The 144,179-nt window shown below is 41.3% G+C and overlaps 1 protein-coding gene and 1 long non-coding RNA gene across 6 annotated transcripts; one reads left to right on the top strand and one right to left on the bottom strand.

Annotated features, from left to right (window-relative positions):
- Positions 1-24,520: 24,520 nt before the first annotated feature.
- On the top strand, positions 24,521-41,723 carry LOC120374846. The gene is made up of 3 exons (XR_005586284.1): positions 24,521-25,121; positions 28,327-28,443; positions 40,047-41,723. It is a non-coding gene; the product is annotated as an uncharacterized LOC120374846 (long non-coding RNA).
- On the bottom strand, positions 34,621-120,490 carry UBE2E3 (ubiquitin conjugating enzyme E2 E3). Of its 5 annotated transcripts, none has more exons than XM_039495189.1 (6): positions 120,353-120,490; positions 118,394-118,596; positions 115,718-115,768; positions 38,742-38,874; positions 36,993-37,140; positions 34,621-35,261 (listed from the first exon to the last, which is right to left on the bottom strand). In XM_039495189.1, the coding sequence occupies exons 2-6, from the start codon at positions 118,585-118,587 to the stop codon at positions 35,164-35,166; spliced, it is 624 nt and encodes a 207-aa protein (XP_039351123.1). In that variant the 5' UTR covers positions 118,588-118,596; positions 120,353-120,490; the 3' UTR covers positions 34,621-35,163. The 5 variants fall into 5 exon arrangements, with proteins under 5 accessions (XP_039351123.1, XP_039351125.1, XP_039351121.1 ...); XM_039495191.1 differs by lacking the exon at positions 120,353-120,490 and adding an exon at positions 120,207-120,229; XM_039495187.1 differs by lacking the exon at positions 120,353-120,490 and adding an exon at positions 119,699-120,106.
- Positions 120,491-144,179: the final 23,689 nt, after the last annotated feature.

Here is a 144,179-nt window from a genome sequence, read left to right on the forward strand (position 1 = left end):
TGTCCAGAGGAACCCTAACCCTGGGGTGGGGAGCCCTATTTATAGCAACCTTAACCTCAAATTCAAATTCCTTACCCATTGGAAACTTAACCCCAGCGTGGGGTGCCCTACCCATATCAATCCTAACCTGTGGCCAGGAGCCCTAACCATATGCATCCTAGCTGTAGCGTGAGGAGCCTCACCTACAGGAGCCATAAGCCGTGGGTCATGTGCTTGGAGATCATGTTTCCTAGACACTAAGTACCCTGCCCATAGAAACCCTAACCCTATCTGAAAGTACTCTACCAATAGGAACCCTAATCCTAGGTGCAAGATACTGGGTGAGCCTCAAGGGAGGGCCTGGGTTCCTCTACCAATTACTATCTTGTGAAGGAAGCACAAACTCCTTCCCTCCTCGAAGGGTGGGATAGCCACCTGAGTGCAAACCTGCCTAGACACCCTAGGTACATACTGGGTGACTTTTTGAAGCTGGTGCCCTGCTACCTCTGACTACCCTGCTATCTTTAGAGAGCTATCTCACATAGAGCTAGCATGTGTCTGTCTGTGTGTGCTAGGAATTGCAGGCCTAGCTGCAGTGTAGACATACCAGATGTCAGGAGTGGGGATAATGTGTTATAATCCACAGTGTATTTCATTTTGTCACAGTGGAACTGGAACCTGGGAAATCCCCTCTTCCCTAATATACAAGTTTTTTTAGAAAGCAGTTCAGCCATCTCTTTTTAAGAAAAAGTTTGGAAACGAACTGTCTCTTTTTGGAAGGCTATTTTCACCATTTGGACAGAGTGTGCTGCCATTTTTATGTAGTGTTGAGTCATTGCTAATTAAAGCGGAGTTTAAAAGAAGAACCACACAATTAGTGTCCAATAGTTGGTTCTCATTTTGCTGAGTTCCACATGAAATTAATACAACAATAACCAGCATGTATTTCTTCATTTGTTTTCCCTGAGCTTACATTTTCCTTCCCACTCCCTCCGCAAGGAGACCAACCTTAGAGTTCCAAAACCCTTGTCCTAAATTAAGTAAACGAGAGAGATGCTTGGGATGAGGGACAGTTTAGAACCACAGCCTCGTTAACCCCTTTAAGTCCCCTTGTTGGTGACAATACGAGTCAGAAATGCTGCATAGAAATTGCTCTGATGTGTGTAGAGGACACATTCAAAGGGAAATATAGGTTCCAAGCCTACAGTTTTTTCATGCATGTCCAATTGGCCATACAGGCACCACTTCTGTCAATATTACATATATGTCCAAAAGGTCATATGAGTGATATGCTTGTGGATGTACCATAGAATCATAGTGATTATACTTGGAAAATATCTACTAATCCATCTCATGGGTTTTCCCTATTTTACAGTTACTAATAATTTGCCTCTGTGACGATGCAGTTCTGGCGGGACCCAACTGAGAGTGCCAAATCAGGACCAATTGCTTAAACAGGGCAGTCACAGCCCTAGGCTGGGGTTTTTCCACCTCTAAGGCAAACCAAACCAGCCAGACAAAAAGGACTTTGGTCTCACCCCACTGGCTAACCACAAGTCACACAAGCAATTTCCTTAGACACTCCAGTCTCCCAGTATCACCACCAGTGCACTCGTCCTGGGGATAAATGGTTATGAAAACCAACACCCCAATAAAAGGAAAAGGTTCTCTCGATCCCAAAGGACCAAGCCCCAGACCCAGGTCAATATACACATCAGATCTTACCCACAAATCACGCTGTTGCCAATCCTTTAGAATCTAAAATTTAAAGGTTTATTTACAAAGGGAAAAAGGTAGAGATGAGAGGTAGAATTGGTTAAATGGAATCGATTACATACAGTAATGGCAAAGTTCTTAGTTCAGGCTTGCAGCAGTGCTGGAGTAAACTGCAGGTTCAAATCAAGTCTCTGGAACATCCCCCGCTGGGATAGGTCCTCAGTCCCTTGTGTAGAGCTTCAGTTTGTAGCAAAGTCCCTCCAGAGGTAAGAAGCAGGATTGAAGACAAGATGGAGATGAAGCATCAGCCTTATATAGGCTTTTCCAGGTGTAAGAATCTCTTTGTTCTCACTGTGGAAAATCACAGCAAAATGGAGTCTGCAGTCATATGGACAAGTCCCTGCATACTTTCCTGAATCACAAGGCGTATCTGCCTTCTCTCCATGGGTCAATTGTGTAGCTGATGGTCCTTAATGGGCCATCAAGCAGGCTAGGCAGAGCTAACACCAGCTTGTCTGGGAGGCTTCCCCCAGAAGCACAGCACAAACTTGAAATACAGACAGCATAGAGCCAACATTCATAACTTCAACTAAAAATGATACAGACATACAGACAGCATAACTATAACCAGCAACCCATAATCTGGTCTTAGACACCTTAGATGACCCCCTTTATCTAAGATTTGGTGCCACTGCAGGACCTTGGTTGCAACCCATGTTCTATATGGTCCCAATTTATATCAATAACGTCACAGCCTCTATATTTTTTTAAAGTGCCAAACAATGGGGCTTTAATCACCACCCATGTAGACTGCTCCAGAGCCTAATACAAGTAGAACTTACTGTCAGGAAGGCTTTCCTAGCTTTCACTTCCTTTCCTTAATTTCGCCTTATTCCTAATTGTACGCACATATATGCCCCAATGACTAATTCCTCTTCTTCCTTAGACCTCTGATCCTGCATGTGCTTAACTTTATTATCAAGAGTAGTCCCACTCGAATCACGATAATAAAGCACATGCATAAATGTTAGCAGGAAAGAGGCCTTAGTGTTTACGTTCTTCAAATATCTGTAGATTCAGACTATTATAATCTCCTTTGGCATCACTTCACCAGGCTATACCAGGCTTACCTGGTTTAATCTCCCCTTCTAAAGCAATCCATCCAGAACCTTAATCATTTAGTCCCTCTTCTTTCCAACTTTCAGTATTTTTCTGGCAATTAGGTACGCACTGCTAATATTCCAGGTGTGGTTGCACCAGATCTGCACTAAAGGACAATATTAAGTAAGGCTCATTCATACCGATAATGATACATTCACCAATGTACTATTCATGTATAAAGAGCTGTACAGACGTGGTTCCATGGTACATACCAGGCATACACAAAGGACTGCTAAAAATAAAAACAAACAATCAAGAAAACCATTCTCATGGGTGAATGCTACATGTCCATTTTCACATATATGCCACTGCGTAGATGTGCAGTGTTCCATAAAAGGAAACATAATCTCTTTATATTGCAATAAATCAATTTCATAGGGTATATTTGAAAGAGTAAGACAGTTTATATGAAATCATCTTCCATAGAGAAGAACTCAGAGTTTCTAAACAATGATGGTATTTCCATTGGTCTAAACCAGGGGTAGCCAGACTATAGCCTGCGAGCCATTTTAAGCCGGGAACTGCAGGGGCAGTGCCTGTGGATGAGGCAGCGTGCAGAGCTACCTGGCCGCGCCTCCGCATAGGAGCCAGAAAAGGGACATGCCGCTGCTTCCGGGAGCCGCTTGAGATAAGCGCCACTCAGAGCCTGCACCCCTAACCTCTCCCCATGCCCCAAAGCCCTGCCCCAGTCCTGATTCCCCTCCTGCCCTCCGAACCCTTTGGTCCCAGCCCAGAGCACCCTCCTACACCCTAAACTCCTCATCCCCAGCCCCACCCCAGAGCCTGCACCTCCAACCAGAGCCTTCACCCCTCCCACACCCCAACCTCAATTTTGTGAGCATTCATGGCCCACCATACTTCTATTCCCCAATGTGGCCCTCGGGCCAAAAAGTTTGCCCACCGCTAGTCTAAACTCTGAAATTTAATGTTTCAAATTAATCTTAACTTCATTTAAAATAAGAGCATTAGAGGAACCAGAGCTTCATGGTATTTCATTATGCAAAGAGGTAAGCAATAAATAAATAAATAAGTAGTACATTAATATTAAATTAACAGCACAATAATTACTCATTGGGTGTAGGCAAAATTAAATCCTCAAATAAATACTTATTTAACCCTCATTTTTCACATATGCCTATTGCCTTTATCAAAAGTAGATGACTTGACATTACAATCCACACCAAAACCCAGACCAGCTACAAATTCAGGCACAAAATCTGTTGCGATCCCTGTTGTTTGGCTGAAATGTCACTGAGCAAAAGCACAAAAGCCATCTCTGTGAGCTCTTGGCACTGGCTCAGGCCTTGCAAACTACAGTGTTCATAATATCTGAATGCAAACCATTATTATTTTGCACATTATAATATACTTAAGTACTGTGCTAGCTCTTTAAACAGCCTCATCTAGATAATCAATGTAGCCATTCTACTGAAGTGCTATCTTCCTGCTGTGAGGAAGCACAATCCCCCTTACTGCCACAGCTCCCTGCTGACTTGTTTTACAACATTTAAGCAGGAAACTGTTAAACCTTATTTCTTTCTTTTTTTTCCTGTGCAGACCAAAATCTGCTTTCCTGCTGCTTTCTCACTTGTCCTGAAACGTGTTAAAAAGTCTCCTAGCTTCTACCCTCAGTGCTGCCCTTATTTTAACCCTAAGTAACGGTTATCTTATTTTTACTCAGATTTATAAAATGACTCATTGGATAAGACAAAGTGTGAAAGCATCTGGTAAAAGAACAGATTTCCAATGAGACGAGGTGAAAAGGTCACTTGTGTCAAATTCCCCATAGAAGTAAGAAGCCAGCCACTTCAGTTCAGTCATTTATAAGCCAAAGCAAGTACATTTTGGGTATTTTCCTTTTACCATCAAGGGAGCTAAAAATAGAAAGGTCAGATCTTGAAACACTGTACTGTCATTTCAAGGCATTTCTATACATTTCTTACTACCTCTCATCAACTGCACTTTTGGAAAAGCAAGAGAAAATGGTGATCTGTAAAGTGAGGACAACCTAGTCAAGCTGAATAAGTATCTTTTTAATAGACATTACATTTTACAGCTAAAAAGCTGATATGAGTATGTTTTTATGAGTCTTAAACTTTACTTTGACATAATGGGTAAAGTTAAAGCCTGGGGCTTTTACACTATTATCAGAGGCTCTGTCAGTGAGAGCTGTAACCTAATTAGTTTTGATGCTGCAAATCAAGAAAACCACTACTGGTTATGACCTCTGCCAAAAGCACTAGAGAGCCAGACAAATGAAGCTTAAGATGTTATTAGTCGTTCTGTTGCAAAGTTCCAGATAAAATATGACAGGATGTTGTTGCTTGACTTCGGCATCAGTTCTCCAGATGGCACTCTGCATTGGCTTGTAGCAAGGCTCATAGGGATGCTGGCACATTTTCTCTGTCAAAATGAAAGTTTTCTAATTACAAAGAGATAATGTGAAGAGATGCAAACTTAATCTCTTGAACAAAAGGTTGCAAGCTGTGTAATAGCAGTTGAGGGGAGAGATTTCACATAGTTCAGTTGCTTTAAATACTGCAGTTCAGGAAAGCGTTGTTACCCTTCATAATAATAATAAAAAAAGAAATCAGATGCAATTGACCCTATTTATTAGAGTGTCTTCTGCAATATACACAGTGGTTCCATGTAATTTCTAATAGAATTAATGGACTTGATCCTTCTATCAGTTACATTGGTGTAAATCAGAACTAACTCCACTGAGTTAAAATAGTGTGAACTGGTGTGAAAGTAGAACTGAGGTCCCACTGGTGTTTTATATCAAATGGCTTAAATTCACTTGTCAGAAGACAGCAGAGTAACTATTTTTCTAGCCAGCTGGATGGTACCGCTAAGTAATAATAAGCAAAGAATACCGTATTTTCCGGCGTATAAGACGACTTTCTATACTAAAAAACAACCCCCAAAAATCGAGGGTCGTCTTATACGCCGGGTATAAACAGCGGGCAGCCCAGAGCCCTCTGATTCCCGGCTGCGGCTGGGATTTAAAAGGCTCTGACTCCCGGCCGCGGCTGGGATTTAAAAGGCTCTGGGCTCCCCGCCGCAGCGGGCAGCCCAGAGTCCTCTGACTCCCCGCCGCGGCTGGGATTTAAAAGGCTCTGGGCTCCCCGCCGCAGCGGACAGCCCAGAGCCCTCTGACTCCCGGCCGCGGCTGGGATTTAAAAGGCTCTGTGCTCCCCACCGCAGCGGGCAGCCCAGAGCCCTCTGATTCCCGGCCGCGGCTGGGATTTAAAAGGCTCTGGGTTCCCCGCCACAGCGGGCAGCCCAGAGCCCTCTGATTCCCAGCCACGGCTGGGATTTAAAAGGCTCTGGGCTCCCCCCCCTTGGAAGGGGGGGGGTCGTCTTATACGGCGAGTATAGGCCAAAACCTATGTTTTAACTGTAAAATTAGGGGGTCGTCTTATACACCCAGTCGTCTTATACACCGGAAAATACGGTATATTTTCTTGAACAGTAATACATGAACTCCTTAAAGAAAAAAGAATCTGTGAGAATGTAACACAAGTGGTGAGGCTACAGAACTTGATGCTGAGATTATGGTAGATTATCTTCATGGTTATAAGGCATTATCAGGTAGGCTGGAGATGTCAAACTGCCACAGTGATGGAGAGATAATGGTGATGCTCTAATAACCAACAACACACAACCCTATTTAAAAATAATTATGTGATGACAACAGTAATGTAGGTACAGTGCTATAAACCCCAAGATAATTAAAGTACCCTCTGCTTGGCCAGTCTAAACAACACAGTCATTGCCAATCCCTTTCTGTCCATTTGTAGTCGAAAACTGATACAAATACATTATACCAAAGAAATGGAACAGATGTATGTCCTTTTTTGAAATGCCATTAGGGACAGTGCATAGGCTGAATTAGGCAAATGTCTTAAAGAATATCATTCCTGTAGATGCAACACAAAACTGTCCTATCAGTTAAATTTCAGATTCTCTAAAATACAAATGAAATCTAAATAAAAGTATTGATGAGTACCAGATACCAAATGCCTTCCACACTAACACTGCATTTTTTTCTGGATTTATAGGAATATACTTTGGGCACTAGCATGCGACAATACAAGTACAGAAAAAGAAAAATTAGTTTCCACTCTAAAGAACTTTAAAATTCATGGGATAAAAATAAGGCTACTTTCAGAGATTCAAATAAAAAAATCCCAGAAATATTTCTAAACACAAACTGGAATTAAAATAAAAAGCTTATGTATGTTTAAAAAGGTGAGAGATCTGTAATAATCATTAACCATTTTAACCATATGTATTTTGTTTACTAATGTAAAAAACAATGAATAGTGTGATAGGGGTTGTTTAGAAGACTGAAAGGGCTTCTGTAGCTGTATTTCCAACATTTCCATGGAAACTCAGTTCGAAGTGTTTATTTCTGAAAAATCAGTCTCAACCATAAAGCAGGATTATATTTTCTCAAGCAGTCTAAATCAAAACATTTTAAGATGAGTAAATCATACAGAAAATGTAAGCAGGGCCTTCTGAGCACTCCCACAGCATCTTCTGAAGAGTTCACATTTTTTTCAAATAATGAGCATTTTAAAAAAGTCACAACATCAACATAAAATACTGTGTAACAGCTGTTGTAATGCTCAACATCAATTTTATGTACACTCAACTACTAAATAGAAATCACAATGACATCCCTTAGGAAGCATGAAGGGACCCAAGTGTATAGCAATTTTGAAATTGAGGTACAAAACCAAACAAAGCCCTAACATGCAAAGTGCTTCTGGTTACATTCCTGCAGCACCCTCTAGTGGTAAGACTGTTCCTAGCCTGACTTTCTCTGCAGAGACAAATGAGAATTTACTGAGCTAAAGATACCTTTTTGTTTACCAGGTTTGATTGTTTTGTTAGAATGGCTTGATTGATTAATAGGTTTTATAACTGAGCAAATCCCATGAACGATGCTGTTAGAAAAAGTAAACTTAAATGTCAAAGTGAATTACAGATCTTTAGTTTGCTCTTTATATAGCATGTGTTGTGCTACTAACAAAGGCATCGAAGTTACAATTCTATGAATACGTATGATTTTGTAAAGTACAATGAATACATATCCCTTATTACAGAATTGCAATATGTTATTTGAACTCTCACTCCCACATGAAGGACTATGTAATCTTTGCTGTATTCTAAAATGTAACATATTCTTTTGTGTGAGCTGGGGGCAAGAAGCTGAAAGGATTGCAAAAAGGACAGCAAAAAGACCACCCACCCCCTCAGACTGCTGAATTTAAGTGCAGCAAGATAGGGGAGATGAGCCTTGAAGAGGTTGCGGGGGATGGGCAATATAGTACTTGAAGAACAAGGCCTGCAGACACACCAGAGTCTGAAGATGGGTGGGAGAGCTTTGGGTTTGGGGTTAAAGAAGTCAGGGATCTGGGGGGCAGATGAAACATAGGAAGTGAAGGTTGATGAGGAAATAGGAGCCAAGGGACCAGCATTTTGGGGTAGATGCAAATCTGAGGGGGCTAGAGAGAGTAAAGCCTTTTATGAGAATTTGGGTGAGCTGTGGCTGTGCGGATTGAGAAAACAAGGCGTGGAGCCTTTGGAAAGCTAGAAACCATGGAATCCAGGAATCAGGGAGTTGAGTAATTTGAGAAGGGATAGCCTTGTTCCCTTCGCCTCACCTTGAGAAGCTGGAGCTGGGGGAAGAGAGGATAAGCCTCTGCCCTCTGCTTTTGGCAGCAGATGATGGTGTTCAGAAATAGGGGGGGAAGGAAGCTGCTAAAAGGGGAGATAGAGACCAGGGACCTCAGAGAGCCAGGAGGGAAGTCTCTTCTCTCTCTCTCTCTCCCCCCCTTTAGGTAACTGCAAGTGAAGCTAAGCAGTGACAATGAGTTATATGAGCCCTTGGCACCTCTGCTCCAGCTCCACCAATGTTCGAGGCCAGATCTCTCCCCTGCCCCCGCCTGCCGCCCCTCTTTGCCTCCCCCGGAGCATCCCTCCCGGAGCATCTCCTGGCCCCATTGGCCGCCCCAGTGCACCTTCCCCGGAGTGTCCCTGCCTGCGCCCTTGGCAGCAGGCGGCTGTCCTGCAGCTCTTTGCTGCACTCCCTCGCTGGCCACTGCCGGCTACAAAAGGGAGCGGTGCTGGCAGCAGGCTGAGACGGTGGCCGCAGCTGCCTCCTGCGGCAGAGAGAATGTGCACATATGATGGCAGCCCTGCCCTCCCCTCCCCGCCCCGGCACCCACCACAGGGGAGGTGAGGGGGCTTCCTGGACCTGAGAGGGGCCTGGCCCCTAAGAGCATGTGCAGGGATGGTGCCAGGTGAATGTGCTGCTGGGGGGGAGATGGCTGGGAGGACTGTGGAGTCCTCCTCTCTGGCCCCAACCCACGGCAGCCTGCCTGCACCCCAAACTCCTCATCCCTAGCCCTGCCCCACCCCAGAGCCTGCACCCCCAGCCAGAGCCCTCACCCTCCCGCACCTTAACCCTCTGCCTCAGCCCTGAGCCCCTTCCTGCACCGTGAACCCCTCAGCCCCACTCTGCAGCCCTCACCCCCGCACCCCAACCCTCTGCCCTATCTTGAGTCCCTTCCACACCCCAAACCCCTCATCCCCAGCCCCATCCCAGAGCCCTCTCCCCTCACCACACACCACACATTGTGCTATATAGGGAAACTGTTAAACCCTTACTGTTTCCAGTCCACTTTTATATTATTTTTAAAAATATATATCAGCTTACAAGGCAGGTATGGCTGGGAGGCGGGACTTGGACCTATTCTGGACACTACCAAAAATTCTACAAACCTGCCGCCCCTGAAGGTAAGAACAGGAGGAAAGGGGGCAGTGGGGTGAGGAAGGAGCCGAGTGCCTCACCAGCTAGGGATGCACCAAACCACGTCTGGAAAAGAACTTCTGTGCCTGTTCAGTCCAACCCAGCAACAAACTCAGAGACCTTTTATTTAAATCACCCCAAAACACATTGGGGGGGGGATCAAAGGTGAGGTTCTGATTCAGGCCCATCTCTTGTTTCATTGTGGGGTATTGGCTGTGTACATGCAGGCTGGTCGTGCTGACTTTTCCAACATCCTTGTCATTACAATGTTTAAAAGAATCTATTGATTCTATTTTTTGATACACTAATAACTGCCATGAACACTAATGGGAATAACCCCTGCACATGAAGAGAAGAAGAAATCTCTCTGAGTGAGATGATGGGCGTCATTTTGTAAATAAGTGTTAGAATGGGAAGGGATTATAAAATGTATATTCATAAAGCCTATGAGCAACATTGTTTTCTAGGATAGTTAGTAAAAGTCACTAATAACTTGCATCAGTATTCTGGCCTTCACTGCACAGTCCTTATTCCCCCTGATTCTGAGGAGACTTTTGCCAGAATAAGAACTGCCACATCAGCCCCACTGTATGGAAAATAATTGGTTAAATAAAAGTAGCTCAAGTTCCACATTATTATATCTAGGATCTGATTCTGCAAGATGCTGCACACCTTTATTTCTCACTGACTCCAGTGAGAGCAGAGAGTTCTGGGTAACTCAAGGATGCATCCAGCTTCTACCAGGCTTGGGCTCATAGTCTGTGCTGCCCAAAACTTGGGGTGGGTGGATGGTGTTAATTTGAAGGGGTTTGTAAGAGCATGCTCATTTATTCAGAGTTACATTTGTTCAGCTATCTGAAGTTTATCCTTTGGGATTTCAGGTTTAAACCACAAACTGGTCCAGGTTCTCTTGGAATTCGGTCCAAGATAAATATGATAGTAGAGCAGGTACAAAGCAGTGTAGTAGCAGTAGTATTTATTTGTATTGTAGTAGCACCTAGAGACTGGGACTCTACTCTTCTAGGCTCTGCATTCACACATAACTAAAAGATAGTGTCTGCCCCAAAGAGCTTCCATTGTAAGTATAAGAGGAGAGATAATAGGTGGATATGGGAAACAGACAGAGGGATCTCAAGATTAATGCTGTGACCATTATGATTATTATACTAAGTTGCAGCCACAGCATATCAACTCCCTAGCCACTACTGAGTATTTTGAGGCACCTCAGTATTGGTGAAGTTTCAGGAGAGAGTTGAAGGATAATGGATCCTATGGGCTTTTGCAGAGAGTTCCACGCAAAAGGGGTGGCTTGGGAGAAAGCACGGAGCTGCTTGTTGGAAAATTTGCCAAACACACAAAGAAGAGACGAATCAGGGACTGAGAGTTCAGTACAGTATAAGTGATAGGGTTAGGTCTACTGTAGAACATGTCGGGCCTTAAAAGTGAAGACAAGTATTTAATGCTTGAGGTCGTGGAAAAGGGGAACCAATGGAGGGATGCAAAGAGAGGATGACGTAGTCAAAGTGACAAGCCAGTAGACCATTTTTGTATCAAGTGTCATATTGCCTCAAACTGATAGTTTAAAAGGCAAACAGATAAGGACCTGGGGCTGCTCCTGTTGAGCGCCTATGGGAGCAAGATTGGGTGCACAGTCCGTGGGTTAGTGTTCTCTTTATTTCAAAGAGGCATTCCAAAGAACAGTTATTAATTTAAAATTACAGAAAAGGAGAAGGATATTTTTCTCATTGCAACAGCAGGATGTGAAAGTCTCAGATACAATGGAAACAAGACAGAAAGGCAGGCACTAAGGGTATGAGTAAAGAAGTAGAAATGCTGCAGAATTAGTGAGGAAACTCAAAAAGGGTGTGTCTGAGAAACTCCAAAATATCTAAAGCAGAACAGTATAGAGGAAGTGCTTCTAGTTTCATATAGATATTTGTGAGAGCAAACTGGTGGTGGGAAAATATTGTTTAAGATGACATACATTGAATGATATAATGATATGTTTATATGCTGAATGGAAGCTTCCTCTTAGCAATTTTGGCCAGGCTTACAGAAAACTTTGCCTTTAGTCACCCCTCCCCACAAAATTTTCCAGACCCCTGCCTCACCTTCCCCAAACAAAACTTGATTCTTATTCACTCATCACAGGAGCTGGTTGAAAATTTTCTTGAAACCTTTCATGGGAATGAATTGATTTTGTCGGAAGTTTTCACATGAATTATTGAAACATTTAATTTGATCAGATCAAATCACTTTGTTTCAATGTTACCATTTTGACTTCTGTGTTATAATATATATAATCTATGTCAAAATGATAACACTGAAATAAAGCACTTCAACCGTATTGAAGCAAAACATTTAATAAGTCATCTGGATGTTTCCATAACACAATTTTTCTGAATTTTCTTTTCATGAGAAATATTTAAATTTAAACTTTTCATTTCAATCTGAGATGAAAGGAAATTTTGATATGCCAGAATTTCCAGCAGAATAAAAATTCTGAATTTCAACCAGCTGTACTCAACATGCTATATTAACATGAATGAATAACACAGCCTCAGTAGTTGCAGAAAGGTCTATCATGAGATAATTGTCCATATAAATTGAGGTGTGGCAACAATTAACTCTCCAGCCTTTAGAGGGTTGTATGCATATCCTGGTGAGTTTTAGGAATTATATAGCACTTTACAAACATTTACTTTCTAATTGTCATACCCCCCCATCCCCACTCCAAGAGTGTTGTTATCCCTATATAGGAACTTGTCCCACCCCAGTCAGCAAGGAGTTAATGAGCTCTTCTGGGCACAAGTAGCTCCAACCCCATGCACCTGTGAGGCCTGCTGCACTTGGAAAGGGCTGGCTCCTTAAAAGGAAGGACCCAAGCCCAGTGTGGGGTAGCACCCACTAAGTTCTCTGTGTCCATATAGCAAAGGCTGCTGGCTATGAGAATTACTGGAGATTCACTGCTGTCTGTACCCTCTGGTTGAGTAGAGGGGCCTTCTTAACTCCTCCTCCACCTTAGAGCCCAGGAAGCTCAGCCTGGGCCTCTTAAACTGATTAGCAAACCAACCCTATCTCAGAGATGATTCATGTGGTTGTCTTGCAAGGTGAATGGGATAAACCTGGAGTCTTTGTGGGCTGTAGGACTGTTCGGCTTTGCCTGTCTGGTTTGGACTACTGTCAGAAAGCAGAAGAGGAACTGTCTTGCTGATACTTGTAGCCAGAGGCACATAAGTCCTTCTCAGACTGACTCTACAGCAGCCCTTGTGAAAAGAAAAAGGTGTTGGGGATGAAAGAAGCATGAAGGAAGCACCCAGAAGCCAGCCAAATGAGGTACGCTAGAAGAAAAGAACGTGACAATCTCCATTTACGGATGTGGAAACTGAGTCACAGAGAGGTTAACATTTTCATCATTTAGTTGTATAAATGTAAGCATCTAAATGCACAGCTAAAGTTTCTTCTGGCCACAGTGAGGGGCAACTCAATAGTATGAGAGGCAGTAAGGTGTACTGGTCTAGGCACAGAAGTGAGAACAAGAGACTCCTGAATTCTGATTCTGCCTCTGATACAGACTCCCATGCTGTGGGACACGTTGCTTAACTTTTTGCTGTAATTTCCCTAACTGCAAAATGAGGATGACAATATTTACCTACCTCACTGTGGATTGAGAGGATAGTTAATGTTCGTAAAGCTTTAGTTATATGCTGACCTTCACCAGAAAATGCACAGTAGCTGGGCTTGTTTATCGTGAAAAGAGTCATTTGGAAAACATTTTTCAGTGTGGTCTGTTTTAGGAGCATCCTAAAGTTTCTTCCCCTCCCTGAGTCAGCCCTGTGCATAGTAGTGTGAACTGGATTGACAGGAGGCAATGACCCTTGAGTAGTGAGGGAGGGTGAAAGAATTTTTCTCAGCCTCACCCCAAAGGACTAAATCCAACCCAGAAATCCCATTGTGTAATAAAAGCTACTTTTTTTTGCAATGTTATAATGATATCATATTAATTCAGAATAATTATTAAAATTCCAAGTGTGCAGTAAAACCAACTGACAGTGCTTACCTTAATAGGGAGGATTTTAAAGTGACCAAGCCCTCATGTCAGAAAATGAGAAGCTTTTATGTGAATTAAACCTCAAACATCTGCATTAATCTAACATTAATGGTCTGATTTATAGATCAAAAAGCAAGGAAGTTCAGAGTTGCAGCTAAAACTACTAGCTGTCACTCTGGCTGTATTTTAATCTGTTGAGCCAGTGTATTAGGAACATGGTCACTGCTGTACTAAAATAGACTAGACATGGGCCTGAGCTACAAAGTTTAGATACATATCCAAACTTTTCTGAAGTCTGGGGAATTTTAGAGTTTCACCTCTGGTATTTGGGTCAAGCCCATTTCTGGAAGCAACCAGTTGCCCCTCTAGCTACATGCTGCTCATGGTGGATTGCAAAATGCCTATCTAGCCTTCCGATCTGTAGGAAAAGGCTAAACTCACCCAAGGTTTCTTTGGTAGAATGTCACACTAAATGTATAATCCAAATTATGGATTAAGTGCTGGCAATTTTTCACAAAAATCTTCCATTCATTTTTAATTATAATGACATTAAATGTACACGAGAGAATGTAAACTGTTACTTCCAGAGAGCTGACTCAACTGGATTATTATGAACATTCCTAAAACAAAACTAAAGAATATCAAAATTATTTGAGTATATTGAGGTCCAGAGATATTTATGCAGCCAGTCATTAAAAAAATTATCAATAAAATATAGATTTTATTATAGAATTTTTGATGAGACATATAGCTATTAACATCTTCATAACTAAATGATATACTTATGAAGAAGGATCACTAATTGATGGTATGGTATGTGCTTTCAAAATATCACACGTCTTGTGGTTGCAAAGTCCTCTGAAGCGTGAACAACAAAGTCAAACACTGTTTATGACAAAGAATGATGGATAATCACTGTCTAGCATAAATCTATTCATTTAAAAACATCTACATTTTAAATACTTTTTTCCTCTCTTGAAAATATCCTTAAATGAAAACTTACCTGAGAGTTGTGCTTGATCCATAATCTTGTTAATGATCAAAATCAGAGTTTACAAAAAAATAATTAAAAACTACATCTATTTAGTCAGTGAGTCAGAAGGCAAATTAATGGAGAAAAATTAGTTTAAACGGCTTGCTAACACACACACTGACATAAATCATATGTGGTGGTGGTATTCATGTAATAAATTGTGTGCCCGTGTGGTAAACTATGGAATCATATGATACATTTTGTTTCATGCAACTTCAACCTTCTCACCTGCACTCTGCCCACAAAACTAGCTCCCCAGGATTATTTCTAGCATACCAAACCAGAGAGGAGCTTCAAATGGTTCCCATTTTTGTTGAATGACCTTCCAAAGATCTGTTTGCCTTCTAATTGTGGCATTTCCCACTAAAATGATCACCTGATCAAAGCCCAGGACAAGGAATTGTCAGTGACACTGGAATAGGGATAGGTTTAAGATCTGACATCTCACAGTCCTGCAGGGCTAGAAATGTATAGCTTTATATAATTGAAAAAGAGAGACTCCCAGCTTTGCAGTGAGATATCCCAGTCAAGGAAAATCCAGAGATACAGATCTTAAAATTATCACACTTTTATGAATAGAAAAGCTTTTTTTAGATGTTTGATTTCTGTGCAGCTGGATTGATAGTAACTAAGGTTAGCAGTAAGGTGTTTTACAGATACACAAAAAATGTCCCAGTTAAAAATACATACAACTCTTTAAAATATGTAAATCAATTTTCCTAAAACGTGTGTCTATGCAGAATGCATAATTTTGTGGTCTGGCACAAAAGTTGTTACCTTTTATATCAGGGCTTATCAAACACTGGGGTGGTTGCTATAGAAGAACTATGTTGTGCTATCACCGGCATTCATTTGAAATAACCCACATAACTCATGCATTGTTTTGACACTCTGCCCATCTCAAGATCATGCTGCCACTTCATTTTATTTTAAATACATAACTGATGCTATCACTACATGCTCCAGCTAGAACATACTAATTTTTATATAAATTAATATGGGGATAAGATTGATGCATATTTACATCGGCATCCAGTCTAATAGTTGAAACATTTACTGTACCAAGCAAGATTTGATTAGTATAAATATTCTATTGTAAAAGTGAAAACAAAATGTTCTATATAAATCATGTAATTATGTTAAATGAGTCTTTGCAGTACACTGTACCTTAGCAATACTTTCCAAAATGTTATGTCCTTATGATTCATAGCACTCAGTGGTGACTGCTTTTGGAGCAGAGTGTATGCTTTAAGGGCTAGGTGAGCCTCAAAATATTCAGACGACTGGTTAGGAAAAGCATCCAAAAGTCTGGATATTTATCCAAACTAGCTGAACCTACTGGTACTGAAGTATTGGGCTAGAAGTCATTCTAGAGCAGATTCTCACATGAGATTTGTCAGGGAGTGCTAGGACCAGGAAGCAGTGTTCATTAGTTAAACTGAAATTTAAAAAAAGAGGGTGGGAAAAGAAATAAGCTGATTCAAATGCCAAAAAAGGCTTGATTTTTAAAATTTTGGGGAAGGATCTGGGTTATACTTTATCTAAATCAGTTTGCCCACCCACAGGACTCAGTCCCCAAGTGAAATTCTGACTTGCACTCCCTGTCTGCCCATTTTTGCATGTTCCAGTTTCTATTGTTGCAGAACACACAGCACTTCACCTTTCAAACTGGAACACACAGGCTATGAGAGAATTTATCATAAAATACCTAACAAAATTATAATGTAATGGGTTAAAAATTTCTCATAGCCTAATGTTGTATACATCTCTCCACATTTTAGTGGTGTATGTCAAAGAATGAAAGGCACAGAGCTGTATGTCCTGGTGCAAATGGAAAAATGTGTATAAAACAGCAAACAAAAGGTAGCCAAGACACAGAATATATTGACCTCCGTTCATTGGAATCTGCTTTCCAGTTTCTGAAAGAGACTTGGGAACTCGATATTGAAAATACTGTGTACCCAAAGGCCAGGAACAGCTGGAAATAACATCTGTGCATGTGCTTCAGATACAAATCCAAATACACTTTTGAACTATAGAGACACAAAGTTGACATAGACCAGAGACAATGTAGAATGATTTGCCGCAGACTACAGAACAGGTATAACACAAATGTATACAATGCTGTGAATGAATACACAATTCATACTCTAAAGAAAAGAAATTATAGTTGTTTCCACATAAATCCACTACCATGCTGGAGGAAAAACACACATGCTTTGTACATCCTAGAAATAAGTGCTGTTAGGGCATTTCTGTGTCTGGATAGGAATAAACATAACAGTACAAATACAGAAGCAATAAAGCATAACAAGATGTGCATTAATTGCAGGGGGTACAGAGGAGAGAATATGTAAATATGTACCTTGAGTGCATTTATGAGTTATGTAGTTTAAAAGCTGAGAGTTCAGCCACCAAGGACCATAATAAATTTAGCTTCAGAAATGCACAATCTGGCATGTGTTACTTCTAATAAAAAGCAGAAATGATATTTCACACAGGGAAAAAATGACCAACATGGTGAATTAAAAGAAGATCGTAGACATAAGAGGAGTAGAAATTTGAGATGCTTGACAGCCAGTCAGGAGGATCTACCTGTGTCCAGGGTTCCAAAGATAACTTGTAATTTAATTGCATGCTATTAGGAAGCAATACAAATAGATAAGATACCTAATATAACTTCTTATAAGGAAACCATTATTTGCTATTTATATAGTACCAACTGTGTGCTAGATGCAGAGCAACATAACGTATGAAGACAAGGGCATAGATCCCTAGATTTCAATGGGAATTAGAGCCTAAATATCTTTGAGGATCTGGGCCAAGGTTCCTGTCCCAAAGATCTTACAGACCCCAAATGCAGGAAAGTACATAAGAATGTTCTTAAACTTTAGCGAGTATACAAGTGCTTTACTTAAGAGGGATGCTTAACTTTACAGGTGAGTAGTCCCATTTGAATTGAGTACCCTTTATTTTTTTTTTTAAGTACCACCTTTGAATTTATTTTAGCAGTGCAGGAAAACTAGTATATACTTTTTTGACTATTAGCACACATACTATGTAGTACTTCACACTACTTTGTTTCTACAAACTGTGCCTTGACTAGCAAAATAAATCTGGGGCATTCATTGCTTCCAGAGGTTGGTAATGGGCCTATATCATGTCATTTCAAATTCTGCCCAGGTTGGTAATGTCTCTTTACCATGTGAAGATGAAAGGAACCTCTCAGTTCAGATCCTCAGCTGGCATAGTAGTAGTCTCAGCACCTTTGGTAGCACTCCCAGCGCAGTGGAAAGAGTCTATAGGCATGGAGACTGATTGATCTCTCACTGCTACAGGAGACCCTTTGGGTCAGAGCCGAAGCACACTGGTGTCACTGTGCGGGAAAGGAAGCTTGCACTCTGGCTTGTGCTGTGCTTGTTCTGAAGTGAGCAAGAGGAATTCCACCTCCAGGGTGGTCAATCAGCAGCTGTCAGCAGCACTAAGTTCAATTACATATTTTAAAGTGCTATGCATCAGTCTTTTTTAATGAGTGAATGTAGTGCTCGCTGAAAGAGCTATCGGACAGGCTAGACAGCTGGAATCCTTGCTTTGTCCATACGAAAACCTACAGCATGGATGCTACAATGCAAGGTGTTCCACATTACCCCTGCCAAACACACTTCCATAGCTAGTCGTAATTCACTCTCTGTGTCCATTCTGTCCACTACATCTCTGCTCAAACTGCCTACTCAACAAGGTTCCTAGTTACTAGAACTGTGATGATGATGATACTTTGCACTGTTATAAATATCGTAGTGAGCCAAAGTCTTCACTTTTTGGCTTTTTGGTAATTAAAGCAAAATGAACTGGTGATAGTCATTCAGCTTTTAGGGGACAAGTTTCCATCCTTACTTCAAGACTATGGTGTGTGCTTAGCAGTGCAGATGAGCAGGGCTGAGCGTGGGGGAAATCCCTACCATTCAGTCTGGGTTTTTAAAATCATGTGGTCATGTACATCTGTCTTTTCTGGTTGGACAGTGATTTTATATTACATGTTTTAAATGAAATGCTGAGGGGCCCCAATTCTCCACTCTGTTACCCCAGCCTAGCGCCACGGATTTCAATGGAGCTCTGCTGGTATGACAGAGACAAAGTAGGCCCATAAAGCATAATAGCACTCACTGGCAGAGAAGAGCCTGTTTGTTTATTTGCTTATGAACATAGAGGGTGGAATCCTTTTTCTTTTTCACCTCAATTTTTTTTTTTTTTTTTTGCTGAAAAGACGACAGTCACCAAAAACACCACGTTCATGTCTTATCACAGGAAGCATTTAGAAAATGTGCAGCAAGCAAAGCAATTACCTATTTATCAATAGCAGATCTCTGCCCTGATCCCTGAAAGTTAAAGGGCCAAATTCTGTGGTGGTAATGACTTAATCAGAACTCCCACTGAAGCTGATGGAACTTTTGCTTAAGTAAAGGCTGGGGAATTTTACAAGCTAACCAAATCATGACATTATGAACAGAACAGCTACCTTTGCTAATTTTTTAATGTTCTAAACTGTACTATTTTTCTGTCTAAGTCTTGTACAATTAGATCCATAGTACTGAGGCTGCCTGGCTCTAAAGAGTATGAAAGTGACAAATTAAACACTATAATATTTCAAAAATAGTTTGGTTTTTTTTTAAAAAAAGACCCTGATGCTGTGGTTGTAAAGGGTGTATTTGCACTATTTAGGAATGAACAAAGTCACCAAAACTCGGGTGTCTTTATAGCGTACCACATTGCATCATACCACCATTTATTTAATATAAATATATCCATATGTCATCCCATTCCTTAAAACAGGTGTCTTCACTTTTCAAAAGCTATTGATCCATCCTAAGTATTTTCAGGGCAGCTATCAGCATATTAGCAATTAGTGCCCTCTATAGTAATAAGATTTGCTATGGAGATCTCCACTGTGCATTTATTAATGGGATCTACTCTGTGCCTGTTTAAGACTCCAGCACAAGCTGCCGTTTCCATTGTCTCCCACACCTTTATCTGAAGGTACACTGAGTTACAATAGTCCACCCTGGAGGAGATGAGTGAAGGGATTGGTGTGGCTAGGTTCTCAGACAAGAGAAAGGAGGAGTAGGGTTCCTAGCAGGATGGAGGTGAAAGAAGGTATTTCCATTGTTCAAAATTTGGTTCTGAATCTAGTGAGCCCTAAAAGTGCAGGTAGAGGAAGATCAGTGTTTGCTAGCTTATGTTATACGCCTTCTCACCAGCAACACTTTTGCGCCAGCTCTTAAGTCATCATGGTGTTAATATCTTTCAGGCATTGTAACATTTTTCTGACACTGCTGAGCACAACTGCAGGGCAGGAGACATACAGCTGCTTGTCATAAGAGCTGTGTTGACAATGGAGCCTGATGTGTCTCAAACCTTTGACACTGAATTATAAGCAGAAGATGAGAATAAACACCTGGATAAAAATGCACTGAGGTTCTTATAACACCATTGATCCATATACAAAATGCCCAATGGAATCAATAGGGAAATATTTTGGCCAAAATTTCCAGACTTAGGTGCCAAAAGTTAAGCATGTAAATCTGTGGTCTCTCTTTCTAAGGGTTCTGAGCACACACATCTCCCATTACTGTCCTCTTGCAGACTAAGGGCCACATTTTGCTCTCAGATACATTGGTGTAAATCTGAACTGAATGGAATCCTGTTCCCTCTTGTATCTCTGCCCTCCCTTCTGTAGGAACTCAGGTAGGAAACAGAACCCACAACCCAAATATTTAGTCTAAGAAAGTCTATGACATGAAACTTAGGCCATGATTGTGATCCCACAGTGATTTAACTCCATTGATTGCAGTGGGGTTACTAGTGATTTAACATTTTGTAAGTAAGAAGAGAAACAGGCCCACAGGTCCAAAAAATCTAGTGTTACATTGTCCTAAATCAGGCGTGACTCCATTGGTTTCAGCCTCACAGCAATGTAACTAGGAGAAAAATTTTGCCCATGAGGCTGCAAGCTAAGACTAAAGGTTATATGCTCTCATCACTGCTCATAAACAACTTCTACTGATGTGATGTGGGAGCATGGGTGGAGTAAAGGCAGTAAATGGCCCATAATACTTATATGCTATATATTTGCATGATTATGAAGGCCTGATCCTGATCTCATTTAGAGTTTTTTAACATCAGTGTAAAATTTGCTACCTGAATTAGTCAGGTAGCAAAGCAGCAGAATTGGGCCATGAATTCAACTCATCTTTCAGACTATGGGCCAGATCCTTTGGCCCCAATTCCCCTGCCCTGAGCAGTGCCAAGCAGGTAGAAGATTCCCCAGGAAGAAGGAAATCCTCAGTGGCTTTGATTTAACTGTTTCAGTGCCATCCACTCCTGGTGTAGTGTGTGTGTGTGTGAGGGCAAAACTGACAGCATGAGGCACAGATGACTCATGCCTGCCAATAGTGAGGGGACAGACTGAGGGCAGCAGGCTTCAGCAGTGTTACTGAGCATGCTTAGTCTATGTACGCATGCTCAGTACAATCCAAGCAGCAAATCAGGGGGGCAGGGGCATGACACCATGACCCCTGCATGTCCCCCTCCCACATGTTGCCTCTGGCATGAGGATGACGGAGGAGAAGGGGGCCAGCAGGAGTGCACTGGGCTCCAGCTGATGCTGGCCAGTGTAATGCCCCCAACATAGGTGCTGACTCCATGAGTGCTCCGGGACTGGAGTGGGTGCTCAGCACCCACCAGCAGCCAGCTCCTCCCCCTTTCCCCCCCGCTGTGGATCAGCTGTTCAGTGGCATGCAAGAAGTGCTGGGGACAGGAAGAGGTGAGGGGAAGGGGCGGAGCAGGGGCAGGAAGGGGCAGGGGTGGGAGTGGGGGTGGGACAGAGTGGGGGTCGAGAACCCCCTGGGATCTGAGTAAGTCAGCGCCTATAACGTAATGGTCCTCACCAGTGTTATGCCAGCTTGAATGGCACTCTAGGGGCCATAAGTTAGAGCCATCTTTGCTTCCCCCACCCATCAAATGCCCTGAGCGTTGGCAGTAAGCTCACATCAGCTGAATATCGAGCTCAAACTTTCACATTAGTCAGTTTCTCATAAAAACAGTTGGGGAAATAGCTTCCTCTTTCAATTTCTTAGAAAAAGGAAGAGGTAGAAAAACAAAGGCACTACAAGATGAGCAACTTTTAGTTGTTGCGGTCTTCTGAGTCTGATCCATGCCAGCATTTAATACTTATGCTAAAGAGAGTTAAGTGTGCAGTATATGAAGTATCAAGGGTACTCTCATCTGATGTTTGCAGCGTGCTTGGCAGCTGTAGCAGTAACTTGAGCACACTTTTGAAGCAACAGCAGTTCCAATAGCTTGTGTCTCACCACAATCATCATAGTGTTGGAGAAGTATGGAAACTTCTGCTAGATTTAAGACACACAAACAAAAGAGAGGCAAGGCCTTAACCTGTCTAGTGACATTTGACTCCTACCCACCTCCCCAGTAATAATAATAAGAAGAAATCCCAAGCGACAAATAAGGTCCTTACAGCCAAAGTTAGTGCCAGGGACAATAAGTGAGCTGCTAATAGAGCATTTGCTATGATGGGCCCTGAACTTCTGAATTCCCTCTTCAAGGTCCAGAATACTTCCAGCCTCGTGAAACCCTGAAAAGTTAATCTCTTTCCCAGGGCAAGAGGAATTTTTGTGCCAAGAACTGGGTCTTGGGGACTGCAGTGGTTTTGGTTTCTTTTTCTGGCTTTGAGGAAGTTTCTAGGTTTATTTTTCTTTGCATTATCATGTGGCAAAGGTTCCCAGGGCTGAGAGTATGCATGTATTTAGTTGGTGAGTATCCATTAATGTAATGGAGTTGTGTAAATCCAAATAAACAAACCTAGCATAGCGGCTTCCAAGGTGAGCAACTACTTTGATCTGCACAATTTTGGTTTAACCCAAAGATTGTTATCATGTTGTGCATCATTTGAAGGACAAAGAAAAAGTATCAACAGTGCCTTCTCAGACTGTTATTCTAAACCCAACCACAGAGGAAGGGGAGAGAGGGGGAGGGAGGATGGATGGATATGCATTTGCTCAAGGCAATGGAATACCTTTTTAGGTCTTCCAGGATTGCCAAAAACAGTAAAGCATAATCCTATTTAATCATTATGCTGCAATGTTTGACGGTGAGTATTACTTTACTAGGATCAATTCATTCACAGCAAAAGGAGTTAAGATCAAGGAAAAAATTGAAGCCAAAAGAAACTAGCAACATAATCATAGCTGCACAACTGCGTTGCCATGAGATGATCATTTGAAGCCTGCATTTAATCTCATGTGTTGTTTTTTTTTCCAAAGTTGTGGCGTGCATGTTCCCACCAAGTGTCAGGACACAACCAAGCCTGAGCCACAGGTGCCTGCTATAGAATTCTGGCATTCGATAGATTTAGACCTAGTATGCCCTGGGGCATGCTCTGATTTAAAATAATTCATCTCCAAACAGAAATAAGGAACCAGGATCAAGTTGTAGATTACATGGCTCACTGCCCACCGGATTTCTCTTACAAATCCCTTGATACACTCTGTCTCGAGCAGGAGACTGTATGTGCCATAAGCTAGAAAGTCCTGGATCCCTGCAGTGCAATTTGTGGGACTTGGCAGTGATTCTGTAGGGATTCCAGCATTTTTGTAGAACTATGTTGGCTCTCGAGTGTAAATTTGAGCAATTTGCATAAATGTATAACCCTTTGCAGTTTGACTCTGTAATTGGCTTCAATAAAGGCCCTACCACAGGCAACACCTTAAGACATCTACAGTTTAATAGCTTCACTCCAGGTTCCTAATGTAAATGAATAGGGCAAAGAAAGCCTATACGTGTGCTGTGGTGATTACACAGGCCTCACTTTGAAGACTGTCTAAATCTGATGGTGCAAGACTTCCTTTACAAAGTGTGTGATTTACACTTTGAGGCCTGAAAAATCAATGGTCGCTTTAATCACTCAGTTAAAGCCTTTGCAAATCATTAGCAATTTGGTGTGTTTAAAATATTTAACCTTGCATCATAAGTCAATGTATTACGCTCTGGAATGGCTACTGGAGAAAAAGAGAGCCATATTAGTCCCTGATAGCTAAATAAGCAAATACACCTCTACCCCGATATAACACGAATTCAGATACAACACGGTAAAACAGCGCTCCGGGTGGGGGTGGGGGTGGGGACTGTGCATTCCAGCGGATCAAAGCAAGTTCAATATAACGGTAAGATTTTTTTGGCTCACGAGGACAGCGTTATATCGGGGTAGAGGAGTACATCATCAAAGTGGAAAGCCCCTTAGAAACCTACAAGTCACCTATGTCAGCTTTTCCTGATTTATAATGTTTAGCTGAGGTCACTTTTCTAGTAACAAAATATAAATCAAGTGCCAAGAAAATTCCTGTTCAGTTACACAGTAATAATTCACCATGACTTTCGCTGATTAGAATAAACTCTTCCAAGATTTGAGCATTGGAATGGAACATGGAGAGTAAGGCATAAAACAACTCCAGTGAAAGACAAATTGTTATTTAAAGCACCTTAACAGGACTTGGCTAATTTCCAGATGGCAGATATGCATGAATGTGTATTTAATCCAGGCAGTTTAATAGTTAATCTAGTAAAAAAAATCAGGAAAAGATTTACTGAGAGCCAATCAGGGCTGAGATTGGAGACAGCCAATCAGGGCTCAGCTTGGCCATATATAAAGGCTGCCTGATGAGCAGGAGGCAGTCTGTCCCAGATGTTCATTGGGGAAGGTCTGTCTCCAGAGCAGGAGACTAGCACCTGGGACAGTGCAGTGCTGGGCAGGCTCCGGGGAGCAGAAGGGAACTCCAGCCCACTACCTGCCAGGCTGCAGACCCTGAGGGAAGAGCCTAGCCGGTGCAAAGGGGGCCAAAGGGGAAGTGGCCCAGGGACAGCTGGACAAAGAGAGAGAAGGAGGGCAGGGAAGCTTCCACTAAAGGATTGGGACCCAGAGTAGTGGGAGGGCCTGCCCCCCCCCCTTCCCCCTTGTACTGCACCTGGCCATGAAGTAGGGTGGCTGAAACAATCCAAATAAACTGCAACTGGCCCTTGAAACAAGGGGATAGACTTTGGAGGCTGTGGTTGGCCACTGAGGCCAGTGCAAGGACTGTTGCTAAGCCGCCCCCCCCCCCGAAGGGGGTGAGGAAGGATTAGGGGGCACTGCCAGAGGGCAGTGTCCTGAAGAGGAAGCCACCAAGGGGGGAGCAATGCGGGTCCAGACACCAGTGAGGAACAGATGACGGATGGGACAGCACCAGCAGAGGGTGCTCCCCATGGACTGAGCTAATTCCTGGACGTAACCAGCAGGAGGCGCCACAGTGGTGAGTCCCAACCCTGTCACAGCCTTCTTGGCAACAGGGGCCCACTGACTCATATCCAGCTTCTCGTCCACTGCTGTAACCCTTAGGTCCTTTTCTGCAGCACTGCTGCCCAGCCACTCAGTCCCCAGCCTGGATCGGTGCATGGGATTCTTCCGTCCTAAGTGCAGGACTCTGCACTTGTTCTTGCTGAACTTCATCAGATTTTTTTTTTTGGCCCAATCCTCTAATTTGTCTAGGTCCCTCTGTGTCCTATCTCTACCCTCCAGTGTATCTACCACTCCTCCCAGTTTAGTGTCATCTGCAAACTTGCTGAGGGTGAAGATATTGAACAAAACCGGCCCCAGAACTGACCTTTGGGGCACTCCACTTGATACTGGCTGCCAACAAGACATGGAGCCATTGATCACTACCCATTGAGCCTGATAATCTAGTTAGTTTTTTATCTACCTTATAGTCCATTCATCCAGCCCATACTTCTGTAACTTGCTGGCAAGAATACTGTGGGAGACCATATCAAAAGCTTTGTTAAAGTCAAGGAATAACACGTCCGCTGCTTTCCCCTCATCCACAGACCCGGTTATCTCCTCATAGAAGGTAATTAGGTTAGTCAGGCATGACTTGCCCTTGGTGAATCCATGCTGACTGTTCCTGATCACTTTCCTCTCCTCTAAGTGCTTCAAAATTGATTCCTTGAGGACCTGCATCATGATTTTTCCAGGGACTGAGGTGAGGCTGACTGGCCTGTAGTTCCCCTGTCAAGGCAGGCCTACGCTATCCATCTGCAAAGCCTTGACCTGAATAAGATGATCAAAATCCTTCTCTCCTATATCCAGGTTTCCCTTCTCATCCACGCTTTGCCTTGGCTGTTGTTTCAAGGCAATTGTTTTTCAAACTAGACTATTTTTATTTGATATCATTGCATTTTTATTGGTACTGTAGCCAGCTGTCAATATTCCTGTGATAGGGTATGCCAGACACTCAGAGCTCCCTGCTGGAGGCCTCCTGGCCCTGCCACACCTTCCCCAGAAACGGCCAGGGAGAGGGTCCTCTAAACTGCCTAGAGTGGCTGTGTCCCACATAGCCAATCAGGGCCCAGCAGCCTAGTATAAGAAGAGCTGCTGGAGCTGGAGCATGGATGGTGTGTCTGGCTGATGGAGCTGCAGAACCCCAGCCAGGCAGTGTTGCCAGAAGCTGCGGAGCATGAGAAGGAGTCCTGGTTGCTGGGACTCCATTAGGGCCAGGCCCTGAAGTAAGGGTGAAGATGGTGCATGGAAGTGGCCCAGCAAATTAGAGCACTGGTATGACACAGTAGATGGCTGCTACCTACAGGTTCCCTGGGCTGGGACCCGGAGTAGTGGGTAGGCCTGTGTCCCTCCTCACCCCACCCATTAGCCACTGGGGGAAGTGATCTGGACATTGAGGTACCCCAGAGGGGGAACTGAACTGTAGTGGCCCATCTGGAGAGCTGTGACCAGAAAGGCCACAACAGGCTGAAGACTTTGTCTCCAAGGAGGGAGCCCTTGGGCACTACTCTATCCTGGAGCAGGGGAAAACAGAGAGAGGGCAGGCATATGCATTTGGCCAAGGGGGTGCATGTGACAGGTGTGTGCACCCCGTTACAATTCCAAATATCTTCTCTCTTTTCTGGGATAAAGATATACCCAAAGCAGATGGGTGTACAGTGTTAGGTGGGATGGTCAGACCAGTACCCAAAATGTTTTGTTTTTCCCATCCTCTTGTATTTATAAGAATATTTTTACTAGTGTAGGTTTCAAACCTGTTTTATGAGAATGGGTGAGATGAGTATTGTGCTGAAGACCTCTATTTAATAAGGCTGTAGCAGGGTCTTCCCATTCTGAACAAATTAAAAAATACTTTTTAACTGAATTTAGTGCTTATGGAGGATGACAGATTGACAGCTGTGAAGAATAAAGCTTTCTGCTTACTAGGAGGCCAGGTAATGCAAAGGCAACAGGAGTGCAAGCTTCATCACACCATCCCAGCAATAGGCCTCAACCTTGCTTTGGAGAGAGTCCCTCAGGAGCCATTCAGTTGCCACGCCCATGTAGGGTTACCAGATAGCAACTGTGAAAAAACAGGATGGGGGAGGGGTTATAGGTGCCTATGTAAGAAAAAGGTCCCTTTAAAAACAGGACATCTGGTCACCCTATGCCCATGGCAAATTGGGCCTGTCTGCTGGCCCTGACAGCAATTGTGCTCTTATCCATGCCCACTAGGAACCCCACGAAGCTTGGCTATCTCACAGCCAACATACGGAAACAATTTCCAGGCAGTGCTTACTAGGTATCATTGAACTGGTGACCTGGACCTTGCACTATCCCATTACAAATTACCTGAATCCCCAGCCTTCTACAGGCAGCTTTTCCTTTCAAAGTTATATTTTATATCCTATTTACAAAAAAGCATTTGGAAGGAAAGGCATGTAAGCTCAAGTACCTTGGCTTCTATAAAGCTCATTTCCAGGAGAGTCAGTGTGTTACATAACTTCAGGTGCTGTCAAGTATATGGCTCTAAACTGTGTTACGCTGACATCTAGTGGAGATTTATTTCATCTAACATGATAAAACTGCCAATTATTCTAAAAGAAAAGCTCTTACAACTTGATTAATCCCAACAATGGGGAATCTCCAGGGAAAGCCTGTTCTGAGCAAAGGCAAAACCTTCTAACCCTTTCCCCACCTCTGATAAATAACTAAGTAGCCAGAGATCTCTCTTTCTTCCTGACTCACAGAAACCAAGAGCAAATAGTAGGATTATCCCTCTCTCCCTCCTCTCCCCCATATTGTATGGGGAGTTTCTGGCTTTTCCCTTTCTCCCTTCATGTGCACTGGGGCCACAAGGCCTTCCTTCTCAGCCCTGCATCCCTAGCATATTTGGGAGGGGGGTGTGTGGAGAAGTGGACTTGGCCATTCAAATACTCCCTCAAACTGGGACTGTACAGACAGGTACTCTACCTATGACTGAAACACCACCGTCTATGATGCCAGTATGTGAACCTCTCAGTGCCCTTATTAACTAACCCCACCCCTCCCCAGCCCGCTCACTGATCAGGATGTACCTGACATGCCCCAGCATGTAATGTTATTGTAACCCCCACCCACTTGCTCAAAAACCTCCAACCTGGTCTCTTAAAACAAAATGCTGTTTTGTTTTTAGATGGTAACTTATTTTTTACAATCCCCAGATCACTTCCTGGTGGAAGCCAGGAGATGCTTTGAAAGCTGATATCTACCTGGTAAAGCAGTGGACAAAGAGCTGATGCGACATTGCCAGAGTTCCTCACAATTCCTCAAGGAACCAGGTGAGGTGGAGGTAACAGAACTTCTTTCCCTTTCACAACCACGTGGAAATGAGAGGTGTTGGCAGGGGCAGGTGGCCATTTCTAAAGCACTTCACTAAAAGTGACAAGGGAAGAGCCTTCTCCTAAATGTGCCAGGAACAAGGTTCTTTCCCAGCCAGTAACAAGAAGCCAGACCCTCCAAAGGTGTTTAGGATACTCCCATCACAGCACCGAGGAAACAGGCCAGTCTGCAATTGCTACAGGAGTGTCCTAAGTCAGTTAGAAATCACCCTTTCAGCTGATTAAACAACTGTTGTTGAGGGGCTCTGATGAGAAGTCTCTTTCAGTCCTCATCACCTAGGCTGAAGCAATGAAATTGAACTACGTTGGGTTAAAAGAGAGGGCTTCTCAGGACTGTAGAGGGTCCCTGTCAGAAAATGAACTAAGCCTAGTGCCATTCAGAAAATCCAGCTTCAAGGTCAAAATGTTCAAATTGGGCTGTGTAAAATTCTGAATGCATGGCCTTATTTACGCACATCTCCCAATGAAGTTAGGTTTGAAACTTTGATATAAAACTCATTAATGAGAAATTTACAAAATATTTCATTTAGTTGTGCAACTTCCATGAAAGTTCAGGGGATCGACAGGACTATGAAGACCAATGTTTGATTTGTCCTAGCTTTACTTTTTAATGCAAAGTTCAGTGTATTTTTTTTAATCATCACTTTTTTTCACATAATGGCCAGCTTCATATTATTATTTTTGGACTCATGTCAGTGAAAATCCATAGCAAAGCTAACAACCTTTGGATTTTGCTAGCTATCTAGTCAGTGTATTTGACTGCCTCTGACACCTTTCATGTTCAGGACTGCAAAGCAAGTAGTCTCCATATCTAAGTAAAAAATATATCTCAAGAAATATAGAAATCTGCCTAGTTTTGATCCCTCACTTAATACTACTTCCCTTAAAACAACAATCCATTTTCTGGTTTAATTTTCCTGAGCTATTTTAGAAATGCTTGGATCAAATATTATACTGCAGGCAATACAAAATTGTGGTATGTTCAGTGAAGGTAAATTAGTTGCTTATGTTATAGACCAAACTAGATAAACATCTTTGCAAAAGGTAACTCATAGCATAATCATCAAGGAAAACCGCTATGTAATTTTGATTTGTGCTCTAACATAAGGGAAATAATTCAAGTCATATTCCATTAAAATATCTACTAAAACTATTTGTGCAATTTAAAAGGTAGATTATATGAATGTGTTTCTTAGTGCCATTAAATCCATAGTTATAAAACAGTTTAACTGGAAATCAACAATGGTACTACTGAATTAGAATAACAATGTTGTTGCATATTTGTAACAAATAATTCTGATAATGAACAGTTAGCATATTTAGCTCCAGCAAAAAACTGAAAAAAGAAACATAAAATAGCAAGTTGCAGTCTGATCCAAATTTTCATAAATATAAAGGACATCTAAAGTACTGGAATATACAAGCACAAAGACAGGCTGCTGCAATCACTGGCTGAAAGTAATCCCACCACGCACAATTGTACTTCAGCAGTTTCATTTAGCTTCTATTTATTGTCCCTATATATCCTTTCCTACTGCTGCTGAGTGGTTCCTCAGATAAATCTTAGATCGCTGATGTCTAACTCAACGGTTTGCTTTGGGGATATGTCCAGTTGGTGCATACCGGAAAATGGTCTCCCACAGGACTGAGGCTCACCCTTGTTAGCTACCTATATCAGATCCCAAAAATCTCATCTATGACAGCTCATTCAGTAGAGCCTGGAATTTTTGCCATCTGGAGCTCCTCTTGAAATGATGACCTGCCGTTTATTCTGTAGAGAGAGACAAAGCCCAGATTGATGACATGAGCTGGCTGCTGTTTTCACCTGGGCCATGCAGAAGCAGGTTGATAACTTGCCATCAGGGACCCTTTCTGTGCAATGCAACCTTCCCAGCGTATGTTGTTATTACTTTGTAAAGAACATATTACCCCTACAAACAGCCAGTACCAGAAAAATACAAAATCTCCCTTCTGGATTTCCTGGCATTCCTTGGAGAGCTAATGCCCATTTGACAGACAACTGCCACTCAGTGGAGTGGTGGATTAGCCACTGGGGCAACGGGGCCCAGGCCCCAATTGGAAAGGCTTGGTGCCCTGACCTGGTCCATCTGCCCACCCGCCCAGCGCTCCTGCACCCGCTTCCTGGCAGGAGTGCTGGGGGGGCTGCAGGCAGAAGGGGTAGAGAGGAGCCCCCACTTGCTCTGGCCCAGGGCCCCACAAAACTGTAATCCATCTCTGCTGCCACTCAATTTTGTATCTGGAGTTAGGGATAATGACAACAGGCACAGTTGCAGGATGTGTTAGGGCCAACAATGGTCCAGCTCCTTGTTTACTGAAATTGCTGCACCTCAAGCACAAAAGGGCAGTACTACAAACATTCTAGCAATTATCACTCACCTCCCCAGCTGGTCAGGGTATTCTGAGACCTCCAGCAAAGGTTGATAATGGCATTTTATATCTGCAACAGACAACTCCAAAAGCAACTCCAGAGATGCAACATTTTATAATATCTGATTTCCTATCTATGACAAAGGTTACATAAGTACTGTAGTATTTTTATAGATCATTAGAATCCCATCTTTCTCCTACTACAATTACTGCTTTCAAAGCTGTTGTATTCTGTATGCATGGAATCCACTTCTCCCATATTCATCTCCAGTAGTCAGGCTGTATTGAGGACAAGCAGGTGGGTTGGAGATGTGAAATCCATCCTCCAACCCACAGCCAAGGTGTGGGGATGGGAGACAATGCTCTTAGAGAGAGGCAGAAGTAGCTGCTGCTTCCCCACACAAGTTGAGCCCAAGGGACTTTGGGGCCACAGGATTAATGTGAAGTGTAACTTCAGTTGCCAGCTCCTTGGCCCTCTCCCTTGCAGCTCTGTGGTGGCCTATGCAGGATCAGCAGGAAGCCCTTTGGAGCTGCAGAGATATGCAGGTAAATGTTTAGCTAAATCATAAATCCCTTGAACAAGTAGGTCAATGCACCATTATAAGATGACTGTGAAGGGCAGGATTGTGACTTGTTCTGTACCCACCTCACAAGTCACAACATGGGGGAAGGGGGGAGAACCTCCTCGGGCTGCAGCTGTTCTCTTCTCCCCCGCTCCCCCAGGTAGGCTGGCAACGGGCAGAGCCTTGACTCTACCCTGCATGATGCTCTCCCAACACAGCTGAGCCAGTGCAGAGTGAGAACAAATCTGCACCTGCTAACAGGCTAGCACAGGCCTCTTCCTAGAGGGAGGAAGGAAGGGAGCAGATTGTGGCTCTGAGCTAATTCAGTCTCAGGCCTGCTTGTGGGGCAGTGCAGCTCCGGGCCGATTACATTCTCACAATCTAGCCTCAAGTGATACCCTCCTCTTCCAGTGATGTATTTCTGATCATCACAGAGCATTATGGCCTACACTGTATTTGAGCACATTCCTTTTAGCTAGCTGATGTTTTACAAGGATAGATATCATAGACCAGGAAACTGCTGTCTTATGAATAATTCAGGAGCTTCTGTAAATATACAAATAAGGATATTTTAGTATATCAACAGCTTTCTGTTCCTTTAAATCTATCATTTTCCATGGGAAACTGAATACTACAGTATTTCTGAAAATGCCCTGGGCATAATTTAGAGCAGCTCCAAAGCTGCTCTAAGTTACGTTGCCTGCAGGCAGAGCTGGTGGCTGTAGTGGACAAGAAGCTAGCAGAGTGCAAATCTCCATTTGCCCTGGCATGCACCTTTCTTTCCCTCCCTGCCCTCCAACAAGCTCATGCTGAAAGGGGTGGCACAAAACTGCCTCTACTAGTTCCCTGTGTGAGGATTTCCTGTGATGGGGAATCCCTGACTGCCCCGTTAGGGTAGCTTTCCAAATGGTGCAAAAGAGCTGGAACCAGAGCGCTCGTTGAGCTCATTGTGTTTTACTTGCAAATCATGTAGATTCTGGAGAGGACACAGAAGGTCCAGAAAAGGAGGAGGGGGAATTTTGAAATGTTAAATATGTTTTTTGCCAAAATGTCATTTGTGTTGACATTTTCCAGCCAGCACTCATAGTTGGGGATAGGAAATCAGAGAACTGGATTTTTAATAATAAAAGCATGCATAGCTACAGTGATTTGCCAGGAGAGATTATTAGCACTAGGAGAGCTAAGAAAATGGATTGTTATACACTTCAACTTCTCATTTGATTTAGCATTTCAAATTGGCTGTAGCAGTTCTTGGATACCGTCAGGACTGGAGGAGATTTCTCCCCAACCCCAGGGAAACAGACACACGTGCTCATTTAACAACTAATTGATTTATTTAACAATACAAATTTTCTTTCTACTGCTTGGTTTAGCAGAGAGAAGTTGAGAAACAAAATTAGCTTATTTTTAAAGTTTAAATGTTTACACAAAACCAACCTTTACTTCAGTAAATATAAAATTTACACACACAAACTACATTAAAAAGAACAGAATCATGACAAACCAACAAAAGGATGGGAATTCAGAGAAAAGGACCAAATGTCTAGGAAGGATAGAATGGGGCAATGTTAAGAAGGCATCCCACCTGTACACCTAGGTATTTGAAGTCTGATGTGTGATATGAAACCAAGTACATTAAAATAAGAATTACATCTCTTTTATAGCATATCTTTTGTGATTATAAATATCTGAATTCTGTAGGTCACATATTTAACATGTGAAATATATATTTTGCCCCTTATTGGAAATTCAGTGGAGTGTTGTGCATGCATTCTTCTACGTACAGTGATCATCAAGGTCTTTGAAGTCTCTCTCCAGAATTTAGTTATCTTTTGTATGTAGCATCATTCCTTGGTTCTTAGAAGCATGTTTCTTTGCCAATATGTATTATTTCTCACTACGTACAATGCTGTAGTGAGAAATTGAGGTTGCGTTCAGCAGTGATTCCCAGTACTTTGTTCACTTGCACTAGTTTATTACCACACTAAGATCTCCACTGTATTGGCCAGTTCCCTAACTCTTATTCCATGTTGCCTTTCACAGCTCAAGCTCCAAATCCACCTCACAGCTTCTAAATATATCTAGTTAGAGATATATGGGATATATAGTCCTTTGAGCCACCTTGAGGAAACTGTACAAATATTTAGAGCAGAGCAAATGACACATGCTAAAGGCCACCTGACCCAAGAACAGGGATTTAACAGTGATAATTAACTTTAGATAATCTTTAAATTATTCCACTGCTTTGATACTAAAACCTTGAAATTCTGCTTTCTATACATTTAATGTACAGAACATCTTAGTCATGGAAGAGCTACGTCTCCAAAAACACAAGGTCACATAGGAGAGAATTACTTTTAAAACAGGAGCCAATTCGTCAGTTAGTTTTAAAGGGATCAATGAACACTTTAGCTGTACTCTATTACTCAAGGGTCATCACTACAGTGATCAACACCCTAAAGAGAAAATTAGTGACTGTACTTTTCAAACTGTATAGAACATACACTTGCATTTTTGTTGCACACAAGATTTCCTGGTGAGAAGTCTAAGTCTCTTCTAACTTTCAGTTTCACTTGCAGTAATGCACTTCCCCACAAGTGTTTCCAATCTCTTATCATATCATATAATCCCTGCCTAAATCTCCTCTATTCCTTTTTTTCCCAGAGAGCTGACAAAGCATCCAAGTGGGCTTTGGAAGACTCTTTTCAATGGACAATAGCAGTTCTCTGGCTGGGCGAGCCACATTTTTGCCATTAAAATTAAGAAATGAAGCTTCAAGCTATCAAGAGCCTGGCCCTGCTCCAGTTGAACAAATTAATGGAAAGCTCAGATTGACTATTATGAGAGCACGATTGGGCCCATATAATGTATCCACAGTAACTGCCATAGCAACCTCTCACTAACTGCTCTCATTTTAACTTAAATAACCTTGTTAGTTTAAAACAAACAACCAAAAAAACAGGAAAATATTTTCTGTTTAAAAAAAATCCACTGGAAAATGTTTACTTTTAAACAATCCATAGGTATACATTTAATAGCAAACCTTTGCTTGTGTATATTAATTTACCAGATGATCCATCGGGACCTGTGATACAATAGCTTTGCATCACTGTTATATTTAAATTCACTCCCATTCTAATTTAAATTAGGAAAACAAAGAAACTGCTCCTTGGGGAACATGTTTATTGTGTTTGAGATGATACACTGGGTGCTCTCTGAGCTACAAAGGGGAAAAGGAAATCCTTTCATTACAAACTGACAAAGGTAAAAGTTAAAACAGTTTTCACAACAGCATGTACCACATATTGGAAATAGATCTGGGTTTAATACAAATGACATAATTCCTAGTAATCTACAGCTACCTTTAATAACTTCATACAGATAATGAATTAGGCTAAAATGCACTATAATATTTGGTTGACTTCAGGAACAGTATCCTTAGTACATCACAAAATACATTTTGATATCCCAAAGAAGCAAGACTTGCAAGTAGGCTTTTTAAACATAACTAATCTACAGCTACAAAGTTCTACTCCTGATAGCATTTACCTTTTTTAGGGGGCAGAATCCCAGTCTTCAAAAGGATAAAAGCAGAGAGTAGAATCAGTATAACATATACACAGAAGTCCGTATTGTAAAGGCTATAAAGATTTGTTGCACACTGTAAAGTTGCCTCCTGCACCCTCACAGAGCACAAGTAGTTTGTCATTTATGTTGCATATCTCTTGGTCCACTGTCTGGCTATCCTGTCATGTTCTGCTCTGTTGGTCAGGTACTGAGTGGCTATGCTTCCGACCAGAGGATCAGCTGTAATGGTTTGGGGTAAAAGGAGAGGAAGATAGGGAAGAAAAACAACATCAGAAACCGTTCTATTAAAAAAGGAAACACTTCAAAAATTACTTGCTTCCCAGTACACTGTCTTTGTTAGGCCAGAAAATGCTAGGCTTTGTAGCGGAGGTCTTGACACACAAGCCATTTTCAAGAACAAACACCTAAAGCAGAATGAATAGGAAGGATTTTAATCTGTTTTGATTATCTGCAAGCGCCAACATTTAGTTTATTTAAAAGACAGACCGACATCTGTGTTAAAATGTTATAGCTTTTCATTTTAGCTGACTGTCTGAACAACAGCTACAGGCTAGGAGTTGTGTAGAACTAGAAGCAATCCATGAGCCATTTGTGTCTTGAACTGCTTGATATTATGCAATGTATATATAATTTCACACTTTTAAAATGTTAAACTTAAAAAAAGAAACTTCACATGCCACAGGAGGCCAAACTGCTCCTGTGAAGATTAACACATCACCAGTCAGAGGTGACAAAAGCATGGTCTGAAAGATCTCCTCATGACACCCTTAAAAGAACAGTTGGTTACTTCCAAGCTAAATTTTCATACAGTCGCACCAGACTCTACGGCCTCAACTGGAAGCCCATTCTCTGTAAAGAACCTCCTCACTGGTCCCTCAGAGTATGTCTACACTGCAAAAAAAACAGACCCATGCAGCGAGGTGCAGGTATTCAGGCCCCAGCAGGGCAGCACCAGGGAAAGAGCTCTCCCCCAGTCTCATTCAATTTGAGCTCTGGCTCCCTGCCCCTGTCAACTCACTCCCAGCTCAACCCCTTTACCAACTTGAAATAAAAGAGAAGGAAAAGCAGGGGTGCTGAAATGTTGTTTGCTTACAGGGATAGGTTACACCATTAACACTTCACCTTCTTTGCTTTCCCCTTTCCTTTATTTGAAAACGTCAGAGTGTAGCTTCAAATGAACAAACATGAAAACTTAGATAGTTCATAGAGTAACTGTATGTACTAATTTACAGCATTTTTTTATGAATGCAAAGTGCTGGATGCATAGTGCTGTGTATATTAATGAATTCAAGGCTCTTTCATGATAAAACCCTTGACCAAATCCTGCTCCCATTTAACCTAGTGTAAATCCAAAATAAATCCATTGATTTTAAAAGTATTGGGCCGTATTCCTTCCAGTTTCACGGTCTTGGAGTTGTTTGAAACAGTCACCTCTTACAAATTTTCATTTTATTCTCTTCCCCTCCCCTCCCTCAAAAATATATTTAAGGAGGCTGAACAGGAAGCTGTTTTTCATATAATGGTCAAGTGGTTAAGGCAATGGACAGGGAGTCAGGAGATCTGGGTTCTGTTTCTGGATTGTCCACTAACCGGCTGTGTACGCTTGGGCAAGTCATGTCAACTCTCTGTAACCCCATTTCCTCCTTCTGTAAAATGGGATAATGCTATTTACCCTCCTTAAAGACGGATCAGTGAAAAGAGCCATATGAGAGCTAAGGGCTGAAGTGCAGATCTTGGCACTGCCTATGCAAAAGCTAGAAAATCTATTACAGGGAGCAATCTTGCCATGATACAAGTTTAGATGGATTTAAATAAAACAAGGGGTTTTAATCTCTAATCTCAAACATCTATTTTAAGAATGACAGAATTATTCAGTAGAGATCATCTACTGAATTATTTTTTGCAGCAAATGAGCCAGAGTTCATGCTTGGTACATTAGAATTTGCTTACCAGGATTGCAGTCTGTCAAGAGAGAACAAATAGACAGCAAAACCTTTGAAATAGTCAAAGCAGGGCTCCAGTTATCTTTCAGAATATCCAGACAGATGACTCCCTGACTGTTGATGTTGCAGTGGTAGATTCTGGTACGGAAAGTAACCTAAAGTTACAGACAAAAATCATTAAATGCTATCTATGAATAGCCTGTCCCTAGCTTTTGGGTAGCAGAAGTTTTGAAGGATGCACTCTGAATGGAGCAGAACTTCTGCAGAGACCTTTCTCGTTCACTGCATATTTTGTAAAATGCACTTATTAAAAAAGTGCACATTTTGCTTCATTCATTGTAACTCTGCGGGAGCCTTGGCCTCATTCACTGCACATCTGGTAGGTAAATCACTTTTATACAGACTCTTTGGCATGCACATAGTCATACATGGTACTACAAATACAGCGTGTATTCAGTATAAATATTATATTGTGTTTGAGTAACAGTTTGATCGTGAGCAAGACTATATTACAATTATTGCAGTGCATACATATGAAAAAAATGGCTTGCATGTGTAATCTTAGCTTTGTCTTTTCCTTACTTTTCTGTACCTAACCGTGCAACCTTAGTATCCATTTAAATATTGCTTTTTAGGGAATGTATAGCTATTGTCATCTTCAAAGCATTTTGCATACTACATCATCATCACATCCCTGTTAGGCAGGAATTACTATAACACATTTCTACTGCAGTAAGTGCCATCATCCTTCTGTTTTAATTGATTTCAGATTAATATTCGTATAGTATGAAAATGGTTTCTGTACAGAAACAAAATGAGTGAGAAATATTTCAATGCATTAGTTGCAGAAGGCACAGTTTATGGCAGAGATAAGTAAAACATCCATTTTCATTTTACTGTACTTTGGGGGAGACATCTCAATGTTTCATGAGACTCACCCAACTCACATAGTAGTATAATCTTGATGTGGAATTAGAAATATTCTGCAAAAACTCTTCGTCATTCCATGAAAACAAACTTACGTCAAAGAACATTATGGTTTCTGTTTTGTGCTTTTTGGGAAGGCTGAGAATGCATTATTCTTTATGTTGTGCCCCAAGGAACCAACATACATAAATAAATAAAGACACTTCAATGTGCAGTGGCAGTCAAAAGGGCAGATCTAATCAGTTTCAGTTACACTGACATTTTTTAATAATGGATACTATCATAGGATTCTTAGCCAACTGGAAGGTACAATAACATTTTTTTAGTTGAATTTATTCAGTTCTAATATCCTTACTTTTTGTTACTGATTGCTATGAAATTTATGTGTAAAGAGAAGATATCTTTTATTGGAATTAGTTTTTCACCTATTACTAGGGCTACCAGATAGCAACTGTGAAAAAAGGGGACAGAGGTGGGGAGTAATAGGTGCCTATATAAGAAAAAGTTCCCCAAAACAGGACCATACCTTTAAAAACGGGACATCTGGTCACCCTACCTATTACTCCTGACCAATTACTTTAGAATTATCACTCAATTGACCACTAGGAAAGTTGGGAAAAAAACCAGTATGAATTGTGAAGCAGACATATTTCTTGAAATTGTTTGCCAATATTTTCAAAGGTGGTTTTAGGGCATCTTTTAGGACATCTTAAAGGGGCCTGATTTTCAGAATGTGCTGAGCACTCATCTGAAAATCGAGGCCTTTCTCCAAAAATCACTAGTCATTTTAAAAAATCTTGGTTACTATAAATAAAAACCTTACCCTTACCTTTGGTGGCTTGAATGGATAATCAGATGAAAATGTGATATCCAGGAAAAAAACACCGCCTTCATATACAGAACCTGGAGGTCCAAGTATAGTGGATCTCCATTCATAAATGTTATCTCCTTTAGGGCCAGCACTATTGAGAGAGAGAGAGAGAGAGACACTCAATTGTACCTTTGTGAATAACATCTGCAGTGATTAACTTTTTACCAGTTATGTTTAATATCAATCATTTACATGACTTTAGCAGGTGCCAAGCTTCTCATTGACTTCAGTGGGGGATTATTGCTTAAAACTAGGCATTGTACATAGGTACCTAGCTGAATCAGGACCTTACTCCTTTTGAATGTTCTGGCAATGTGGTGGATTCATTGGACTATCACTGCATTAAACACAATTCCCATCTTTGTGTTTTGGAGTATTTAGCTGCAGTAAGCTTCTGTGTTCTGTCCTTCCAGTTACATGGAACATAAATATAAAAAAGAAATTATACCTCACACCCACTCACTGGCTTTGGGGCATTAGAAAAAAATTGTCACAATTTATATTAAGGGCACATTTATGAATAATTTATAAAGGGTTAATATAATAAACAATTAATAGATGTTTTGATAAGTGGTTAATTGATTTAGCGATTGTTAGGCTCCAACAGCTGAACAGATTGTTTGTAACCATGGCTTATAGCCATCTATAAACACCATCTATGGATGTGCTTATACCCAACTGTAAAATATACTACTCTAGTCTGTAATATCTATTAACCATTTATAAAATTATTTATAAAAGTACCTTAAAGTGTGATTAACGAGTGTAGTAGTGTTGAGCTGTTACATGTTTACTGTCACTTGTTTAGGATAATATAGAGTAAAATTTTGTACTCCCTACACTGGAAAGTTTAAGGTTCTCTTGTGGGGGAGGGTGATAAGGAATTTAATCTATTGTAACACAGCACCCCCAAATTAATAGGAACCCCCATATTTATATATTTGTGTTACTACATGCTGTATATTTTAAAAATGGTTATATTACAGACGTTTTCCTCAGGAAGGAAAGAGCATGTTATACAAATTTTCTAGCAACTGAATTGATGTCAATATTACAAAACTGTTTATGAAATAATGAGCTAGCACTTTCCCAACTGCTGGGATGTTAGAATTAATGCTATAAAAATGTGAGAGTCCGTCTACATCCCTTCACAAATATCCAAAACAAAACCCTTTCTCCATAAAGCAGGCATTGATTTCAAAAATATAAGTAAGCCTCTACAAAACCATAATTTAAGGTAATGTTTTGATTTTACATTTGCAGATTCCTCTCTTGATGAGATCCACGCTGATGGCTGTGCAGAGTAACATAGCTTGAGAAAGTGGCAATACGAGCTCTCAAGTCTTACTATAAAGCAGTTTCTTGCCTGCTTTAATACGCGGAAGAGGAACTTTTTCATCATCACCATCATGCATCCACACATCCTATGTCATAAACATGGAAGCATTTTTAGCCTTAAGATGACATTCAAGAGAGAGCCAAATGCTGATTTTAACTATGAATTCTCTTCCAGTTATAATTCATAGCTTCTTCCTTTTTGTTAATCAGTGACTGTTTTATGTATTAAATAATTAGTCTGTTTGAGGCCTTTTCTTTATATTGCAAAAATAATCAGGAATTCTAGCTAGCATTTTTAAATATATTTTAAAAATAATCTCCGGTGGTATTGTAGCTATTGTCCCTTTACCAAAAATAAAAGTAGAGAACTTCCAGGTTATAATTCTTTTCTTTGTTGAAAAGAAATACTACGGATAAAATTGGGGCTTGTAAACCGTGACCCATGTCCTTTTGATTTGTATTGCACGTACAAAGGAGTTAACAAAAACTGCAGATAAATTTTAGAAGAAAAAGTGAAAACTGTGGAGGAGGCTGCTAAGCCATAGTTCTTAATGTTGCAGTAAATTGTACCTCACATTGCTACTGTAGATTATTCCATTCATGCTTTCTAAAAAGCAATTAGCATAAGAACTAAAAATACTGGAGCAATAATGATAATATTTAAAACCCACCCAGGCCACTGAAAAGTTTTAATTAATTCTTGATATTCATCAGGCTTATCGCTAATTAATATTATGCTTGGAAACTAAATTTCTATGAAGCGATTCAATTTCAGCATCAGTTGACAAATGGTTATTTTATAGTCTAATGCAGAGGCTAGTGTTCTTGCTTCATGTGTTAGCTACCTTTCTCTCACACAACTGGCTGGATGGCATTCAATCAGATTAATGAAATTGCTGAATTACAAGAGCGACATATTTCAGCCAAATGAATCAGTTGCAATTAAGTACTGCTATGGCATCTAGCTTTGAGCCAATCTGGTATTCACTCACCATCTCGGAACAAGGCACCTATCAGTTAATAGCCCAGCATCTAAGTGCAATAACTCTCCATTTATTATTTAGTGTTATCTTCTATGCTACTATTAGTCCTATGTAAAAGGATAAGGTTACATGTGGGGAGGAGAATGCTATTTTGAAGGTTAGAATATTCTCCCCTTTATAAGAGGGGAAGAAAGTGCCCTATTGGTACAGTATTCAACATTCCTCTCACAGCTGAGAAAACACTGCTACAACTTCAGAAATAAGATAACACTGTAACAGTAAATACACTCAAAGGAGAAAATTGTTAAATCAAAAGGCTGGTCATTGCATTACTTTTAACTGAGGTTTGGGAAATTTGTTACAACAGTTGGAACAGTGCTGCATGCTCCAATGGGGTGAGAGATACTTTAGCTTCACTAGTGACTGAAAACTCCAGCAATTGTGACATTATTGATATGTGGAAACCATACTAAAGAGTGTAATACACAGCTAAGACAACACAACAGGCTATTTCCAATCAGTTTTTTTTCTACAACACATTCAAGCACTAAATACTGAACAGCTGCTGGCTAAATTTACCAAGCTACATTTTATTCTTTTCTCTACCTGTCGAAAAAAGCAACACTCCCCCCCCCCCCCCCTCACAGTGCTGATGGAGTATGACTGACACAAGGATCAGCAAACCAGAGACTAACCACTCACAATAGGATCAGGGCACCAAGGATCCAGTGATTAGAGAGGTTGTGGAGAGCACTGGAACCCAAAGGCCTAATTCAGCAAAGTGTTTAATCCTGTGTCTTCATGTAAAAATGCAAGTAGCCCCATGGCCCTGATTCTCCACTAGGTCAATATGCAGCTTAGAGATAGCGGAGCAGGGTGGCTGCAGGGAGCCAGATGCACCTCGCTGACTCAGGCCTACTCAGCCCTGGCAAAAGCTAAGGGGCAGCCCTCACCTAGGCCAGCGGAAGATTGGGAGTAGTGGAGATCTGCTCTGGCACACAGACATCTACGTATTCTAGCTATGTAGCATATCTGTGCAGTTAATTGCTACTGTCTTGCTGCCCTACCACATTAGTTGCCTGCACATCCAAAATTCAGTTAACACACTTTAATAATGCAATATTACCGGTATTATTAGCAAATAGGCTAAAAAAAATCAGACAAAGGAACAAAGCAATCACATTTTTTTCAAAGTGACGAGAAATCTATGCTTTAAAATTTAAAGAAAATTTTATTTTATAGGTTAAAAAAATTGATTAGTGCAATTGGAGATTTACTGCTAAAATAAAGTTAACCAAAAACAGCTGCTCCTTAAATACCTGCTGCTTCACTGATGGGAAGGACTGTGACACAGGGCATGTCTACATAGAAGCTGGAAGGTGTAATTCCCAGCATGGGTACACATACATGTGCTAGCTCTGCAGAAGCTGCCTAAGGGTAGGTCTACACTACTGCTTAATTTGATCTCACTTACATCGTGCATGGGTGTGGAAACACGCCCCCCCCCCCCCCGCAGTGAGAGAAGTTTCACTGTCTACACTGGCGCTATGTTGGCAGGAGACACTCTCCCGTTGACAGAGCTTACGCCGCTCACTGAGGTGGAGTGATTACACTGACGGGAGAGCGCTCTCCCATCGGCATAACATGTCTTCACCACAGCGGTGCAGCTGCGCCGAAGTAGCCCTGTAGTGTAGACTTGCCCTGAGTACAGTCTTGCCCGACCTCCAGGTACAAACAAACAAAGGGTGGCCAGCCCGAGCCGCCACAGCCACTCTGCTATTTTAAGGTGCTATCACGTGCATGTTTACCTGTGCTGGGAATTACACCTCCCTGTAGACGTATCCCAAGACAAGACAAGGGACATATACGTATCTTATCTGAATGACAAGCGGAAGCAATATATGTAACAGAACCTCAAGATGAACACACATGGCAATCAGGGTACTGTGTAATCCTATGCCTGTAACCATTGCTCTCCCATACTCCTTTCCCTGGCCATCCTTTTCTTGCAGGGCATCTAAAATTAGGCCTTGTCTATACTAGTCTTTTCTCCCAAAAACTTCCTGCCAGTGCTAAAACCAGTGCAGCTCTAGTGTAGAAAAAATGCCAGCAGTTTTATTCTCATGTCTTCTACATCTGCTCTGGATGAGTTAAGTGATGAACACAACTGCAGGAGCCTGGAGACCTATCTACACCAGTACTTCCATCAATGCTATGCGTGTGAAGTTGCCACATTGGCTGCAAAGGTGGAAAACTTTTGAGAGAAAAATGTTAGTGTAGATACATCCCTTGGCCCTGATCCTGCAATGAGCTTTGTGTGGGTGCAGGGGACTGTCTGCACAGAGAACAGGGTTTTAGTGCTTGGTTCTGCACCACTGATGTCAATGGAAGCAGGAGCAGGCTATTAGCTTGTAAGTTCTTTGGGACAAGGACTTGGTCTTTTTATATGATTCTGTAAAGTGCCTAGGATACTCTGGGACAATTTGAAAATAAACACAAATATAATTTCTAGTATGAATTTGATCTGAGATTTGTAGCACTACAAGACCAGTGAAACAAACGCATCTCTCGTCAGAATGCACCTGTCTTTCCTTATAAAGTGAGAGAGTTTGTACAAACACTTGTCCAGAAGGTGGACTGAGCCTGAGATTTCAACAGGAGCTTCCCATGATTGTACCGGTTTTGGACAAGAAACTGAAAAGAAACAAGACTTGTAATTTCTTCCACTCTTTTTAGGATTCTTCCAGTACAAAAGAGAGAATTCTAGGAAGCTTTCTGCCATCAAAGCCCCAATTTATTTAGCCAAAGATTGGCCAAGGATTGTTCATCAATACTGTGGTGCACTTTGTTTCGTAGGAACCTTCAGTGGCATATTTTTACAGATACCACCATTCTGTCTTGATTAGTCATGATGATGATGATGTATATTTTTTCATGAAATACAGTTTGTATGTACTGGTTTTATATTAATTTGGTGCAAGAGCAGTTGGTCAAATTTACCAGTTTATTATGCACATCAGTGCAAATCAGGGAAAATTATTTTTATTCATGTACTTTTTATTTAATGTTAGAATTACAACATGAATGTTTCAATGTGCTACACTCTTCCTCTCTAGCTTTGATTACCACTCTGAGTCTAATGATCAGGATTCCTTGTTACAGTTCACTAAATGCATTCAAACCTCCCACCTGGAGTCAGTTGCAGGAACTTTGCCTAGGACAATAATTTCTAACTTAACTCGTGCAAGTGACAGTAAAATACCATATATTATTAAGTAGTCTTCCACTGACAATACTTCTCATCTTAAATAATTAGACCTAAAATTTAGGCACGATTTATAATTTCATAATGATGGGGTTGGGTAAATAAAAAGGAAGGGGTGTGTGTGAAGGTAATTTACAGCCACTTGCGCAAAGTCAACTCTATGCTGACCTTAATTATGGCAGGTAATGGGGGGCTGTAATATGCAAAGGTAATAATGAGATGTAATAAAGGGAAAAAAGATTGGCTGAATACCAGGAAAACGTCCAAACAATGGGATTTGTCAGACTGTGCAACAGCCTCCTAAGACAAGCTCTTACAACCACAATGGACACAGGGTGACTGAAGAGAACTTTCCAGTCTCTGACTGGAATTCCTGCCCAGCCAGGGCACTGAAAAGTTAAAAAATTCAATAAAACAAAAGATACTACTCTATAGCCCCACTATGGCTACCAGAGTAGTGCAACAGCCATAATGCTGATGTCAGTGGAGGCTTCCCCCAGCATGTGGGAATCACTGAGTGGCATAAAAGCTACCATAGCAATTCCTATGCCACTCACCTTTTCAGGCGTGACTCCTTTACACTCTGTATAAAGTGCCATGGTTAGAACAGCTCTAATTCAGGGATCCCCACATGTCAGAATCGCCCCTTAGGATGCTGGGTAGAGGTTAGAGTGAATTTAAGACATTCTGATTTATGATGGGGAGTGGCCTTGTCCCCAGTCAGCTTCAGGCAGCCAATTAAGCTGCAAATAGGGCATATTTAGGCTGTGTGGAGGGTGCTAATGAGAAGAAAGCTCACCTGTGAGGGAACAGGCACAACTTCTATAAAGCCAGGAGGCTAACCACAGTGGCTTAGGTGGCAGGGAGGAGGCCTGCAGTCTTTCTTCCAGAGGTAAGGGAGAAGGAAGGGGGTGGGAGGAATATGGGAACTCATGAGATAGGGTTTAAGCTAGCAGGTTTAAGAGGGATGGGTCTGACTAACAAGACTGATGAAGGACAAGCATAAAGAAGCATGGTAGGGAAAAATCTATGGAAGAAAGTGGTAGGGTTGATGAAGTCCTAGACCTTAACTGCTTGCTGTAGGGCCCTGGACTGGACTTTGGACTAGAGGGCAGGCCTGGGTTCCCTTGCTAACTAGTGCAGAGTGGTATTGCTAGGGCAGTGAATGAGAAGACTGCCTGAGTCACTGTGGGAGTGATGTAGTCAGGACAGCAGGCATGAGGTCTGAATGATGCTGCTTGTGCAGAGAGACTTTGAAAGAGTGCCCTAGAAGGTAGAACCAGGATGTGACCTGACCTGGCTAGAGGCCGAGTCATGAAGCAGCTATACAGATATTTCATAAGTGATGGGAGAGCAGCAATGGTGGAAGGGGCACTGACCCGGGCAGAGCTAATACCCAGAATTGCCAGAAGCCACTGAGTGGTGAGTAGAGTACCCGTTTTGTGGCGACAAAGCCCTTTTTGCAACCTTTGCTATGTTCCATAAGTGCTGGCATTGAAATGTGTCGGAGTAAAACTTTTGTGAATTTCAACCCTGAGATATTTAACAGGGACCCAGAAGGAATGGAAGTGAAGTCCGTGTGAAATGCAGTCATTACTTACATTTCTGGGGATTTCTAGAGTACTTAGCACCACAGTATCTGAGTGCTTATGTGTAGAGCCCTGCATGGATATAAAACTTGTATCTGCATCCAACCTGCAAATGTGGGCCACAGATATAAAGGGGCTATCTGCAGATTTGTGGGGCTCTACTTATGTCCTCCATACACAGAATGCTATATGGCTTTTATTGACAAGGCCCTCAGATGCAATTTTATCTCTACAACAGCCCAATTTTGAAAGACTGATAGGTTTTTTTGCTGACATAGGACACATTTTTAGAAAAGCAGGATATATACAGTAGAACCACAGAGTTATGAACTAACCAGTCAACCACACACCTCATTGCATACTTCCAGTTCTAAATCAGGCAACAGCAGAGAGAGGGGGAAAAAAAAACAATTACAGTACTGTGTTCAACGTAAACTACTAAAAAAAAAGCAAGTTAAAAACGATTTGACAAAGTAAGGGAGCTGTTTGTGTGCTTGTTTCATTTAAATTAAGATGGTTAAAAACAGCATTTCTGAGTTGCATAGTAAGTCAATGCTATATTAAGTCAATGTTCAGTTGTAAACTTTTGAAAGAACAACCATAATATTTTTGTTCAGAGTTCAAAACAACCTCCACTCCCAAGGTGTTCATTACTCTGAAGGTCCTACTGTGTAATGATGGATCTAATCAAAACGCCTTTTTTAAATTTTTTTTTTTAGGAAACTAGATTTGAAGTAGTCTCATCAGTTTCTGCTTTATGTTCAAAAGTTCCAGTCCACTATGCACTTTATATAGCTGTAACTGTCATTTTACAGCTGAATAGTTCAGTGGCAAATGCCTTTTGCCTAAACAAGAAAGATTGTTTACTGCTCTAAAACATCCATAAAGGGAGCATGTAATTGAAGATGCATGGAGTCTAGTTTACTGCACAAACCCTTGCTTCTGTCACTCCTAAAGTATATCATGCCTTTAAGCCTATAAAGTCTAGAAATCACTGCTGGAAAAGCCTATTTCTTTGTCTTATGGATCCCCCGCTAATTCAGGCTTGATTGTGAAGTAGCATAGAACTTGTTCCTGAGTATTTTAGCACTGCAGACAGAAACACTCGTTTTTTAGACAATTAAAACTGCCAACCCTAAACTTCTCTTCAGTTAAAGAACACAGCATTGTAATAAACACAGCTGGGTAATTTGTTAATCATTTGATACTGGTGTCAAAGCTACACTATGGAGCTACCAAGTAATGTATTTTGGAAGGCTGCTAGTTTTTTCTCTGCCAGAAGACATGGGCCAAAGAACCATTCAATTAATTTCTTGCTACTGTAGCTCGGCCTTATTTTCACATTTGTATTTGAGCTAGTTTTTAATCCCATTACTTGCTAATGTTAATCGTAACCAGGTTCAATCTTTTTTCCAAAACACACTGAAGAAATCCATAAAGTTAGAGTTCTTGCCATTTTTCTGTTGGGCAACACAATCCGGAAAAATTTAATTTGGTACAATACAAAATATTGAGGTTAAGCCAATCAGTGTGTTGCTTCATTGTCACTAACAAGGGATACAAAAGTCATTTTAGTCTACCCTCCAACAACAGACTTGTAATTAAACATACTCTACCCCAGGGGTAGGCAACCTATAGCACACGTGCCGAAGGCGGCACTCAAGCTGATTTTCAGCGGCACTCACACTGCCCGGGTCCTGGCAACCAGTCTGGGGGGTTCTGCATTTTAATTTAATTTTAAATTAAGCTGCTTAAACATTTTAAAAACCTTATTTACTTTACATACAACAATAGTTTAGTTATTATAGACTTATAGAAAGAGACCTTCTAAAAATGTTAATGTAGTCCTGGCTCGCGAAACCTTAAATTACAGTGAATAAATGAAGACTCGGCACACCACTTCTGAAAGGTTGCCGACCCCAAACAGTACATAGCTTTATAATTCTGACAGCCCACTTATTTTTTGAATGTCAGAAGAGAAATCCAAGTAGTGGGATCTGTGGTCATTAAAACACCTACACCAAATCTGAACATTGACTAGTTAAAAAAATAACTTGAAATCAACATAAAACTCCATTAATGCTACAAGCACGTGTTTATAATAAATGTCTTTAAAGAATAATTTCCCCTCAAAAACCTACCTTAAAAAGTAAAGGAAAATATTTCCTGCTATTTCAAAACATTTTGTAATAGGCTAGTAGCTGACTTTGCTAAGAAGACAATAAAATGCCAGTTCTCGTGTCTCCTTACTATCAACACTGAACTACTCTGAAATCTTTCTTTATCCAAACCTGTGAAAGCCTTACTGTCAACTCAAGGGCATTTCTGTGTGCGCAATAACTTTTAAATGCAGCCTCTGATCAATTCCAAAGCATGTTCTAGGACAGAGGTGGGCAAACTATAGCCTGCGGGACCTCCTGCCCAGCCCTTGGCCCCTCCCCTGCTGTGGCCCCTCCCCCACAGCATCAGCTCTGGGCGGTGGGGCTGCGAGCTCCTGGGGCAGCGCAGCTGTAGAGCCATGGCCTGACCCGGTGCTCTGTGCTGTGCGGTGGCATGGCTGGCTCCAGCACGGCTGCCTGTCCTGGTGCTCTGGGCTGTATGGCTGTAGTGCCACCAGCCACTGGTGCTCCAGGCAGCACGGTAAAGGGGCAGGGGAGTTCAGGGTGGTGGTGGTGGTCAGGGGTGTGGATAAGGGTTGGGGTGGTCAGAGGGCGGGGAACATGGGAGCAGAGGTTTCGGGGGGCAGTCAGAAAGGAGAAGGGGTGGCTGGGGGGGGGAGAGTCAGCAATGAGAGGAGGGGTTGGATGGGGCAGTCGCGGGATAGGGAGCAGAGGCGGGGCAGGTGGATGGGGCAAAAGTCCTGGGGGCATCAGAGATCAGGGGTGGTTGGATGGGGCAGGAGTCCCAGGGGGGCCATCGGGGGTGAGAAGCGGGGGGGGAGGTCGGATGGGGGTGTTGGCCAGGCCATGCCTGGCTGTTTGGGGGGAGGGATAGCTCAGTGGTTTAAGCATTGGCCTGCTAAACCCAGTGTTGAGCTCAATCCTTGAGGGGGCCACTTACTGATGTGGGCAAAAATCAGTAGTTGGTCCTGCTAGTGAAGGCAGGCGGCTGGACTCGATGACCTTTCGAGGTCCCTTCCAGTTCTAGGAGATGGGTATAGCTCCAAAAAAAAATTCCAAATTTCAAATAAGCATATGATGGGTTGGATCCCTTGGGAAGCCACCTGATGTGCTGAGATATCACTGATTCTACTTGTTCTGCCAGCATGGGCCCCCTTTAACCTGTCTTGCTGAGCCAGGCTCTCAACCTCCTCTAATACACACATAGGCAGGGCCACACCCAGCTGCAGATCCACTCTGGGAAGACTCATCTTAAGTGACTTGCTCCAGCACTCAGATGTCCACCTCCTTTGGAGTGCAGACCCAAAGATATAGTATGAAATTTGCCCCCTCTCTCAATGTGAAGAGGTGTGCACACTTCTTACCCCCACAATCAGAAATTACAGAAACTGGGTTTAATAATAAACAAAACAATTTTATTAACTATAAAAGGCACTTTAAGTGGTGTAAGGGGTAACCAACAGAACAAAGCACATTACTAAGCACATGGAATCAAATATGCAAACTAAGCTATTTCACTAATGAAATTGGTTACAGATAAAACAGGAGTACTTGTGGCACCTTAAAGACTAACAAATTTATTTAAGCATGAGCTTTCGTGAGCTACAGCTCACTTCTTCGGATGCATAGAATGGAACACACAGACAGGGTTACAAATAGTATTTCTCACCCTAGATATTGTTGCAGGCAGTTTGCAAAGCTTCTGTGGTTCAGAGTTCCAGTAATATTCCTTTTCCGACTAGAGCCCTGTCTCAGTCTGGACTCCCTCCTTGCCTTCCCTTTTGCAGTCTTTCTTCTTGGGCAGACAAGCCATGCAGAGGAAGAGTCCTGTTTGCCTTCCTCCTCGCCCTTAAATAGGATTTACATAAGGCGGGAATCCTTTGTTTCCCAAACCTGCCCCCCACTTTCCTGACCCTGTAGACAAGACCACCTGATCCTTTAGTAGTATCACAGCGTCCGTGAGTCAGTGGCAGTATGGCGCGTCCACAGGAAGGCCAAGCTTTTCACAGCTCATTGCCCTTCCTGATGGGCCATCCACCCTGTCTGGCTTTTCCATTGTTGTACCTGAAGCGTTAGCAGTGGGTGTCACCCAAAGTAACATAGTTGAAATACAGATACATAGTCAATATTCCTGACTTCAGATTCAGAAATGATACAGGCATACAAACTGGATAATCTCATTCAGTAAATCATAAGCTTTCCAATGATATCTCACATAAGCCGTCTGGCATAAAGTATATCTCAGTTATGTCATTCATATCCTAAGCATATTTTCATAAAGAATATGGAATGACATCACAAAGCAGTCTCACTGAAAATGTCCTTTTTAATTAAAAAATAGCTTTGAACATTTAGTCCATTTACAAAGTTTGGTGTCTATAATCTATCAGTCAGGGTGGTAACATGAGTAGCCTGATTTTCAGGGGGACGAATCTCTGAAGTCACTGGAAGCTGTCAAAACAGGCCACTCGTGCATGTACCTAAATGTGGATTTAGATGCCTAACTTTTAGACACCCAACACTGAAAAAATTTGGCCTAAATATTTAATAAAATATTCTACACATTCTCTTCTGCTGATCACATTAACAACTGTAATTAAAAAAAAAAACATGATACATACACCAGAATATCTGAAACTCCCTTTTCCAGACAGCAATGCAAAACAACTCCACCAATGAACATTGTGTTTTCAACACAAGACCCACACAGCTCATTACACAATCACCCTAGATTATAGTTCAGGTCCAAAGGCTGATTCCAGGAATAAATAATTGAAAGCTGTTACTATTGTGGAAATATATCCCTGTATCCTGACAAGGAAAAAATGCAATGCAATGAACAGAATTTATTCTGGGACTCTGTGAGAACTCAAGAAAGAGACAGTCTCCATGAAGTCACTCTTACTGATATTTATCTGTATCCACGTGTCAGAAAATCAACACCCTAGATTCTTGGTAGTACTGGGAAAGGATTGTGCTGCTCTGCTTTTGTTGCAATGTCATATGGATACAATTACTTGGCTCTCTCTAACAACCTTTATCTACAACAAAACATCTCAATTTTTGACCTCAAAATCAAACTGTTGGCCTAACCTAAGGGCTTGCCTACACGGCCCGCAGTTTGCACTATGGGAGTATGAATAGCAGCAAGGCTCCAAAGTGCTGCACTGTAACTCCCCCATATAGACACTGTGGCCATGAACTATAGATTAATGTAATCTTCGTCAAACAGGATTATGTTAATACAAACTAGAAACCTTTTAATTAGCGCCTGAAATGTCCATGTGGGGGAGTTACAGAGCAGCACTTTGGTGCATGCTGCTATTCACATCCCCCTTAATCCAAACTGCAGGGCAAAGTAGGCATAGCCTTAGTCAATTAGTGGTTTAGTTATCTTAGTCACGTAGGGCACACTTGCATTTAAATTTAATTCTATTCTTTTGAAAATCTCTCCCCCGCCCCCGATTCATTTCCACATCCAAGACTAAGCATGGATAAAGTTAACAAAACAGAATAGGGAGAATCTCAATTCATTGGATAAGTCCCTTGAGGCCATAACATCTGACAAGCATCTCTCTGAGTAGCAACAAAAGGCTAGATTCATCAAAAATAAAATGGTCTCTCCAAACAAAGAGGGCCAAACAGCCTTTTACTATTCATTCTAAGAGCTATTTTCCCCCACCTCCACCAGCCACCCATGCCTCAGTGAAGCAGCATTAGTTCAATCTTTACAAGGGTTAACACAGGCTGGATAGAATAGTTTGTGCGAAATCATTTTCCTGGTAGAGCTCTTCCTTGTTAAATATAACCCTCAACAACCGACTAAAGTAGGCAATTGTGTGGGAATTCTGAAGGACAAATTTTCTACCCCTTTTGAATCCACTTAGTGCTCAACTATTTGAGGTGATAAGCAAGGAGGTGTGAATTTCTTCACATACTTGACCTTTTTCTATCCTCTCCAGAAGCTTCCTGTTACAGTTCTTCTGCTTCTCCTGTTTACAAATCACATATTTTATTCCATGAACAGATATGTTGTTTAAATCTTGCTAGTTACTGATTCAGTAATTTATCATCAACTTACACATTTTTTGAAGTAGGAACAAGTTACAGTTTTCCTGCTCCAAATCCTAATCATTGCAGCCCATATCACTAATCACGCAAGAAAAACAGAATAAATATTAAATAGAATCTTGCCACTGCAGATACCGCCTGCTTTCACAGGTGAATTTACACCACCTTCACAGTTTGATCAAAGCCTGACTGAATAAGCGCAGCATCTAATTTGTTAGGGGTCTATGGATGGAGGAATTGAATATCAGCCTAATCCTTTGGGGATTAGGTTAACAAGAAGGACATGTGGTAAAAGTGGCACAGCATAGCTGTATAGCAGGTTCCCTCCATATTATCTCCTAGAACCTGTGATGGGGTGTCCACCCCACACAAGACTGGAAGGAGTTAAGATGGCCCAAGCAGGCCAATTTAATTCCACGGGCTGCACCTCGAAGAGCAGCCAGACAGCCGGTAGCTAACTGAAAGCAGGCTCAGCTGGGCAGGAACCAGTGAGGCCGATAAGAGCCAGGTAGCTGGCAACAGAATGGGGCTACTGCAGGGATAGGGCAGCCACTCTCTGGGAAGAGGGTTTGGAGCTGGTACACCCAGAGAGAGAAGGGGAACCCGAGGGGTAGGAGCAGTGAGGGCAGAGAGTGAAAAGCCCAGAACTGCTGGGTTAAGGGTCTCTGGACTGGAACCTGGAGAAGAGGGCAGGCCCAGGTTCCCCTACCAGCCACCAAGAGCGTGCAATAGAGCGATGGGGACAGTGAACCGGAAGACTGCCTGAGTCACTGTGGGTCAAAGGATCCACACTGTGGAAGGGGAAACACTGAGTGATCCAGCTGGAGGGCTAAGTCATGAATAGGACGCTGTGGTTCCTGGAGCGAGATGGGCTACAGACCAGAGAGAAAGTTGAAACGACAGCGTGCAAACCCTGGAAGGGGGCATCTACCTCGAGAACTAATCCCTGGAATGACCAGGATGATGTACCAGCCCAGCGGTGAGTGGAGCAACCCCGTGACAGGATCACCCCCACTGCAGCCCCTACACTACACTATTCTTCCTCCTGCAAGAGAGCAGGATGGAACTCAGTCAGCATTGGTGGCAGATGATTGTTGCTGCAGTAACCCCAGGAGGTCATCCTCCTCTCTCCCCTCTTCTGAATGAGCTGCCTCTACACTTGTAGCTTCTGCCGTTCTGGAGAGCAAGACCAGACCAGGAAACTGGTGAGAGAACCCCGGTCTCTTACACGTTTGTGCAGAGCATTAATCTTAAAAGAAAAAACAAACTGATTCTTAATGACCTAGCAAACCTGGAAGTTCAAATGAGTGTGACTATTTTTCACCAAAAACTGAAATACACTTGAAATAAAATCTAATTACAATTAGTATATCTGAGCCAGTTGCCAGTGGTTACCAACTAGATGCAAAGGGAAATCCAGATGACAACAGAGATGCACCAGTTTTCTGTAAGTGACTGTAGTAAGTATCCACTTGTTTTAATCATAAAAATAACTAACTTGTTTAGACATTTATCAGATACAGTATCTAGCTCCTAAATTTAAGCATTGGGAAATACCACGGTGTGTCTGACACCATGTGGCAAAAGCTGGTAAACTCCGACACTACTTTTTAATAAGACTCACCTTATCGTAACAGGAAGACTTTTTTGAAATAGCATGTCTGACACAGGGGCTCTCAGACCACCTGTGGCACAAATTGCAATTTTTAGCAAGTACATTACCATCACGAATACACATGGAGGTATCAATTTAAGTTTAAGAGTCTATTTTCAAATTCATCCCGTAGTATAGCTTATGCTGATAACCGCTTGTGACCTTTTTGAACATTCAGATTGTTGGACTTAGGATATCTCTGCTCAATTTCCTTTAATAAGAGAAACACCCTCTGCCTTACAATGTGTGGCAAGAGCCTGAGGTGGCACACACGGATGCTCTGAAGCTCTCTTTGATGCCTCAACACAGTTCCTTGACTCCCAAAAGCTTCAGAGAAGGGGAATGCTTCAAAGCTGTGAAAGCACCAGTCACTTTTTCTTAAGTGAATTTAATGTTTCAAGATTGACAGTACTTGAAAATGAAGCCTTCTGTTGCTCTACAGAAAAGTGCAGCATGGGTATCAGCAGTGAAGATTCTCCTCAGCAGTCCACGTGCTTCAGGACTGACAGTGGAGGGACCAAATGTTTAAGTTCTTTAAAACAGACAAAAGGGAGAGCCCTGTATACTATACATATTCAGCATATAGCTGTAGGTACCAGGAGTTTTAGTTAGTCTGTTGTGATGGCTCTTCTGATGTGGTTCTCTTGGGGGAAAAACAGAGGTCACCTGATGACTTTTTGTCACTAGCTAACTTAATTGAAGAAAAAAGAACAAGAGTACTTGTGGCACCTTAGAGACTAACAAATTTATTTGGGTATAAGCTTTCGTGGGCTACAGCCCACTTCATCGGATGCATGCAGTAGAAAATACAGTAGGAAGATGTATACACAGAGAACATGAGAAAATGGGTGTTGCCATACCAACTCTAACAAGACTATTATCAGTAGGAGGAAAAAACTTTTGTAGTGATAATCAGGATGTCCCATTTCAAACAGTTGACAAGAAGGTGACACTAAGTCTCGCGCTGAGATCCACTGATGTAAGAATTAGGTATTATTGTAACACAACCAGCAAATATCAGTGGCAATGTGCTCCAACACCAGGCCAGGGAGTAAGAAACTTAGATTCTTTTGCTAGCTTTGCCACTGACCCTGGGCAAATCATTTCACCTCTTTCTGCCTGTTTCCCCTCCCACCCTTTGTCTGCCTTGTCTAGTTAGATCAGGGGTGGGCAAACTTTTTGGCTTGAGGGCCACATCTGGGTATGGAAATTGTATGGCAGGCCAGGAATGTTCACAAAATTGGGGGTTGGGGTATGGGAGTGAGTGATGGCTCCGGTTGAGGGTGTGGGCGTTGGGGTGGGGTGATGGATGAGAGATTTGGGGTGCAGGAGGGTGCTCCAGGCTGGGACGGAGGGGTTGGGGCACAGCAATGCAGGTTCCAGGTAGCACTTACCTAAAGCAGCTCCCAGAAGCAGCCTCATATCTCCCCACTGGCTCCTACACAAAGGTGCGCCCAAATGGCTCTGCACGCTGACCTGTCCACAGGCACCGCTCCTGCAGCTCCCATTGGCTCCAGTTCCCAGCCAGTGGGAGCTGCGGAACCGGTGTTTGGGGCTGGAGCAGCACACAGAGCTCTCTGGCTGCCCCTATGTGTAGGAGCTGGAAGCTTCTGGGAGCTGCATGGAGACATGGCACATGCAGAGCAGGGCAAGCCCCCAACCCTGCTCCCTGGCGGGAGATCAAGGGCTGGATTAAAAGGTCTGACTGGCTGGATGCGGCCCATGGGCTGTTGTTTGCCCACCCCTGATTTAGATTGTAAGATCTTTTGGGTAGGAACTGTCCCTTACTGTGCATTTGTACAGTACATAGCACAATAGGGCCTTAGTTTTGGTTGTGGCCTTTAGGCTGCTTCCATAATACAAAATTTATTAATATTACTGAAAACTGAAAGTTTCCCCCATCTAAACTTATTTATCTCAATGTAATTACCTGATCTTAATCCACGTATGACATTTGAGGATATGACCCCATTTTGTATACAACAAGGAATTCTGGGTACTTTATGCACAGACGACAACTATAAGAACATAAGAATGGTCATACTGAGTCCATCTAGCACAGTATCCTGTCTTCTGATACTGTCTTCTGACAGTTGCCAGATGTCTCAGAAGGAATGAACAGAACAGGGCAATTACCAATGATCCATCCCCTGTCATCCAGTTGCAGCACCTGGCAGTCAGAGGCTTAGGGATACCTGTAGCATGGGGTTGCATCCCTGACCATCTTGACTAATAGCCACTGATGGACCTCTCCTCCATGGACTTATCTAAGTCTTTTTTGAATCCTGTTATAGTTTTGGCCTTCATACAATGCACAAGCTGTGGAACTCATTGCCAGAGGATGTTGTGAAGTACTTCCTTCTGTTTATTGTAAACCTGTTTCCTATTAATTTCACTGTGTGGCCCCTAGTTCTTGTGTTATGTGAAGGGGTAAATAAAACATCCTCCTTCACTTTCCCCATACCAGTCATGATTTTCTAGACTTCTATCATATCCCCCCATAGTCACCTCTTTTCCAAGATGAACAATCTGTCTTTTTAAATCTCTCCTCAGAGGGAAGCTGTTTCAAACCCATAATCATTTATTTTCCTGTTCTAATTTAACTTTTTTGAGATGGGGAAACCAGAACTGCATGCAGTACTCAAGGTGTGGGCATACCACAGATTTATATAGTGGCATTATGATATTTACGGTCTTCTTATCTATCCCTTTCCTAATGGTTCCTAACATTCTCTTAGCTTTTTGACTGCCGCTGCACATTGAATGCATGTACAACTCAGATAGATCAGAAATATAAACCCCTATGAATTAGTTTTAATACTAAAATATTATAATTCAGGTGATATTTGAGAAAATAATACTGTGTGTGTGTGCACGTGTGTAAATAAAATACATTGTTGTAGTGTAAAATGAATTTGTATTATGTTAAACACCTGGGAAATGGTTGAATTGTTCCATTGCAGATGGAACACTGTATTCAGAAAAAATAGTTTAAGAAAAAGCAGACTGAAGAAAATGTACCTTCCTCTGAATTCTTTGAGCTCTTTAACAGTTAATTTAATGAAATAGCTCTTTGAGATGATTGTTCTATGTTGGGGCAGCTGTTGAAGAGCACCACACTTAATAGTACATATTCCGGGTAGGCATGAAAGTAGGGCTTCAAATACACAGGACTTCACTGAACAGCTTGTCAGCCACAGCAGAGCATCAAGAGGCACTTTCAACAGCTAAGAAGTTAGTGGCCAACAAAGAATGTTGTAGTAGAGCTGTCATTGATGGCAAGAGACCAAATGTCCTACATGTTCATTGCGCCTTCTCTGTCATGAATTGGGGCTATATCAGTACAACTTATGAATTCTGATTGATGTGAAAAATGGCTGCCAGGAGTGTGGGTCCATACTGCTAGCAGGCACATACCAGACAGACACATGGGGGAAATACTTAAGGTTAATGACTGTATTTAACTCTCACAAAGGTAACACTAAAAAATGCATTCCAATTTTAGCTTCACCCTCCTGCCCAAAATGGGAACTTACCAGTAGAACACAAGAGACCAGGAGAGGGGTTAAAATAAAAAAAAGACATAGGAACAGGGCAAGGTCAGACAGGAAAAGAAAGTGCTGGGCAGCAGAAAGCAAGGTCATAGTAGCTGGATAAGGGGCTACAGCAGGGAGCAGACTCTTTGGGGCAAAGGCTCCTGCCCACTTTCTGGAGCTCAGACGGCCCCAGGGATTCTGGACAGCCCAAAGAAAGCCCTGGAGTTGTCAAGAAACAACTTGTTTAGGGTTTTGTATGATCTGTAGTCTCCTGTGCATCACACGATTAAGTATAAAAAGGTGTTGGGCTATGTCTACAGAGCCGACGTTAAAGCAATGCCGCAGCAGCGCATTAACGTGGCTGTGTAGTCGCGGTTCCAGTGCTAGGAGAGAGCTTTCCCAGCACTGCAGCACTATCTACACTGCCACTTCACAGCACTGAAACTTACATGCTCCCCTCCCCCCCAGTGAAGAAAGTTTCAGCGCTGTAAGTGGCAGTGTAGACGAGGTAGGGGGGTGTGTGGACTGCCCTTACAACTAGTGCGTGGCCCTAAGAGTTAAATTAAACCAGGAGCTTCAAACCTTTTGAGTGGAGTTCTGAGAGAGGGATGGGTCTAAGTAATTGGGTATCTCAGTGTCAGTGCTGGTCCTGGGGCCTAGGGCAGGTGGGCTGACAAGAGGTAGCAGATGGTCAGGAAATGTGGCAGAGAGGCCAAGAGAGGAACCAGTGCTGCAGCCTGCTGAGACTCTAGAAACTTTACACCCCAGGGGATCCAGAGCATAGATGCTTGGATTCCTCTCTTAGCCATCTGAATGGGTGGCTGGCAGGGAGTGCTGCCAAGGATCTGTGATAACCTTCACATCACACGCTGCAGACTCATGAACCATAAGCAATCATCCCTTCCCTCATACACTGCTCATGCTGGCCAGTGCATCTGTTGCAGAAGCCTCCTTCCTGAACACTCTGCAGTATGGCAGAAGGACCACTGCCCTCAAAGCAATCCTCATGTGAAGCATCTGGGGTCCACACAACCTTGCATGGCCTTACCATACCCATTTCCCCACCCCAATAGAAAATGGAACCACATAAGCTACACTTTGTTTAGGGCCTTCTATGTCTCTCTTATTTGGGTTACATAATTTGATTGTACATTTAAATGATGAAAGGCTTAATCGGGGTAGAGATTTGAAAGGAGACATTCAGCATGATTTATTCTTAGACAAGAGTAAGCTTGATGAATTTTACAACAGTGGTAATTCATTACGTTATGTACAAATTAGATATGATTACTCATTCAACATGTCTTAATATTGTATACTGATATATAGCTCTGTTTTCATAATATTTCAGTCACATAATTTAATACCCTTGCTAATTTAGGCAAACATTTAGTTAGCAATCCAGTACAACTAGTGTCCATTTTGACAAGCAGTCCAACTAAAGAGTGGGGTGTGTGTGTGTGTGTGTACACACACATAAATTTGCTGCCATTCTAACTGTTAAAACTTGGGCAGTATTACAAAGAAATGGCATTTAAGAAAAAGCTTTGTGCAGCTCTCATTCTACACGCTCATTGCACTTCACAGAAATGAGCTGTTGAGATCAAACTGCACTACAAGTTAAACCATCAAGATCTCCTCCCAATAGTTACATGATTATATAAAACCCGAACTTTATCATAGAAAAAGGTTAATACCACCTCAGTGAACTCTGTCTAACTCTAGGAAATCCTTCTAGAATCTTAGTGTTATAACTTCTGTAATCCATGTGCGACTTGTGTCGGTTGGCCCACCGACCCACTAGGGGATGGTGGGGAGCTACTGCCTCGCTGGCCAGCCTGAGGCACGCCATCTGTCACTAGGGAATTAGCGGAGGGAGGGGTGCCAGCGAGGGTCTGTACAACGCACCCCCCCTTGCGCTGGGGGGGGCGCGCGCTGGCGAGGGTCTGTAGCGTTGTCGGGATTCTGCTACCTGAGGCGGGTTGGCCGGGGCAGAGGAACGCAGTCCCACTCAACTCCACTGCGTTCCAGCCCCAGGCCCTGACAGTGGCAGGGCAAGGGTCCTGCCAGTGGGTCAGCCGGGTCCTTCTGCAACATGCTGACCAAATAGACTCAGCGCACAGTGCAGTTCTGTCCCTGGGCTACTTCCTACCCGGTCCCTCGAGCGAGTCTCTCCGGTCCCTCCAGCTCGTCTGGGTACTCAGCTGCTGGCAGCTCCAGCTCCCCCTCCGCATCAGGCTCCTCTAGTTCCTCAGCAGCGGGCAGTCCTGGTAGCCCCAGTCCTTCCTCCAGGTCAGGTTTCTCCTGGTCCAGGGTCTCCCCAGGTGCGGCAGCAGGGTCTGAAGGGAGCAGCCAGCGGTCTGCATCTGCCTCCCTCCCTGGTGCTGCCCTGACTGGGCTAAGGGTCCCGCCCTTTGTACTTCCTGTTCCACCCCTCCCCTTCTGGGGGGGTGGAGTAAATTTGGCCTGGCTCTGCCCCCTCAGGCTGAGAGAGTGGTTATTTACCCTCAGCTTCGGAGGGAAGCCACCCTGGCTCCCTACACCACTGTACTACTACAGTACTCATCGCCAACCATTCAAGAAACTACACAGACACACACACAAATTTCCTATAGAAGTACCAGGGAAGGATGGTCGTAATTGACAGATTTAATTAACAAGAAGTGAAAAAGGAAAGGTTTATGTCTTGCCTTAATCTTAATTTTAGGAAATGAACAAGTAGTGCCTGAAAAATACAACAGAACAAATTCTCTTCCCTGACTCTATTAGCCTTTGTGCCACTCCTGTAGCCAAAAGGGAGGAGAAAGTCCCAATACCTCCCCAGCTAATGATACTTACCAGCTTTAGAGCTGGTGTAGCTGCCTCCAAGACCAATCCTAAAACATAGAAGGCATTTTGAAGTGGAAAAGGGTTGTGACCACAGCACAGTGCACTCCAGTTATTCCTAGTTGGTATATGGGGCTGGTAACAGCTTGCTCTAAATTAGAGCAACTGCTTCTGACTTTCCCATTCAGTGAGAATCAGTTCCCTGACTATCTGTCCTCCTTAGTACAATGTACTAAGTGGATCTCTGCTCAGGAGAAAAGCTACAACATATTTTTGAATGTAGGAAAAGGTTGGGGAACTACTTAAGTCTTTTGAGGAAAGGCAGTTTTCCAAAAAAAATGGTCACATAATTTTCAATATCCCACTGATTATTTGTGAACACAAGACTCCTGGTCTCCAATGCTAGGTTTCAACTTTTTTTTTTTTTCTGTTCATGAAGCAGAAGTAGCTGTTGTAGATTGAGCCTCCATTTGAGTTGGAAGTTAATTACCAGATGTCTTGGAAATCTCTCCAATCTGCACAACTTAATCCAGTTTGCAATGCTTAACGTCAATGCTTTGGAACCTATTCATTTTCATTTGTGTGCAACAAATTTTCAATAAACCAGGGCTTCTATGTTCTCCCCAAATGTTAAACACTTCAACATGAAAATAGTGAATTAAATTTAGTTTTCTGTACTCTTTGCTCAAATCCCAAGGAGTTTCCGGTTTATGTGAAAATGTATTAATACTTGAAAAAAATCCTAGGATAGTTTTGTTAAATAACTTTTACCTAAATGGGACTGTAAAAATGACTGCCAACAATGCTTGTAAATTATATACATGCCTTGCCAAACTTATGATCACTAAAATATATATATTGAAGGCAACTTAAATGGAACATCTTGATGAGGTTTAAAAAGAGAACTGAGTAGCGTTAGATGTCTGCTTCAATGAGGTTGTGCTAGATTAAAGTGTTGTCTACTATGTTTTATTCAAAAGATCTAACTAATTACTGAATGTGATCCAAGAGATGATCTATCAACTCTTCACTGGGCTATTGCAACTCCTTCAACAAAGTCTAAAGTTCTTACCCAATGGAAGCATAGAATCAGAAGATTTAGGGTTGGAAGAGACCTCAGGAGGTCATTTAGTCCAAACCCCTGCTCAAAGCAGGACTAACCCCAAATAAATCATCCCAGCCAGGGCTTTGTCAAGCTGGGCCTTAAAAACCTCTAAGGATGGATATTCCATCACCTCCTTAGGTAATCTATTCCAGTGCTTCACCACCCTCCTAATGAAATATCCAACCTAGACCTCCCTCACTGCAACGTGAGACCACTGCAACTGTCATCTGCCTAACATCTAAGATCTTAGGATGCCTATCTAAAATTTGTTTTTATATTTCTTCCTGATGAATTACCAGTTTTATACACCGATTTCTAGAAATTGCTTATCTTGAAAACCACCTAGAATAATTCTCAACTTTTTCCATACAATGATTCTGTGACAAAAGGAAATGTTTTCAGGAAGGTGGTAAAGAACTCTCTAAACATGTTCTGACCCAGGGTTATGATCGCTATACTGAAAAACCTTGTAGTAAATCTTTCAGCAACCAGAAGAATTAGTTTCATTAGTCTCAAATCATAACATACAAATGGACCCATAGTAGAGGACTACCCAAATTGCCATTCTTTTCTGAAGAACTACTGGGATTGTAAACCACAAAGGAAAACCATACGACTCCTACACCTTCCTCTTTGTCTGCATGTGCCACTGTGACTCCATTATTTGACCTTATTCAATGAATTTCTAATTGTGTTGGTTTGGAAAAATTTAGTAAGGCGCTCTCTCCATAACACTTAGCTTTGAGGGGTGGTTAAAATATGTAGTCTTCTACTTGGAATTTAGAAGAAAGGTCTTATTTCAAACAGATGGGCATCTTACCAGGGTCTACTAGAACTAAATGTTGTCTGGTAGGATTGCCTAGTGTCACTTGCAAAATTGCTCACAGGGGTTGTGCACACATGTTCTGCAGAACACAGAGGATGCATGCCCACAACTTACCTAAATGTTCCATGTTTTCCTGCTGCATTATCTTTTGGGGAAAACAGTGAAAGATTAAGGGATGAAGAGTTACTGGGTGTTGCTGAACTTAGGTATCAGTGTTGCTGAGGAAGCAATGGTGGCTCTTAGCCGCCTATTTGCATCTCCTTTTCCTGGGAGCAGACAGGAGCCAAATGGGTTCCAGGCATAAGTTAGGACAGCCACAGGCCTGCTGGTTTTTAAAGAGGTGGGTTCTGCCTACTTAGAATCACATTGTTCTCTGGCTCTGCCCCCTCCTTGCTCTGGAATATCCCTTGTGCTAAGGAATGGAAGGAACTAGCTAAGGACTCTCTGGTGTGTGGGGAATCGTTAACTGCCTATTTAGAGCAGCTTTTCATCTCAGGCAAATGATCTAGCCCACTGTATTTTATACACTATGTAGATATGTCATCCCATGCAGCTTTGGAAGAAAAACCTTAGTTTTTAACTTCTATGCTATGGGAGGCTGTTGCATAGAAGTACATGCCTCAAGTACTCAAAAACTATACTGGATTTAGATACGTTGACATTGACTCTTCCTAAATTTCCTATTGTAGCACATAATTATCTGACATGAGGTCTTTTCCAAGTTAGTACTAGCCTAAGTGCTTAAAATACTGTTATCAACAGATTACACTCCAGAGAATATTCAGAATAAATCAAGCATATAGGCCCTGCCATACCAGGATGAATGGTTATCCCCCAAAATAGAACCACTTAGATTACAATCTTGATTTGAGCTGCCATTGCTAATAGAAGGTAAACTGAAAAATAAAGCAATGTTAAGCACAAGCCTTCTACTGCTCAAAGTGTGTCATGTTCTGAGAAAATACCATTACAGAAGGAAAAAAATTCCACCGGAAAACTGACCACTTATGAGCTGGTCCCCTGAAGAGTGGCACAAATTTGCTAATAAAAAAGCATTTAAAAATTCTAAATTCTTCTAAGTGCTCACTTTGATGTTACATTGTTTTGTTGGGTTCTTTTAAATCATATTTCCTCAATCAATAAAGTATGCAAAGAAATGGAAGGATAAGCCGACCATAGGTCTAGTATTCTCTCTAAGGAGAGATTTTTGCTATTTTGCATCTTCAAAATAAAAGATCAAAATCAGCTGGTGGAAAAAATTTAACAATTTTTCTAAAAAAGGAATTAGTGTTTTTCATTTTGTTTTTTCTTGATAAATTCAATTTTTTTTTAATTTTTATAAGAGCTTGTTTCACTCTTTCCCTCATGGTTTCCCCCCATTTTTTCCCCACTGGAAAATGAGGGCAATATTTTTTTTAAAAAGTGTTCAAAAGAGTACAGGAATACTTTAATACTATTTCCCCTGCTGGTTTTACATGGTAAAAAAAGGGGGGGGGGATTTTTTTCCCTTTTATTTAAAAAGAATGAAGTTTTCCTCCAAAATTTGAAAAATCTTGCTTCCAAAAATGTGGGGGGGGGGGTGAAAAGAAGGGGGAAAGCTGAAGAAAATGAAGTCTCTCAAAGTTTCCATTTAATCAAAAAAAAAACTCTCTCCAGTAACTGCCACAGAGCAGGTACACTGCAGCCTGTATACAGCTCAAGCCACTTTCATTACAACCACTTTAGATGACACTGTCACTCTTCTGTCTGTCCCATCTCTGAAATGCTCCATAATTAAGGCCAGGTAACAGCTGAGTTTTTTCTAGTTCTCTGTGCTTGCATGAATAGAAAACTTTTTTCCACAAGACAGTAACATAAATTGAACATTTTCTTCAGATTCCACTATTCCATGACTTACTGAAACTCCAAAATAACTATCACTTCAGTTCAAAATGTCTAAGTCTAAACTTCTCGTGACTTCATACCCCAAGTATCTCTTGCACAGCTCAGTTAGTACCTTAAAATAAAAACTGTAATGAGTACCTACAAAAAAGGGGGTTTCTGTTTTCCTCTACATGCTAATGAAAGATTTCAGTGGTTTTTTTTTTGTTTTTTTTAAATAAGCATGGTTGTGTGACAGAAGGTATGGCTATGCATTTATGTACCGTATTTTCCGGCGTATAAGATGACTGGGCGTATAAGACGACCCCCTAATTTTCCAGTTAAAACATAGGTTTTGGCCTATACTCGCCGTATAAGACTACCCTCCCTTCCGAGGCTGAAGGACCCACCACCGAAGACCCGGTAGGGAACCGCCCAGTGAGTATACCCCCCACCCACGTCCTGCCTCCCCTCAGAAACCACAACCCATAACCCCCCCTGCCCTGCTCCTTGTCCCCTGACCACTCCTTCCCAAGACCCCCAACCCTAACTCCCCCCCAGGACCCCACCCCCTGCCAAACTTGCCCCACTCCCTGTCCCCTGACTGCCCCGACTCCATCCACCACCATCCCAACAGACCCCAGGAACTCCCATGCGGCGCCTACCCAACCCCCCCTTCCCCATCCCCTGTCTGCCCCCCCAGAACCTCTGCCCAATCCAACCCCTCCTCCCCCGCCCCAGTCCCAGCCCTGGCCCTGGCCTCTTACCCCTACCCCTGGGCCCGGCCGACACCGGAGCCGGCGCCGCAGCCGCGGGGCCCGGCTCCCGGGCCCGGCCGACACGGGACGGCGCGCCGCAGCGCGGGCCCGGCTCCCGGGCCCGGCCGACACCGGGCCCGGCGCCGCAGACGCGGGGCCCGGCTCCCCGGGCCCGGCCGACACCGGGCCCGGCGCCGCAGACGCGGGGCCCGGCCGACACTGGGACCGGCGCCGCAGCTGCGGGGCCCAACTGCCCTGGCCGGGCCCGAGCCGCAGCCGCGGGGCCCGAGCTGGGCCAGGTCCGAGCCGCGCAGGCGGGACCAGCCTGAGCCGGGGGTGCTTGGCTGGGACCGGGCTGGGGCGCTCGGCCAGGGCCAGGAGGAGCCGTCCCGCCCCCTCCCCCACACGCCCGGCTTACCTGCCCGCTCCTTTTTTCAGGCTTCCCGCAAACATTTGATTCGCGGGAAGCCGGGGAAGGGGACGAGAAGGAGGGCGGAGCGTTCACGGGAGCGGTGTCATCTATTAAGCCTGCTCGGATTGGCTGAGTCAGAGAGGTGGGCTATTACAACCTTTGCCAATCCGAGCAGGCTTTGTATGCATTAATAGAATACACCAGTGAGACCCCTCCCAGGATTGGCTCAGCCGAAGCTGTTTATACCCAGCATATAAGATGACCCCCGATTTTTGGGGGTTGTTTTTTAGTTTAAAAAGTCGTCTTATACGCCGGAAAATAAGGTATATTGTAATGTCACTAATTAGTTTCTAAAGCCTCTTGATTACATTTATTTCATCTCTGGAGAAAGTGATCCAATATCGCTAAGTGTAACCTGTATTATTTGCCTTTTGACAAACTAGCTTAAAACTTTTGACAAACTCATTTAAACTTGCCAGGTAAAGGCAACTCCATTTAAAAATATCACTCCTCTTTCATAAAATATTTTCCATGGTAATTCCAAATGTCTCAGGAGAATACCACACCAATGTAAACCAGTTCTCTGAAATCAGAAGCTAACAGTGCACATCAGACTTTTTAGGATATCCATTATACAACATCCACAACTCTTTTTATTCTTTAACCTTGTAATCTAAAATATCACTGAACTGATCTACTCTGGCTGATACATGGAGTATCAATACACATGTTAATGGTCAGTAAACTATCATCTTTATAAAGTGTTCATTAATGATCCTATACTGTATTTCAGTCTCCAACTATGTTAGTTTTTGAGCAACTACCATATTGAATCTATCAGAAGTGAGACAACATTAAATGAGGCCTGCTCTACATTTAAAAATTAGACTGACCTAGCAACATCCCTCAGGGCTGTGAAAAAGTTTGTGCTGTGAATGCTGTATCAACCTAGCTAGATCAACAGAAGAATTCTTCTGTCAAACTAGCTACTGCCTCTTAGAGAGATGGATTAACTACACAGACGGAAAAATCCCTTGAACACTCTGTGGTACTGTTGACATTGGAAGCGTCTGCAGTACAGAAGCCCAATCTTCCATGAACATAGCTGCATCTACAGTGGGGATTATGTCAGCCTAGCTGTGTTGGCCAGGAGTCTAGTTTTTCCCCATATGGGCTATTACAAAGGAGCTTTTTAACATTAACAACTATGGAAACTTATGTGACTGGCTCTATAGTATCAGCCTTATCCAAAATCCACTGAAGTAAATGAGTATTTCTCCATTAACTTCAGTAGGCTTTAAATCAGGCCCTACTGGTAAAACTTGCAAAATCACCTGAGATCCACTTACTTCCAGTTGGACTTAGGCTTCCAAATGACACAGGTGTTTTTCAAGATTGGATTTAGGAGCCTAAGAGTCTTAGATGCTTTGGCTCAAATTTTCAACTCTGCTTACAGGTAATTTGTGTTACCGCTGTAAATAACAAAGGTATAAGTTAGGAATCAGGTCTTTCAAAGGGCAAAGTTCAATAAGAGAAGATTGGACACCTCTGCCTTCTACATTGTATTCTTCATGCCTTCAGAAGTAGAGTGAAAGGTCACATCTGCTATTGCAGCACAAAGAACAGTCTAGAACACTTACCCTTTTCCAAAGAAATAAAATTACAGCATGTGAAAGGGCCATTCCAGCACTATAAAAATGTGAACCTGTTGCTTATGTGGGAACATCATAGGAGCCAAAAAAGTAATTCTCAGACAGCAGCAGAGTTTTTTTTTTTTCCCAAATCTGAAGAAAACATTATGCTGTTTATATTTTCAGAAGAGGGACACTGCTAAATCTGGTGTCTTTCCTTAAGTCAGAACCAAAGTTAAGGCAATGACACTGTTTCCATTTCACTCTTTTGCTCTCCACAGTAAATGAGAATGTGACCTGTCATTTCTAAAGAGCAGATGGGCCACTCTGTAGTGTCCCCTTATAAGACCAATCATGGTACTAAAGGCGTTCCCTCCATCCATCCACCAGTTGTGGCCATAAGCTTGGCATCAACCTACAGCCAGCTCAATAACAGTAAAAACAACCCCCCCCATAACCTTTGGCAGCCTGCACCTTTAAATAAATCAACAAATCAACAAACACCACAACAGAACTCCAAGGCCAATGAAGTGTTTGAGGGTAATACCCTGGTCTGGCCGTGGGGTTCTGGGCTAGCACCGAGGAATTCCTCCTCTGTCCCAGCCTCACCCTGCACTCTTCTGAGAGGAAGCCAGCAAGCCACCCTAACTGGCCTATTGGCCCTTGACAGGGCAGTATTTCCTCCTGGCTCTTCTAGTCTGGACAACTGTCTTGTTGGTAACCCCATGGAGTAGATTTTCCCTGAACAGGGCAATGACACCTCCCATGGGGCACTGAGAAGGCCTTATGGCCCCTGTCACAGGCCCATCCCCACAGTCTGTTCTCAGTCCTTCTTAGAACCAGCCAAGTGCTTATTTGGGAGTGGGCAGGTGTTAAGCCACTACAGTCTCAGGTAATGCACTCTTCAGCCACTGTTACTGGTTGGAGGCTTTTGTGTGGCAACATACTCTAAAAATGGTCAAGCTTGGACTCATCCACCTTAAAGTAAAGAGCTGCAGAGCAGAGAATCTCCCACCCAGAAGGCCCTGCCCCAGTTCTTGACATTCTTACCAAGGGATGGCTCCTCAGTCCTATGTTCTTGTTCCCAGGCAAACATGGTCACCTGGCCATCTTATTAGTCCTTTGTTGCTAGGTACTAGATGTCCAGGCAATTGTCTGGGCCCAAGACCCAGACAGCTAGGCATCAGCTACACCTGGATCGCTGGGTCTCTGCAAAGAGTAAACAACCTTTTCCTCCCACTTATCATGGAATATCAGAGTTGGAAGGGACCTCAGGAGGTCATCTAGTCCAACCTGCTGCTCAAAGCAGGACCAATCCACAGCCAGATTTTTGCCCCAGATCCCTAAATGGCCCCCTCAAGGGCTGAACTTGCCACCCTGGGTTTAGCAGGCCAATGCTCAAACCACTGAGCTATCCCTCCCCCCACAAGGCAGCTATAAGGGAAACTGAGGCATGCAATAGTCATCCAAAATATCAAAAATTCCCAGTCCATTACAACCTATTTATATTGTATATTTTAAAAATTAATCCTACTCAAAACACCCATTCCAAAATCTAGGCATCCTTCCACTATTTAGCTCTTAATAATCAATAACTGCACTGGTCACTTAAAATCAATTATCCTTCCTATATAATCATAATCTAATCCCACTTCAGTTTAATTATACTGTATTTAAAAATAACCCTGCCTGCTCACCAAGGAGGAAAAGGAAGAATTTAGCAGTAAGTCTGGGAGGCTCTGGCAAACCAAAGGAAGGGACGGCCTCCTGGAGAATGCTATATATTAAGGAAACCAGAGTAATCTCCATTAACTGCTGCTGAAGTATTATCAAACAAGGAGAAAGGCAGTCTCTCCAGTAACCACATCCCAAAGCCCTTAAGACTTTAAAGGTCAAACATACCACACTGAAATCCATCTGGAAGCCCAGAGGCAGTGTGTGGAGCACTAGAGTTATGAAAAGTTTAGTTTAACAGCCATATGCTGGATTTCGGCTTCTGATTGGCCTCCAGGCATAGTTCCGAGAAAAGTATACAACAGAATCTAATCTCAAGGTGACTAAGGTATAGATAAGTGTAGCAGGGTCCTCAAAACAGAAGGTCCCCATCCAAAACAAAAAGGTTGCAAGAGCAAATAAATATAGTTCTTCAACACAGCTGTCACTTGCACAGCTTTAGAGGAACCCTGAATAGATAATCTGATTTACAAATAATGGTTCCTCAACACCAGTCACTAACTGCAGTTTATCTAGTTTTGATAAATTCCTCCAGGCTAGCGCCTTAGCACTACGACACAATCACACCCCTCCTCCTGGCTCAGCTTCTGGAGCTCTCCCCTCCCACGCTCTCCCAAACATCGACTCCATTCGTTGCCATCCCTTTAAAAACACAATGCAAGTGGGTATCTTTTTTAAAAACCTGATGCTTGCTCTGCCTCCCAGATATCCTAGTTCTCCCACAGTTCCTCAGACATTGTTCTGCCTCTCTTGCATTCCCTGTCCCGGGTCAGTGGTCTTTCATATAGCACCTCTACTCAGCTTCAGGTGTACTCTTCCTTTTCACTTGAACATGTGCCCCTGAAATGCTTCCAAGTTGCTACTGTTCTTCCAACAGGTGCCCTGAGCTGCCTGTGAAAACAATCTAACTTAGAGATGACCTAGATGTAGCTAGTATCTTCACAACCATTAAAAACAGTAATTAGACAGGCTGAAGCATTTGATCTGTCACTATCATTTATTCTATCAAAGAACAAGTAACCTCTTGTTGGCAATTTAATCTTTCATATTCGTACTGGCAAGATTTGGTATAATGAGCCCTTTCTTTAAAACACAAAGTATACCATATGTATGTGACACTTCCCGGGGTACCCAGGGTTGTAAGGAACCTCACCACTTGTCCTCAGCATGAGGAAGTCTTGTTTGTGTCTGCTGTGTGTCAGCGCCCTGATTACACCCGCCTCTGGCAACACAAGCATGCTCCTCCAGCCCTCCACAGGCCTCACGCTCTCTGGCCAGCTAGTGATAGGCATCCCTCAATCTCTGAGTCCTCTGAGCATTCCCTGGAGGGTTCAGGCCCTTATTCACTGGACACTCAGAATTACCAGGCCTGCTCTTCCCAAAGAAAAAGTACACTGCAGCGTATTACCTATACCTTAGCACTCAGCCTCACTGAACACACTGTACTTAGACATATTTATAGTGAAAACAAGAATAAGTTTACTCTGTTGAATAAGAATACTGGAAATAAATGGTTACATTGAAACAAATCGTAACATGCTTTCTAGGGACTGAATTTAACCACAAGTTCCACTCCTATCTAAAGAAGTTTCTCACCCAAAGTCCTCTTTAGTGTTTTCAACCAAGCCTGGCTGAGATTCCTGTTTTTTATTAAGCAAATTTGCTGTCAGTTTACTTCGGAGGTGAAGGATGCCAGGGTGTCTATTTGAACACCTAAGTATACTACTACAGACCTCCGATGTGCACCTCAAGCTAGGGTCCTACCTTTCCTCCCCCACACACCCATTGTTTACCTCTTCCTGTTACATTTCTCTCTCTGAAGATTTCATAATCCTTAACATTCAGTTTGGATTTGTGAGTGGATGCTCACCGTGAACCATACAATACTGAATTGACATGTAAACAGGCAGATGGTTAAACATTTCTTGCCTGAAAGAAAACTGTTCTTCACTTTTGCTGGTGATCAGTCCCTAGACACAATGCTAAGAATGCAATTTTCTGCGTCTATACGTAACTGCTTACATAATATCTGCACATGCGTTTTGCAATGATATTGATGCCCAGTGACAAAGGGTTTAAGTAGAATCCACATGTGACACACTCTGGGGAGCTAGAATGTAAACACCAGAGGGCTGTAACCCTTATGCACTTATGCCCTTTGCCAATTAGCATCAAGAGGTCCTTAAGTCACACCAAAGTTAAATAGGTCAATTTAAATAATTAAAACAAAAAATATTGCTATTCATGTATTCCTGCTCAAGAACAAAAGAAGGCCTTTCTTTGTGTCTGGTAAGGAACTTCCCAGTGAGCGTTAAGCAGTTTACAATATAATATAGTCATAATCTGCAATGTTTTCACTATCAAATAAGTTTTAAAAGGATCAAGCACTGCCTGTGACTGTTTTTATGTTGTTAACCTCAAGAGGCTATGTTTATGTAAATCTGATATAGTTACCTGAAATAGTTTGTTCTGTTACAGTACTTGCATTTTTACTGACAAAATTTATTTCCTCTTAAAGTCCTTCCTTTTGATATTGAAATATTTCAATTCCAGAGCTGGCGAGGGACTGCTAAGGGAACATTAAGATGTAATGGGTTTACAAACTCCACATAGAGCACAGGCAGAAGGGAGAGGAGAGTCTCCCCTGCTTACAGGTGACTAGGCTGACCACACCCCAGCACGTCTGACAGAACTGCCAATCCTGGAGGCATGTGCCGGCAGCTGGGACCAATAAGGAAAACCAGCCCAGCTATAAAGGAAGGAGAACAGTAGGCCATGGGGAGGCAGAAAGGCCTGGCATAGTGGAGGGATAACAGCTTCATGCTAGCCTACCTCCAAGAAACAAACTCTAGGGTTTGCAGTCTTCCTTTAGGGGCTGATAAACTCATTTTAGGGTAAGTTGATGGACTGGGCTAATGGGAGATGAATAGAAGGAGACCAGTTAGGACAAAGCTAGGACCTCTAGAGAGAGCTCCCCAAGAGTAGCTGACATGATGTTATGATTAAGACTTCAGAAACCAGAAAATGTTAAAACTGCATATGCAACCGTACTTCTAATTCCTCCTGCATATGCATTATAATGCTTTAATAATATTATCACATATTGTCTAGGCAACATTTTTCCAGTTTTTTTATATAAAATCTTGTCATACCATCTTCTACAGTTTACTCCGAATCCATGACAGCTATTTATACAAAGACCATGCAGTAAATAGTTTTTAACACAACTGAACAGATTAAATGCACCCAAGTAATAGTGAAAATCTAATGGCTTGTACCGATGACTTAAATTTGCAGTTAAATTAGTACCCTAGTTAACTGACTATCCCCAGAAATGTGCATTGGGAAGACTGAGCTGTTATTGAAATGAATTATATAATCCTAACAACACTCAACAAAATACACCTTGGAGAAGAACACAGGGGAAAAAAAGCCCTCTAAATCAAAGATAACTTATGACATGAAAATAGTGTAATCATACAAGAAGGAAAATATTACAAAGATGTTACATCTGTATGTCATATTGGGGAAAAACAGTAGGTTCTATTTGAGAAATAATATGTAATGAAAGCTACTGTAATGCATGTGCATCCAACAGACTAAGACTGTACATGTGATCTTGTTTTAATCATTTCCTTAATATTCTCTTAAAGACATGTGTTCTGTAGTAAACTTATCCCCTAGGACTATGAATCTTTAGTTTGTCACATATATGATAACAGAGATCTTAATGCACAGCAGGCTTTTTTTTAAAATATTAATAACTTATGTCATTTTTGGTTCAGATTATTCACATGAATAGACCATTAAATGGACTGTTTGGAAAAGCTATGGTATTTATTTGTAATTGAAACACTTTTGAGTTATATTTGTGCAGAAAAACATCATATAGACTTGTACAATAACTAAAAATGACTAACCTGTTTAAGTGTTTGCCTAAAGCACAGTTTTACATTAGTATTAGCATCAGAGAATAGGTTTTTCAAATGGAAATGCTACAACAATTTTAAAACATTGCTTGAAATGTGTTTATCATAGTGCTAAACCTTAATGTATACATTCACATGAATATTAATCATTTTATACTCATTTGTTAAGTGACCCACCAAGTTTCAACTTTTTTCTAAATATAAATCCATCTACTCCTTTGCAGTAAAACTGAACAGTGCCACACCATTTAAAGTCTGGTTTCCACCACAGTTCACACTGAATTCACAGCCAAATAACATGCACAGTACTGGCTTGCTCTTATTCCCCATGTCATTATATATTTTATATAGATGATAAGAGTAAGAAATTCTTCCTTCCTTTCAGCACATACACAGAGCCAAATTCTGCTCTGGCCCTTGGTGTGGTTTAAAAAAAGAAAGTTTAAAAAAGGTTTAAAGACGAACAAAACCAGGGAGCTGGTATGAGACAAAGTGGTGGAAAGACTTTGTTCAGCTCTCTCGGCGCTGCTGAGCTCACAGACGGGAATCAAGGGAGAAGACTACTTGGTATGGCTACTCCGGTGTAATCAGTAGCGGAATTTTAGTGCACAGTTTGTTAAAACATCTTAAATCAATGATTATCAACACCAAAATAAATTATCTGCAATGAAAACAGTTGATCTACTAAATTTAGCCTGCAGAGATGCAAGTGTGAGGCTGATAGCTGATGCTGTAAATAACTAGTCTCACCTTCCCTCTAATTCAAAAGGGAAAATTGCTTACCCATTTCCTTTTCAAAAATTTCCCTATTTATTATCTTCAGGAACAAATGGTAAGGGTATTACCTGATCATCGCTCTCCTACATCATCCCACCAGGCAAAACATGGAGAATGGAGAAAAATGAGCACTGACAAGCATAGAATGGTAGGACTGGAAGGGACCTTCAGAGGTCATCTAGTCCAGTCCCTTGCATTCAAGGCAGGACTAAGTATTATCTAGACAAGGGGTTCTCAAACTTCATTGCACCGTGACCCCCTTCTGACAACAAAAATTACTTCACGACCCAGGAGGGGGAATGGAAGCCTGAGTTCACCTGAGCCCCACCGCCGCAGGGAGAGGGGAAGCCAAAGCCTAAGGGCTTCAGTCCCACCGCCCAGGGCTGAAGCTGAAGCCTGAGCCCCGCTGCCCAGGGTGGGGGACTCGGGCTTCGGCCCTGGGCCCCAACAAGTCTAACACCAGCCCTGGCGACTCCATTAAAAAGGGGCTGCGACCCACTTTGAGATCCTGACCCACAGTTTGAGAACCGCTGATCTAGATCATCCCTGACAGGTATTCGTCTCACCTGCTCTTAGAAATCTCTAATGACTGAGATTCTCCACCCCCCTTTCCCCCGCAATTTATTCCAGTGCTTAACTACCCTGACAGTTAGGAAGTTTTTCCTAAAGTCCAGCCTAAATCGCCCTTGCTGCAATTTTAAGGCCATTGCTTCTTGCCCTATCCTCAGAGGTTAACAAGAACCATTTTCCTCCTTCCTCCTTGTAACAACCTTTTATGTACTTGAAAACTGTTATGTCCCCCCTCCGTCTTCTGTTCTCCAGACTAAACAAACCCATTTTTTCCATCTTCCCTCATCGGTCATGTTTTCTAGACCTTTAATCATTTTTGGTGCTCTTCTCTGGACTTTTCTCTTATCACTTATTTTATCTCTTACAACTTATAATTTGCTATTATCGTTATAGAGGGAGCAGAGCAGACTGCAAGTGGTAGTGAACTCAAAGCCTTGGGCCACACCCTCACAAAACTACTGTAACCGAGAGCCAAATTTTGCCTTCGCACTTCAATATGATTACATGCATGTAACAGAGGAGAACTTGGACTTTAGCTTCGTATCACACTTTGCTTTGGAATGGAGGATATAAACCCTATTGGGTATGTGAAGGGACTAATTTGTCTATAGGCAGCAGGTATGTCAGACGGTGTTGGCAGACCTTTGATGCTGAAGGGCATCAAATGAAACAGGATGTTTACAGAGCAGTTTAAAAAATTAGGCTGCAAAAAGGGGATCTGAAATTATGCAGAAAAATCTGTCCTTGTCTTTCTGAGTCTTCATTTTACTTCTTCCAGCTATAGCTTAAGTGGTGGCCTGAGAAGTTTTTGATAACATGGTCTTCTAACTACAGCAGAGCAATATTACCTGCAGATGTTCTCCCCAAGGAGTTCATATCAGAAAAGATCCTCCTCTTCAATCTGGATGCATACCTTTGTCCAGCAGTCTGGACAAAAAAAAGATGTGCATCCAGATATAAATTCTGTTTCTGGGATAGAAGGACTGTTTAGCATTAAGTTTTTGCTCTGTTTACAATGATGCCAATTCAAAAAGTTTTAGCAAAGAAATACAGGCATATTCAGTGTTAGGTCCAGTTTCCAGTGATGTGGGTCATTGATGTTGCAGCTTCCTTCTTGTCCCACTTGAAAAGCCTTTGCCCACCATGCCCTGACAGTGTAACTGCCCCCTAAATATTAATGCATGGCATTTACAAACATATGCGATTTGAGTATTTGTTTCATTTCTGCAATACAGGTGTCCATAGAGCTGCTACATCTGTACAAAGGACAGGAGTACTTGTGGCACCTTAGAGACTAACAAATTTATTTCAGCATGAGCTTTTTGCGGATACAGACTAACACGGCTGCTACTCTGAAACCTACATCTGTACAGTTAATCTAGTGGGTTTTAAAAAAAAATCAGTAAACAAGTATTTTATCGGGGTGAGGGGCAGGGGGTGTTGCCCCGCCCAAACTGAAAGCCTCGGGCAGGAGCAGAATTCCCCCACCATCAACACACATGGCCCTATTGGCTTGACTGGAGCTGCCCACCCCAAATACAGAAGTCAAATTGCGCCTATGATTTTTATGCATTGTCATCTATTGCCCCCCAATCACAAATTCATCAGATTTAAAATACAGTTTCCATTTTCCAGAATCTATTACACTTAGACATCTCTACCACTTTTGGATACAAATGGAGCCATGACGACAAGCTCATGGCATCCTGAGATGAGCATAAAGTCAGACATTTAGAGTCTGAAACAGCAGCTCCAAGAAAGTAGTGAACTTCTGTTTACCTCGTAGGGCAGGAACTTTGAAGTCTAATTATGGTCAATTACATTTCAATAAAACTGCTTCACTGTTGAATAACGTATCAAAAACACATCTAGAAAATGGGTTTGCTCAATGCAGCCAAGCATACACTTGGCATTGCCTGATGTTCTGTTCATTTGAATGGTTCCAGAACAAACACACATTCAGAAATATTTAAATAATCTGGAACAGCTGGCTCCAATCTTGGTTTTGACTTAGAAGAGCAAATGTTAAAAGCACCAGCCAAAAAACCAAAAACCACATATTAGGGCCCTAGTTACACTTCGAAATTCATCCATTGCTGATTAAGTTGGAACCAAAGGTTAGCAAATGGTTTAACTCCTTTCGCAGACAGCCACTTTCAGCACAGTTACAGAAAGTAAGATTGAGGCTTGGTTCTAATGTAGATAGGGGGGCCATGAAGTTATTAGTACCAGCTCAGTGGACTAAACATAATCAACAATAGCTTCTGACAGCTATTAAGGTGAAGTACTTAAACAAATGTACATGTTAGCCAGCATAAAAATGAAAACAATACCTTTCATAAAATGTCTATACAGCTATTTGAAAAGTTTTCTACCCCTCTTCTTCTTGAATATTTACACTGTTTGTACTTAATGGTGCCATGTAAACAGGACCAAAGTTCTAAAACCTTAGCTATGCTTGGAAATGTCAAAGAATTTCCATTGCTGCTAATGCCACGAAAGTCACAACATACGCAAGATTCCCAGGGATGGTTTAACTTTTCAGTACGTTTAGTTAACTTGGTGGTAATAAAACACTCAAAGTCACTAGAGCCGTCTGTGCTGCAGTTCTGGCTGGTTATAGTCCAGGTCAAGCTAAACCAGTGGGAACTTTTCTGTGAAATTCAACAGTGTGGCCACAGCCTTGCATATAGTGACAAATCTCTTTCTGTGCTATCAGGAATGTTGTAGTCAGAAGTTACATAAACACATTTCAACATATTATACCATGATATGAAACGACAACTACATTTAAAGTGAGACAAATTCTAATATGAAAAGTTAGTCGATATGCACAGGAATTAAAAAAAAATGTAGGGTTTGATTCTGTACTTGCCTGGGTAAGCTGCCTGCTTTTCATTGGTGAGTGGAATTTTCAAAGTAAGTGTATAGCCATTCTGGCTATAAAGATAACCTGTCAAAGTTGGCATAAGCCAAAGCAGTGTGGTCTTACTATATCTGCACACAACCAGTCTCCTATGCTTTCACTGCGGTTCCATTTTGCTCTGAAGCTCATTGGGAAAGCTATGAGCAACATAATGGAGGGGGCAAGCAATAGGATTATTCATTGGGGAGAGTGACTCAATAGAGGCAGCAAGAGGGGGAGAGAAACAGAAACGTGAACTTTGCAGCTGCCAGAAAGCTGCGGGAAGGCTAGAGTAATGGAAATGCCACTCTCAATACTGCAGCAGACAGGAGGCTTTGGGCTGAATGAGGAGGGGTTGAGAGGTGGGCTTCACATTTATTAGATGACTAGTAGTTGAATGCTGATATGAAAGATGAGCCCGCAAGTAGGGCCTAGGGAAAGCATCTGGTAGGAATCCCAGCAGGGAGAGTTGGCCTCTCACCTGATCATTCTTGCCTGGGCAGTGGTATTCCTTCATCTTTTAAATCTGTCTTTGACTAGTGGGTTTATTTTCTGGTTATTCGTTCTCTGAGAAAGTTTCCAAGCCCTATAAGGGTGAGGCAAAGGGAGTAACTGGTGGATTAAAATGGCAAAAAAGTAAATCTCTCTGATATTTTTGTAAAAGAACAAAAGAGATAATATAATGGAGGAAAAGAATATAGGTATTTAAAAATGACAGCATAAAGTAAAATAATAGACAGCTGTTTCATTCAATTAAATTGCATGGGGTGTGCCAGATAGTAATTTTTTGCCCTGGTTAGTACATTTACCAGGGCTAAGAGGTATTAGAAACATTTTTCTAGCTCTCAATATGCAGATTAAGACTTAATCATACTATTCCCATTTAGCTAAATTCTGCTTTCATCTACACTGGTGTGAATCCTGAGTAATGGCACTAAGTTAATGAAGTTTCTCTGGTCACCCGCCCCCCCCCCCTCGACAACGCTTAAGTTAGACAGTTCAAAATAATCCAATACAGCATTCTCTACAACAAACATGCTTCATCTTATAGCTAGTAAACTAACTGGCAGTGTAAAAAGCAGAAGACAAATTAAAATTAAAATAAATGGTAAAACCTGATAATATGTTCTAATAGCCCTTTAGGTTTAATATTAGTTTTAAAGTGAAAGGTAGTTTTAAATCTCTTAGAATAAGATGATATAAAATATGATCAGGTTAATTTGCTGTTCTTTTGAGCAAAAGCAAAACTGCAATCTTATCATTTGGCTTTTTCAGTCAACAGATTACATCCACAGATGCAGTTACTGTGTTATATATATCTATTTCACACAATTCTGGCATATTGCTCTAGCAGAGATCACGCACACATTTCTGTACCAGTTAAATAATCTTTCCTGAAATAAACATATCTTTTCAGTTATTGCAAGCTATAAAACTGTTCAAGAGCCCTGCAATAATCTTTTCATTAGTCTGCGATGCTTAAGCATTCAAATATTGAAACATTCCAATATAAACCTTATGAGATGGGAAGAGTATAAATTCTACTCCCCCATTTCTTTAATGAGATCACCTAATAAAATTTTAAACTAATTCTCTCAGCTACCAGTATAATACAGCACTGAATGAGATCTTCCTTTTCACATTCACATATTTATTTAACTTTAAAGCGATATCTGTTGAAATCTTTTTTTAAAAAATTTCTTCACACACTTTCCTTTTTATTTTAAACCAGACTATCACTCTGCCTTGTTAGCAATCCAGTCACTTGACTATGTTGGTATTCTAAGGCTGTATCTATACTACAGCGCCATAGTGTAAGTGTTTCCTACAGCAATGGAAAGAGCTTTTCTGTTGCTGTAGTTAATCCATCTCTCAGAATTCTTCCATTGTCCTAGCCGTGTCTACACTGGGGTTCAGGCAGATTTAGCGATATCTTTTTCAGACCCCCTGAGCAAGGTAGCTAAGTTGATCTAAATTTTAAGTGTAGATCTGGCCTAATAGTCCCACAATAGTTCATCTTGTATCCAGTTTGCATTTACAAAGCAGAGTTTTTGCCTGCCTCAGATTTGGAAAAAAACAAAACAACCCCCCCCCCCCCCCCAATAATAGCAAACTTGACAGAGCAGCAGATTCCCATAAAGGAGAATGTCTTTTTTAAGGCTGACACTTAAGCAGTTGTAAGTGCCCCCATCTGGATTAGGTAAGGATCAAGTGTCAGCCTTCCTCTGAGGGTTTTCACAATAGAAATTGAAAATCTTAGCAAAAGGTCTGTATCATGTGTGTTTTGTAGGCTACTACTGGTTAATTGTTTACTTAGCACCCTCCCCCTTACAAATGTTGCTAATTTCAGTCCCCGCTCTAAAGAGTTGATGCCAAGGAGAAAGAAGAAATGAACCAAATGTGTTTAGTACATGTAATATAAGCAGTCCTGGTGGCATGATACTTTCCAGTCTCTAAGGGAAAATACCAGCTGGCTTGCTACTTCAGAAGGCTGCTAATGGCTGATCCATGCAGAGTGTAAAAAGAGACACTCCAGGCTGTCCCTGTAGTGGGATATAAGCAGCAGAACCATCTCACATAAACTTTATATAAGACAGCACCATTTTAGCTCTCACCTTTCTCCCTTGCTCTACCCACAACAATTACGATTGTTTTTACATACCTTAGTTTTATTATTTATGGGAAAGGTGTTTTAATGTACCATTTCTGCTTTGCAATGGCTTTTTTGAGGGTGGGGTGGGGGAAGCAGACGGTGATTAGCTCAGGATGTGTCCATCACATAATTGTACGATTATAAGGAAAAATCCAGGAAAGAGTCATTTCTTGCTTGTGAAGTATGCTTTTGACAACAGTTGTGGACAGCGCAGCAAAACGAGGACAGACACAAGCATGGATTTAAGCAGCAGGCTGCAACTTTTATTAAACTTTAACACCAGAGGGGCGCTACCCACCCATCACCCATACTCTCCTATACCCGGTATTTAATTGGCTCCAATGCAAGGCTTACAGGGCTCCTTATCATATAAATGCCGGTTAGGCTCTCCTCATTCCCCCGCATCCGCCCCGGACTCGGTTCTCCCTGAGTCCTAGCACCCTCCTCCTGAAAGGGCACAGAGCGTGCAGCAGGTGGGTGGAGGCGGCCAATCAGAGCTAGACACTCCCTGGGGGAGGAGCTACCTATTGTTCCTTGGCAAGTGTCCCCCTCTCTTGCTACTGGGACTGTCCCCCTTTCACTGCTGACCCCATCAAGTTCCAGCAGGTGGGTGGCAATTCTCCCTAGGCCACCCCTGTCAAGTTAGTTTTGTGCTCTCTTCCAGAAACGGGGGAGAGGGTGGGTGAGACAGTTGTCAAAATCCCACTTCCAGGCTTGCTGGCTGGCTTGCCTCATTTGTATGTGGTCTCCAGCATATAGGCGTGACTCCTCTTTTACACTCCAATGATATTTCTGTAAGTGAGTCGGCAGCCTTCTGAGTACAGTTAGGTCAGCTGGTTAACTTTTATCTTATTCACTTTGCTGTAAAGTCTTCTACCCTTTGACAGTTCCTGCAGCATGTTTAATCAGCATTAGCAGCTTGCCTGCAAACTGACAGCTCCTCCTAGATCACCGTTTCTCAAATGCGGCCGCATGCAGCACCCAGGGTTTCCCTGTGGCCAAGGCAGTTTCCTGGGCAGTGGGGGCGGGGGTGAGAAAAGCATCAGTCTCTTCCCTTCCTCCCTGTTGCTCCTGCATGTGCCGCCTCTCTGGACACACGGGTGGGACACACAATGCTTAAGGAGCAAGGTGAGGAGGCAAGCGGCAAGGCAAGCATTGGGGTGAGGAGGCGAGCTTGGGGGGAGGTGAGAAGGCGAGCGGCGAGATGAGAGGGCGGGGGGGGAACTGGCAGGGGAATAAGGAGGCAAGCGGCGAGCCGTGTCTGGCTGCGAGTGGGGGAGTGAGGAGGTGAGCGGTGAGCTACCAGTGAGCGGGATTCTTGCGGCGGGCAGGTGGTTGTCTGTGGCAGGGGAGTGAGGAGGCAAGCAGCGGGTGTGGGGAGTAAGAGGAGATGAACGGCAGGTTGGGGACTGAGGAGGGATGCAGGAGGCAAGCAGTGGGTGCATAGTCAGCAGGTTGATCACCCCTTTGGGGAGGCTAGCCCCTGACTCCACTCATTCTGCTTGCGCCCCCCCCCCCCGCCGCAGCTGAAGCCCTGAGACCCCCTGCCTCCTTCCACAGCTGAAGCCACAAGCCCCCTTCCTGGAGAAGCCCTGAGTGCCCCCCTCCCCAGCCAGAAATGCTCCGGGCCGGCCAAAGCCCTGAGCCTCCCCCTCATCCCTCCACCTGCCCGGAGGAGCCCCGGGCCAACCGCAGCTGCGCCTCTCCTCTCCTCCCTTCCCCTCCCCAGACCCAAGCCAGCCAGATATGTTTTTAATTATTATTTGGACTTCTATTATGTCAAAGCATTTTTAGATTTACTTCAGAATTGTTGTACAGACAACCACTTTTACCAAAAAAGCAAAAGAAACAATAAAAAAAAAAGACAAGAACGTGCAAAGCACCTTATTTGTGTTTCTATTCCGTTAGATCCAGTAAAGAACAGAGATAACTGTGCATTATTTTTATTATTGAGTCTGCAAAAAAACAACCACCACCCAAATCTTACATAAATAAATTACAATGATTTGGATGTATGTATGTGCATATTACTTTATTAACTATAGGAAAAATAAATAATTTTAGGAAAAAATGTCAGTGAAGCCACCACCAAGAGTTGGTGGCCGCACTCTGAGGTCACCAAAAAATTTGTTGTGAGAACCCCTGTCCTAGATCCTCTTCACAACACAATGTGGTGAGCAGTAAAGCAGCTCAGCCACAAGTCACCAACTCTTAAACCAGCGAGGAAGGAAGCAGATCCCAATAGCACCCACGTGGTCTACAGACATATGATTTTTCTCCTTCCACTAGCAGAACAGATCAAATATACTTGCATTTAGACTATTCCATTCTATAAACCATACAATTAAATGGTACTGATTCAATGGCAATTTCAGAAAAGTAGTTTCTGGTACTAGGGACAAGCTGAAGTTTACCTCTTGATAGAGGTCCAAGCAGAGATAGTCACATGCCTGGCATCAAGGTTTGCAATTAGTAACGTTTTATATGCTATCCTGACAGCCCAACACTTTCCAGAGTAGTTGAATTACATGTGGCAGAGCAGGACTCTTGTACTGACTTAAACTGCTTGTAAAAAGAGCTTTGACCTCCAGCTTTGGTCTCCACATACCCACTAAAAATCTGACTGCCAACATCTGATACCACCCCTACCCACACAGAAATATTCAGTTAAATTAACCCCCAAGTCTGTCTCAAAGCTGTGATTTTTTAAAAAATGTTTTAAAATGAAAAACTGCCCCTGCTTTCATTGATCGTATAACATCTGGAGAAGATGCATCAGCCCAGTGCCTAGGGAACAGAGACTGGCAGAGTCTCAGCAGTGAGGCCCGGCTGAGACGAGGCAGGGAAAAACTGGTGACATGCTAGGCAGAGTTTTATGGATGGCAGTAGAGACTAAACCTGGGAACTAGGGGCACTTAAATACCTCTGTGGATCCCACCCTTAATCATTAGTACAAATTTGCAAAGCTGCACAATTTAAGAAATATTATTTTGCATATACAAGTGTTACACTTACAGCAGTGCATTTGGTCTATACCTAATTTGTGGCTTATTTTGCCAGAAGTTAATCAATTGACATTAACCCGCACTAAGGTTTAAATTAAGAAACAAAACAAATCAAATCACACCAGCCCCCAGTCCTCCCCCCCATTCTAGAATATGTAACAGGCTTCAAGGGATATTAACAACTTCAATAGTTTGAGGATTCTAGTTTTGAACCGAGTACCCTTTAAATAAAGAACATATTTCTAAAGAATTCCTTTAAAAAATATAAGGGATTTTCTGCATCTCTGATAATGTTTAGAAGTGTCTTCGTAGTACAGAGGAAAATGTGTGGACCAGACAGCAACACCATCCAATGTGCTTTGGTCTCTGGCCCTTTACTTTCCCCTCTGTACACACACATCTGCCTGATGTCTCTTCAGTTTCAGCTTTTACTGCTGAAGTTGCTGGCAATCACCCTGCTGCAGCATGTGGAGAAGGAAACACTAGTTAGCATGTATCTGGCATGAGCACGATGTTGACATGACAGTGCATGAGACAGGAAGTGCAATTATCCATTAACAAAACAATGAAACTGACCATACACAGAGTGCTGCCTAACACCCAAGATAAACAATTGGAAAAAATATTGTCACTAAACTCACATTGTCTGTAACTGTGGGCACAAAAAAATTATACAAATGTGATTTCCAAGTTTATAGTGTTCCTTTAAGGAACATAAATATAATTTAAAAAATCTAGTATCAGAGAGGTAGCCGTGTTAGTCTGGTTCTGTAAAAGCAGCAAAGAATCCTGTGGCACCTTATAGACTAACAGACGTTTTGCAGCATGAGCTTTCGTGGGTGAATGCCCACTTCGTCGGATGCAAGCAGGGCCGCCCAGAGGATTCCGGAGGCCCGGGGTCTTCGGCGATGGGGGGGCCTTCCGTTCGGGGACCCGCCGCCGAAGTGCCCCGAAGACCCGCGGCGGGACCCCCCCCGCCGCCGAATTACCGCCGAAGCTCAGCAGTTTCTCTTAGAAGTCTGGTCCTAAAGTTTTTTTGCTGGAGGATGGCCACCTTAAGATCTGCTATTGTGTGGCCAGGGAGGTTGAAGTGTTCTCCTACAGATTTTTGTATATTGCCATTCCTAATATCTGATTTGTGTCCATTTATCCTTTTCCTTAGAGACTTTCCAGTTTGGCTGATGTACATAGCAGAAGGGCATTGCTGGCATATGATGGCATATTACATTGGTGGATGTGCAGGTGAATGAACCGGTGATGGTGTGGCTGATCTGGTTAGGCCCTGTGATGGTGTTGCTGGTGTAGATATGTGGACAGAGTTGGCATCGAGGTTTGTTGCATGGATTGGTTCCTGGCTAGCAACAAACCTCGATGCCAACACTTCAACCTCCCTGGCCACACAATAGCAGATCTTAAGGTGGCCATCCTCCAGCAAAAAAACTTTAGGACCAGACTTCTAAGAGAAACTGCTGAGCTTCAGTTCATTTGCAAATTTGACACCATCAGTTTAGGATTAAACAAAGACTGTGAATGGCTTGCCAACTACAGAACCAGTTTCTCCTCCCTTGGTTTTCACACCTCAACTCCTAGAACAGGGACTCATCCTCCCTGATTGATCTAACCTCGTTATCTCTAGCTTGCTTCTTGCTTGCTTATATTTACCTGCCCGTGGAAATTTCCACTCTTGCATCCGATGAAGTGGGCATTCACCCACGAAAGCTCATGCTGCAAAACGTCTGTTAGTCTATAAGGTGCCACAGGATTCTTTGCTGCTTTTAAAAAAATCTAGTATCCTTTGTATAACCGTTTCTCTAGTATTTAGCTATAGGAATAAAAGAAACGACAATAATTTGCATAAAAAGATCAAAGCATGAAATGATAATATAGGCTTAGTTTCCTCAAAGATACTATAGTAATGTTTTGTACAAATTGCTTCTGGAATCTGAATAGGCACTCTGAGTTGATATATTTTGGTTTAGGAACAGTTCCTCCCATAAGGGCTTGTCTGCACTGGCACTTTAGAGCGCTGCAACTTTCTTGCTCAGGGTTGTGAAAAAACACCCCCTGAGCGCAGCAAGTTTCAGCGCGGTAAAGCACCAATGTAGACAGTGCACCAGCGCTGGAAGCCGTGTTCCCAGCCCTGGAAGCTATGCTCCTCGTGGAGGTGGGTTTTTTGGAGAGCTCTGTAGTAGCCTAGATGCTCAATTAAAGGAGATGGTCTCTCTGTCTAGAGCAGTGGTTCCCAAACTTTAACAACCTGTAACACCCTTTCAATAAAATGTCAAGTCTCGCAAACCCCCTCCTAAAAATGAATATTTCCAGGGATTTTCTCCTTTATAAAAGCAGTGATCTTGGAAATATAAAATTTGTTTTTATGACATGCTTATTACACACTATTTATTATTATTTATCATTACAGTATCTTTATTACATTATGAAAATGGCAACACTCTTCCAAGATCTCACTTTTGTAGCTTGTATCACTTTGAATAAGCTTTTTATAAGACAAGGCTCCTATGTTTCAAAGGAGTATCAGATGTGAAACAGCATGAAGGTATTTAAGGAGCCAACTCAAAGAGTTCCTCCTACACAAGCATTCAGGTCTTGAGCAGTCCAGGCAAACAACGCACGTTACAACAAAGCTTAAACTTGTTCTTCATAATAATTTTAAAAACAATGTTAGCTGCCTATTTAATTTTAAAAACAGCAAAAAATATCCACCTCCCTTTCCATTTCTCATAAGGAGTCTTGAAGTTTAAATCTCCTCAGTGTGGTAGATATGCTTGCTTTGATCTGCTTAGCTCTTGGAAGTCCAGGGGCTCCAGGCTGCTGGCCCCGTGCTGCCCACGGTCCCTAGGGACAGCTCTGTCCACGATTAGGGGATTTTTTTTCCCTGAGAACCCCCTGTAACATTTCGCAAACCCCACTTTGGGAACCACTGGTCTAGAGAGACAGGGAAGGTAATAGGTTGTTTAGTAGGAAAAAAACAAACCCCACACATTAAGGTTTCAAATTTTTGAAAATGTTTTATTGGTTCCAATTCCACTATGAAAATAGTTAATAATACAATTGTTATACTAATATACAATGCCACCTAGTGAACAGAGTACAAAAATTCACACCTCAGGCTTTATTAAAAGATCAATTATTGTAGGAAATCTAGTGTTAGTGGAGCTGTTGTTACATGTAGTATAAAATTCAAGCCTGTAAACATTTTAAAAAGTAAAAATCCAAATCTTCATTTGGTCAAAGGAAAGGAGCCATTTCAGGTTTAAGGTAAATTAAATTAGGAAACTTACAATATAGAGGGACTAGGGATATAAAATGTTAACCCCCCCCCCCCAGGGGCCCCATGCCGATCAGAGCAGTCCCAGCCGCGCCAGCTGCCAGCCCCAGCCGACCCCAGTCAGCCCTGTAATCAGTTAACTGTTTAAATGAAATCTTTTTAATCATTTAAATGGTTTACTTTTTAAACGATATTTACATCCCTAAGAGGGACAGACATGGTTGTTCATATCAGCATTTGAATGCACATAGTAAGGAGACACAAGGCAAAACTCACCAAATCGTTTTCAAAGAAAGAACAGCTGCAAAAAGTCTATTTTACAAAGCAAAAGATTTTACTTTGAATTTACAATGCTTTTTGAAGTATTTTTTGTGAAGACACGGATTATTTGGAGAATTTATGCAGCTTTATCTAGACCTAATGTTACCCCCCCCCCCCCCCCAAAAAAAAAGGCAGGACTGGAAAGTTGCTTGCTCTGAAAGGTGGGACAAACACCGGTGCCACCAACTAGCTGTAATTAGCTGCTAATGGAAATTACCAACAGACACAACTAGAAGTTTAAATCAGTTGGTTCTGCTTCCTTCTTATGAGAAAACTGAAGTTTCAGGCCTGCATTCCACAATGGTGAATCTCTGAGCCTATTTAACAAGCAGGGAAAGTGTCCTTTTCTGTGGTCTATTTTAACTATGAATGTGCTCAATATATTTGTATACACTGTTCAGGTTCTCTTGCCCATTAAGCCATAAGGCAAATACCTGGAACAAATAATTAAAAGATGGGGAAAGCTTTCCATCCTAATTATTTTCTTTTCACAGGCGTGGAGATGGGAGGATGGATAGGACAGCTTGCAAGGTGAGGAGATATGAATAAGGATAATAAGGGTCAGAGGACTTGCATCAGGAAAAGGAGTTTGAACAGAGGGGAGCAAAACAAAACCCCAAACTACGTATATCTCATTTGTTTCAGGCTTCGCCCAAAATTCCCCCGATTCTGCGAACCTTTGCATTTTGGCTACAGTCCTCCCCCTCTCAAGTAAAATTTCAGCAATTGCTGTACAAACATTCAATTGTCCTCTGCTCTGCTTTATGGTCTAGGAAATGTATTCAACTAGACATTGTTTTTGATCAGTGTTTGATTATCCCGATATTCAGAGTCACACTGCCCTGTGCTGTCATAGTCTGTGTATCCCTGACCTCTTCTGACAGTGTCCTCTTTCACCCAAGCTGTATCAAGCAGACACTAGTTTTTGAGCTGTAAAAAATAACGGACATGACTCCTTGGCCAATGCTGGTTTGTGTGCGATAAACTCCAGACTCATTAGTCCTGCTCTAACTGAACTTTGTCTCTAGCACCTAGGAATACCTGCAGACCTGACATGGTCAGTGTGTTTCCATTGCACTTTAGTTTCCCAAGACTATCCTTAAGTTGCGGTGAAAATATCTTGCATGCTATCGATCTTCTTTTATATGACCATATACATAACTTAGTGGTCTATTTACCTTTTTGAAACGGCAATTTCTCTACAAGCAATTTAAATCTAAAACAGGGGCCTGCCTAAACTCTCTCCAATTCAACAGTGTCCACCAGCCTATCAAACAAGCCCATATGGATATAAACAGAAACAAGTTTCTGTTCGGCTACCCTTCAGCATCAGCACCATCTGTCTTTTATGAAACGCAGTCAATGATAACTTCAGACTTACCCAAGAACTAACTGATTTGGGGGATGTAACACACAACACTAAGGACAATGTTTACACGAAAGCTTACTGGAAGAGGGCAGAGCTCAGTCAAGTGGAAACACAGGCATGGGAAAGTAACCTTTTCTGACATTAGATGGACTGGTCACATTGTAAAACTCATAGAATGTATGTAGATCCTTCTACAAGGAAGTGTTGCTAGCTATTATTTTGCTGCACTTCTCAACCAGCAGCACAGTGACAGCACAGCAGAACTGCCATAATCGCTCACACTCCAGATGTCCCATTTACCCACAGCTCCCCTCTCCCAAATGCTCTTTTAGCATCCACTTCTTTTTCGTGCTAATGTTGTTAATTTTTTAAAAGATATTGGGGGAAGAGGGGGAATTGTTTCAGAATTCTTCCATCTCCAAGGAAAAAAAATAGACCATTTAAAACAAATATTAAGATATTTCCCCAAAAATAACTCTTGTAAAGGCCATTTTGCCGCAATTCTTTCCTTTGAAAGAACTACCTTAATATCTGAATTAGTATGGGATGTTGGCTTTTTAGATGGGGTATGATTTCCCCCCCCTTCTGTTACAGGAACAGAAAAAAGTCTGTCAAGATAATCCTGTCTATGTACTAGCTTCTATTTTTTTAAAACACCACTTAATACTTAAAACTATTAGTATGGGGATTTGTACAAAAATGGGATCTTCGTTTAAGATCGTGTTTGCTCCTCTTGCTTATTTGGCACCTGAAATTTTAATGCTATGTTTCATTTCTCTCCTTGTAATATAATCATTACTCCTACTAAACAGATAATAGGCCAACACGTGCTCTTTCATTTAAAAAGGTGGAAGAGGAAAGACTCTGCTGGAAACTACATGGACCAGATCCTTAGTTGTTGTGCACTACCACAGCTCCCAGAGCTGAGCTGATTTCCACCCGCTGATGATTTTGCCCATGAATTGAGATCCTTCCAGACAAATGCTCCTTTTGGAGAGATTAGCAGCCACATGAAGGAGAACAGGGAAAATGGCCTCAGATTCTTGCTTAGTCCAAAGAGACATAGGAAATTTAAGCTAACTGTTGTGTGCATTCATTTGGGGTGTCTGGTCCTCTCACATATTCTGGCCTCACCCTGTTTGCCCTGAGTATCGTGGCTGGCTTTGTGGGGCTATGAGCCACAAATCAGAAGTCAAATGCTGCTATGAGTAGCATGAGCCCAAGGACTTTCCCAAAACAAAATACATGCATTGCCAAGTATTGCCTAGAGAGATTATGCCATGGCTTTGCCTTCTTAAGGCTCACTGCATTCAAAATGCCATTGAACCCCCAGTGTGCAGCTTTCTCCACTGGATCTGTCAGGGATGAGTATCCCTCGTAGGCTTTGCTGTTCTCCTTTCTGACTTCTCAGTTTATATACATTTGCTCCCTTCTAAAGGGCAGAACAAAAGGAAATATTTGACCAGTAGTTTGAAATGCATTCCTCAAATGAGAAATTACATGGAAAGCATATAGCTTTAACGAATCCAGCCCAGGAGGAAAAAGGTGTCAGAATCACAGTTTAGTATTTTATCTTGAAAATATATGTCATGACAACTGAGGTCTGCATGTCCACCTCTACAGGAGAAAACTAAAATAATTACCAACACTTCCAACTGAATAGATCATCTCAAAGGAGAACATAAATTCTTACTCACAGCACTAATTTACATTTGAAATATTTTCAAAATATTGTTTTAGCTGGGTGTAATAGACCCCCATAAGATTTGACACACAGCAAACAAAGGGCTCCAATTAAACAGCTGGCAAAAGGCCAGAAAGAGATAAGGGCCCAGGCTGTCACTTGCTAGACAATATATATGGTTATTTTGGCAGCCAAAACAGAATGCGATCATTGAGCCATGACACATTAAAAAGGCACATAATTTTAAAAGGAAAAGGTTCCTGAGCGCTAAAAAACAGAAAACATTTGTAGTGTGCCTATACCAAACCCAGATGCAGAAGTAATGATGGGATCTGATTGACTGCATATCAGTGGTTCATAAAGTCGCAGATTCCAAGGCCATAGAACTTCCCCCAAAATAATTCCTAGAGCAGATCTTCAAGAAAAACATCCAGTCTTAATTTAAAATTATCAGTGATGGAGAATCCACCATGATCCTTGGTAAATGGTTCCAATGGTTAATTACCCTCACTGTCAAATATTTATGCCTTATTTCCAGTCTGAAATGATCTAGCTTCAACTTTCAGCCACTGGATCACGTTATGCTTTTCTCGCTAGGCTGAAGAACCCTATGAAGGGGTTAAGGTGAAACTCTGATCCCAGGGACCCCCAGCCAGCTGAATCTGCAGAGCATGCTCCAGCTGGAGGTGGAGCCAGTCAGCTCAGAAGGGGCCTGACTGGGTAGAGAGAGAGGCCTACCCTGTGGGCTCCTGGAGATGGGTGCTGCAGAAACCTCCTTCTGGAGAGAAAGCACCTGTCTGCTGAGCCCAGAGGGGATGATAGCTCAAGTATTTTCTTTTCTTTTACTACTTTAGGGCAAACTGTAAGACTTTGGGAAGAGAGTGGGTGGTAGGAAGTATCCCAGGAAGGCAGCCTTAAGGCACTCCTGGGTACTGGACATTGGTACCTCTTACAGGGCCATGGGCTGCAGCCCAGTGGAGTGGGAGAGCATGGACTACCCTACCAACTCCCCCTTGTTAAGGGCCCAAAAAGCTCATTTCTAGACATCCTTTAGGGCAAGAAGAAAAGGGCAGAGACTGGCTGGGACTGGACATTCATGGGGGTCAATAGATGACCCTGTATCTTCCCTGAAATCCTGTCACACTGGGGAGACAGAAGACTGATTGATGACCTGACTGGAGGGTGGTCAACCCCCATCAAAAGGCAGATGGCCAAAGGGCATGATGATGGCCCAGGGGAAAGATTAGAGTTGTGGTGAGCAGAGACCTAAACCCGTACCCCTAGGTGACGCCACCAGCAAACACTGCCCATCACAAGTCCATTATTAAATATTTGTTCCCCATGTAGATACCTATAGACCATAATCAAATCACTCCTTAACCTTCTCTTTGTTAGTTAAATGGATTGAAGTCTGCCTGTAAGGCAGGTTTTCTAATCTTTTAATCATTCCCATGGCTCTTCTCTGAAACCTCTCCAATTTATCAACATCCTTCTTGAATTTTGGGCACCAGAAGTGGACACAGCTTTCCAGTAGCATTTCCACCGCTGCCAAATACAGAAGTAAAATAACCTCTTTAACTCCTACTCGAGATTCCCCTGTTCATGCATTCCAGGATCATATTATCTCTTTTGTCTACAACCTCATACTGGGATCTCATGTGCAGCTGATTATCCACCACAACTCCCAAATCTTTTTCAGAGTTACTGCTTCCCAGGATAGAACCCTCCATCCTGTAAGTAGGGCCTACATTCTTTGTTCCTAGATTAATACATTTACATTTAGCTATATTATAACGCATATTGTTTGCTTGCGCCCAGTTTACAAAACAATCCATTGATGACTGCAAACTTTACTCAGTGATGACTTTATGTTTTCTTCCAGGTCATTTATAAAAATGTTAAATAGTGTAGGGGCAAGAACCAATCCTGGCAGACTCTTCCCTCTCCCCCAAAACACACTTCCTTGAAACAATTCTCTAATTTGAGTTCCATTTTGAGACCTGTTAGGCAATTTTTAATCCATTTATTGTGTGCTATGTTAATTTATCATTCTAGTTTTATAATCAAAATGTCTTGTGGTGTTTTAATCATCTACATGCAATCAAACAAAAATGTAGGTATAAAAGTCCACGGAGAACAATTATCAATGCTTTACGTTCAAAACAAGAAAAACCTACAAAACTGGATGTTTTTGTTTTTCAGTGCATTTTAATGTTAACTCAAAGACCAAGATTTTACATAGCTGAATTTTTACTTCCAAAATTATAATCCATGTTAACTTGATTTCAAACTAAAAAAAACAGAAACCCCACAATTTTTCTATATACTTTGAGTACTAAAATACAAAAAATACTTTATAAACAGAATACATATCTCCTAAATCACCTTTCTGCTACAAGGACAAATGACTGCATAATGAAGTATATTATGATGCTTTGATAGCAACAGCTGTTTGGAAAACAAAGCCCACAAGCTTTATATTTTGTATGCAACATTCAGAAATGGCACTGTCTTACTGCATGTGTGGTTTTATTAAATAATTTAAGGACATAAAAATGAACAAATGTATTGAATAAAGACATGATTTTACATTAACCTCAAATGCTCATATAAAGCCTCCCTATAACTGAGCTGAAGTTTACATGCTGATACTGCTGCATTTCTTTCTGTAATAAAGTACTCAAAATCTTATCCATCCTCAACCCCACTCCAAAAAAACCCTCAGAATTTAAGGTAGTCCATAAGCTACAAATATAAACATGTGGCATGACAGCTAAATTAAGCTACAAAGAGCTAAATTAAAAAATAAATTTAAATTAATAGAGATATCCTATCTCCTAGAACTGGAAGGGACCTTGAAAAGTCATCAAGTCCAGCCCCTTGCCTTCACTAGCAGGACCAAATACTGATTTTGCCCCAGATCCCTAAGTGGCCCCCTCAAGGACTGAACTCACAACCCTGGGTTTAGCAGGCCAATGCTCAAATCTTCCCCCCTTACTTCCCAATCTTACTCTAAACTTAATACTGCACTAAAAATGTATTTAAATGAACAGTCAATAATTCATCATGTATATTCTGTAACAGCAGGACATTGTCTACACTAGAGAAATTTAACACTCCCCCCCATATCTATTTTTTTCAGTTTCAGTCCCACTACGGTTAGCAACAGTGGGACTACAGGTACAGATGGACTCTGAAGTCTCCCTACAATGCTAACACCAATGGAGCTGAACTGCTGCAGGTAATGGTGAGAAAGTTTCAAAAAAATTCCCTGGCACAGACTAGAACAAGCACTTAAAAAAAAAATCAAGCAAATCATCAGTTAAGATATTGACATTCAGACCTTCATTTCTCATGTCCCACCTCTCAACTGTCATTATGCCCAAAGCTGTGCAGACTTGCTCCAGAACAAACTCCATTCCAGTTCCAAACATTCATCAGTAACATACCTCATCTCTAACAACCAGAGAAGGCTAAAACTGCACATTTATAGTAAGGCCAAAATAAATACTCCGGACTGATAGCTGGCTTTAAACAACTTAAAGTCTAAGCACAGCACAAAATTATAAAAATTCTATAATCTACTTTTTACAGTATGATAAAGAAGTATCTTTAACAACAGTGATACTAACTTAAATGTCAACATCAAAGGAAGTGGAAAAGATCAGGCATGAAAGCAGAATATATATATTTGGCTGTTTGCTCTAGGAGATGCATCAGACAAATTTTACTCTTGAAGTATAACGGACTATTGAGAGCTTCCAATGCATATGAACAAAAAAGTAAAAAATAATGCTAGTCCCAAGATTTTTTTTTCCCCAAAGAACTTCCTTTTAAGAACACCAACCTGAAATATCACAATTCCTGTAGAATATTTTGGATCCACCAGGGTAGATAAAAATCGATTTAAAAAAAATATTTAAAACATTTAAATCAGTGGTCGGCAACCTTTCAGAAGTGGTGTGCCGAGTCTTCATTCATTCACTCTGATTTAACGTTTCGTGTGCCAGTAATACATTTTAATGTTCTTAGAAGGTCTCTTTCTTTCTACAAGTCTATAATATATAACTAAACGATTGTTGTATGTAAAGTAAATAAGGTTTTTAAAATGTTTAAGAAGCTTCATTTAAAATTAAATAAAATGCAGAGCTCCCCAGGACCAGTGGCCAGGACCCAGGCACCGTGAGTGCCACTGAAAATCAGCTCGCATGCCGCCTTCAGCACCCGTGCCATAGGTTGCCTACCCCTGATTTAAATAAAAAATAAATATGTAGCATCCATTAGACTTTATCAAAAACAGAGTTAAAGGGTTCTTTTCTATATTAAAAAAAAAAAGAATCAGGGAAAAAACATCTAACTTTTGAGGTCAAGCTTTATAAATATAGCACAATAGGTCAGCCCGAGTAACAGGAGACTGTCTCATTTTCAAAAGACTTAAGCGAGTAGCAGGGTTGTCAGGTGTCCAGTTTTCAACCAAACACCTGGTCGAAAAGGGACCCTTCCCAGCCCCCCCCCCCCCCCCATCCTGGTGAAAATGAGCGAGTGAGTGAGGGTGGGGGAGAGTGAGCAACAGAGGGAGGGGGAAAGATGGAGTGAGCAGGGCAGGGCCTCAGAGAAGGTGCAGAGCAAGGGTGTTCAGTTTTGTTCGGTCAGAAAGTTGACAACTCTAGCGAGTAGGAACTTAAGCTCCAGTCACTTTCCCTTAGATATATTTCAAAATTTCCCCAAGCTGACCTGAAATAATCAGTTTAATTCAGGGACTACAATTGATCCATCTGTTCCTTTAATATACCATTTTGTTGTAAATGTGAAACGTTTTGACAAGAGCAGTGTATGTATCCAAAACATTTAAGGTTGTTACTAAAAATAAATGCATATGCTGTTGTGTTCAATTAAAATCCAGTTATCATCCTATTGCAGCTTGACCCAAATCATGTGCAAAAATTATCTCGTAAATAAGCACTATATCATTCATTTTCTAACATACTAAAATGTACAATTAATAAAAATCTGAAAGTATTAAGCTACATAATTGCTTAAATAAATGTATTTAGGTACCGTGTACTCTCCTAGGTAGCAAAAAGATGTACCAAACCTGGTGAAAAGGCTCCATTTTGCTGTAAATCAGCATGTTTTAATGGTTATGTCACCCAATGAGACTGCACCGTTCTTAAGAAAATAACTGCAGTACAAATGGAAAAGCTGATTAAAATCAAGACTTTGCACTGGGTGATTTAAACAGCCTTGATTTATACCAATCCACCCTGGTATCCATTATTGTTTCCAATAACACCTAATATTATTATCACAAAGATTAAATAAACATTTTGTTTGTTTACTTTGCATAGTTGACATCACTTTATACATAATCAATTTCACTACTTTGAAGATGGCTACTTGCACTTCCTGTCACACAGATTGCTAAGTAAAGCTGTCTACCATCAGCTGAAACAAGACCTGATTCAGGAAAGCACTGAAGCACATACTTAATATTTATTTACATGCTTAAATGTTTTCCTGAATATGGATGGGTGAGATATATACCTCAGGACTTCCTGAAGCAGTGACACAAACTGGAGAAGTAACAGGTAGGAGTATGAATGGAGACGCAGAGGAGGGTGGAAGAGCTATAGTGTTGCTCATAGGCCTGCCCAAACAATCCTGCTAAAGCTCAGCAAGGGACGGGAACCCCCCCGCCCCTCAGAATTAAAAAAAACATTGGCTGCTCTATTTGAAAATTAATGCATTTTACAGAAATTAATCATTTAAAAAAAATCAAGTTGACAGTGACCTTTTAGCATCAGGAACCCGCAATCATGATTACATCACAGGAGAAACTGGTTCTGTAGTTGGCAAGCCATTCACAGTCTAATATCTGATTTGTGTCCAATATTTGAATGGCAATATACAAAAACCTGTAGGAGAACACTTCAACCTCCCTGGCCACACAATAGCAGATCTTAAGGTGGCCATACTGCAGCAAAAAAACTTCAGGACCAGACTTCAAAGAGAAACTGCTGAGCTTCAGTTCATCTGCAAATTTGACACCATCAGCTCAGGATTAAACAAAGACTGTGAATGGCTTGCCAACTACAGAACCAGTTTCTCCTCCCTTGGTTTTCACACCTCAACTGCTAGAACAGGGCCTCTTCCTCCCTGATTGAACTAACCTCGTTATCTCTAGCTTGCTTCTTGCTTGCATATATATACCTGCCCCTGGAAATTTCCACTACTTGCATCCGACGAAGTGGGTATTCACCCACGAAAGCTTATGCTCCAAAACGTCTGTTAGTCTATAGGGTGCAACAGGATTCTTTGCTGCTTTTACAGATCCAGACTAACACGGCTACCCCTCTGATACCTGATCACAGGGGAAGTGGCAGACAGTAACTAAAATGGACTGATGTTTGTGATACTACAAAAGATGAGTATCACATTGAATTCACTAAAATCAAACAGCTTTCTACTACAAGTGCAGAACAGAGTCATCCAGAAACCATGGAGCAGAAATGTACTGAGTTGGCGCACATGCCCAAGCCAGCCAGTGAAACAGATCAACCAACACAGTAAGCTCTACACCAGCAGTTCTCAAACTTCATTGCACCACAACCCCCTTCTGACCACAAAATTAGTACATGACCCCACGAGGGTGGACCGAAGCCTGAGCCTGCCTGAGCCTCGGGCAGTGGGGCCGAAGCCCAAAGGCTTCAGCTCCAGGTGGAAGGAGGGAAGGCAAAGCCAAAGTCCAAGGACTTCAGACTCAGGTGTGGGGCCCGTAACCTGAGCCCCACCATCCAGGGCTTCAACCCTGGGCCCCAGCAAGTCTAATGCCAACACTGGCAACACCATTAAAACGGAGTCACGACCCACTTTGGGTCCTGACCCACAGTTTGAGAACCACTGCTCTACACTGTAAGAGAGAGCAAACAGTTAAACTAGTGTATTGACATAAATAAATGTAATCTGTGTATTCTTGGCCTCCCCAAGGAAGAAGAGATATCCGATCTGCTATTTTAAGCAATGGTTGGGGAAAAAAATCTAAGCTTACACTTACACTTGCAAATTTGTGCAGCGCTGCACACAGGTCACACAACACACTGCTGCGCGGCGCAATGCGCGCGCCAGCGCAGCAGTCGCCAGCAGCAGCTGAGAGCTGGAGCCCGCAGCGCTCGTATTCATTCCCCCCACAGGAGGGGACAGCGGGGGGCTGGGTTTTTTTTTTCCAGCGGCTGCTTTGACACTTAGCAGCGCGCCAGCGGCGCAGCGCGGCTGCGCGCAGCGCTTTGAAATGCAAGTGTAGCCAAAGCCTGTATCTAGATATGGAAAATGAGTCAGGGTCCACAGAATTAATGGGAAAGGCCCTTTACTAAACAAGGAGATGCAAAAACTGAGATTATGAAAGAAGTTTAGTAGCTGACAGGAAAAACAAGCAAGCGTTTGCAGAGCAAAGATTTTGTTCATTCTGGATTTTGGACTCTACTCTTACTAAGAAGAGATGCTATCTAGCTGTGAAGAGTACCTTCATGGAATTAAATGTGATGATTCACTTTTGCAGTTAAGAAGTCTTTAGAGAAAGCACAAAGGAAAACAGTTTTGGGACATGAAGGGAAAAAAACAAAACATCAGCCTTACTGAGCAAGACAGTACGTGAGGAATGTGGATAAAGCTGTGCTGGGAACAGTCAAAGGAATAATTGATATATAATGTAACTGAAGAAGAATGTGAATTTTAAAAATGTTAATTTATTAACATCTATCTAGGGGATCAGAGAGCTGTTTCTTCTTGTGGCCATGTTAATTCAATATTACATTTGGGCTTTTCTTGGCTGTAACTGCTATACAGACTTGGTCTTAAAAATACAAGAAACTATAGTGTGCAATAAAGCAAAGCACTTTTACCTGCTCAGCATTGTGTTCAACAGCGTTTGTAAAACATATGTACCAGTATCCTTCCCTCCCCACAAACTGGAATACACCATTGGAAATTACAACACATCCAGCAGTGTAAATCCTCTCTTCAGTATTCATATTCTGGCTGGATTTCCTGGTGTTTTAAATTTATCTAACAGAACACCAATAATAATAATAATAAAAACTTTAGACTTTTTATTATTTTGTTATATTTCACATTTAAAAAAGAAGACCCATGCAAAAAGCTTGGAGCACCATGACAATAGTTAATTTTTATTTTTTTTTAGACTATAGTTTACATTTTATATTTAACACAAGTTTTTATACAGTTTTTTTTTTTAATTTGCTTTACACAATTTTTGCTTTTAGAAGTTTTGCGTGATTAGGGTTACAGCTTAGCCTGACAATTGCTCACAGAGGGGACTGTTTGCATTGAAATTTCCTTTAAATTCCTGTCTGTTTTTGCTCTACTTCCACAACAATCCATCTAGCAGCATTAATGTATTTGTATATTAGAATTAATTCTGCAAACCAGAAGCATTAAATAATTAGTGGTAACAATTTATAGCAGACAGTAAAAACGAAAATAGAAAACCTCTTGTAAAGCTTCTTTCTACTAATCATACCCAGGAAGAATCATACCAAGGAACATCCTTCTTCCAAAACCCTGTTTTAAGGCATTCATCTCAATTACCACAGCACCATGTCCACTGTATTATTAGAACTTCTGCAAGAAATTGGAGCATCTCTTATCACACTTTCACTTCTTAGCCCTTTCAGTTTCAGCTCCTGGGTGCAATTTAGTGCAGCCACTTTGCATTACCTCACTGGCAGAATTTGGCCATACAGCTAGCATATCTGGGTGACAAGGATCGCTTCTCAGCAAGATACAGGTTCATAACAGACTCTACTCTGTTCTGCCAGTGTTAGAACATGGTTATGGGACCCCTAGGAAGCACTAGTTCCTGACGGAGGTTTCAGACCCTAAGGATAATTAACAGCCAGTATAATTTAGACCAGCCCCTCTAGCTGCTGTAACTTTACACTAGTGGCCCCAGAATCAGAGTGCAAATGTGAGCTTCCCTGCCCTTTTCTGACCTGCTCTTGATTGCAGTTTGACTAGCCCTGAGGGTCTGGGCTTTCCAATGGCTCAAACAATATTTCCGTAGTGCCATAATGACTGATGCCGTTATAGAGTTTTCTAGCATTCTACACAACTAGCAATCCCTATTGCACAGATTTTACATATTGAAGGTATGAGTGGGTACAATACAAGACATATTATAAACACAGCTTGTCAAATTATTCATTGCAAATAACATCTGTTGCAAATCTAGCGCTATTTGACCTCTTGTTTCTCTGAATGGTGAGCACTTAGAAAAAAACAAACACAAACAGTTTACACCAACAACGGTATATGGACTATTCACTACCTTATTTATTAGATGTGCTGTATGATTGTGTTTGCTTTATAATTGGACTACCGAAGGTTTCTAAATTAAGAAACTTCTAGAACACATTTTTGGATGAACATTGGTTTGTGCTAAGATTTGTGGAAACCTGTTATTCACAAATACGTCCATAAATACCTCAGACGCCAAACAGTAACATTCATGGGCCTGGCAAATTACAGAAAACCAGTCTCAGCACTTATATTTGTGAATCAGTTTAAAAAAAAAAACATTTTACCACCTCAAGTTCCAAATCTAGTGCAATGTAGGTAATCACAGAAGTGGGCGGGTGACCATTGTAGCTGGAAGGTTTCCCAGATTAGTTGGCTTTTCAGGAGGATTTGAAATGGTAGCTAGCCAGCTTATTTCATGTATAGAAGTAGGAACACTTTTACTGTCACCCTTCCTTCACCCAAAGGCAGAGCTCAATTCTGATGACTCAGATCATGGATTCTTTTATTCAGTACCTGAATCAGAAAATGCTTAGTCTTCCATGTGCAAAATCTGAAACTGCTGAGCTTCAGTTCATTTGCAAATTTGGCACCATCAGTTTAGGATTAAACAAAGACTGTGAATGGCTTGCCAACTACAGAACCAGTTTCTCCTCCCTTGGTTTTCACACCTCAACTGCTAGAACAGGGCCTCATCCTCCCTGATTGATCTAACCTCGTTACCTCCAGCTTGCTTCTTGCTTGCTTATATTTACCTGCCCCTGGAAATTTCCACTCTTGCATCCAACGAAGTGGGTATTCACCCACGAAAGCTCATGCTGCAAAACGTCTGTTAGTCTATAAGGTGCCACAGGATTCTTTGCTGTTGTAGCAGTAAAGTTAAAGAAAAAATTAACTAGAGTAAATACTGATGTAAGGCTACTAATGCAGTTGCAAGTTTGTGCAACAGCTAAGGAAACAAAGCAGAGAGTTACCCTAACCCTGCATTACAATTCTGCCCAGTAAGTGGTAGCCCTTTAAAACTTAGATTTAAAAATTTTATTAAAGCTAATGTTAAAAATATATATAATACATAGGTTGGGAAAAGTGTCTGTACATCTGGGCATAGTGCTTAGATTATCCACAAATACAAAGTTAGTTTTGAAAAGTCATCTTATACACAGAATAAATAATCAGCAATAACCTAAATGTAGGTGAATAGATTTAACAATACAGTTTAGATGTTAAAATCCAAATACTTGGGTACATCTCTCATGAAAAGTTGCACAGAGATTTGGTTGTGTAAAGCAAAGTATATCAATGAGTGGAGATTGTCCCTCAGTACTTGAGAATTAGGTTGGTTGTCCATTTAGAAAATACAATCCATGAGGAAAGTATTTGCTACTTTCCTGACTGTGCTTCTCATCGGCACTGCAGCTCCATTCCTCCCTTAACAACACAGAAGATGTACAAAAAAGTAACCCAGGATAGACGGGGATAGAAGGGCCTTGTCCATGCTCTAAGTGATGTCTGATGGTGTGGGAGGGATTTAGACTCCTCTACTGATTGAAACACCCATTTAAAACAATTTCTGAAGTATGGATAATCTCCTCTACAATAACTGATTTGTCAGCATAGAGATGTATCCTGTTGTCCTTTTTTATTCTCCAGCCTCAATGTATTTCAATGGTGAGTTCTGCACATAGGTGTTCAATGACAGCTATCGCCACCTTCCCAAGAATTCAGCAGCCAAAGAATCTGGCACAACATCCACACACTGCCTCAGAACTGTGTTCCAGATTGAAAGATTTAATTTGTGTTTGTAGGCTTCTAGCCCACATATTTGTGAAGACAGCCTAGGGAACGCGAGCCAAGTACAAACTGATGCAATGGTGTCTACATGAGTCTGCAGAAAGTCTGAAAAAAATCTCAGATGTGAATTTCTAACACCTTCACTTCAATGTGTTAAATTGGAAACCACAAAGTGGCAGTTTAAATGTCAATTTCACTTGCTTACCATTTAGTTGAAACATCCAGGTAAGATGCCTGTCCCGCCCCCATTTCCCGTCCCCAACTGCTTCCCTGTGTACCAAAATCTAAACTGTCCAAGAGCTTCTGCTTCTCCAAACAACTTCTCTATATAGTTATGATAGTTTGTTAGTACAAAATCTCCTGCAGAATGTGAGTATGGCATAGAGTAAATCAAATCTAATACCAAGACCTATGAAGTGGACAGATTGCATTAATCATTTACATATTGAAGTAATAAATTTAAAAAACATTTAAATGAAACTTCAGCAGATCTTCCCATCAGCCTCCCTGCAGTGCTATTGTAACCTACACACCATCTGGGTGTGGTGTTCTGTCCCATTTAGAGGCACTGACACCACTTAGGCCTGGGCTAGTGGGGTGGTTCAAACTTAGCTTTGAAGCGCTAAGTGTAGTCAAAGCGCCAGCGCTGGGAGATCCCAGCGCTGTCCGTACTCCACTTCCCTGTGGGGAATAACGGACAGCGCTGGGAGCGCGGCTCCCAGCGCTGGGGCTTTGACTACACTGGCGCTTTGTAGCGCCGCAATTTGCAGCGCTGCAGAGGGTGTGTTTTCACACCCTGCTGCAGCGCTGCAAATTTGTAAGTGTAGCCATGGCCTTAGATATGCAACTTCAGTTACGCTATTCGCATAGCTGAAGTTGAAGTATCTTAGTTCGACTTACCTAGCTGTCCTCACGGCGGCGAGTCAACCACCATGGCTCCTCCTTCGACTCCGCTTACTCTTCCTGCCGAGGTGGAGTACAGGCATTGATTCGGGGATCGATTTATCGCGTCTACATAAGATGCAATAAATCGATCCCTGATACATCGAACACTACCCGCCGATCCGGCGGGTAGTATACATGTACCCTTAGAGAGAGAGAGAGATAAAATGAGTCTGCACTACAGCCTTAGCTAATAGCCAGTTGGCTTTTGGCTGATGTGGTAGAGGCTCATGCAATAAGATCCAGAGCTCCCGGGTTCAATCCAGCCTGCTGACGACCAGGGTCTGTCAGCATTACACTGTAACATGCAGGGACATAGCTGCAGAATTCAGGTCCAACTTATTACAGAGTACCAGGGACCCACAGACATCACAGGGGGGGCTCCTCAAATCCAGAGAGTGAAATTAAATATACAAATGTACTTCTCATGAGGGCCTGTACCCAGACATTTAGCAGCAGACCTTTGCAGTATGCCACTGCCACTTTTATCCACAGGAAAAGACTCACAATAGCATAAAGGAAATGGTTGGTAGGGGATTTTGAAAATATTAGGCTTCTAAAATAAAAAATAGTTTATATGGGATCTACATAACATTCCCCAAAGATTAAAGAACTGACAGAAATGCTGATTCCTCTGTGAAGCCCCTGCATGGAGCTTTTTTATTGCAACATAAATGCAGCAGAAGGAGAAGACTAAAATGTATTTAAAATGTTTTAATTGAAACTGCTATAAAAAGAAAGGGCAAGATAGATGTATTTTGTATGTTAAAAAGAGTCAGAAAAGTAAATTCTAGTGGTTTATATGCTTTAATACATTTAAAGAACTCTTAATATTGGGAACAGTCTTATATTTGGTAGACAAAAAGTAAGTACGGCCTAAATCCTGCAAACTCATACACATGGTTTAATCTTTACATCCTCCAGGAGGTTCACACTTTGTGCAGTCATCCACCTATATATATATATAGGCTTGCAGGATCAAGGTCTAGTTTTACATGTTCCCAGACACAGAAGGTGCAACATGAAAAGAGCCATGCCCACAAAGTTTAGGTCCCAGATTTAATCTACTTTACAACAGTTAGAATCTACTGGGGACCAAATGACCTATTAAAAAAACCTTAATTTTTATTCTTTTGCAAACTTAGGAACAATAATTCACTGATAGCCCAACTTAACTAAGAGATATTGTGATACATCATTAATATAAAGAGTCTTTTGCCACACTATATTGCCTTCTAAGAAAAATATGTTTGCAGTACAAGAACTCTAACACACACCTGAATGCCCTTTTTTTTAATTACTTGACTCCTACCACAGCAGGTTTGTGGTCTTATAGGGATTTTTTCCCAGCATGCTTTGTGGGAGGCTGGCCCTTTATATTTGGCAGAACCAGCCAGCTGCAGGCCTAAAGTGGCCATTTACAACTAGCAACTGCACCTTCCTCTCTAGAGCGGGTAAGACCTTAATTCCATTACATTTGCTTGTTTATTGCTAAGGAGCCACCGTGTTTGTCAAATGGCAAAAATGACTAGAACTGATAATTACGCTAATCTGGAAAAATTACAAACAGTGAAGCATAAACAGACATTGAAAACATTTTAAAGAGAACAACTTCCTTAAAGAATTTTGTTCTAAAATTTACTTCTTCCAGAGAGTACTTGCTTTATTTAAATGTTGATGTATTTTGTGTTAGCTGTAATACTTTATATGACATTTCTGCTTTTGTATTTCTCAGGTGTGTAAATGAATCAGTGCTATTTTTCTGCTTTGCTCCCTTTCAGCAATCTGCCTCTTAGATGCAAAATTCAATTACCACTCTTGGGGCCAAACCAACAGCTGGTGTTGTTGGATACAATTCCACTGAGAAACTCTTATGCCAGCAGTGAATTTGGACTCTGGATTTAAATATTAACCAAATCAGGCAGACGATTAGCTAGTGCTTTCTGCAGCTGAAATTCACTTTAAAAAAAATCAGTTATGTTTCTCTTTTATTCCCTCAATACTATAAATGCCACATTAAAGACTTGGAGAGAGGAGAGGAGGGTGACACTGGCTACTACAATAACTACCATATATTTCTAAGTACACAGTTGGAAGAAAACTACTTTTCTGGCAAAGAGAATTGTTTGTAGTCATGTACTATGTTTGTACTTCAACGTTAAGCTTTCCCTGTAACGTTTACTGCCCAAGAGCTATTGCCTGCATAGTCTTAGATAATACAGTATTTTTCCTTTCATGTGAAAAATTGTGTGCCCACTCAGAAACTGTATTTGGCATAAAGCAGGTTGAATTCACCTAAGTTCAGTTTCATGGGAATATAGCATTGGTTACATTTTTCACTGTAGATGGATTCTATTCTACTAACAAAGACCTCATCTTCACTTTTCCTTTAGACAGAAAATAAAGCTGGAAATCAGTCAAGCAAGCCCTCTGTGCACAGAGCTCCAACCACAGAAATCAAAGTGGGTTTTGTGTACTGAGGGTTTGTTGGATTGTGAAATTTGGTATACATATCTTAGCCTCCTCCTGTGTATTGCAACCTGTATGAAAGTCTGCATGGAGATGAAATGAAAAACACTAGCTGATCACCCTTTGCTTAAATAGAAGCTATGCTAATAGCTGCTTCCCAATGAGAAATGTCAGCAGACAGAAATGTATCTATATCTCCTTTCATATTACTACTAATTATAATATACTTGTTCAGATTCATTTTTTGCAAAGCATTTAAAATCCAAATTCTCTTTAAAATGCAAACAAAAGTAAACATTTTTCCATTGATTATTGTAGATTATAGAGAGGAAAATATCAAACCCGTGCTATAGGAACCATACAGGAAAGCAGAAAATGAATGGAAAAAAACTGTTCTTTACACACAGTGGCAGATTAAATTGTGGCTGTTTTTTTGTTGTTATTTTTTTAAAATCTATCTTAACATTTTCACCTGGTGGGGAACCTTCTCTGAATTCCACTGCTTCCCTCCTGTGGGATGATTCTCCATTGGATTCTCCTCACTGAAATTGGAGCTACATTCTCCTCTCTAAGGGATCATTCAGAAACCTGAATAAAGCCCCCATCCTGCAATCTGATCAGGATGAGTGGCCCTTGTGTCCATGCAGAGTCTCACTGATGTCTCAGGTCTTGTCATCTTCACTGCAGGGTGAGCTCAAGATACACCTTGAGTGTTGCCCCTAACTCAGCTCCTGTCCCAAATCTTTAGCTCAAGTTCAGTGGCACTGTAAACTTGAGGCGGCTGGCCCATCAGGAGGTTTGGGTTTGAAGCTCAAGTGCTGCTGGCACTCAAGCTAGTGATGCAGTGGAGACGTATCTACTCTGTGATGCTAATCCAATCAATTTTCTGTGTGCAAAGACTGTAGGACTGGACCCAGTCCCTCCCCCTGCCCAAAAGGAGGGGGGGAGGCAAAAAGGAACAGAGGTCAAAATTCCCCAGAAGCAACCTATTTGGTATCTTAAGCTCTTAATGGGGAATGCAAGAAGTATTCTGGGGAAGTTCTTTGGCCTGTATTATACAGGAAGTCAGACTAGATGATCACAGTGTTCTCTTCTGGCCTTGGAATCTGTGAAAAGAGATTTGCTGCATGTTGTTCCATTGTGTGATGTAAGGACTGGAAACATGTATTTGAATCATTTTTGAGGTGTTTTTTAAATTACAGGACTTAGTATTGTTGCTGAATGATTATGCTACAGATGTGATAATAAATGTTATTATTATAGGAAGATTCAGAGAGTAACACTTTGTTCCTTTGATATGCTAATTTAAATCCTAAACACAGTGAAAATATTCTTCACTATCTCTATTGAGAAGATCCTTAAAGAAGGTTTGGTCAGTCTCTACAAGACATAGTACAGTATATAATCAAAGAGTGGTTCCAGCTCAGGCCTGAATCAGAAAATAAACTGGGGGCTTGTCTACATGGGGATACTCAAGCAAATTAATCCAAATTAACTAAAAGTGTGAATTTAAAGTAGTTTAGTTAAACTACATTAAACACCTGTGTGAGGCTGTGGCTACACTTAGCACTTCAAAGCGCTGCCGCGGCAGCACTTTGAAGCGCTAAGTGTAGTCAAAGCACCAGCGCTGGGAGAAAGCTCTCCCAGCGCTGTCCGTACTCCACCTCCCTGTGGGGAATAACGGACAGCGCTGGGAGCCGCGCTCCCAGCGCTGGGGCTTTGACCACACTGGCGCTTTGCAGCGCCGCAATTTGCAGCGCTGGAGAGGGTGTGTTTTCACACCCTGCTGCAGCGCTGCAAATTTGTAAGTGTAGCCAAGCCCTGAGGCTTTCATTCACAACTGAAGTGGCCTTAAAATAAAGGGAATTAAGGCCACTTTTTATTCTGAATGGGACTGTCTACACAGGGGTTCAATGAAGTTTAACTAAGGCACTTCAAATTCACACCTTCGTTAATTCAGATTAATTTTCTTAAATGTTTCCATGTACAGAAAGCTTGAAGTGACAGGAAGTGGCAACTCCAACTCTCTGAACTGAGATTCACAGGCAAAAAAATCTGATGGAGATGTATTCAGTGTGCTCAGACCTGACCATATATACTGTTTATTAAACAGTAAGTGTGAAAGACTGCTGATGTTGATTAATACACAACTTGGGTGTAAAATATACAGGATTAATCAGTATTATCAAAGTGTCTGAAGGGCCTTTATGTAAACTATTAAATGAGTATCTGAAAAAATGATTTTTTAATGCTGAGAACACATTTCTTTAAATTTTAAAAATCTTATCAAACAAAATAAGATTAGATAGTTTTAACAGATATATTTTTAATCTGGGACTTTTCTTCCCCCTCCCGGAGCACTGTTTTACCGCATTATATCCGAATTCGTGTTATATCAGGTCACGTTATATCGGGGTAGAGGTGTACCTATGAAGATTGGCACCAACTTTATGAAGCCTTTGACTAAATTATAGCTATATTTCAGAGAATATATAAAAGGGAAACTGTGGATGCTGCTTACATAATAAGGGCCTGATCCTGCAAACACTTATGTATCTATTTAGCTTAACAAAGAGAGAGAGTGACTTGATTACAGTTAATAAGTACCTACGTGAAGAACAGATACTTAATGAGGGGTAATCGAGCAGAAAATGATATAAAATGATCCAATGGCTGACAGTTGAAGCTAGGCAAATTCAGACTGGAAATAAGGTGTAAATTTTTAACTAAAAGTAATTAACCATTGGAACAATTTACCAATAGGCATGGTGGGTTCTCCATCACTGACAACTTTTAAATCAAGGATGGATGTTCTTCTAAAAGATCTGCTGTAGGAATTATTTTGGGGAAGTTCTATGGTCTGTGTTATACAGGTCAGATTAGATCATAATGCTCCCTTCCGGTCTTGGAATCTATAAACTATAAAGCTTTACTTCCATAACTAGTCCTGCTGGCTTTTATATTTCTTCAGTCTATCGTAATTCACTATTTCTCTGGGACTACTCATATGAGTGAAGTTAATCATGTACAAAACTCTTTGCAGGATCTTGTTCTATACCTTGCAAGGTGCTAAACTAAACACGAAAGTACAGGAAAAAGAATAACCGCTCAGAAAAAGATTTTGGAAAATAGTTGTAGTTACCAAACCTCTGCACAGAAGAAAGTTTAAGTGGAAAAAGACTAGGAAGTTTTTATACTAAATACATACATTCAAGAGGATAATGAATAATTCCTTAACAAAAAACTGTATTGCTGAGAACATGATGTATGTGGTTCTTCCTGCTATATTTTGGAGCTATCAAAAATCTATTAAGTAATAACACACTTATTCTATAGATTACATATATACTGGTACTCCTTCCTCAGATCCTGAGTGCGTTTTACACCTTACTGCTTAAGTACTCCTACTGACTACTCACAAAGTAAGGTAACAGCTGCTCTGCATGAGAAAAGGTAACAGAATCAGGCAGTTGGCACAAATGGGCAAACATATTTCATTTGTGATTGCTGCACTAAATTATCTCACTCTTCACTGGTTTAGTCTAATTCTACAAAATTGAGTCCTTGTTATAAGAAAAAAGAACTAAACACAAGAAATTCCTTGAGAGAAGTAGTTATTAGAGCTGAATTAAGGTTATCATTAGATAAATATATCTTTAAATGGTTGCAACCCATTGATTTACCTTCTGAAGAGATTAATGATGAAGAAAGTATCTCAGATAGAACTGATAGTCTATCATTAGAGCTGGACCAATGCTACAAGTATTTAAACGTTTGTTTGAATAAGAACTGTGTGTGTTTTGTGGAATGTGACCCCTTTCCTTAAACGGTCACTTTTACACGAGCAAAATGTTATTGGTAAGAATGTATCCAGAAATATACTGTTGGAAATAACATGCAAATATATATTCACAGACCATACTGAAAGCTTTGCTTCATATCTTTGTTTTTCTGGTGCCCAACTGGTATAGTAATTATACGAAGCGTGGTGGGGTTTTTTTGGTTTTTGGGTTTTTTTTTGGTTTTTGTTTTTTTACAGCGGTAAGGAAGTCTTCCTTTTGGATGAAAGGCATTGTACAACTGATATTGTATTCATTTTTGGCTGCTATTTCTTTGCTTATGTTCCCCCACCACAGAGGATCCCTAACCCCAACAAAGGCATTTTGGTGGATCTTCTCATTACACATTCTTACATGTCCTAATCAACTCCTCTCTGTACTAGGAGCTGTTTAATGTTACAGTTCAGATTTTCAGTACCAAGTGGTATCAAATAATGTAATACAAACGTGAAGGCTTTTGCCAATCAGAGGAAATAAACAATATAAATGCAAAATTAAAGGACAGTTACTGTATCTAGAAAGCAGCACATCTGAGAAGGATGATGAAGGATAATGAGTAATAACTAAATTAGCTTGTAGTGTGAAATTCCCATCAAAAGCTAGTGCTATTCTAGGATATGACTCCCTTCTATATTCACACACTTGTGTACCTAGGAAAGTACTGGTGCTGCTTTATAGAGTCTTGATGTGCTTGTAACTAGAATACGCACTCTGCTCTCACCATGATATGTAGGTAAACTAAAGAAAAGAAAGTAAAAAAACAAAAATGATACTGGAGGATAAAACATAGGAGGAGAGATGGAGGGAATTAGATTTATTGAGAAACAAGATGACTTGGGGGATCAGATCACAGTCGATAAACAGCTTCAAGGTAACACACATGAAGGAAAGGATTTATTCATAGCCTTTGAAAATGGTAGGACAAGCAGGTGAAGTTTTAAGATAAATATCAGGAAGATTTTTAGCTTTAAGAACCCTACTTGTGTTAGTCAAGGCACCATCACTACTGGTATTTAAGGCTGGTACAGAAGATATTAGTGGAAATTATATAGGGCCAGATCCTGACCTGAGGTTGAGCAGAAAGGTGGCTTGTAGCCACCTCTGCCCACACACCCCAGTCCTAGGAGACTACCAACAGCTCTAAGGGGCCACTACAGCTGTCAACCATCAGCAGTGGCAATGTCCCCCTAAGCCAAAAGTCAGAAGGAGGGTTGGTGGTGGTAGCATTGTGCTAACAGGTCAGGAATAGATTTTACTGAAAAATGCACTGAGGGGATCAAACCCAAACAGTGATTGCCCTACTGTGGGCAGATCTTACTTTTCACAGATACCTTCTGTACTTTGACAACACTTGTATAACCTGTAATACCAGTAAGGTCCCATTGAACTGAGTGGCATAGAGCCGCAATGGCACACAAGAAGCACTCCTCTGTAAAGCTCCATGAGAATTCCTAGTAGATCTCACTCTCTCCCAGAGCTGAGCCCTCTGATAAGGGCAGAACACAATTATCCTGGGGCCAGCATTCCGCTCCCTTCTGATCACACAATTCAGGATGGGATGCACTCATTGGCTTACCAAATGGACTCATGAGTAGTAAACTGGCAAGTTTTAAAGCCCTAACAGAGGGACAAAGGGTGCCTGAGAACTAAGCAGTGGTACTGAAATACTGAAAGTACCTACTAGCCAAAAGCTGAAATACTTGGAAAAACCAGAGTCCTGCTGCACTGTACTGCAATGCATGCTACAGTACTACCATTACACAAGGTAATATAACAAAACCCAAGTCTCTTGTTACTAATTGTATAGCATGGGCCAAAGGCAGTCTTTGGCATGCAACTCCCCTGTTTATAGACACATGATAAACTGTAAACCGAGTACGCTGCCGTTATTTTAATGTAGACACACCCATGTTCACAGGTACAATTTACATATCACTCAAATCAACTAGATGAAGGCAGAGACCATATGTAAATTTCCTTCGCAAAAATCCTTCACGTTTTAAAATATGAAGTTTATACACTAATTTAAAGCTAATTATACAAGCAACATAACTAATAATCTGCATGTAAGAGCTTATTTCAAGGGACGTCTGAGTAATGAAGCAATCATAAAATGAAGGTAACTAAGGAAAAGCTTTATTTAAAAACAAAGCTTGGGAAAACTTCAAAGCAATTCTGTACACTGATAATTTAAAATGAACGGCTCACAAATGATGAATTTTGTTGCGAGTTTAAGCAGGGCTAAGGACAGCTTTTGTTGCAGTCTATCACCTTTCTTGTATCAAGAAACTATTATTGGGAAAATCTGTTTGTATCTATAATAAGTAGGAATTTTCCCTGGGATGTCCAACAGCTTTTACAAATTCAAACCTTTTATTTAAATTTCTAGACCTACTGTTGCAAAGAAAATTTTCCAAATCTGAAGTGTGTTAACCATTGCTGTGCTGTCTTCCCAAGCTTGCAGAAAGACAGCTCCAGTGCTGTTGCTGCTACTTAGACCTTTCCCAAGCTGCTGAGTGAGAACTGTTGGCACTCAGAAAAATGTGGACATCAGTGAAACAGAGAAATTTTATTCTGCTACTGTTTGGGAAGCTATAACATGGACACCAGAGCTATTCATTGAGGTGGAAAATCGAGGTTGCACAGGATAGCAGACCCACTATCCATCTTCCTCAGCCAATACATTTAGGGAAAGGTACAGGAGCAGAGCTCCCCCCAGCTCACACCCACTTTTGCAGCAGCAAAAGCAGCAGCACTGTGAGAACAGATACAGAAGAAAATGTTCCTACTCCTTTTCAGCAGCCTGAGAGATGAGGTTTCAGATTTAATCTGTTGTCTCATAGCCAGAGGCCGATACAAAAGATGGAGCCTTCAGCAGATTACAAAGACAGCATCTTGGTGAGACTTTTCCAACAACTGGGAAGGGAGGAGTTGACTGTCTGATTTGGGCATTGTCCTTGGACACTTCCATTTGCAGTCTTTGCCTAGTATGTTTAGGCCTCTAGCTATCAGGAGTCTGATAAAATCTGTAAGCATTGGGTGTGAGGACTATGCTAGAAAAGCAGTGCAGAGTTCTGAGACTATGGCTTGGTCTACCTGTTTAAGTTGCACCTGTTTAAATTCAAGCTGTTTTTAAACCCAATTAGTTACACTAGGCCGGACAAGCCCTGTGGTGGACAGTCTTGTTTTCTGTTCCCAGTCAACTGAAGCTAAAACCAAAAAAACCCCACTGTTAAACTGAAATAAATGTGTCAACATAGGCCTTGTGTAACGCCAACAGACCCCAGTCGCTAGCAGGCGGGATCGAACCTGGGACCTCTGAAGCTTAGGGCATGAGATTCTACCACTAGCTAATGCTGTAGCACACTCAATCTCTAGCTGGGCTAGGTGCCACTAAGGGAGGGCAGAGCGCCACACCAAGCAGGCATGGGTTACACTTGCACCGGTGTAACTAAATCTGTTTAAATTCAGATGTTAGGTTAAACTGGTGCAACTTTCTTCCATAGACAAGCCCTGATTAATTTTGGAATGGAAAGCAGGAGAAGAAAAGAAACAGGAAAATGTGCACTCCAGCTATTCTGGACCAGCAGAGCGGCTCATCAGCAATTGTGGAAAGCTGCTGAAATTTATAGCATCCTAGGAACTGCTCTAAGTTGTGCTAATGAGCAGCAAGAATCCAGAAAGCACAACAGTGACACAAAGCCAGCCTTCCCCCATTCCCTTTCAGCTGCAGCTTCTGAGCTCCACATTTCAGAATTGCAGGCTCAGGTGCAGCCTTAACTAAGGAATGGTGACTTCCATTCTAGAATAGCTTTGTGCTATGCCCTAAAAAGTTATTCCAGACATGCATCAAACCTATAAGAAAATCTCAGCAACATGGATTTACAATGCATTATGTGAAAAAGAGCCTTGTAATACTATTCTGAAAATGTATAAAGGTGATATTTGGCACACTTCCATGCCTTGAAGCATGTTTGAGCATTTGGCCATGGTTTGAAATAGAGCTGCCTAGATGCAATGGGGTAAGAAGAGCCTTTTTTAGCCTTGCTTTATAGTGTGAAATACACAAAAGACATTAAATACAACACACTGCATCAAACAGTAAGGTACTGAGTTAAGCCAACAAAAGCAAGAAGAATTTGGCATTAAGGTTCTCTGTCTTCCATCTCTCTCTCTCTGTGTCCTAGTATTACAGTATATCTTGGAATCACTCATCTAAGACTCCTGTCTTTAGACACAAAAGTGGTCTTAAGGATAAAGTGGCACTTAATTTCCTTGCATTTGTTGCTTAAATCTGAATCTTTATTTTAACATAGCTTTCTGGAGCCCTATCCTGCCATCATTGCACTTGGGGAAATCCTACTGACTTCAGAAGTTCAGAGTGTGACATGATTTAACAGGGTACAGCCTTTACCAAGTACCTTAAATAGAAACCAAAGGGCAACCCTGAGCACTCAAGCAATGTGGATCTCACATAGGACTTTAGCATGTTTACAAAACAGATGCTGTAGATGTGGCTGTGGGAAGGTTTAACCAGCCAGGGGAAATCCGCACTTTTCTTGTTCCTGAATTTAGGTCTACCCACCAGTCAGACACGAGTCTAGCTACAAAGGGCTAGTTTTCTTAAGCTTTTTTTTAATTTGTAATTTTAGTGCATTTCATATTTTGTACTTAAGTAACTTTTTTTACCCAATGCTACAAATGGAATAAAAGTGTATTCTGGTTTGTGTTAAATCAGACAGACATATGCACGTCAGTGGCTGATGTGCTAATATAGACCTGCTCAACATGCAGCCCGGGGGCTGCAGGCGGCCTGCATGAGCTCACTGTGCGGCCCGCGGGGGGGTGAGTAGGTGGGATCATTGTGCGGCCCACAGGGGGTGAGAAGGCAAGTGGTGGGTGAGGGAGGGGGGCTGAAGAGGCGGGTGGGCAGTGGTGGGGGGTGAGGAGGCGAGCCGGGGGGTGGGGGGCTGAGGAAGTGAGCAGGGAGGGGAACAGGTGAGCCGGCGGCGGGGGAGAGGGGGGTTGAGGAGGCGGGCGGGCAGTGGTGGGGGGTGAGTAGGCGAGCCGGGAGGGTGGGGGGAGCTGAGGAGACAAGCGAGGAGTCAGTGGCTGACCTGATCTACTGATCTGGTCTGGCTCCCATCCCCTCTCCAAGGGTTGCAGCTGTCTGGAGGTGCTGCCTTCCACGCCTTCCTCAATCACACCTCATTCATTCAACAGGGCAATTGATTACAAAGTTGGGGGAAGATCTTATTCTACTTCCAGCAAAAAGACATTTTTCTTTTACCTTAATTATCCTACCTTAGGGGCCCGCTATAACATATTACCAAGCAGGGGAGGCTCTAGACATTTTGCCGCCCCAAACACGCGCTTGGCGTGCTGGGGTCTGGAGCCGCCCCTGTTACCAAGGTTCAATACTGCTGTTTCGGTGGGGCAGCGCTGGGGAAGGAGGGTTTGTTTCCGCGGGGCGGACGGTGCTGGGGGAGGGGCAGCGCTGGGGTGTGTGTGTTGTGTTTCGGGGGGGGGCTTGGCGGTAGTGGTGGGGCATGTCGGCAGGGCTGGGAGGGTTCAGCCCTCAGCTGTTTTCTTTGAAGTAATATGGCCCTCGCCGCTTTACAGGTTTGTGCAGGCCTGTGCTAATACCTAAAGCCATCATCCTGTCTGTAACCCTGTATTGCTGACAGAGCTGTAACAAGTGGATAAATTTAGGCCAGGTAAATGCAGACCAGATTTACTTACTGAGACCCTTAAGTGTCTGCTGAATATTGAATATTCATCAGCTATACAATTACACTTAACATGAGTTACATGTTTTAAATGGCATAGAAAGCAGTTTGTACAGTACCATGCTCAGTTATTGAGCACCAACTAAGCATTATTCCATGGTGTATTATCCCCAACAGATTTTACCAAAATTGTTAACACATTACACAAAATACATTACACAATGGCTAAATATCATTCAACCCTCATACTGCATCCTGTTAAACACTAATACTTTTTCTTTCACGTAGTACTATCGCCTTATTAGAACTAAGGAATTTTAGAAATCTAATTTATTTTTATCATTTCTGCTTGTACAGTGAGTCATTTTTGTTACCATTCAATTTTGTATTACGTGCTGCCATGATGCTGCAATATTATGGTTGCAAATAAGACAGGCACATTTTATAGTCAAATTGAAAAAAAAACACTCTTCATTAACATTAAGAAACATCTTCAATGAATAGCAAAGCTCTCTAATTTTTAAACACACATACAACCTATATTACAGGCCTAAAACTAACTGACGTTTTTTTTTTCCGCCCATCTCCAAGAAATTTCATTTCCCTCAAATATGCAAGGAGTGATGTAGCATTTTGTTGCTTATTGCACGCAGAGCAATTAAGGTATATCATGCACCTGCTGTGTCAGTTTGTGCTGCCAAATTTGTGCTATAAGAAGATATATGATGTCTTCCGCTTCACTGTTATACATGCAACAAAATGCTGCATTCATTTCCTAATAGAAAAGCTTTTTGTAAAAAAAAAAGAAAAAAAAACTGTTTTAAGTTCCAATCCATGATACTCCTGGAGTCAATGGAATGCTCTCCCCAAATTGTTCATCCCAAAAATCTGACTCGTCTCCAGAGGGATGCCAAGGTCTTTTTCACATGTATTGCTGATCTTACACAAGGGACTTGCCAAACAGTTGCACTGAGGGAAATGGTGCACTTTCTCTTTAAATATAATACGTATGCGACACATAGGAACAGAATTATAGATTTCTTCACTGGCCAAAAATATTTTTTCTGCATACTCTCAGAGAAATTCAAATAATTTTAAACTTTTTTGTTTATTTTTTCCCTAGTTCTTAACAATGGTTTCCATACTTTGGTTGGTCATATCTACCCTGAAGACTTTATCTATGTAGATATACTTAAACTGATACCAGAGGAGCAAATTTTCCCAGAGGCTAAATCTGCTCATATCAGACGTTACAGCAGAGGGTAACTATCACCTTCTGAAAGTCAGTTGTCACGTAATGTGCCCAAAATGGGTAAAGAGCAACACATACTTTGAAATTAAAAAGTGAAGTACCTCTGGCTTATTTCCTTGTAATACCCTTTCTCCCATCCCATGCCACCTTTTGGTCTCTGATAGCACTAACACGAAGGGGATGTAGAACTGGAGAGCCATACGGCTTTGATCAGGGAAGACAGTGACCATACACACATATACATAAGACTATTACATGGCATCCATGGCATGGACCTCTCCGGATAAGACACCCTGACCATAAGAGTCAAATAAAAGAACAAAGCTGTGATAAATCCCAGTCATCCAGATAAAAATATGAAAAAAATACATCTTTACTGAATTGTAAAAACTCCTTTTACCAAAGCCTTCCAACTACTCAATATATCAAAAAAGCGAAATAAAACTCCAGAACATTTTCAGTATTCTCACATATGAGCAATGCTGGCATTGCACAATATCTGTTAAACTAAGTACACTTTATGCACAGGCAGCCTGCTGAAATATGTATAATAGAAAGGTAACATTAAATTAGGTATCTTATTTAAACTTAAGAAGATTTATTATAGATTTCAACAGATGCTTACAGTCAACATGAAATCTTTTCTTAAAATAAATATGGCATCACAGCTGATAATTTTTCAGCAAGTTTTAAAGATAAAAAGTTAGTTTATTCAATTGTTACCATTTAAGTTTCTTATGGATTGTGCACCACACTAGTCTTAATTTTCTTTAAGACTGCATAAATCACTAATCTCTCATACACTCTAATTTCATTTTCTAAAACTACCAACAGTCTCTCACTCCACTGGGGAATTTCCTTAAAACACCATGTATCAAGACAATACAATCTCTGGCCAACAGACAGAAACTTTAAATGTAATACTTCAGCTTTACTCTAAACCACTGTAACAAGATGAAAACTGTAAAAAATAAATCTCACACAGTTATTTATCTAAATTTTAGAGCATCGTAACATCACTTACATATATCTCAGCACGCAAAAGGTAAGTTAAAATTGCGTACAAGCAGTAACTTCAAAGCTTTAGTACATTTGGAAGTTTATATAACGCTGACTTTAAAATACACAATGAACTTCTACAGAAAAATCTACTGAACAAACTCTACCATTCATATCAATCTCAATGAGACAACTACTACATGTACTTGAAAATCCAGACTTTGTGATACATTATCAAATGTTCCCAGACAATTGTTCAATTTACCTTACACAATGTTTATTATAGTTGTCCACTTACAAACATTAAAGAACTGCTTGTCTGTTCTGCTGAGCAAACGTCTCTACCCATTTTAATTTCCTATCACTGTCCTCAATTTAAAAAGTTGTTACATACCTGCAGTTAGGAGGAGGATCAAGGGTTATTTCAGCTAGCTCCTTCTGAATTCTGTGGGTGAAATGAGAACAGACACAAAGCATCTGAGATAGTCTATAGAATAAATCAGGAATTACACTGCCCTCTACCACCACGCAGTTAAATGCAAGACTGGCTGTGCCTTCAGTAATGCTAACATGGCTGCTTCCTCTTTGTTCTCAGAGGCATAACCCAAATCCTATAACAGAGAAACTTTGCAGCTTTTTTCTTACTTGATACAGTAAAGAAACGGAACATTTACACCTGAGATAGGTAGAAATATCCCACAAGTACTCATAAAAGTAACTATTACCCATATCTAAATGCTTTTTACCAGAGAGATTTTCTTTTCAAGCTTATATGCAAATGAGGGAGGGGGGGCTATACAAGCATATTTGACAATGACTTTAAACCAGTGTAACAGAGCTGTAACTGAGACTGAATTAACAAGCTATATTGTGAACAAATACATGATTTTAATAATATTTTACATGCTACTTCATACAGTATTTAAATAGTGAATCTATAAATTTCCCAAGCTGCTTTTATTACTGGAATAATTCTTGGAGAATCAACTTTGCTTCTGTACACACCTTTTGGTACATCTCCTCCCCCAAGACGATACAGCATTTTTGCTGTTTTTATATAATATTAGTAAAATAAATCATTATCTTAATCAGAAATAAATAGTTTCACTGTCTCCTTTGAAAGTAGTTATAGAAGTGTTGTTAATATCCAGAATATTTTCTAAACTTTTTATCAAGTTATCCAGAAAAATACGCCTGGTTTAAAAGGTGTGCATTAAATTACTTCTAAGACTAAAGAAATTTTGTTTCTTGCTGCTAATTGTCTGTACACCAAGAGATTCTTACTTTTTAGAAAAGAAAGCCCATAAAATAAGACTGAACAGCTGTCAGTATGCTAATATTTCCAATTCAAAGGAGATCAACAGAACCTGATCCTGAAAGACCTTTCAGAAATAGTCCCATTAAGTTCAATTAGATGACTCAGAACTACTCAAGATATGTGGAATCAGACCCCATCATGATTAAGGAAAGTAAAGTTGCACAGAAAAAATCAGTGGTGAGATTTTCTGTACAATACATCTCAAGCTTTTCAAAAGGGCTGGCAAAAGCATTATCTTAAACATATTATACTACAGGTTATAAAAACAATCAAATACTTTAGCTTCTTTACTGAGGGTATGTCCACATGACAAATGGTACAGCTGTAGTGTCTCAAGCAACATTCCCGTAGTAGTGTACACATTTACTACAGCGACAAAAGGGGGGTTTCTGTCACTTATAATAAATCCACCCCCCTCAAGAGGAGAGAGCTAGGTCAATTGATTTCTCCCACTTACCTACCTGCATCTACAGTGGGGGTTAGGTCGACCTAATTATGTCACATGGTACGAAATTTTTCACAGCCTGGCCCCGGTTTCAAGTGTAGACCAGGCCTGATTTAAAGTATCTACCTTAGCTATTACTATTTTAGACCTTTATTTCTTTACAAGTACAAAAATCAGTGGAAAATACAGGTAGTATTCTACTTATGGCTAACACTTTAACATTTCAAGGAGTATTTACTGAAGTGGAATATAAAACTCCTGAGGTCTTTATGAAAGGTTGAGCTATAGTGTCCATTCTGAATAAGCAAAGCACCAAGTTGTTCAACAGAGAACTGACTCTAAAATTAAAAAATCATTTTTCCACTGTTACGCTTCAGATCTATTTGCTATTGGCCACAATGTAATATGTATTCCTAAGGAAAAGTGAATTTAAGGGAAAGGATTAATAAATTGTCTTATCTCAAAAGACCACAACAGATCAAGGGATTTAAAGTCTGCCTGTTTCACATGGCTGAAGTTAAAGAAAATTATCAGTGTGCACTTACTGAAAGCCAGTCTGACAGAAATTTTATATGTAAATACAGATATTTATCAAATAGACTACAAGAGGTTTGTGAAGTTTTTGACACTTAAAGGTAGAGGCTATATATTAATCTCCGGAGTCTGATTCTACAGGCCCTATTAAGGCAAACGTCCTACTGAAGTTGCTAGTTTTTCCAAAGGAAGAACTACAGAATAACACATTATATTAGGTTACTGTGTATAAAGGATATATTGTACGTTGGCATTGAAAGAAGTTATAGGTACAATCCCAAAACCATCTATTTTTGTGCCAGTGAAGTTTTTGTAAATATTTTTATATTCAATAGCACTGATTGTCAACAGTACACACAATCTATTGAAATACACCAGAAGGATGGTACTCTACACAAATAAAGGAAGAAAGGCTAAGCCTTTGAACTCAGGTGAAAAAGATGTTTATAGGTCTCATACTACTTGCAAGGATAAAATTCATGTTAGCGAATAAAAGCTTTTAGAAGCCAGTATTTTAATTTTTGAAGTTATGAAGTTATAAAGTGTCTCTTCCAAAGACATGTGACAAGTTTATTTAATGGTTAGCTTACTAACCGTCACATTATTGAAGCTATTGATTGACAGCCACCTAACTCAAAAAAGTTTGTAATTCAGTAAACGACTCCCTAATACAGCTTTGTAAGAATCCGTCTGTCTTAAAAATGCCGTACAAATATTATAGCTCAAAAAATACAGTGATAGAATGTTTTACAATCACTTCTTATAGTCATTACCTTTTAGCACTAGTGGATAGCTTAGCAGTAGTTTTGCTGGATAGTTTGGTATTTTTCTTCTGTTGGGTTGCAGAAGGTTTTCTTTCTTCTTGCTCTTCAGGTTCTGGTGCTGGTGGGTCCCTCTGATCTGCATCTGAACTACCACTGCTGGTACTTGGACTTTCATCATCTGACCTTTGCCTGTCACTGGACATTGTGGTGAACTTTTGAGGGGGGGGGGAAGAAAAGAGATGGGGAGGGGAAAAAAAAATAGTTCACTTAGGTTGCAGTTTGACAGTTACAAAGTAATATTTATACTTTTTTATATAGAGAGATCTCCAGTTTTTTAAAGCCCACTCACTTTTTTTCATACTTTAGACAACATATCAATTGTCTACTTTGTTCAAAGCCATGAGACAGGGATTTTAGCAGGGTCCTTCAGGCAATGAGCATTAATAACTTATGACACATTGTAAGTAACAGACCTGCTGAAAAGGTTTTTTTTTAAAAGTCACTAATACCCTGTAAATATTTACACTGGAGCACAGTATTTTATTGGGTACAAGCAGGCAGATTACCCCCTCTCTCTGAGACAATATATTGCCAATAACACTCCGGCTGATTTCAGATTGAAATTTGCACTCACTCTGTCTCTTTGTATTTAAAGGGCCGTGAGGAGGAGTGATTTTTTTTAAACACTATACATTTAAAACAACTCAGAAAGCAGAAGCCTCGGTTATTTACAGGGCCAGCAGCAAGAATTGCATTTGGTCTCCACAAAGCTCCTGGAGGGGGAAGAAGCTTAATTAAAACTGCACCTTCTGCAAAGCTTTCAACGCCACCGATCCTTGATCAGTTTCTACAAAACAGACCGACATTTTTAGGGGGAAAAATTATATAGATACACGCGGGAGGCACACAAATTGGTGGGAGGAGGGGGGGGGGTGCTGAAAAAGAAAATGAAGCTCCTAGTAGGAAATTGCAGCAGGGTTGAAATGCAGCTTTGCACACACACTCTCCCTCTTCTTTCCCCCCCCCCCCCCCCGGCTTTGTGGGGAGAGATCGAGCTCCCAGCGAGGAGGGTACAGAGGGGTTGTTATGGTAGGAGGCTCTCCAGGATCAGCATGGTGTGTGTGCACCAAGTGAGGCGTGAACTCAGTCCCGGCTCCTCTCTCTCCCGGCCACCGACAGGCAGCAAGCGCTGAAAACAAGAACAAAGCTCCCTCTACCAACCTCCCCCCCCCGCGCCGCCTCCTCCTCCTCCTCCTCCCCCCACCAAGCTCGCCCAGGCTCCTGCTGCAGCCACCTAACCCGCTTCTCCTTTACCTTCGCAGGCGTCCTGTCCCGGTGTTAGGTCGGAGGGGAGGGATGGAGGGGGGGAGGGAAGGGGATACAGTATCGGTGGAGGGGCTGGAGGAAGCCGGGGGGATATAAAGCAGCAGAGGAGGCTCTGTGGCCGGGCAGTGTGGAACATTGAGAGTCGGAGCAGGGGGGAGAGACGGGGGGAGGGTGCAGTGCGGCTCGGTGGCCGGAGGGTGGCGCTGGCGTGTCCCCTTTTTGCAAAGCGGGCTCCCGCGGCGGGGCAGGGGGTAAGAGGGGAGAGAGAGAGAAACGCGATCTTCCCCCCTCGGGGGAAGGAGGCCGGATGGAACAGGGAAGAGCCGAGCGTTCTATCGCCTCCGCCCCCTTGTGTCGCTACGTTCGGATTCAGAATGTGTTGCAGTCAGCAAAGTTCCAAACGACATGGGGGCGGGGGAGGGGGTGCTCGCTCCCTGGCTGGTAGAGCGCGCCCCCCTCCGGGCTGGGGCACGCGCACGCTCTCTCGCTCCTCTACCTTTGCCGGGTGCGTACGTTCTCCCGGCCTGGCCAAGGACAAAGAGTTGGTCCCTGTGCAGCCCCTAAGTTGGCATTGGCAGCCTGGACCTTGCTTGTGTGTCTTACTAGTGGCTGGTCCCGTCCCCCCTCCCCCGATACAAATACCTTTCTCGCAAGCTTGCAACTCCCGAGCAGCCACTACGGGAGGGAGATCCTGAGATCCTGAAATTACTTCAGTGCCATGCACAAGTGTGCAAAATCCTGCTGGGGCCTCGCCAGAGCAAGGAAACTGGTTTGCTCTGCTTTTGCTGGCTCCCCCTCTGTTACTCACTGCTGTTTATAGGGATGGTCACTGAACCTGCGGTGTAAAGAGGCAGGTCACTCAGGAGTAAATGTATGTATCTGGGCACTGGAATTGGTTGGGGTTGAATAATATAGTGCCTTAACATATGTCATGTACAGTCTGAGTGAAAACTAAATCCGGCCAGGTTTTGTCCTCAGCATCAAATCCCACTGCCTCAAATGTTCAGTCTTTTTTGCTGCACCAACAAAAGCTGGGCCCCAATGTGCCCCAGCACAGGAGTGCCTCAGAAATCCAGGTCCTTCTGGATCCAGACAATTTTTGGGCCCCCAGCCCTGAGATTAAAAATGTGTAAATAGAGAACATGTTTAACTGCTCTTACTGCCTCTTAAAATTCCAGACCTTGCTGTCCCCTAGCAGCACAGTCCCACAAAAAACTCTGATTCGGCATTTGGATCCATCTGGATTTGGACAAATAATGGCCACAAACCCAGAAACTGTACCATCAAAATAGGCAAGAAGTGCTGCTGCTACCTTTCCACCAAAAAAAAAAAAAAACCTAAACACTCTAGTACAAGAAAGTTGTAAAAACTCTTAATTATTTGGCACCAGTGCTGCAAAAAGAGGTGGAGATATACATTTCACAACTATATAAAACAAACAACAACAAAGTTAGTAATATGTATTCAAAATCCTATTTATTCTAAAGTACTGGCAACAGCATGCTGATCTGAGATACTCCATAAATGACCAGCCATACAAGCTGTACAATCTTTTTTTTAGGGAGGAGAGGTGTAAAGAATAATGATTACAATATATGCCAACTGGAGTATCATTTTACAGAGAAGCTGGTTTAGGAGGGAGAGTCATTTCCTTCCCCTGTCTAGTCATGCATAGAGTAATTTCTGGTGGTTACTAGTCCACTATATGATGTAAATAACTAAGCGCAATCAACAGCTAGAGTATTTGTATGTGACAAAAGTGGGGATAGTATGAATCTAGCACAAGAATGATATAAAACTGAATATTTCAACCTTGTGCAAGAGATGATCATATTGAAAATTAAATTACCTTGAATTGGAAAATTGATCATAGCCCAACAATATTGGTAGAATAGATAGTAGCTGATGTGGATGGGTGAGAATGGGATGGGAAAGGACTGTTTAAAATATTGTATTACTTGAAATGTTTGTGCAAAGACCAAATACAGTGATTAACAAGAAATCTCTTTTGAAAAGTGTTGCCAACAAAACAGTGCACACGTTTAGCCAAATGACTTAAAACTACTGTATTTTCTTAGGCTTAATGGGAACAAGGAGCCAGAGTGTGTACTCTGTGGTCTAAAAGGAATAAACAATTGGATGTGTCTGAGTTGACAGTCCTCTGGGTAACTGAAGTTAGTACAAATGAAAAGTATGCTAAAGGTTTGGTGGAAGAGTGTAGTGATGTGATGTGGAGAAATAGTGGAGGTTTGTTTGTTAAAGTACGCTATGGAGAATTCCCCGCTCACCACTACAGGCAATTTGCCCCTGAGGTATGCTGTAGAAAATTCCTAGCATAAACAGTATCTAGTATGATGAGCAATCTGGGCATAATTAGTAAAAGAGAGACATGGCAATATCAAAATCTAACAGTCAGCACTACAAGGCTTTTGTTAAGATGTGGATGATGCTACAATATGGTGCTTAGTAGATTCAGAGAACTTTGAAAGCCAGGATTAAGTATTTTAAATAATATTTTATTATAGGTGAAAATGAACAATACATCCCAGCTATCCAAAGAAGGATAATTATGAAATGATAATGCAGGTTGAGTATAATTAGACTGGTCAAAGGTTGCTCACCATATCAGCTACCACATACTGGTTCCTGTTTGGCTTTTAGGATGTAAAATGAAATGAAAATAAAAAGAGAGCCCGTTTAACAGGGATTAATTGAAAAGACAAACTGGATGTGATTTTCAGCTGTTTGTATCTTCATCGTCAAACAGATTTATTATAGCAACTTGCTGATGTAACAAATGTTTATTTGAATGAATATTCATTCCTTTTGACATCAAGTCCCAAGGGATGACACTTTCCTCTTAAGAAGCTGTGTTTTCCTCTCGCATGTTGTTTATTATTTCTATGTTGTCAGCTGACTTTTAAAAAGGGATTACATTAAAAAGGTATATAAAGTAGGTTAGTGAAGAGGTTATTATACAGTCAGAGCCGGAGGGGAAAATGCAAATTTTGTTAACAGTAATACGAAAACAACGTACCATGAACTTGGTGATTAATCTTATTCTTCATAATTTGACATCAGCCTGATCACTACTGATGTACCTATTACGTATGTTCTTTTCCATCAACTCATTACAACTATGAGAAAAAGCTAGCATTGTGAGGTGCAATGGGTGTAAAGTTCAACTAAGGACAGTTCAGATTGATCTGAAAAGTTCAGGACACTTGCCTGTGAGGGATACCTGCATTTCCTTTCCACAAACATTGAATATGTGCATTGGGTGCTGTTTCTTTCGATCCTACCATCAAAAGCACTGTTCCTGGGCAAAATGGAGAGGCATCAGGTATGCTCTCATCAACTCCTGTAGATATCCTTTTCAGAAGTTCAGCTTTCTGGACATGGCTCAGTGGCTATTGTGGCAGAACACAGATGTGTAGTTGTTATTGATGCATGCTTTGGGCTACACGCGTGTGGGCATCCCTTGTAGGATTAGGAACTCATGACTCAGTCCCCCATCCCCTCAATTTGGCAGATGGTGCAGTAGTGGAAAGTAACTAATTGCCTGACACTTTTGTCCCATTCTGACAGTAGAACCAGCAGGGAAAGCAGTTTCCCCTTCAAGCAGCAGAACTGGGAAGAGAAGGACAACTCATTGCTTGACTCCCTTACCTCTAATAGCATAAGGCCCCACCAATGATAACAGAATGCCAGGGTTGTGGCAGTTCATCTTTAGGAACAGCTTCCAGTTGGGTCTTTATTACCCCGGAAGGGGAGTGACTTATGTGACTTGGGTGAGGTGCCGAGCCATGGAAGACTTAGCGAGAGGCAGACAGCCTGCAGGAGGTGCTGGAGCCGAGGATACTGGTGACAATATGCATGGATGCAAGCCGGGGGGGGGGGTGCTTCAAGGGTGAGTGTGCCCCATCTTAGTCCCAAAGTCTAATCTGCCTTGTCTATTGTTTCATTCACTTTTATGTTTGCAACTAAAATGTGATGAGCTTTCAATAAAGTGATCCTGGCTGCTGCTGGGGCCCCCAGTAAATGAGATGTGGCACCGCAATATGCACATCTTTTTATAATATTAAATAAATATTTAACTCAACCTGCAGTATCTTTTCAGGCAGGAGAGTTGTGTGACACTACTTCCCTATCAGCACACATGCTATTCATGAGAATGTTATAGTCCTCTTGAGGTTAAAGTTGCAACTATAACAGAAAAATTAATGTATTGAGTGGCTGTCAAATGATCAAGTACAACTTTAAAATGCTTTAGTATGCGCATCCTAAGTTAGCTGAAAAAATGTTCTCATATCTTTTAAACAGCAGTGGTTCAGAACACTAGACAGAAACAAACTTAACTGAAGCCACCTTTATTTGCTTATTTTCTTTGTCTAATCCTGCCTCGTCAAATTTGAATTTCGGATGGTTGCCTTTTACTTTTTCTTGTAGTATTTCTGCTAATGCCTATAGTGAATATTATGCAGTGATGTTTTTTTTTAAAAAAAGGATTAGTTGGTTAAATAAAAATAAAGGGCACTATTTTAGATTAGAATAAATAAGAACATGATGCTACTTTCAAAATAGTGGGAAAAATATGCTGATGAAGCTGCTTCCGGACATCTTCCATCAAAAGATTATTTCACTCTATACTATATCCCTGATTTTGAAAGCCATAAATAACTTCTCTCGTGGTTATTCTTACCCCTGAATTACTTTAAGTTGTTTAATTTTTTTTAAAATGGATATCATGATTTCTGAGTTCTGCTTATTTTTGTTTCTATTTCATCCCTGGGTGAGACTGGTCTCTTGGCCTTTGATGATAGCATGAACAGGACTTTGACTAGTTATTTCCCTGTGACTAGTTCGTATTGATCCTAGTGCAAAAAGAAAATCATTAACTGAGAAATTTCTTGGACAGTGGAGTTGCTCTGCTGTGACTGGGGATTGAACTGGGACAATATGTGGAGGCCAAGATTTTTAAAAATAGGTGCCTAAAGTTAGGTTCCCAAATCCACTTGAGTGCCTAAGCAGATGGCCTGATTTTCAAAAGTGCCAAGCACCTAACAGCTCCCAGTGAGGTCAGTGTTTTATACACAGTATCTCCATCTCAGCATCAGTCCAAGGATAAAATAATTTTGGAACCCATGAGAAGTCAATTGAAATTGTCAAATCATGTTCACTTTGATGAAAATTTTAATAGATTAATCAATGTATGATTTTTCTACTATTTGCCTAGTCTTTCCTCTCAAACATACTCTGAAATGGTGTAATATCTAGATAGGACATAGCTCTAGCAAAAATACTTGTGTGATATTTACCTTATTTTTATAAAGAAAAATTAGCAAATCTTTCATGGAGATACACATGGCCAAAGTCATAGTGATCAGCCTAGAGAGACGTGGCAAAGTATAGTTCCCATTGGTGAAAACTGTCACATGACTCAGAATGTGTGAAATTCTGCAAAAACAAACAAAACAACAACAAAACCTGTTTAGTTTCTTGCACTGAGGAAACTGCCGACTCTGTCTTTGAAATTCCTACCCAGTGCATTTTTAGAATCCTATCCAACAAATAAATATGTGAAAGAACAGTTTACAAAGCTCCAAGTCTACTCACTTTCTTTCTATTATTCCTTATCAGTTAAAACATGATTGACAAACTCAAAAGGCACAATACAGATGAGTAATATATAGTATGTACAATAAAAGGTCCAGGGTTGAAAGTTAGTAGATAAGGTTATATTCCCAGAAGAAAAAGAAAAAAAATAAAGGGAACTGGGTGGAAGAATAGCACCTTTTCCTCCACCGCTCCTCAGTACTCAGGATTAGATCTCCACTAGCTGTGTCCTTTACTACAATGTGGTAAAGATACCCACAGAAGTAGAGCAATTATTTCATTTCCTCAAAAGCTCTTGCATGAAGTAATTGTGTGTGTTTCTATGTTTGTGCAGTGCTTACACTAACAGAGCTCAAATTCACGCTGCTTCATGCCTGAACAAAATAACTGTTTAGCCTCTGACCCTCACAGCTGGTTGAGAAAGCCACTCTGACTTGCCTTATTAAAATCAGGTTAGATGACACCACAGTTCCAGACTAACCAAACTCATCCCAAGTTGCCACGCACAATACCACCAGGATGCTCAAAACCAAGGATATACTAGCTGTGCTATGCCATCCAGTAATGCAAAAGAGGCAAGGAAAAAGAATCATTTGAGTACATCCATGTCATCTGAAAATAGATGAATAAAAAACCTGTCTAGGAATCCTGCTAATCTGTAGCTCTCCCAGCAGGAAAGGGTTCCCAGGAGGCATGTTGACTAATATGATGTTGGGGTCTCTAGGGATCATCTTTCTAGGAGATTTCAGCATCCAGGCAGATTATGCCCAAATCTGTTGTCCATCATGGATCTCATAAAGGTGATCTCCATAGATCAGCACATAGTTTTGTCACATTCTTAAATTAGCTCATTGGCTTATAAGTGGGCTTGAGGAATATAATAAATACACCTCTGCCTTGGGCGGACTATTCTACCTCCTTCAAGCAGACACCAACACTCATATTTATAAACAAGAAGGTTCAGCCATCATAGTCCATTCTTTAAGTTTCATCACGCCAAGTACCTTAACCAACCCATGAACTGAGAAGCCGAGGAATTGGGAGACACATGGCTACACAGTGGCCACTAGCGCTGACACTCTTGCATCCTTATCCCTGTCAACCGGGTCTGCAAATTGCCTTCAGTCTCTAATGGTTTTCATGAGCTGAAGTAGGAAGAAAGGAAATTGGAGCATGAAACACAATCATGACATTTGCAGAAACACAATCATTATAGATAAATCTACTGCAAAAGTTTCCTAAATTTTACATTGCAGCCAAGGTAAAAGTTAAGAGATCCTTTCCCCTCCTCTATCAAAGCAGCTGAATTGTGCTCTGTCAACCTAGACTGAATCCATTGCGCTCCAGAAACTAGCTCAGTACAATGTAAGGAACTGACAATATACTTTTCAGAGAAGATCAACTGCATATGGCAAGTCCTCTCCAGATGGCAGTAATCATACACCAACCTCACGACAGAATACACCTCTCTTCCCGTCACACAGATTTCAGCATGTTCCTGGGGTAAGGCAGTGCTGAAAGAAATCAGTTACCACCTGTGATTTGGACTCATGGCCATTTTGGCAGGTAAAAGATGCTCAGAAGCACCTGGCAATGCTGCTGAACAACTGTCTACACCAACTGTGAAGAGGGGAACCTACTATCTACCCTAAACTATGCTATAGTTCAGCTAGTTGTCTCAAAACCATTTTGAGATTCAGCAGACCATGCAAATTACATCCTAATGTCAAACCTCACATTTTTGGGTAACATAACACAGAAGCTAATGAAGAACTACCTCCAAGCACGCTTATCCACTAACAATATTTTAATTACCTTGCTGAATTGGGGCCTCAGAGAACTTCTAGCCAGTGTTCTACTTACTATACTGGCTCCCCCACAGGATTCTGGGTCAGTTTCAGAATATCATTGTTAATTTTCAAAGTTCTCCATGGAACATGCCATTCGCTGGAGTGCCTCTCATTCTCAGGCCGTGTTCTTGTCTGCCATCCGCTTTCTTCAGGAACAATGAAGCTCTTAGCTTTATGGGGAAAGCTCATCAGATTTCTCAGGAACAGCGTTAAAACTTTCAAATGCCTTACTGGAGCAGATAAGAATGACTACACAACTCACTGTCTGCAGAGCAAAGAGCAACAACCACCTTTTTAGATTTATTATGCTCCCTCATGGCTTGAAGCAGCACTGAAGAGAAAAGAGGCAGCACTGTAATTAGGGTTGGCAGAATTTGACTTTTTTCTAATTTTGATGGATAATATGTGTTCATGAGCAGTTTTTCCATTTAAATTTTCAGTTGTGGGAAATTATGGGGGCTCAGATACTGGTGGGGGGAATTAGGACAATAATTATTTAGTGACAGTAGACATGGAGATTCAAAAGGTAAAGCTTTATAACCTTTAAAAGACAACTTGTCAACATTACATGTTAAAATCTACAAAACAAATATCCTTAAACTAATAAGTTCTCAAGCAGCAGTTTTCTTACTTTGCTTATCTGTAAATTTTGATTACTATAGATGGAAATGTTTTCTCATCAGTTTGTGTATGTACAGTGAAATCAACGTTTGTCGATTTTAAAAAAAGAATCCTTCCAAAGCCTAGTTACAAGAATCTTGACAGATAGCCAATAGCTAGCATTGCCACATTGTGACCTAGGGGAAGCCACTGAACTGGTCTGTGCTTGAGTTTCCACACCTGTAGAGTGAGGAGGATAATCCTTACCTGCGTCACAAGGTGCTGTGAGGCTAAAATCATTGCTTTTTGTGCTTTGTGTTCCCCAGCTGAAAGGTGCTACAGAACTGCAGTGTATTACTCTGACACCTTAGCTATCTATAACACTTGAAGGCGGGGTTGACCAAATTCTAACCAAACTCATTGAAGGGCCATGTTTAAAATGGAAGAGTGTGCAAATGAAATAAGAACAGTCAAAAATAAAAGGGGGAAGGTTTGTTATAAAATAATTAGTATAATTTTAAAATAGGAAAAGACTTGAGTTAACACTTTCCTAGCAGTTTGTTTGCAGCGATGGCTGCTCGCCCATCACATCACATTAAGCACCAGGGGGCATCAGAGACTACTAAGGGTCTTTGTCAGAACAATCTCTGGAAATAGAACTGAAATTTTATTTTAAAGACAAGGTTGGTTGCTTTACCTCTAGAGTGAAAACTCACTTCTGGCCTCTCCTAGTCACCATCAGCACACACTTTACCTGCTGCAGGACAAGAGAACTACTTGGCGGCTACTGCGGTCACAGTTAAGACAAGATTGCAGGAGTTCCCGAGGCAAGTGCACAAAAGGGTGCAAGCGGGATGCAATGAGTTTTCCTCACTTGCAGCTCTGAGATGGGCCAGCCATAATTGTAGCCAGTATGTTGTCCCTGTTAGCGTTCGCCTTCTCCAGAATGGCGTAGGGAGGCAGTTGTACTCATGGCCCCATCCCTCTGCACAGTCTAATGGAGCTAGGCAGTTATGAAGGGGGAAAGGCATGCTGCACCCTCCTAAGGGGTGGTACAGCAGCTGTGTTCAGCAGGAGCTACGGAGAGGCACCATGCCTTCTGAAGCTCTACTATGACACATCACCCTCTACTTAATGGCACAATCTGGTCCTTAGTTAATGTTAAGACAGCACTTTGACCATGTAAAGTGTTATACAAGTTGCTAAATATTATTTTATCATAGACAAGCACATAACCTGAAGAGCTACGGAATTAAGATTGTAATTGAGAAAACAACCAAGAAATGGAATGTTTTGGGGTAAAGGCTAAAAAAAGACTTACCGGTACATTCTTTAAGACTATGTGGACTCTAAACATATACTCACCTCCACTGCATGCCATCCAGCACATACAAGGGGATGTGCCATTACAGATTCTGTTAATATACAGGAAACAAAATGTCAGACTAGATGGTCAGTTTTCAACATGACAAAAGGGTAATAACGGGGTGTCTGAAATGATAGATTTATCGGTGATGTGGGAAAGAGGGTGAATGGAGATGTTGGCCACTTTGCCAGTGACATAAGTGTCACAGGGTGGCTGGCCCCTGTAAGTGAAGTGGGTCCAGCTCCCCTGTGCCTGCCTGGGTGTGGTCTAGGTTGACTTGATTAAGAAGGTGGGGCAGCATCTGGGGCTAATAAATGAGACGAAGACAGCTATGACTGGGGAGTAGGTCAGTGTTCATGTCGCACTTCCCATCGTTACCCAGCCCGGGCCGGGGAAGCTAATGATCCAACCAGTGGACAAAATTTGGTGATGAATCCTGGTCACATGCCATCTGAGGTGTGTTGTGCATATGCTAAGAAGAAGTAGGTCTCTGGAGGGAGTTGCTGGAACTCACTGTGGAAAGCTGAGGGCAGGAGACCATCAGAGGGGCAAGCCTGCTGACAGCCTTCAGTTAGATAGCCAGGTATGAAAAGCTGAAGAGGCCTGAGGGCTAGAAGGCCAGCAGAGTGGCTAGCTTGCTTACCTTTCCCAGGCAGAGGCTTGCAAGGTGGCTGTTCTGATGAAAGAACCCAGGGTGGTTGTTCCAATAAAAGAATAGGTAGGACTGAATGGAAAGCCCAGGTACAGCAGAAGATTCTGGAACTGGGTTTATGGGGACTGTGCACTGCACATGGGATAAATGGAGTGTGTTTTAGAACTTGTAAGGACTATTTCCACTCTGTGGAATAATGCATTAGCCTCTGGTAGGTATAATATTGGGTCCAAGAGAACTTGTGGTGGAGTCTTAAAGGAGCTTGAGAGTGGAAACTGAGGTGGTGACCGTGGTATTATTTCACTCCGCTGCAAGGGGGTGCTCAGAGGTGAGGGGGTTATTTACTGGTAGATAGGTAAATGAAAGTTATAACTTCACAGGGACCTAGCAATGGTAGGGGGAACGAGAGGCAGGAGAGGAAATGAAATTGTTTTGACAAATACAAACTGATACATCAAGAGGAGAGATAGTGATGCATGATGGGAGATGTAATCCAGGATTGGAACTTTTTAGTTTTGAATGGAGACAAGATAGAGAAATAAATAATGAATGGTGTGAGGGAGCTACATTTGGCATTCCTATACAAGAATGAGATATTGAAAAGCAACAAATTTAAACCTAATTAAAGGAAACAATTTTTAGCAGTGAATAAATATGCTGTGGAACTCACTGCCACACAATGCAAGAGCTTAGTAGGATTCAAAAAAAGGTTTGACATTTATATGGATAAGGGGAACATCCACAGTTGCATTAGGGAGGATTAATTTTTATGATGGGATATAAACTCTTGTGCTTTATGGTATAAATCAGCCACAAACTGATAAGGGTCAGGAAGAAACTTCACCTATGAATAGTTTATTCCATAATTGTCCACTATGGGGTTCCTTGCATTTGGTCTGAAGTATATGACACTATGATATGGTACTGGACTATATGGACCTTTGTTCTAAACTGGAAAGGCTATTCTATGTCTTATTATCTTAATTAGGACAAATATTGATACTAAAATGCTTGTTTAGGCACAGACAAATACCCATGTCGCTAGAATCTATGGTGCATTGTTGGCTCCTCAGCTGTGTTAAATCACTATTCAGTTTGCAGATATCATAGCTGTACGGACCTGTGACCAATGAATTGCCCACCCCCTCAACCATTACTAATTCGTCACATATTCAGCAATACATTTTTATTTTCCAGACAAGTACGCCGCCCCACTGTAAAGTTAGACATAGCGTTGTATGATGACTTTGCCATATATTGTGGGGAGGGAAGGGAGGCTCACCATTAGGCAAGCTACACATGAGTAACTGTACAATTTTATATATTGGCAGCGGCTGCTATCACAGCTAAGATGAGGTTGTAGCAGTATGTGTGTGTGTGTATATATATATATATATATATATATATATATATATATATATATATATATATATATATATATATATATATTGCTGAAAGGACACATCCAACTGTACATTAATTGAGCCTCCTTTTCCTGGTTGACCTCTGAATAAGATCTATATTTCAACTAGAGCTGATTCAAAATGGTCAATTTTTTTCACAAAAATATTAATGGAAAATTATTCCCATTTTTTACATATGAAAAATGTCAAGATTTTTTAGCCAGCTCTAATTTCAATGGCTACTCCAATGTACCCATTTTTCAGGATGCTGAGTAGCTTCATTGCCACAGACCCACGCTATTGTCACATTGTATCTGGCTCTCAAAGCAGTCTTTGAGCATGGGCTTTCTTTTGCTAAAGTTAATTTCCAGGTATCTCTGTAATATCCAGTGCTGAACATCTCTCAGCTCTTGAATGTTCCATGTGGTACCTTCCATGTTCCCTTCTCCTCCTCCACTCCCCCTGCAATACTGGCTCCAAGAAGATCACTGACATCCACAGCCTCTGTAGCTCTCGCTCCCGCCATCTCTTGGCACTCACTGAGATCTGTATTCAACCCCTCACTGACACGTCCTCCGCAGCTGCCATCTTTTACATCCACCTCTTCTCTCACACACCTTGCCTCTTAATATTCCCCAGAAGAGCAAGTTGGGGGTGTATGGCTTATCTCTCAATCGAGCCATTACCAATCCTCCCTCCTCCCCATTCAAGTTCCTTCTCTCCTCTTCAATCATCTGCTCCCCTATTTCCCAACCACCTGATTTTTGACTCCCAGTTCTCTCACCTCACAATCTCTCACTCCTCCTTAGCAAATTCCACAATAAAATCTCATTTGACCCTTGGATTCTGGCCCCCTCCTCCTCACTACCTTGTTTGACCTCCAATTGGATCAACTCTCTCACTCATCATAATGGCTGCTGCTTGTCACCAGTCAGCTCAGGTAAATATATGGTCCTTGTTACTGTTTCCCTCATCCTGAATTTTCTGATTATTTCTTATTTTAATTTTCTGTGCATTATCTCTTTAGATTGGAAGCTCTTTAGGGGTAGGGACCATCTCCTGTCTGTTTTTGGCCTCTAGATAATACTACTATACAAATAATAAGTAATCATAATAATAATATTGGTTGAACTGATTTTTTTTCCAGACAGTTGTGTGCACTTTATTTTGTTTTTCCTCAGATAAATGAAAATGTAATAGTCTCTTGTTTTCCTGTTATGATATTTTAGCTTCAGTGTTTTCCTACAATTGTAAATGAAAGTCTCATTTCACCATGTTTTCCAGTATATTAATGCTAACTTGCTCCACAGAATTCTTAATACATTCTCTCCCTAGAAAGAGGAAATTTGAGTGTAGAACATACAGTAAAAAATAATGGGGCATATAGAAGTAATAGCATCCTAGTGTAATTGGTGCAGAAAATACTAAATCAGCTAAAAGGAGATAAATTACATTAAAGCGAAACATGTATTGACATGGACTGACCGTATACTCGAAGGGAATGGCAATCACCTAGTTCCACATGACTACAGGTCTAAAGGGATGGCAGAGAATTATACTCATGGCCAGAAGCATGTGAACAGAAAGCAACGGGGTCCTTTCTGGATGGTTATTTTCTTCAGATATTACCTGTGCACAACGAAATGAAAGTGTACTTCTGAAGAACGACAGCCCCTCACACTATTATGTTTATCCTGACTTTTATAGGCAAACTTTGATGCAATCCAGGCATAAATCTTTAGGGAAGTGGAGGTATTCACATAAAAGAAATGAACATATTTAAAAATGCTTAAACTATATCAAACAGTTGGATTAAAGAAGGTTAAAAAACAAATCTCTGTAAGAACGGAACATTCTTGCACCTGATTCACTTTGCTATGCACTTTGTACTGTTTACACCAATGCGAAATGCTGCGTTTCTGATTTGATAGCATTTTGCAGTGGTGAAAATAATTACACAGATGCAGATCAATGGTAAATCAGGTCCTAATTTTTTTTAAATCAAAGATATCTCCTACCTGCTCGACTATGTTGGACACACAATTCAGAGACTTGAGTTTATGGCAATTGCAAATGTGCTAGGTAGCAGATATTTTACCTCAAAATGCAAATAAAAGGTTAACAGCAAATGTCTTAATCCAAGCACACAACTTCTATGCACTTCTGTTCCCTAGCTGATGTATCATTCAGTGATTGAGTAGGATTAATAAATGTATTTTTATATTTTAATAATTTGTAATAAGTCATCTGTTAGCAAATGTAACTGCTAACCAGGCTTTGTCAGCACTTACCCAGGTCTGATTCTGTATCTAAAACCACAGAATCACAAGGCATCTAGATTACTGCAGCACTTTGGTTGTTAAACAGCTTTAGGTAAATGATTTAATATAGCTGATGGAAATGCAGTCAGCATGGAATATACTATCACCACAGATTTCAGCATCCTTGGTTTTCAGAATTTCATTTCTGTGGAATAGCTTTGTGAAATGGTCCATGTGGGAAAATAAACTGAAACACGTTTCCTCTTTTGGGAGCTTCTCGATGGACTTGAGGGGGAGTTGGGTTCAGCCCTTTTTCAGTTTAACCAGGAAGCAAACAGTAACGATGCACCTGTCATCAGTTCAGCACCTTTGTAAACAAAACCAAAATGCATAGGTCATATCAAACAGGAATTGGTAAGAGTCCTAGGGTGAGGCAACTTTACTGATTTCCATGGAGTTGCAGTTACATTGCCCCAGGTCTTGATCTGGCCCAAATGCTGTTAACAAAACAAACAAACAAACTTGGTGTTAAGCAGTGAAAGCTGGCTGCTGGAGTCTAGACATTCTTTCTGGTATTGAGAGGAATCATTCATTTGGCAGGAGAACTGGATGAAGAGAATTTGATGGGTTGCATACAAGACTGGGAAAAAGCCAAAAATGAAAGGAAATATAAACAACAGAGTAGTGGGGTGAGGGAAAAGGAGGAAGAGGAAATCAAGCCAGGGAAAAGTTTTGTACAGTTTTTAAACCAGCATCAATAAAGTCCCTCAAAATGTTTGATTTAAGAAAAGAGGTAAAAGCAGAGGTGGATGCTGCTATCATTCATGATTGTGGCAAAAGCAGTAGTAAAGGTCTGGGTCACATTCTGTAACTGCGTTACAAGCAATAGCAGAAGAGAGAAGAAAACGCAGCCATCTGGGCAAAAGCAGCAGTGGTACACGACAGGCAAGACAAGCAGCAGCAGTCAAAGAAGAAGTTGTGGCAGTGAGTGAATGTATAGATACAATGTATAGATCTAAACTCCCTTGTCTGTGAATTTTAGGTTCTGTGTTAGATGCTGAGATTTCCAGCACTGTCCCTTTTAAACAACATTCTTTGCCAGAAGCTTTGATATTTCCTTCAGAATTTTCTGAAGCACTATATGTCTTCCTGCTTTGTCAGCTTTTAATGCTTCTAAACTGCCAAATAGCCTCCACACAGAAATGTGTCTCAGTCTTTGGGATGTTCTAGTTGCTTTATTTTTCTTAACTGTATTAATAACATTGCATGCTGCTATTGTCTCTTTTGACTCTGGGACAAAAAATGAAGTTAAACCTTCAGTGATAGCAACTTCAATCCCTTTATCAAATAAGATTGTGATCACTGCTTCCCATGTTTTTCCTACATTTGTGCCCTTGATCACATCTTCTCTATAGTCCATGCCTGAGCAGTTAGGTCTTCCATTACTACCACAGTGGCATGTGTGTATATTTCTATGCGTTCTCTTGTTCACTGTTCATCATGCTTAATCAGTACTTGATGGTACAAAATGCAACTATGAAAAAGGAAAGCATTTGTCCCATTAAATAGTCAGCTGTTCCTACAATAAAACAACCATTTAACATAGATGAATACTAACCTTTCAGTCAAAGAAGAATATATTTTCCATATGTATTTTCTTCTCTGATTACACTGGAAACAACTGTGGGTCTTTTACCCTAGGGATGGTCAAATTTCTTCTTTCCTAAAAGGAAGCCATCATTTTCTGCCAATCCAGGCTAAACAGATGTCATCGCCTTGAGGTGTGTTCTGCATGGATCTGGGTAATTTTTGCATGATTTTTTTTTCAATCAAACAATCTTTCACAACATTTTCAGGGATCTTTCTTTTCTTTTGCTCCTGTTAGTACATGTTTGTGACTGCAATTTCCATTGGAAGACTCTATTCGCTTTTTCAGTAGCTCATTCAGTTCATGACAGAGAGGTGATTTATTGCTGACAGCACAGAATTACCTTTTGTGATACTTCCTTCCCTTAGAGATGCAATTTATTGTAGATGACTGTTTTGTGCAAGCAGACATATTTCATGAAGAAAACTCCTGTGAGCCACATTGTGCCCAGAGTCAAGCTGGTAAAAAAAAAAAAAGATGGAAAAGTTTTCTGTCTGAAAATATAGTTTCATCAAAATTGAAACATTTCACAGGAATGTGTTGATTTCAACCAAATTTCCGGGAGGAAGAGAGAGGCTTAACAAATTGTTTTTATTTTTCTCATTTCATTTAAATGATGTCAGTGTTTTGTTTTTATTTGATCATTTAGATTAATTTCATTTTGACTTTTATATTTAGAATTTAATATTATATATTAATATAATGATTAATAGTTTATATTGGTTTCAACATTATCAAAACCATTTGATGGAATGCTGTCTTTTTTGAGAAATTTTGATTATTTTGGCTTTTCGTTCCCATTTGGAATAACAAATTTCACAGTGTCAGAATTTCCTGCACAATAGAAACTATGTTTTTCCTACCAGCTGTAGTCCTGATGGATATGTCCTTTCCACACATGGATCTCCCCTTCTATATGGTAGCATCAGATTGCCTCCACAGCAGCATTTCTCTCTGCTCCTGAGTCTCTGAGAACTCTCAGTGGTTCTGTGGATTTCCAAGTTGGGGGAGTGAACTAGAAGTGACAGAGATGGGCAGGGATGTATTTTAAATTACAGGGATGTAATTTTAAATGTTCTGATTTTGGTACAGTTTTCTGCATTTCGTTTCTTTTTCACTGAGCATGGTTATTTGAATGGGCTGAGCTTCTGAACTTTTTTTTAATTCAAAATCATATTTTTTTCCATGCAGATAATTCAAATATTTGCCATTGGGTTGACAACAAGCCTGAAACACTTGAAATCGGGCCGTGTGTTTTTTTTAAAATGTAAAGTGATATCTTTTCAAAAGTTATAAGCACCTGGAAAAAAGTTTGTCTTCTGAACCATAACGATCATGATGTCATAGCAATATTATAATAGTGCCTCATTCTACAAAGATACCTAAATGTTCATTGCAAAAGTTGTGCAATAATTTAATATGATGTAGTGTCTGGTGCCAAGCTTAAGAGCTGAAAACCTGAGAAAAATTAATCAGTTTTATGAGCAATCTTTTAACTAGTCACTTTGTCTTGGTGTGCTTTAGTACACTGTGAAATGAAGTAATATAATGGTGACAGTTTTTCTAGGTTCCAGAAAAGGACAGTTTTCTCTGCAGCTCGTCAGGACTGCTACCTGCATTTTGTGCAAAATATATTCCTATTTTGCACACATTTTCTTATGATACATGGCCAAATAGTTTAATTACTTTGGCTGTTGCTTGGATACATCTGCCTATTAGAATGTCAATTACAAGGCAATTTCTGTTATCTTTATTCCTTGTTCTGCCTCTTCTCTTAAAACATGGAGGGCCAAATTCTTCTCCTAATGCAGGGTTTTCATCTTTGTTTCATTTGTGGACTCCTACACATTTTTTGAAGGGAGGTGTGGACCCCTTTGGAAATCTTAGGCATAGTCTGTGGACCCCAGGTTGAAAACCATTGTCCTAGTGCATTGGAGCCGACCCCATTGAAGTCTTCAACCCGCTGATTGTATATGCTGGCATTCCACTGACATAATATATTTGTTTCTCCCTTATGTTTCCTGTTCACATCAGAAAATGTAAGCATACATGGCATATCTGTTGATATGTTATTGTAGGAGCTGCTGGTACATTTTTTCCTACTTACCACTGAAACACTGTGAATATCCATTATTGCTATGAAGTCACCATCCTTAAGGGGGTCGGACTAGATGATCATAATGGTCCCTTCTGACCTTAAAGTCTATGAAAAACAGCTGCTTTCACCAGGACACCATCTAACCTTTAGCTTTCTCACAAGTGTTTCTATCCATGGTACCCAAGGTTTTCAGTGTCTTGGAGCCATTGGTCTTATTTTGCAATTATATAATTTAATAATTAATGAGTGTCTAGAGTTTGGTGACCAAAAACATTTTTTTCTGGATTCTTAACTGTCACGACTCAGGCACACACAAGGCAATGATTTGTTTGAGATAAGGTTTTTTTAAAAGAAAAAATATAAGAATGAAGGGAGAATAGTTCATCCAGTCATGACTCATTCATTTATTCAAATTCACAAAGCTTACTGTTCCTGGCAAATACTGGTTTCTCTTTCTGTGCTGAAGGCAGGGAGAGTAAGAATGCAGCTTCATGACGGACTCATTGCATCCATGTAATATAAACAATAGATAAGAACTGCTGTATAGGCCAGATGTGTGTATAATTCTGTTCTACAAGATTATTCACACTAAGCAGAAGATTTTAAGATGCATTCTTTGGCACAGATCACTTTTTCAAGAACATGTCCTTTTAGCTGATTAAATTTCTTTAACAAAATGTTCCTTTAATTTTAAGAATCACCTTCAGCCTTTGTTTAATGCTTTAGTCAAAGTTAGAGTAGTATTCTTTCTCCCTTCTTATGAGGAATTTTTCATTCAATATTTCTTAGGGTCCCTCAGGTTGGTCACAGATGGTAGAGGAAAAAAGCAGGTTCATTATTTAGAAACATTGCTTTCATTAGCAGGGCTTTCCCTTTTAATTCTAATCTTGCTACGTGAAGGTTGAGTACCATTGTGATGGAAGATAGTGGGAAAGAGAGAGCAAGTTTTGTTCTGACACACATTAAACATCTTTGATGGGAGCTTTCATCACTTGTTCAGGTTTGTATTTAACATTTTCCCCAAATTAAATGCTCCTGGACTATCAGTTGATTCCAGTTCAGATAAGATTCGTATGGCCCAAGAAATTGCTTTTGCATTCTCTCAGATAATTGTCCATCTGTTTCTCTTCATCCTTCTTCTATAATCTCTCTACCAGCCGTTTCAGATATGATACCCTTTTCCCTAAAAGACGTTAGTTATGTGCCACTTTCTTTGAGGTAGTTTGTGCCTTTCTTAAAAGCTTCTATCAGTTTTTTATTCTTTCTTTTTAAGTGTAGGGTTTTAGCTTGATATGAAGTTGTTTGTCTCACAACTTATGCAAGTTATATTTTGCAGTCTCTTCAGCTTTATTTTTCATTGTCTTAGATCATCCTATGATAGCTAATTTCTGCACTGAACTAGACAATTGTCCATGTATTGGATAATATCAAGATTATAAAACAAACTCAATTTTATTTGTTCTCTATTTTGGGGAATTTCCTGCCCTTTACATTTTACAATCCTCCTCCTTTTTTATTTCCAAGACTAGAGCTGATCAAACACAAAGTTATTCACAAGTATTTGTATGAATCGAGGCAGCGAGTTCAGTTTGCTATTACGTTTTTTAATCATGTTGTTCACCGTTCATGAGTATTTGGACAGCTGCCGGGTATTTTAAAGTCTCTCAAATTTTAGAAGATATGATTATTCATCCAAAAATCCATACCAGAAATGTATTTTCTCTTCAGTATTTGCCAATTGTTAGTTTCTTCTTTGAAAAGTTTCTAATATCCAGTCAGGAAAATAGAAACAGTACCATATGAATTAAGTGACCATGAATAGTCTGCGATCTGATCACAAAGTTGGGATTTTCTAAAATATGCTATTTGGTGAATACTTATGAGCAATGAAGACATTCATAGAAATCAGGTTCTGATCACAAATGATTCTTGAGCAGGAAAAAAGGCTATGTTTGCAACATAAGAACGGCCATACAGGTCAGACCAAAAGTCCATCAAGCCCAGTATCCTGTCCTCTGACAGTGGCCAATGGCAGGTGCCCCAAAGGGAATGAACAGACAGGTTATCATCAAGTGATCCATGCCCTGTTGCCCAATCCCAGCTTCGGGCAAACAGAGGCTAGGGACACCATCCCCGCCCATCCTGGCTAATAGCCATTGATGGACCTACCTTCCATGAATCTATCTAGCTCCCTTTTGAACCCCGTTATAGTATTGGCCTTCACAACATCCTCTGGCAAGGAGTTCCAGAGGTTGACAGGGCGTTGCGTGAAAAAATACTTCCTTGTGTTTGTTTTAAACCCGCTACCTATTAATTTCATTTGGTGGCCTCTTGTTCTTGTATTATGAGAAGGAGTAAATAACACTTCCTTATTTACTTTTTCTATACCACTCATGATTTCATAGACCTCTATCATATCCCCCCTTAGGTGCCTCTTTTCCAAGCTGAAAAGTCCCAGTTTTATTAATCTCTCCTCATATGGAAGCCGTTCTATACCCCTAATCATTTTTGTTGCCCTTTTCTGAACCTTTTCCTATTCCAATATATCTCTTTTGAGTTGGGGCGACCACATCTGCATGCAGTATTCAAGGTATGGGCGGACCATGGATTTGTATAGAGGCAATATGATATTTTCTGTCCTATTATCTATCCCTTTCTTGATGATTCCCAACATTCTGTTCGCTTTTTTGACTGCTGCTGCACATTGAGTAGATGATTTCAGAGAACTATCCACAGTGACTCCAAGATCTTTTTCTGGAGTGGTAACAGCTAATTTAGACCCCATCATTGTATATGTTAGGATTATGTTTTCCAGTGTGCGTTACTTTGCATTTATCAACATTAAATTTCATTTGCCATTTTGTTGCCCAGTCACCCAGTTTTGTGAGATCCTTTTGTAGCTCTTCGCAGTCTGCCTGTGACTTAACTATCTTGAGTAGTTTTGTATCATCTCCAAAATTTTGCCACCTCACTATTTACCCCTTTTTCCAGATTGCTTATGAATATGTTAAATAGGACTGGCTCAGTACAGATCCCTGGGGGACACTACTATTCACCTCTCTCCATTCTGAAAACTGACCATTTATTCCTACCCTTTGTTTCCTATCTTTTAACCAGTTACCAATCCATGAGAGAACCTTCACTCTTATCCCATTACTGCTTATTTTGCTTAAGAGCCTTTGGTGAGGGACCTTGTCAAAGGCTTTCTGAAAATCTAAATACACTATATGCACTGGATCTCCTTTGTCTGCATGCTTGTTCACCCTCTCAAAGAATTCTAGTAGATTGATGAGGCATGTTTTCCCTTCACAAAAAACATGTTGACTATTTCCAAAATAATTATGTTAACCTATGTGTCTGATAATTTTGTTCTTTACAATAATTTCAACCAATTTGCCCGGTACTGAAGTGAGGCTTACTGGCCTGCAGTTGCCAGGGTTACCTCTGGAGCCCTTTTTAAAAATTGGCGTCACATTAGATATCCTCCAGTCATTTGGTACAGAAGCTGGTTTAAATGATAGGTTACAGATGACAGTTAGTAGTCCTGCAATTTCACATTTGAGTTTCTTCAGAATTCTTGGGTGAACACCATCAGGTCCTGGAGACTTATTACTGTTTAGTTTATCAATTTGTTCCAAAACCTCCTCTAATGACACCTCAATTTGGGACAGTTCCTCAGATCTGTCACCCAAAAAGAAGGGCTCAGTTTTGGGAATCTCCTTCACATTCCCAACAGTGAAGACCAATGCAAAGAATTCATTTAGTTTTTCTGCAATGGCCTTATCGTCTTTGAGTGCTCCTTTAGCATCTCAATCCTCCAGTGGCCCCACTGGTTGTTTAGCAGGCTTTCTGCTTCTGATGTATTAAAAAAAAAATTTGCTATTACTTTTGGAGTCTTTGGCCAGCTGTTCTTCAAATTCTTTTTTGGTCTTTCTAATTATATTTTTTACACTTCATTTGCCGGAGTTTATGCTCTTTTTTCTATTTTCCTCATTAGGATTTATCTTCCACTTTTAAAAGGATGTCTTTTTGCCTCTCACTGCTTCTTTTACTTTGTTGTTTAACCACAGTGGCTCTTTTTTGGTTCTCTTACTATGTTTTTTAAATTGGGGTATACATTTAAGTTGAGCCTCTATTATGGTGTCTTTAAAAAGTTTCTATGCAGCTTGCAGGGATTTTACTTTTGGTACTGTATCTTTTAATTTCTGATCACTAACCTCCTCATTTTTGTGTAGTTCCCCTTTCTGAAATAAAATCCTACAGTGGTGGGCTGCTGTGGAGTTTTCCCTGCCACAGGGATGTTAAATTTAATAATATTATGGTCACTATTACCAAGTGGTCAAGCTATAGTCACCTCTCGGACCTGATCCTGTGCTTCACTTAGGACTAAATCAAGAATTGCCTTTCCTCTTGTGGGTTCCAGGACTAGCTGCTCCAAGAAGCAGTCATTTAAGGTGTCAAGAAACTTATCTCTGCATCCTGTCCTGAGGTGATATGTACCCAGTCAATATGGGGATAGTTGAAATCCCCCATTATTATTATTGAGTTTTTTATTTTAATAGCCTCTCTAATCAGCCTGAGCATTTCAGAGTCACTAACACCATCCTGGTCTGTAATATAGCCCTTCTGCTATATTCTTATTTTTCAAGCATGGAATTACTATCCATAGAGATTCTATAGTACAATTTAGTTCATTTAAGATTTTTACTTCATTTGATTCTACGCTTTCTTTCACATATAGTGCCACTCCCCCACCAGCACGACCTGTTCTGTCCTTCCAATATATTTTGTGCCCTGGTATTACTGTGTCCCATTGATTATCCACATTCCATCAGGTTTCTGTGATGCCTATTATATCAATATCCTCATTTAATACTTGGCACTCTAGTTCACCCGTCTTATTATTTAGGCTTCTAGCATTGGTATATACGCATTTTAAAAAGTTGTCATTTTTTGGCTGTCCCCTATTGCATGACGTAATTGAATGGGACTTTTATTCATTTGACTGTTTCTCATCAGATCCTCCCTGTATTTTATCATTTTCCATCCTCTCCTTATTAGGACATAGGGAATCTCCATTTATAGATCGTCCCCTAAGGGATGTCAGAACCACATGCTCCACCGCACCTGTCAGCTTTCCCCCAGCCCTTAGTTTAAAAACTGTTCTATGACCTTTTTAATTTTAAGCGCCAGCAATCTGGTTCCGTTTTGGTTTAGGTGGAGCCCATCCTTCCTGTATAGGCTCCCCCTCTCCCAAAAGCTTCCCCAGTTCCTAATAAATCTAAACCCCTTCTCCCTACACCATCATCTCATCCACGCATTGAGACCCTGCAGTTCTGCCTGCCTGTCTGGCCCTGCGTGTGGAACTGGAAGCATTTCAGAGAATGCTACCATGGAGGTCCTGAACTTCAATCTCTTACCTAGCAGCCTAAATTTGGCCTCCAGGATCTTTCTCCATATCATATTTGCATGCAATGAGTAATGTGACCAGTTCTATAAACCCTCTTATCAGTTGTCTTTTGCCTTTCAGTCAGCTTTCCCACAATGACAGAAAAATTAATTGTAGTTCAGAGCTGAACCTTCGTAATCTACTTCCACTTTAACTGAATGACTGTTCCAGCCAACAGTGTCCTACATGTTCTTTCTTCATGGTACATATAATTCCCATCTTTAATATAATTAACTCCTAATTCACTCTTGAATCCAGTGACGTGAACATCCTCTGCTTACCTATTTACAGCCCTTTGCACAATAACAGGGACAACAGAGCAGTGTGGAACAGTAAGTCTGCCTGCCATTGATGTGACGAGCATAGCCACACTCCATATAAAACAGGTAGTGGATGTATTGCTCGGAAATGTAATTGTGGTAATTGGATCCACATAAATATTGTTGGTCATAACATCACAATAAAGTGTTGCAGGCTACGCTTTTGCTCCCTGCACTATATGCATTGGGACATGTTGGGTCTTTCCCTCAATGCAGTTGTGCTGTAGTGCATTTTCTTGCTTGCTTTTTCAGAGTAGGTTTAATAATAAAGGAAAAAACAGGAAGCTGACGAGTACAGACCACCTGTCAGATGGTCTATCTAACCTGAAACTTAGCATTTTCCTTAGCTTGGCAACTGACTCCTTTAAAAATGCATGCAAAGATATGTCTGCGATTGGTAGACTGAACTGCAGGGAGCTAGTGCTACATCAAAGAAATGGATTTTTTCTTAACAGTCCCAAAATAATACTATACGCTGGAAAATAACTGAATTTATTATGCAACGCATTCTTAAGAAACAGTATGTGTCTATGTATATTAGTTACTATATACAATTTACATACTCATGTTTGTTCATTGTAAAGAAAGTACAATGTAGCAATTACTATGTTTATTTTCTTTTTTCTTTTTAGAGTTAGAGCAATTTACCCAGGTGAACAAAAATCCTTTAAAACTGCAAACATTTGGCTAAATCTTATTTTATACAAGACGCTAGTGAGTTTCTGGCTAGAACAATATTCCCTTATGTGGGATGATACTACTAACATGATTCATTTGCCAATAGTTAGCTTTTTCAAGATTTTTGAAATCACACTTGACAAAAACAGTTGGCAAGGGCATTTCTGACTTTCAGATCTTTAAATATTGGCAAACAGATAACATTTACAGTTGTCTTGGAGTGTTCATAAAATTTTGTACTTAAACAAAGCAGCTGTTATATACTGGAATGCCAGTGTTTCTGCTTAACACCCATGATGATCAAGTGGTCTGAAGCATTAGGCTTATTCTGTGTGCATGAGTAAAAAAAACCCTTATACCTTTATACCTGATGTTTTGATTCTAACTGATGACAGTAAAAGGAATATAGAGAGTTCAGAGGGAAGAGACAGACTCCTTGGCACTGACTCTGTGTTTGGATGTGTTGTAGGGAATGGTGTGGAGAGGATAGGAAGATTCTCCTTTACTCCTCATGCAAGCATTTCACGA

This window comes from Mauremys reevesii, linkage group 11 (assembly GCF_016161935.1).
Source record: "Mauremys reevesii isolate NIE-2019 linkage group 11, ASM1616193v1, whole genome shotgun sequence".
NCBI lineage: Eukaryota > Metazoa > Chordata > Testudines > Geoemydidae > Mauremys > Mauremys reevesii.

Bases quoted from the DNA above. Each gene is read 5' to 3' on its own strand.
- UBE2E3 (XM_039495186.1), bottom strand. From the start codon at position 119,250: ATGTCGGTCTGTTTTGTAGAAACTGATCAAGGATCGGTGGCGTTGAAA. The intron at 115,769-118,393 runs GTAATGACTATA...TTTCACCCACAG, and splicing joins CTATCCACTAGTGCTAAAAG to AATTCAGAAGGAGCTAGCTG. The intron at 38,875-115,717 runs GTATGTAACAAC...CTCTCTCAATAG, and splicing joins GATCCTCCTCCTAACTGCAG to TGCTGGCCCTAAAGGAGATA.